Source organism: Anser anser (genome assembly GCF_964211835.1).
Source record: "Anser anser genome assembly, chromosome: 2".
NCBI classification, from domain to species: domain Eukaryota; kingdom Metazoa; phylum Chordata; class Aves; order Anseriformes; family Anatidae; genus Anser; species Anser anser.
Genome location: NC_139721.1, coordinates 107,964,710 through 108,106,794, shown reverse-complemented (window position 1 = coordinate 108,106,794; position 142,085 = coordinate 107,964,710). Strand labels below are relative to the sequence as shown.

At 41.9% G+C, this 142,085-nt stretch overlaps 8 protein-coding genes across 29 annotated transcripts in view; all 8 read right to left on the bottom strand.

The window, feature by feature from the left end:
* Window positions 1-1,972, bottom strand: part of LOC310894376 (nuclear pore complex protein Nup153-like) — a 174,376-nt gene extending 172,404 nt beyond the window's left edge. For 15 of the 16 annotated variants that reach the window (XM_083824387.1, XM_083824378.1, XM_083824391.1 and 12 more), the window contains exon 1: window positions 113-1,972. In XM_083824387.1, the coding sequence (XP_083680513.1) occupies window positions 113-352 (240 nt within the window). In that variant the 5' untranslated portion in view covers window positions 353-1,972. The remainder of the gene's footprint in view (window positions 1-112) is intronic. The other variant, XM_083824385.1, reaches the window with a different exon arrangement.
* A 1,454-nt stretch (window positions 1,973-3,426) lies between these two features.
* Window positions 3,427-9,584, bottom strand: LOC310894407 (uncharacterized protein C6orf52). The gene is made up of 4 exons (XM_083824469.1): window positions 8,162-9,584; window positions 6,887-7,082; window positions 6,321-6,366; window positions 3,427-5,502 (listed from the first exon to the last, which is right to left on the bottom strand). The coding sequence occupies exons 2-4, from the start codon at window positions 6,944-6,946 to the stop codon at window positions 5,366-5,368; spliced, it is 243 nt and encodes an 80-aa protein (XP_083680595.1). The 5' UTR covers window positions 6,947-7,082; window positions 8,162-9,584; the 3' UTR covers window positions 3,427-5,365.
* Window positions 9,585-37,655: 28,071 nt separating this feature from the next.
* On the bottom strand, window positions 37,656-45,918 carry LOC310894398 (tRNA selenocysteine 1-associated protein 1-like). 3 transcript variants are annotated; one of them, XM_083824454.1, is made up of 5 exons: window positions 44,995-45,341; window positions 44,334-44,487; window positions 40,100-40,295; window positions 39,528-39,573; window positions 37,656-38,711 (listed from the first exon to the last, which is right to left on the bottom strand). In XM_083824454.1, exons 1-5 carry the CDS (start codon window positions 45,215-45,217, stop codon window positions 38,575-38,577), a joined length of 756 nt encoding a protein of 251 aa, XP_083680580.1. In that variant the 5' UTR covers window positions 45,218-45,341; the 3' UTR covers window positions 37,656-38,574. The 3 variants fall into 3 exon arrangements, with proteins under 3 accessions (XP_083680580.1, XP_083680582.1, XP_083680581.1); XM_083824456.1 differs by lacking the exons at window positions 44,334-44,487; window positions 44,995-45,341 and adding an exon at window positions 45,795-45,918; XM_083824455.1 differs by lacking the exons at window positions 44,334-44,487; window positions 44,995-45,341 and adding an exon at window positions 42,474-44,324.
* LOC310894380 (nuclear pore complex protein Nup153-like) lies at window positions 45,336-68,666 on the bottom strand (the record flags this gene model as incomplete). Of its 4 annotated transcripts, XR_014579875.1 has the most annotated exons (16): window positions 45,336-45,863; window positions 46,590-47,201; window positions 49,196-49,286; window positions 49,521-49,613; window positions 50,865-51,338; window positions 52,964-53,090; window positions 55,772-55,824; window positions 56,422-56,580; window positions 59,385-59,438; window positions 59,539-59,577; window positions 59,715-59,825; window positions 61,860-61,982; window positions 62,065-62,156; window positions 63,408-63,656; window positions 65,776-65,989; window positions 68,427-68,666. XR_014579875.1 is itself a non-coding variant. In XM_083824404.1 (15 exons), 15 exons carry the CDS (start codon window positions 68,664-68,666, stop codon window positions 46,771-46,773), a joined length of 2,550 nt encoding a protein of 849 aa, XP_083680530.1. In that variant the 3' UTR covers window positions 45,336-46,770. The 4 variants fall into 4 exon arrangements, 3 of the variants coding, with proteins under 3 accessions (XP_083680530.1, XP_083680532.1, XP_083680531.1); XM_083824404.1 differs by having other exon boundaries at window positions 45,336-47,201; XM_083824406.1 differs by lacking the exons at window positions 45,336-45,863; window positions 49,196-49,286 and having other exon boundaries at window positions 47,049-47,201.
* Window positions 68,667-75,312: 6,646 nt separating this feature from the next.
* On the bottom strand, window positions 75,313-81,004 carry LOC310894399 (uncharacterized protein). Its single transcript, XM_083824457.1, has 3 exons — window positions 80,668-81,004; window positions 80,007-80,160; window positions 75,313-75,981 (listed from the first exon to the last, which is right to left on the bottom strand). The coding sequence occupies exons 1-3, from the start codon at window positions 80,888-80,890 to the stop codon at window positions 75,693-75,695; spliced, it is 666 nt and encodes a 221-aa protein (XP_083680583.1). The 5' UTR covers window positions 80,891-81,004; the 3' UTR covers window positions 75,313-75,692.
* Window positions 81,005-81,009: 5 nt separating this feature from the next.
* On the bottom strand, window positions 81,010-103,994 carry LOC310894383 (nuclear pore complex protein Nup153-like). Its single transcript, XM_083824409.1, has 16 exons — window positions 103,903-103,994; window positions 101,252-101,462; window positions 98,883-99,131; window positions 97,540-97,631; window positions 97,335-97,457; window positions 95,389-95,499; window positions 95,213-95,251; window positions 95,059-95,112; window positions 92,096-92,254; window positions 91,446-91,498; window positions 88,638-88,764; window positions 86,539-87,012; window positions 85,195-85,287; window positions 84,870-84,957; window positions 82,264-82,875; window positions 81,010-81,537 (listed from the first exon to the last, which is right to left on the bottom strand). Exons 2-15 carry the CDS (start codon window positions 101,445-101,447, stop codon window positions 82,445-82,447), a joined length of 2,289 nt encoding a protein of 762 aa, XP_083680535.1. The 5' UTR covers window positions 101,448-101,462; window positions 103,903-103,994; the 3' UTR covers window positions 81,010-81,537; window positions 82,264-82,444.
* Window positions 103,995-111,382: 7,388 nt separating this feature from the next.
* Window positions 111,383-130,596, bottom strand: LOC310894387 (nuclear pore complex protein Nup153-like). The gene is made up of 12 exons (XM_083824426.1): window positions 130,548-130,596; window positions 127,587-127,745; window positions 126,938-126,990; window positions 124,129-124,255; window positions 122,030-122,503; window positions 120,686-120,778; window positions 120,360-120,447; window positions 119,901-120,022; window positions 117,750-118,362; window positions 116,955-117,023; window positions 116,154-116,348; window positions 111,383-111,449 (listed from the first exon to the last, which is right to left on the bottom strand). Exons 2-9 carry the CDS (start codon window positions 127,671-127,673, stop codon window positions 117,931-117,933), a joined length of 1,476 nt encoding a protein of 491 aa, XP_083680552.1. The 5' UTR covers window positions 127,674-127,745; window positions 130,548-130,596; the 3' UTR covers window positions 111,383-111,449; window positions 116,154-116,348; window positions 116,955-117,023; window positions 117,750-117,930.
* Window positions 130,597-130,716: 120 nt separating this feature from the next.
* On the bottom strand, window positions 130,717-139,622 carry LOC310894389 (nuclear pore complex protein Nup153-like; the record flags this gene model as incomplete). Of its 2 annotated transcripts, none has more annotated exons than XM_083824428.1 (6): window positions 130,717-130,988; window positions 132,824-132,946; window positions 133,029-133,120; window positions 134,372-134,620; window positions 136,741-136,954; window positions 139,392-139,622. In XM_083824428.1, 6 exons carry the CDS (start codon window positions 139,620-139,622, stop codon window positions 130,803-130,805), a joined length of 1,095 nt encoding a protein of 364 aa, XP_083680554.1. In that variant the 3' UTR covers window positions 130,717-130,802. The 2 variants fall into 2 exon arrangements, with proteins under 2 accessions (XP_083680554.1, XP_083680555.1); XM_083824429.1 differs by having other exon boundaries at window positions 130,721-130,988; window positions 136,741-136,951.
* Window positions 139,623-142,085: the final 2,463 nt, after the last annotated feature.

The following is a 142,085-nucleotide window of genomic DNA, read 5'->3' as shown; positions in this document are numbered from 1 at the left end:
GTGGGTAGGGGGTAACTAAGGGGATAAAGGGGCGGGTAAGGTAAGGGGGTAAGTAAGGGGGTAACTGGTGGGCTGAGGGGGAAGGGCCCGCTGTGGGGGGGCCGCTCCTCACCCGCTTGCTCCTGGCACAGGGGGGCTTCGCGGCGCCCAAACGGTGGCGCCGCCTCTTCACCTTGCCGCCGGCCGCTCCTCCTCCTCCTCCTCCTCCTCCTCCTCCTCCTCCTCCTCCTGCTCCTCCTCCTCCTGATCGGGCTCCTGGGCTGCCGCCCGGCGCCCCGCCGCCACCGGCCCTGCCACCGCCGGCCATGCCGCTGCCGGTCGCGCCGCTACCGGTCGCGCCGCCCGAGGCCATACCGCCCCCCCCCCGCGTTCGGTGCCGTCACGGGGCCCCCCCGCCCCCCGCCGCCACGCGCCGCGGGGCCTGCCCTGCCCCTCGTGGGAATAAAAATGTTGTTTTTGCAGAGTTACGTTGTTTAAAGGTAAGGAATGGGGTATTGAGGTGTGCTTGCAGCGATAAGAACGCTTAGCAGGCGACCTTGTAAAATGCAGACAACCAGACTCCGTAGAACAATTCGGGGAAAATCACGGTGTTGAGTCAAGTCAGGTAAGTGAAGAAACATTACCGCTTCAACCAGTAAAAAAGTCAAAAGAAATTCGAAATTTAACAGGCCGGCAACTGAAGGCCATGCATTGTCTGGGAAGCATCAGACAGATTGTGAGCCTGGATCACCCCCTCAGTGGGGAAACAGGGGAGGGTCCCGTCATCAAAAAGTATATAAACTGGGTTTTGGAACCAGCAGGGGCGCTCCTGCTCGTGGGACGCCCGCCACTGCGATCGCGAATAAATTCCTGCTTCGCTGAGCTCCTCGCCTGAGCCCAAGTTCTTGGCTACGGAGTGTTTCTCACACCCTCCCCCTCCCTCCCTCGCGCGCCCCCTCCCCTCACGGGAACGCGCGCCCCCCCCTCCCGCTGCCGCTCCCGTTCCTCGCCCCGCCCCGGTCCCGTCCCGGTCCCGCCGCCCTCCCGCTCCCGCCCTCAGGACCCGGCCGCCATAATGAACCCCGGCCCGGCCACCGTAAGCACGGGGCTAGGAGTCACCTCCAGAGCCTCCCCGCGCCGTGGCGCCGACCGCTGGTGTGCCGCAGCACCGCGCCGGGCGTGGGACGGCGCCCCGAGCCCACAGTGCTCGTCAGAAAAGCCCCGCACCGACAACCGATACCCCCGCACCGACAACCGATACCCCCGCACCGACAACCGATACCCCCGCACCGACAACCAACAGCCCCCACGCCGACAACCAACGCACAAGCAGTGTTTTAGGCCGGATTCGTGGCCCCGTTGGTCCGGGAAGCAGTCGTCACGCTAAATTCTACCCCACGGCAGGGGAACGATGGGCATCGTGACAGATCGCCGCCCCAGAAAATAAACACATAAATAAATAATAAAAACGATAACGGGACGTGAATCGTGCCCTTAATAACAGACATTGGGCAGTGAAATCACCGACTTCTGCAACAATCCGTGCTCAGGGAACTGACTAAAACCCCTCCTGCATTGGCCATGTAATAGCTAGGCAAACATCACATAATGCTTCCCTCCCTCATGTACACCAAACCTATTAAGGCAACCATAGTAGTGTGATAACGTGATTTTTCTCCTCCAGATCAGCGTCAAAGGCAGCTACGCTAGGTTTGCTCATAAGTTCAAACACTGCTTTATTTATTTATTTGAATTCCATTTTTCTTATTTAGAAGGATTTCCATAGGGTGACAGGCCTTTAATGACACTCACGACTCAGAAACATTTGCCGATGCAGTCAAACGGTGTCTATTAACGCGAGGCACTGAAGTTAATTGGTATTAAAAATGAGCCAAAACGAAAGGCAAGTATCTGCGTGTCCAGCAGAATGACAGCGATCATCACCATTTGATCAACCTTCCCTGTGAGTTCTGTCTGCAAGTTACTTTGAGGTAGCGCTAGAAAGAAGCGGTTGGTCCGGAGCATCCCTGCAAAAAGAAACATCCACGGCTTAAGTACCATTTACTCTTTTGGTATCCTTTTAAGTACTTTTTACCCGTTTCGGACTCCTGCCTTTTCCCGGCTCACTGATGACAGCATTAGTAGCCCCTCAAGCTACTGTCCTACAGCCTTTCCCATCAGTGAAGAGAGAGGAAAAACCCCACTACTTCTTGGAAAAGAAAACCAGCAGGTTTTTGAATAAAAGCACTCTCTGTTGCAGCTAGGTACAACGAAAAGAGTTTATGAAATCATTACGGGACATTCTTGTAGAAAACTTCCTCAAGCTTGGAAGAAAAAAAAACATTTCAGCTAAGTAAAACAGAAAATAACTGGAAGAAGTGAAGTATGGCGGTATTGGAAAAGTTGCTTCAAAGACTTGTTTAATTAAAAAGAAGGAAGAAAGCAAGTTCCTACTGCAATCCCATCTTTGTCAAACTGATGGCGGGCACCAGTACGATGTGTTCAGCTAACACAGGCTGGAAGTTGTAACTGCAGCTGTGAAGTTTACCCAGTAAAAAGACTCCACAAAGCATTGTAGCAATTCCGATGCAATCACTGCTTCCTGAATTTGTGACTCATGGTTAACACGGCAGTACAGGAAGAAGTCTGGCATTCACTGTGCTCTTACGGTAAAGAATCTGCACTGCCGCACACCATCCCAAGCCAGGTATGCGCTCCTAACAGGAAAGGACGATAGGCTGATAAGTCTCAGCAGAGGGAAAAAGACATCAGAGAACTACTTTATAACAGCAGCACACGGGCTGCAACCAACGTTCTCTTCCTCTCATCATTTTCATTTCTGTGGACTCCAAGAGAATACACTCCCAACATTTTTCAGCTCTGGAGAACAAACAGCCCAACCAATCTCATTCACTGAACTACAAAACTGGTATTTTCACTATCTAGTCCGGAAAAGGAGGCGCACGTCTCTAACGTACAGTGTAGAGACCTTGTTAATAGGCAAAGTCTGCATAAAATAGGTGGCCACAGCCTGATTTTCTGACGTTCAGGGCCTTGGGTCACACACCACCACAGTATCAGACTTAATGAAGTCACCAATCTATGTGGGCCTCTCGTTACACAGGTCACATGTTATGGACCAACCTCTCAAAGGCCAAAAAACCGCACTGATACTGCCGGGCCAACACATATCTGTAGCATCCCATTTCTGGGTGACAACACAATGAATGTTTCCACAAAGTACTCGATGCAACCTAACTACTGTGTTTGGTGATGCAAAGCAAGCCGTGTCAAAGCAGTGTAGCACCCAGGCACATTCCTGGAAGATGTTTTGCTGCTCACATTGAAGAAAATAGATAAAAAAATCCTGTGCAGTTTGCACTTCTGAGCTCAAGTACCACAGCTATGCACTACAATTGAAGTGGCATCAAACCTTGTAAGGTTTTGAAGCTTCAGCATTGCCATCCAAATTCAAGGAGGCTGCATCTATTATCTTGAATTTGCCCCAGCTCAGTCCCCTGAAACAATTCCATAGACACGTACAAGCAACCCTTTTCCCACCCAGATTCTTTGCTTCATCTATTCCACCTCTACCTTGTGTCATATTCTTATTAATCTGCCCCTCAAAAGACTCCCTGGCTCACACAAAGAAGCAACCCAACAAATCCCTGTTCCCAGCCACGTTGCTTTCATGCTTTGGGAAGAGTTAACTGCAACAGCTCTAACTGTGATGCCACCTCACCCCCTCCACCTATGTGAGGTTCTTCGCCTTCTGTCTCCTCCTACGTGTACACCTGCACTAGAACCAGGAAGAATGTGCTTCCTACAATACTCCAAGAGCCTCTTCTGTTTCAGGATGTCATCATTTCAATTCAGGACTGAAAGTATTCCTAGCAAAAACCCAACAGCTAATAGCTAACAGAAGCAGTTGCTGGTGATCAGCTACAAGTAACCTGGAAGTACTGAGGAGTCACAAAAGAGAATTTGCATTACATTTAAGAACAGCATGCAGCTTAGGACCACTGCTTTCACTAACTACACTAAGCCATAAAAAAGAATTGGATTCTTACCTGCCATCACAGCAATTATGGTTTATGTTGCCCCCAAAACACACACGGCAGTACCAGAACTGTGTCAACTAGCTTTAACAGCTTCCCCAGCTATTAAGTACAGTAATTTCTGCTTCCTTTTTTTTCTTGGAGGAATATTCTTTTGTTTCCAGCCTCACTTACTTATTATACACACTGTTAATTAGCAACTATTTCTCCATATTCATAGGGTTATGGAGTCCCTATGACTGGAAAAGACTCTGTACCCTTCAAGATAAGAACAGCATAAAGGCAGCAACTCGCAAGACTGCTCTAGCTTAAAGCAAAGCTTTCCTCATTGCTCTCATCTCCTTTGACTTGAGTACTGTCATCCTTCTACCAGAGCTTTAAAACTTCATTACCGTGAATGAAGGAAGACCAGAGCAATCAGAGAGGGTAGCAGAGGGTATAACTTAAGGAGCTGTTACTAGGATTTTTTTGTTGTTCCTGGTGGACTATTTTTCTCCTTGCCAGCAAGGAGGGAAAACCAGCAAGTTGTTTTCTCCAAGATTTTTTTTTTTTAGGTTTAAGAACACGGATTATGTTGTAGCAATTTCTTCGCTGTAAAGCGTCAGCTGAGAAGTCTAACAGTAAGAAGGGCAAGGGAAAACTGAATGCTGATGCAGAGAGTGCCAGCAGACACCATCCTCATTCCACGGGATGTTTGTAGCTATGGCAGTTGAAGTCTACACTTCCATATGCTTAACATACCCTATTTATAAGCCGATTTTAGCTGACCTAGCATGTATCAGTAGTACAGTTAGAGCCAGCAGCCTGCAGGAAAAAGTGGGCACAGGTGTTTCCATAGCAAGGCCTGTGAGTGTCTCCCATACATACTTCCAGTCTAAGCAAGCACATGAAAGGCTTGGCTTGTCGCTTACCTAAGGAACCAGGAAAACAAGGGAAAGCTAGATTTTGCTTGTGTCCTAATGCCCATATAAAAATAAAGACAGATGAAATACCCTTACTACCTTGTTAAATTCCATAAGCCGGAAGAGAACGTGCTGCACACAGGTACAAGTAAAATCCCTTGCTGGCAGGTTTGCAGAAACAAATTTTTTATTTACACAGGCAAGTCTATCTTTAGACCCCATTTACCTCTTTACATTTCTCGAATATTTACATGACTTCATGATGCTCCAAGAAGAGAGTGATGAACAAAAAGATTACAGAAACTGTCAAAAGCATAGCAAAAAAAACCCAACCTATCATTGTGCTTTAAAACTTATGAGCTAGAATAATGTAGAAGAAATGTAGTTTTAATACTTTGGTCCTAACGGTCATGCTCTAGAAGACACTTAAATAGCAGAGGGGATTTCAGAAGTGACCGTATCCAGAGGTTGCCAGTGACAATTCATGAGTGAATCGTAGAGTTCTTCGCTTGTCTCCGTGAATTGTCTGTTCATTTCATCAACATCCAAGTAGAGCTGTGGATCTGAAAATAAAAGCCTGGTAAGTCCAAGTATCAAATCTGAGGCATGCGCACAAAAAAACTTCATGTGAAATGGCTAATAAAATGTATTTTAAGCTAAGTGTAATAAGCTATTAGATCTACTAATTTTAGTGAGGTATTTAGTCCTCTAAAATTTTGAGCCTCACAGCTCCAACTTTTGGGAATTTGTATATTAGAAGGCTGGGACTAGAATTGTCTTTCAAGATAAAGACAAAGACAATGTTTAAGATAGTAAAGATAACGTTTAAGGATAATCAGCCATGAAACCCTCCCAAGAGTCATTTAATTCACTTCTACGGCAATACACGTTACATAGGATAGTTTCTAAACACTAACACAAAATGCCTCCACGTGAGGAACTTTGCAAACCTTCCAGGACACAAATATGTTTTGTACCGTATTTGTAAGTGCAAGCTGAATCCTCCTTTTGGAATCTGCAACATAAGCTTTTACCTCAGGGTGGAGAACAAAGCTTTTGCATATTACTGAGTTTCTAATATAAAATCTGTTTAGCGGAACCAATACAAAGAACAAAATTCTGTCTTAGACCATTTTCAAATGGGAATGAAGGCACAGGTACAAGAAACCTGCTGCGAAGCATTGACAGTGTCCCGTTTTACTTGATGCGGTCAGTGTATGCTGTATCAGCTTTAAAACCCCAGCTGATTGCAGATCAACCCCACAGAGGTTTGACCTCAGCTGAATTTTCAAGATGTTCTTCATCCAGTAGAGGTTGGCTTGTATTGTTAAAAGGCACAAGGATGGCTAAACTCAAGTGACAATGATAGAACCCTTATTACCGTCAGTAATTAGGTCATCACCGATTGCAGTCATAACTGAAGATTCCTGAAAGACAGAAAAGGCTAAGTTTAATCATAACTCATTTCAGAAAGCATCACAGATTCAAAGTGCTGCAGTCTCAATCCATTCCTTCTTCCTACAACTACAAGGATAGATGGCATTTTATCTATTTATTTTTAGAAGAAAGCCAATATTACAGTACAGGTTGGAAGGGACCTCCGGAGGTCACAACTAATACATTGACCACGATAAGACCACTTACAACAACTGTTTAATTTGCTTTAAGCAAAGCAAATCAGAAGAACAGGAACAGAAGAAGCAATTATGCTGTCAAAACCATTCTTTGGTATGCGTGAACAAATAATGGTGTATAAATCACTAATTCTATGGATTTACTATTTAAGCACTTAAATACAAACACCTCTGAATGGAATCTGCTCTTTTAACTTCACACTAAGCAGAAAGCATGTTTTCAACTTCGGATTCTTTTTGCTGATTCACACAAATCTGTACAACATATTATCTGTGAAATATTTTCTTTACAGCAAGCGTGCAGTATCTTTACCTCAAAAACAGCTGGAGCCATTAAAGAATCTCCTAAAGAGCAGTCTCCAACAGCTTGCATGCTGTCACAGGGAGCATAGGAGCTGTAGTTGTAGTCAGCGTAAGCATCGTAACTCCTCTGCGAGTAGTAGTTCTGGTAATCTTGGCAATAATCATTATGGTTGTATGACTGGTACCGCTGCAATTCTGCTTTCAGTCTGAAACATGAGAAGTTGCATACAGTCAGAGAACAAGAGACTGTAAACCCAGTTCTGAACTTAAACAATTTGTCAGCTTACAGACTTCAAAGCTTAAAAGGAAGCTTTCCTAAACAGTCACCTAAGTGACAGCTTAAGTCACAGCTCAAAACCTCATTTCTATAGAAGCAAGCATCCTCACCTTTGCCAATACCAGAAGGAATTGTTCTCATGGATTAACTCCAGAGCCTTGACATGGTTACCTGTACACATCAAGTATTTTTACGTTGGCATAAGCAAGCTGCTGCTAAGTCTCTGTGCTTTGCTAAAGATTGATTTAAGACCAGAGACATTTATCAAGCACAGCTGCTTTAAAGATGCAGTCTTAACCCTTCTATCTTTTGTTTGGTTAATTACTAGATCTTATTTCCAGAAAGAAGGGAATGGAGTCAGATTATCCATTTCAAAGAAGCATCTGACGCTGCCTGTCAGTTTGCCATGTCTACCTCCACCTGCTCAGTTTTTTTGTTTGTTTAAAGTCCATTAAACATTCAACAGCTGCCAACTATACCGCTCAGGTGAAGTCAGTCTTGCTTAACAACACAATCGCGATTCTTCAGCATGACGCCTTATTATTAGTGGGAGAATTACAAAATACACTAGTTCTTAAGAAGAAAGGGCCAGCTGATTAGCTTTCACTACTTTCCCTTTCAAGATTTTCTCAGGGGCAGCTTCAGACTAATGACAAGAACCAAGACAAGTGCTATCTGTACTAAAACTGATGTACACTGCATAAAGAACATTCAGATAACCCAGCTGCATATTCAAAAAAATCCGCTGTTTAGACTTGTCTTCACTGATTCTGTACAGGCAGACCTCCTGTGTTTGCAATGCCCAGTTTCTCTGACTTGAATTGGGGATGCAGAGAAGTGAGTTCTATGCTTTTGGGGAAGAATACAAGCTGAAGGCATTCTGAAATAGCTTCCAAACTAAGCAAACATGAGGGACAAACTAATCCAATGGCTGGGTATTTCAATGCTAAGAGAGCACGGTACTCAGCCATTCAGAAACGTATTACTGATGTGTATTTTAATACCTACATTTGTTTCAATACTGCAAAGCTACACAAGTTCTAATAAAGAGGTAATCCATTGTCTTGTTACTGTAGTAAACAAACAGAAGATACATCATCTTAGGTCTTCTGCTTCCAACTGCACTCTTCCTACATACAGTTGTGTAGGGAAGGAAAATCTGAAAATACTGTTGACATTCTTCTGGATAGCCGAAGCAAGAAAACATGTTTGTGGCTTATTCTTGTTTTCAAAATAAAACGATATTAATTTAATCAAAAAATTTTGGCAAAGAAGTTTGGACAGTGCTCTCTTGGAGAAGAGCATTTCCATTCTAAAGCAGAAGGAGGCAACATTTGCAGAATTATGCTAGGTAAACAGAAACAGAAGTGTCATTTTTTACTATTTAACAGAACACACAAGCTAACCTCATGAACATACTGAAATTGTTTATATGAAGTCCTGTTTTGTCAGTATCCTGGATCAAAGTTCATCAAATTTGGTGTCAATTCTTTAACCGTTCAGAGACCTGAATTGCCTTAAATAAGTGATAGAACTGAGCCGGTAGAGTAAGAAACCCTCTCAGGAAGTGCTAAGCTTTAAACTCCCCATTGCCCTAAGCTCATGAAAAGCAAAGAATAGCATTCTAAACCTGTTCTAGTAATACCGCCTTTGGCTTTCTCCCTGCGTTCCCATTTTTCCCCCCACTTCTTTCCTGTCAACCCACTGTAAAACTAGTTATGTGCTTCTCTCAAACTAGAGGGAAAGCTCTAAGAACAAGAACTCCCTAGCATATAAAACCACTTGTTGTCCCTTCTACCTTATGCAGGCCCAAACCTGAAAATATTTACCAATGCATTCAGCTTTGCTACTGTTGAGAAACAAGGCTGGTTACAATGGCAGCTAAGCCCAAGTTGCGCTGTCTGGCTAGACTTAACAGTTGGATTCCCCCAGCCATCCTGAAGCAGGTTGATGAATCCAGGGAGTCAAAACATAGGACTTCTGCATTTCTGGTTTTGTAGACTGCATCCTGTGTACAGCCACTACAGCAAGGGCCACAGACTTTCCAAAGGCAGAGCTACAAGAATCTGATTATTTAGAATAACTGTATCAATGCACAACTCCTTGGTTACCTTTTAGAAATTCCTATGCTCAGCCGGATTCCTTTTCCCCCCAGACCTGGTGCGTTCTGGCAGTCTTGCAGTGCCCTCATCTGATCACCTTGCTCACCAAATCTGACATAGGCATACCCTCTACTATTTTCAAAAGGGAGAAAACCAATTCTAGTATGCATAACAGTTACAAAGCTAACGAATTCAGTTTCTGTCTTCTACAAAAAACAGAAGATAGCAGCTACTATAGCTTCTATTACTTAAGCAACCTCTCTGGCATGTGCACGTGCACAGAAAAGGCTTTCACCAAATTAAAAAACTTGGGCCAGAAGCAAAAAGCTTTGCAGCAACTTTGTAGCAGCAACTGCTTAGTTTTTTGTGGGGGTAGAGTTTTTTTTTTTTCTTGTTTGTTGATAAATGATAGAAAACAGAAAAATATGTCCCTTTTACAGGGTTGGTAAACACAAGTTTTGATGAAAACTCTCCCCCCCACACACACAATTTTTGTCATTTTGTTTAAAATAATTACTTTCTTTGTTAGAGGATTTGACAAATTTGATTTAGTGTTCTATCAGTTTGTCCTCAATGCTGAGTGAAGCAGTGATGCTTACTTTAGCCTCAAAATTTAACTGAACTGTACCCACAATGCTGTATTAGGGAACAACGTTAAGTAGGTGAGGTGTATTCAGTGCTATGAAATTAAATATAAATAAATAAAAACCACAAAAAACCACATTAAGTGGTTGTTGGTACTTTGTGTATTCTGTACATATTCAGCTAACCCTTGAACTAAACTTAACTTGCAGGGGATGAGAGAGAAGACTTTGCCTGCAGAACAGCGAGCAGAACCATCTGAAAGGTATGACATCTATTAATTTAAAACTTACTTGAAGGAAGAAAGAAATCTCCTTTTTCAGTACGGTCTGCACCTGAAAGGTGGTGACAGTTCTCAGTAAAAGGAATGGGAAATCCAATGAAAATTTTGTATTTTGAGGCAGCTGCAAAGTCTGGATTGTGTTTGAAGATCAATATAACTTTGAGAAAATTGTTGTTTTTATGAAAGGAAGGAAGATGAGCAAGAATAAAACTACTGATACACCACTTTTTATCCCAAGTTTATCTTCTGAGTAGGATATGAAGATGGGAAACGAGGCACATTATAATGCTGTATCCACAGAAAGGATCTTTGCTATTGAAGGCCTTATTTTTTCCTTCTACAGGAAATATGGCTCATTTTGTAGTTTAACTAAATCTGTAGCGTTACAAATTTTGCTTTGACAGATATTTCATGGTTTATAACTCAGTTTACTTATAACAAAATAATTTGTCCCTCCTAATGTTCCCTAGGGGAAAAGCTATTAGTTTTAGCTATTTAATTGCTTGCAGTTTGAAAGCTCTGTCCTAATGGGATGATTCTTTCTGAAGCATTCTTTAGAAGGTGAAGTAGGGGAAGTGAGTTACAGTTCAGGAGGATGTTTATTGATGTGTTTTTTTCTTTATTTTTTAAGCAAAAACATGGAGGAAGGTTTATGATTTATTATTCTTTTTTTTAATACTCCTTTCATGATGAAGTTAATTGTCTGCTTTGAGTTCACATGAAGACCATGTGTTCTTTAGAATCATTTGAGGCCAAATGCTAACTCATCTCTAAAATAAAAAAAATCCAGCAGAATTAATTGAATTTCTTCTTGAGGAGACTGCTTTGTGTTACACTGCTTTCTTGGTTTAGGTCAAATGAGTTATCCTCCAGATAATATTGATGGCTTTTCCTTCTGGGCAAATGGTGTTTTGGGTAATAATGCTTGAGTTAAGGGACTTTGCACTCGGTTTTTAGGGGATTGCTCTTTTCAAAGAACAGTAGCAGGGAATTTTGTTGACTCTATGCTCATCTGCCAAGCAATTCTTATGTGACCATGGGCATTCTTTGGCTTGCAGAAAGAACTCAACACTTTGTTTTGGCATCTAAAAGTTGGACTTCACAACAACCACCTTTTTAGGGGTGGAAGCGACTGGCTTTAAGGTTCTGGTACAGGTGCAATCAGGTGCTGGGTTTTAATTATGTTTTTTTCAAACTGTTCTAAATTGTCTCTGTTAGAACTCCTTTCTACTTCTCCATTTAGGAAGGAGATACAGCAAACTCATACTGCTTTTGATTTCGTTCACAAAGTTTATTGCAGTGCCCTACCTTTTGTTTGTAGAGTAGGTAGTGGTGGTAGTGTTTTTTGTGATGCTGGTCTCTGTTGGGTGCCATGTTCTGGAGCAGGAGCACCACACTGATCTGCTGGCAAGAGTCCCTTTGGACAGTTGAGTTGGAATACTCAGTAAATCTCTGGCCCACCAATGCTATATATCTATGTGTGTGTGTGTGTGTGTATATATTTTAAACCTGAGTCCAATTGTAGATTAGACTTGCTTGAAGGCTGACAACTGTCTTTGCCCCCTTGAAGCTCACAGGTGTTAACAGAAAGAGGAATATGGGCTGTTATCGGCAAGCGATAGTTGTCTGAATGAAGATCTATTTTGATGTAAGACTTTTTTCAGAATTCTAATGGATTGACAGTTCGGATTAGAGAAAAGTCTGAGCATATGCCTTAGGGATCTGTCTTCCTCTATGCAGTTACAGTGCTAAGCAGGCTGTTGTCAAGTATTTGACAAGTTTAGACCAGTTCTCCTCCTCAGTATTGTGGGAGTTTGACCTGGTGTCTTCCAGTGCGATCTAATGCACTTTTGTACTGACTGACTGATTGGCTGCAAGATAAGCTTTGATGTCACAGTTTTTCCAGGCATACTTCATTTTCTTGCCATAGTACTTTTGTTAGAGTTATTCCCTATTCCACTTCTGGTTTGGGTTATTTTTTCCCCATTTGCTCTTGGATTAGGATATCTTTCTGGTTTTGAGCTAGGCTTTTTTAAGTACCAGAAAAATGCCTTTGTATGCCTTACAAAAGGGATCTGTATTCATGTCTGAAAAGACTTCTGGAATGTTGGCATACCCAAACACCTCTGCTGTTCCTGCTGATGGCCACATGAAAGCCAGAGCTGCTTCTGAAGCTTAGGCCATATTACCTTGCCACACAAGTCTAAGGCGTCCCTATTCTATCAGAGCTGTTGGCAGTGTTTCCCATGTGTATGTGTGCATATGTGCACTCTTTCTGTATTTTTGTGAGCTGTTCTTTTACATCCCTGCAAAAGATACATGTGCATCGCAGAATCAGAGAACCAGTCCTATTTAAAGGAAGCACTGGAAAATAACAATCTAAATCAGCTCTTCTATTTCAGGTCTTCTGGCTTAGTCATTGTTCCCATGTGACCGGTGCACTTATGTATGTCCTTTTCATTGCTGCTGTTAATAAAGTTTTTCCTATTTAGAACATCAAGTATTTACCAGCGTTTAGCAACTTGTGAGACAGCTTTAGTTTTTTTCTGATCAGCAGGTTTCAATTCTAGGACTAATAACAGCTCTAATATCTTGAAAAAAAAATTTGGCTGGTAATTTTTTTTTCCCTTGTTTCCCCCAACTTCTGTACTGTCGTGTGCTAGCAATGTGACCAGCTACAAATTCAGTACTGCTGCGTCCAATGGTCTGTCTTCAGGAGTGAGTAGCGGAGGCGGCAAAATGAGAAGGGAAAGAGGAATACACTATTTATCAAGAGCTGTACAAGAACAGGTAAGTGACTCTTAAATTAATTGCTGTCACTGAGCTTACTGAAGTAACTAGCTAAGTGTGTCAGTTTTATTGCATCATAGTAAATTATAACAATACCGCTTTATTTTTGCATTGTTTTTGTTTTCTTGTGGGTTTCAGAGCAGGCTCCAATTGATTTCCTGTGTTTGAATACCTGAACTTTGCTTATGTAATTTTGAAATTTTTAATTCTCTTACCTTGGAGATTCTTCAAACTATAACATTTCTCGTTAGCAGTTGAATGAATGAGTCCTAAGAAGAGAAGTAATGTTTTGGTGAAGGTTTGTATAGTTTTTCTACAGGAATGATACTTGAAACGAGTGCCAAGTATAAAAAGAAAAAAAAAGCTTAATTTTTGGTTTCATATTTAAGTCATACAGAAAGATACAGGCCAAGAGTGTGAAAAAGAGTAATAGAAGAGAGCATTCTGCATGTCTGCTAACGATGACTCAGTTTTTGATACTCACCAAACTCATTGTGAGAGAGTTTTTTTCTCATTTTAATAGGAAAAATCTATTCCATAAAACTATGACCATGAATATTCAGATTATTTTTTCTTTTATTGGATGTTATATAAGCTGCCTGTAAGTTAATTTAAGTATTTACGTTAACATTAAGTATTTAATTAATATTAAGTTAATATTAAGTATTTAAGTTAATTTAAGTTTCAAATCATTAAATGGGACTTCTGGATGATGCAATATAAAGAAATCGTAAACACTGTTGTTTATTCCTGTAACGCAAATAAAATAATGGTCCAAATATCAACAGTTCCATAAACTTTTCAAATCAAAACTGTGAAACAGATGTAAGCTACAGGATGCACTGAATATCAGTAGTACCAACTTACATCCCTGCCTGAGTTAACTTTCAGTGTTCTTGCTGTACAGTTGTTGAATAGAGTATAATGTGGAAGCAGGCCTGCCATAAATTAAAATGACGTGGTAGACAGAGGTGGGGAGATCGGGATTTCTTCTGGAAACTTGCTTTCTCTTAATTTGTATGGATTTTTGTTCTATTTAATTTTGTTAATAAATTGGGTGCGATGGGGTGAGAAAGTAGTATGTCTTGTATAAGAAAAATTAAAATTTGCAACTTTAGGAAGTGGAGGAACCAGTGCTACCGAACATACCCCTACCCATCAGTGCTGCATCGCTGCCTCAGTTCAATTCTAGTTTCGTTGGTAGTAGCGCTGTCTCAGCGTCACCGAGCGCTGTTTCAACAGCAGCAATGAGCACGGCAACTCCAGCAGCTGCGACGGGCATGGCAAATCCATCAGAGGTGGAGGGCATGACAGATCCATCAGAGGTGGAGGGCATGACAGATCCATCGGAGGTGGAGGACTTGACAGATCTATCAGAGGAGGAGGTGGAAGACATGATATATACAACGGCGACGTCGGGCATAACGTGTTCAACAGTGCCCTCAGGCTTGACATGTCCAATAATGGCGGCGGGCATGTCATATCTGCTGATGACAAAGGACATATCAAGGTCAACAGCGGCAACGACAAGCGTGGCAAATGCAACGGAGGCGGCAGGCATGGCAGATGCAGCAGCGACGGCGGCGGGCAAGGTAAATCTTTATGCTATAAATAATGTTTACAATGAGTATACTGCTTTATTGCGAGTTGACTTTTTCTGTGGTGCTCATGAAACTAACAAATATTAGTTTCTACGCAGCTGAATGAATTGGGGTTGTATGCCAGTTTGGGGAAAAGGCATAAATGTTTTGATTCTGCTTCTCTCAGTCTTAGAGCCTGCCAACTCCCATTTAACATGATTGTATAACTGCTTCAAATGCTGTGGAAGTCTGGGGGGGAAGGGGGGTGTGGACTTTATGCCACGTTATTTATAGTGGTTTTGGCAGGGGTAGAGTTAATTTTCTTCATAGTAGATGATGCTAGATGATGCTGTGTTGCAGATTTGTGAGCAAAACAGTGTTGGTAAGGCACTGGTGTTTTAGCTGTTGCTGAGCAGTGCTTACACAGTGACAAGTCCTTTTCTGTTTCTCACGCTGCCCTGCCAGCGAGGAGGTCGGGGATGCACAAGAGGCTGGGAGGGCACTCAGCCAGGACAGCGGAGCCCAGAGGACCGAAGGGATATTCCACACCATTTAGCATCGTGCTCAGCAATAAATGCTGGGGGAAAGAAGGGGAAGGAGTGGGGAGTATGTACAGGGTTATGGCATTTGTCTTTCCAGGTAGCCATTACATGCGATGAGTCATTAATGCTACCTCAAATTTAACAACTTTACTTCTTTACTTCCGGTTCTTTTCCCTGTTCCATTTGGAGGGAGTGAGCGAGTGGCTGTGTGGTGCTTAGTTGCCTGCAATGGTTAAACCACAACTTTATTTAAGTTATTAAATTAGAGGTAACGTGGTCATATAAGCCTCACATAGGATGAGCCTAGGGTGCAATAATTGGCATATTATTGCAATAAAATAAACATTAATCTGTTCCAGAGTACTTGAAATATTTTTTGTACGGTTTGAAGTAGACAGCTGCTTTAACATGTTGAGGTGTTTGCTGAAGTTCTTGGAGTATCATTGGGCTGAGTTTGCCGTTCTTCAGCTTCCTGGCTTGCTTTTCCGTGCATTTAGACCTAAGTAGCATCTCCAGCTTTTCCTCTCAGTTTCTGGAATTTGGTTTTGAAGATATTGTCCTATACCCACTTGGAAACTTCCCTGTGTTTTATTATTACTTTTATCTGCAAAATAACTCAAACATCAGGTTTTTCAACGTCACTGCGGGACTTCTGTTGGGTAGTGAATTCAGGTAGTTGTTGCTCTTAAATATAAACCTTTAATTCTTTTGAAAATACAGATACAACCAACAAGTACTGTTAGCAGTCCTGAGTTCGCATTTTCATCTCCAGTTGTGAAATCTACTGAGGCAGAAGTGCTACCTACGTCTTCTGTAAGTAAAATAATAAAGGAGCTTGACTTTTTTTCTTAGGCATTTAGTAGGCTGTTGCAGAACACTAAAGCAGAATCTGCCTTGATGGAGAAAAGTATGTAGGCTTCTGGCTTATAATTTGTCATTCAGCATGCGTGCTACAAATGTGAAGAGCAGCTTTCAGATTTGGTTTTGTGTGTGCATTCGATTGAAGTTCCTGTGGCTTGAGAATCTGAAAAACCTCTCTTGTTCATAGCAGATTGGGTTTACATTTAGTGTTCCCGTTGTAAAATCGGCAGAACTTTCTGGACCCAGTGGTACTCCAGTGACGCCCTTTCTTACCCTAGGTAACTGAAACTTTAGCACTTCAGATCTGAAGTGCTGATTTTTCTTTTTTTCTTTATTAAATCTTCAATCTGTCCTGTCTGCGCATGCTAGCAATTCCAGGCAGTGTTGGACTTCTGCAGTATTTTTCCAGTGACAGATCTGCTTTTATATTTTTTTTTTGTTTTGTTGCTTTTTGTTTTGCTTGTAATCATAAAGCATTGCAAAGTAAGTAGAATTTGTGAAGATTCTTATGTGAGAAGCATGAAAGCTGGAAATTCTTGTTTCTAACAAGAGTATAATCTGCTCTAACTAGGTCACATTGTGAAAGCTGGTTTTGTTTTCTTTTGTTTCAAAAGACACCACCACCTCAACCAACATCAACACACAGAAAGAGGAGGTCAAAGATTTTGCTGGTGGTCCCTTCACCACTGCCCACGTATTAAAGGAAGGAAGCGTCTTAGACGTTCTAAAAAATCCTGGAGAGATAATGAACTCCTTTTAAAAAGATGCTGCAAAAAATACGCTAGCATTTTTTATTAAAAAAAAAACCAACACACGACTTATGGTTAATAGAGTATCTGCTATAAATATGAATGTAGGAGAGCATTACATTAAGCGCTGCGTTTGTTAGGGTGCATCTGCCCCCTTCTATTCTAAGTGGTGTTTGTTGCTGGAAGTAAAACTGCAAGATGAAAAGCAGATGGGTTGCATCTCCTTTACGTGTTAGGATGTAATTGTAAATGAGGTACTAAGAGAATTAGCCAGATAATCGGTGTTTCATTTTAAGTAAATACAATTTGTGGAATTGAAAAGGAAATGTTTGTAAAACTCAACACTCCTGTCCCACCTTCAGCCCAGGTGAAGAAAGAATAGGAAAGAGCTTCAGTTCCAAATACATGGCGAAAGCTGCGAATCTTTGGGCCTTAGCTTACAATGGCTCCTGTGGATTAAAATTTAAACTGCAAACAGAAGTGGAGTGTTTTACGTTAAAAACCCTTTTCTGAATTTTGTTTTTAAGCAATTGCAATTGTTTTCAACAGTTTCATAAAGTGTGTCTGTGGAAAAGATATCTTTTAAGAAAAAGGGCTTTATTGAATTTGATCTTTTCCCAAAAGTCTTCTTCTAACTTACATACTTGTGAAGAAGGCAGCACATTTCTCTACTGGAAAGAGCTAAGTGAGAGAAAATACATTGTGCATTTTGTTTAAGGGAAGACCTCTGAGTGAAGTGACATTCACTTTCTTTATCGGTTTAAAAGAAGCAGAATCTAAATCCACATTGTTCAAAGACTTCATTTTTGACTAAAAAAAAACCAACAACCAAACCACAAAACAACTATGTTCAAGGTAGATTTACAAGCAACTTGAGCTGCTGTTTAAGATGCATTTCCTTTAGTCTTTCTGTATTAGTAGCTTGTCTTTTCTGTTAAAATTGCCACCTTTTAAATAAGGAGTTGTCCTGTGTCCGATGCATTTTGAAAAAGATTATAGAAAATTAGACAGTTGTTCAATTGTCTTGAGTTTTTATTATTTAATTAATATTCAGCATCTGTGGGAAAATACCGTATGGATTGCTGCTCCGAGGACAAACTTCTGTACAGTTACTGGAGTAGATTTGAGTCATCTGCTACGGAAGGAGGAGCTTTAGAAATTTGATTCGATTGGGCATCGCGTCTTAATCAAATTGTATTATTTCCATTCCACGTTGGACTGTCAGATTTCAGTCAGCTACTGTCTGTTTGTACTTGTATCGACCAGTGAAAATGTTGATTTAAAGCTTGCTTGGAAACAAAGAGTTAAATGAAGCTTTAACGAAATGTTCTGTTGTGACCCAGTGCAGCAGATGAAATTTCATCCGTTTAGATAAGATTTCTGGGGACTTCCTGTTGCGCTCGGTCTGAATGTCTAGTTGTAACCATTGGCACCTGAGTTGAAATTTTTGCCCTCTAGTAAAGTCACTTAGTTACATGTAGTGAGGTGCTGCGCTAACAGGAAGACTTTTTTTTCTTGCTTCCTAGACTTTGGATTGTTGAAAACACGCTCTTCTACGTCTGCACAACCTACGACAAGCACAGTGGTTTATACTAGGCCTGCAATAACAACTTTTTCTGCAGGTAAAGAGACTTCTAAACAAGCATCGTACTGGCAATCTGATACATGTGACCCTTTTCTGCAAAACAAAGACATAAAGGACAAATGTGTAACTTGTCAAGCTACTAAAGCGTCAACAGTTGAGAGTATGAAACAGACAGTAAGTTCAAGTCAATGCGACACCTCAAAGCCAGCAGCGCCCCCAGCAGGGATGCTGGGCTTTGGAGACAAATTCAAAACAGTACCTGGAACGTGGGATTGCGATACATGTCTTGTCCAAAACAAACCGGAAGCTACAAAATGTATAGCATGTGAGACACCAAAACCTGGAACGGGAGTAATGCCTGCTCTGACATGACCAGTGGTCACAGACAGCTCGGTGACAGTGACATCCTCCTCGAGCAGCACTGACACAACAGCCACTCTGGGCTTTGGAGACAAATTTAAGAAGGCGAAAGGCTCTTGGGACTGTGGAATATGCCTTGTACCAAATAAGACGGAAGATAACAAATGTGTAGCCTGTCAGTCTGAGAAACCAGGTATGGTCCTTTTTTTCCTGTTGTTTCCATCCTAGCCTCTGTGAATCTTGTACAGAATAAAAGTACGTTGCATATATGGAATATTTTAAGCAACACGATTCCCAGGTACGGTTGATGGGTTAGCGGCTGTCTGCAGGATTGGTTTACAGGCACTTCAGAGGTCTCAGCCCAGGTTCCAGCCTGTCGCATAAATTGAACTGATTGTGAAATGTATTAGTACGGAGCTGGATCAATGCAGATACCCCCGGCTTTGCAGCTGGTGAGGGAAGATGGCTGAAGTGAGTGACTTAATTTAAAAACAACATAGTGATTTTTCACTGGCGAAAATGAGAACTCCATAGAAAGAGTTAAAAATGACTGCGTTTTTCTCTTTCAAAAAATAAGTAAAAAAAATTACAGAATGTGTCCAAAATGCCTCTACTCACCGTTTGTATGTAATTGAGGGGAGATGTGAAGCCAGATTTCAAGACAGTGTAGTCTTAACTAGTCTTAAGCTAAAGCAGAGAGATGCCTATGAAGGTCAGTGGTAGGCTTCAAGAAAGCGAGTGACCCGCTGGGTAACTTCTTCAGGGCAGTACTGGGTTGTTTCCCATTGTGTGTGACCGTAATTGATTTTGAGCGTGGTTGTATTGTTTTTAAAATACGATTCTAATTCTAACTTTGACTCTAAATGTCATTTAACATGCCATTACATCGAAAAACACCTGTGCAAATATATCGTGGAAGAAACAAATTAAGATGGGCTAGACCGGGCTTTTGTAATCATCCTGTGCGGTAAGACTGAAATTTCATGAGGTAAGATAATGGATTTCAGACAGAGTTGATTGTCTTGGACTTCCAACCTCTGAGCGGTCAGTCGGCATCTTTGTCTGAGGCTCTTGCCATTGCAAGGAGGAATTTTGGAAATGAGGGGTTTACTGTGACCATGGTGCAGTGAATTGCACGGTTACGTTGCACTTGTCAAGAGGAAGAGCGATGCAAGTAATACTAGGATAAAAGTTTTCTGCGTGTGCTGTGGAAGGGAAGAGCCATTCTTGTCTTTCCGGTTTTGAATTTGAAGCGTTATCTTCTGCTTCTCTCTTAAAAGGCACCTTTTTTTTAAAAGGCACCTGTCAGGCCTCTTTATGGAGGTTACACTGTCGTCAACAGCAGCAGAAGCTTGTGTGCTGAACAGAGTTGTGTGTTGTTTGGAAGCTTTGAGTTCCACTCTGGTTTTTTTGTTTGTTTGTTTGTTTCTTTGTGGGTTTTTGGTGGCTTTTATTTTTTTCAGGGGCGGGGGGGGGAGTTGCGGAGTAGTTTTGAACATTTCTGTGGGATTTGACAAATCAAATTTAAAAGTTAATGCTCATTTTATAGTTCATGTTCAAACAGGATGGTTAACTGTCTTGTTTGTCTCACAGAGGGTCCAACACCTGTGACCAGTAGCAGTGCATCTGCATTTTCTGCTCCTTCTGGAGAATTTCTGGATTTAGACAAACTCAAGAAGCCTGAAGGAAGCTGGGATTGGGAGACCTGCTTGGTTCAAAACAAAGCAGAGGCCACGAAGTGTGTAGCCTGTGAAAGTGCAAAGCCAAGCACCAAAGCAGAGCTCAAAGGTAATACTTCATGATTAAAACGAGGATGCATATTCTGTGATTTATTTTTTGGTTTGCTCTGATTTTTTTTATTTTCTTCCCTGTTAAGCACAATTATTTTTTCCTTTGAGGTGTGGCAAAATTATTCGTTTTTCCTGTAGGAATATTGCCTAGATAACATCTGTTTCCACACTTTTCCCCAAGAATAAGTTTATCCTTTTTAGAGAAAAGCTTTCATTAATGACGTGCTTGTTCTTTACATGCCCTACACTTTGTTCATTTGGAGTTCAGACTAAAAACATCAAAGAAGTTCATATACTTTTTAAAGCCAGGTGGTGGGCAGAAAACACAATTGTGAAAAGTTTTATGTAGAGAGGAAGCATGGGGTTTTCTTGTTTGTTTTACTGTTTGGTGGGTTGTTTGTTAAACAGTTTTGACTGGAAAGATCAGGACTAGAATGTAGTTCAAACCTTCACGTACTGCAGATACACCGTGGGTTACGGACTTGACATTCACTTATTTCTGCAGGTTTTGGTGCTGCGGCTGCGTCCACAAAATGCTGCCTTGCCATCATTTACATTCGGTGTTCACTCAGAGTGTTCAGGTGCAGAGTCTGCAGCTGCCTCACAGTTTATTTTGGGAAGGACAGAAGAGAAGCAGTACTTGCAAACCAGTACTTCAGGTAAACAGTGTATCTTTTGTCTTCACTTGTGCGCTTATGTCCATCAAGTAAGACCTCTGAAACCATAGTAGAAAAAATCTGCGGGATTTGATATGTTCATGTACTAGAGCTTTAGAAAAAGTTTAATTCCTATATGCAGCATGTCTTCTGTCCTGGTTATTGATACGTACGCAATTAGTAGCAATCCCTTTTTTGATCTCAACACTAGGTTTAGACAAAAAATTGCGACACCTTAAGGAACCTGTCCTGCATCTCATACAAGCACAGAAGTTGTAGTGTCTCAATGCTAGCAGTACAGTTGGTGGTAAAATCTTTAGTAGGGTGAAATAGAGGCCTCACACTTTTCAGAGAAAAAAAGAGATGAGAGAGAGTATCTTATTCCCACGTACTTGCAACTATGCTGCAGAGTGTACTGCTGTTACTCTAGTGCTACAAAGGTCCAAAAATCACTGAACAGTTATTAGCCAGTTTTGTATTCCTTTAATTTGTTGAAAGACTGCAGTAGAGGATTGAAGTTTTTATTGAGGATCACTGTGTGGAAAAATTCTGATTGTTAAATGTCATTTGTATGACTTAAGAACCACGTTTTAGAGTACAGAATTCAGTATTAATTCCAGAAGGGGTAAGGGGAAGGACATTAGCTAGTAATCCCGAACAAAAGCAGTGTATAGAGCTATACTGATTTTAATCGCAGTATTCTTACAGTTGACCTGTTACTGAACAGATATGTTTTGGGGAGATATGGTGGCCAGGGAGGCGTGTGTGTTTGTGTGCTTCCTCTTCTAGTTAAGGTTCTGGGGTTTGGTTTAGTCAGGAAAATTCGATGAGGCACCTTGTGTAAAAGGAAATGTTAACCAGCATTTTTCAACACGGTGTAGTCCCTTAAAAGTGTCATAGATGAAAAGAGGCCATAAACGCTGGGGGAAAAAGTTAGTGGGAAACTGAGAGCAGGATCACATTCAGTAGTGAGAGAGCAGCAGCCTAGGGAAAGCTGATGAATGACTGTAACAGATAGTTCTATTTTAAGTGTAAAACAACACTCAGTACTTTATAATGGTGGTCTTACCAGAGGGTTCTTCTCCATGGCTCCTAAAAGCACGTCTTGAAGGCATTCGAGTGCAGTGAACTTAAGCTGTAAGAGTTGGGCTGGTAAGCTTGGCCTGATTTGAAGCTGTAGGCACGGGGCTATAATTTCTGAACAGGCTACAAAAGAAACTGTACCACTGTGCTTTTCAGTGCTCCGTTTAGCAAAGCCATCAAATTGTTGCAGGCAATTGATGTTGTTCTTCTAAGAGCACCTGAAAGATATTTTTGTTTGAAGAGTTCAGAGGTACCGGTTAATACTGGTTCAGATAATTACAGCCAGCTCTTGGTGTTTGTGACCAATAAAGTTTGTGGCTCCAAAAGGAGTGGGTTAGTGCTAACTGATTAACTGCTGTATATGCAGAAATATGGAATCTGATTACTTACGCAGAGAGCACTTAAAATGTATTGTTTTGCTGGCTCTCAGTGAGTTGCATCTTAATGCTACCAAGGAATAAGCTTTTTGCTTCTGGCCCAAGTTTTTTAATTTGGTGAAAGCCTTTTCTGTGCACGTGCACATGCCAGAGAGGTTGCTTAAGTAATAGAAGCTATAGTAGCTGCTATCTTCTGTTTTTTGTAGAAGACAGAAACTGAATTCGTTAGCTTTGTAACTGTTATGCATACTAGAATTGGTTTTCTCCCTTTTGAAAATAGTAGAGGGTATGCCTATGTCAGATTTGGTGAGCAAGGTGATCAGATGAGGGCACTGCAAGACTGCCAGAACGCACCAGGTCTGGGGGGAAAAGGAATCCGGCTGAGCATAGGAATTTCTAAAAGGTAACCAAGGAGTTGTGCATTGATACAGTTATTCTAAATAATCAGATTCTTGTAGCTCTGCCTTTGGAAAGTCTGTGGCCCTTGCTGTAGTGGCTGTACACAGGATGCAGTCTACAAAACCAGAAATGCAGAAGTCCTATGTTTTGACTCCCTGGATTCATCAACCTGCTTCAGGATGGCTGGGGGAATCCAACTGTTAAGTCTAGCCAGACAGCGCAACTTGGGCTTAGCTGCCATTGTAACCAGCCTTGTTTCTCAACAGTAGCAAAGCTGAATGCATTGGTAAATATTTTCAGGTTTGGGCCTGCATAAGGTAGAAGGGACAACAAGTGGTTTTATATGCTAGGGAGTTCTTGTTCTTAGAGCTTTCCCTCTAGTTTGAGAGAAGCACATAACTAGTTTTACAGTGGGTTGACAGGAAAGAAGTGGGGGGAAAAAATGGGAACGCAGGGAGAAAGCCAAAGGCGTTATTACTAGAACAGGTTTAGAATGCTATTCTTTGCTTTTCATGAGCTTAGGGCAATGGGGAGTTTAAAGCTTAGCACTTCCTGAGAGGGTTTCTTACTCTACCGGCTCAGTTCTATCACTTATTTAAGGCAATTCAGGTCTCTGAACGGTTAAAGAATTGACACCAAATTTGATGAACTTTGATCCAGGATACTGACAAAACAGGACTTCATATAAACAATTTCAGTATGTTCATGAGGTTAGCTTGTGTGTTCTGTTAAATAGTAAAAAATGACACTTCTGTTTCTGTTTACCTAGCATAATTCTGCAAATGTTGCCTCCTTCTGCTTTAGAATGGAAATGCTCTTCTCCAAGAGAGCACTGTCCAAACTTCTTTGCCAAAATTTTTTGATTAAATTAATATCGTTTTATTTTGAAAACAAGAATAAGCCACAAACATGTTTTCTTGCTTCGGCTATCCAGAAGAACGTCAACAGTATTTTCAGATTTTCCTTCCCTACACAACTGTATGTAGGAAGAGTGCAGTTGGAAGCAGAAGACCTAAGATGATGTATCTTCTGTTTGTTTACTACAGTAACAAGACAATGGATTACCTCTTTATTAGAACTTGTGTAGCTTTGCAGTATTGAAACAAATGTAGGTATTAAAATACACATCAGTAATACGTTTCTGAATGGCTGAGTACCGTGCTCTCTTAGCATTGAAATACCCAGCCATTGGATTAGTTTGTCCCCCATGTTTGCTTAGTTTGGAAGCTATTTCAGAATGCCTTCAGCTTGTATTCTTCCCCAAAAGCATAGAACTCACTTCTCTGCATCCCCAATTCAAGTCAGAGAAACTGGGCATTGCAAACACAGGAGGTCTGCCTGTACAGAATCAGTGAAGACAAGTCTAAACAGCGGATTTTTTTGAATATGCAGCTGGGTTATCTGAATGTTCTTTATGCAGTGTACATCAGTTTTAGTACAGATAGCACTTGTCTTGGTTCTTGTCATTAGTCTGAAGCTGCCCCTGAGAAAATCTTGAAAGGGAAAGTAGTGAAAGCTAATCAGCTGGCCCTTTCTTCTTAAGAACTAGTGTATTTTGTAATTCTCCCACTAATAATAAGGCGTCATGCTGAAGAATCGCGATTGTGTTGTTAAGCAAGACTGACTTCACCTGAGCGGTATAGTTGGCAGCTGTTGAATGTTTAATGGACTTTAAACAAACAAAAAAACTGAGCAGGTGGAGGTAGATATGGCAAACTGACAGGCAGCGTCAGATGCTTCTTTGAAATGGATAATCTGACTCCATTCCCTTCTTTCTGGAAATAAGATCTAGTAATTAACCAAACAAAAGATAGAAGGGTTAAGACTGCATCTTTAAAGCAGCTGTGCTTGATAAATGTCTCTGGTCTTAAATCAATCTTTAGCAAAGCACAGAGACTTAGCAGCAGCTTGCTTATGCCAACGTAAAAATACTTGATGTGTACAGGTAACCATGTCAAGGCTCTGGAGTTAATCCATGAGAACAATTCCTTCTGGTATTGGCAAAGGTGAGGATGCTTGCTTCTATAGAAATGAGGTTTTGAGCTGTGACTTAAGCTGTCACTTAGGTGACTGTTTAGGAAAGCTTCCTTTTAAGTTTTGAAGTATGTAAGCTGACAAATTGTTTAAGTTCAGAACTGGGTTTACAGTCTCTTGTTCTCTGACTGTATGCAACTTCTCATGTTTCAGACTGAAAGCAGAATTGCAGCGGTACCAGTCATACAACTATAATGATTATTGCCAAGATTACCAGAACTACTACTCGCAGAGGAGTTACGATGCTTACGCTGACTACAACTACAGCTCCTATGCTCCCTGTGACAGCATGCAAGCTGTTGGAGACTGCTCTTTAGGAGATTCTTTAATGGCTCCAGCTGTTTTTGAGGTAAAGATACTGCACGCTTGCTGTAAAGAAAATATTTCACAGATAATACGTTGTACAGATTTGTGTGAATCAGCAAAAAGAATCCGAAGTTGAAAACATGCTTTCTGCTTAGTGTGAAGTTAAAAGAGCAGATTCCATTCAGAGGTGTTTGTATTTAAGTGCTTAAATAGTAAATCCATAGAATTAGTGATTTATACACCATTATTTGTTCACGCATACCAAAGAATGGTTTTGACAGCATAATTGCGTACGCTTCTTCTGTTCCTGTTCTTCTGATTTGCTTTGCTTAAAGCAAATTAAACAGTTGTTGTAAGTGGTCTTATCGTGGTCAATGTATTAGTTGTGACCTCCGGAGGTCCCTTCCAACCTGTACTGTAATATTGGCTTTCTTCTAAAAATAAATAGATAAAATGCCATCTATCCTTGTAGTTGTAGGAAGAAGGAATGGATTGAGACTGCAGCACTTTGAATCTGTGATGCTTTCTGAAATGAGTTATGATTAAACTTAGCCTTTTCTGTCTTTCAGGAATCTTCGGTTATGACTGCAATCGGTGATGACCTAATTACTGACGGTAATAAGGGTTCTATCATTGTCACTTGAGTTTAGCCATCCTTGTGCCTTTTAACAATACAAGCCAACCTCTACTGGATGAAGAACATCTTGAAAATTCAGCTGAGGTCAAACCTCTGTGGGGTTGATCTGCAATCAGCTGGGGTTTTAAAGCTGATACAGCATACACTGACCGCATCAAGTAAAACGGGACACTGTCAATGCTTCGCAGCAGGTTTCTTGTACCTGTGCCTTCATTCCCATTTGAAAATGGTCTGACAGAATTTTGTTCTTTGTATTGGTTCCGCTAAACAGATTTTATATTAGAAACTCAGTAATATGCAAAAGCTTTGTTCTCCACCCTGAGGTAAAAGCTTATGTTGCAGATTCCAAAAGGAGGATTCAGCTTGCACTTACAAATACGGTACAAAACATATTTGTGTCCTGGAAGGTTTGCAAAGTTCCTCACGTGGAGGCATTTTGTGTTAGTGTTTAGAAACTATCCTATGTAACGTGTATTGCCGTAGAAGTGAATTAAATGACTCTTGGGAGGGTTTCATGGCTGATTATCCTTAAACGTTATCTTTACTATCTTAAACATTGTCTTTGTCTTTATCTTGAAAGACAATTCTAGTCCCAGCCTTCTAATATACAAATTCCCAAAAGTTGGAGCTGTGAGGCTCAAAATTTTAGAGGACTAAATACCTCACTAAAATTAGTAGATCTAATAGCTTATTACACTTAGCTTAAAATACATTTTATTAGCCATTTCACATGAAGTTTTTTTGTGCGCATGCCTCAGATTTGATACTTGGACTTACCAGGCTTTTATTTTCAGATCCACAGCTCTACTTGGATGTTGATGAAATGAACAGACAATTCACGGAGACAAGCGAAGAACTCTACGATTCACTCATGAATTGTCACTGGCAACCTCTGGATACGGTCACTTCTGAAATCCCCTCTGCTATTTAAGTGTCTTCTAGAGCATGACCGTTAGGACCAAAGTGCTAAAACTACATTTCTTCTACATTATTCTGGCTCATAAGTTTTAAAGCACAATGATAGGTTGGGTTTTTTTTGCTATGCTTTTGACAGTTTCTGTAATCTTTTTGTTCATCACTCTCTTCTTGGAGCATCATGAAGTCATGTAAATATTCGAGAAATGTAAAGAGGTAAATGGGGTCTAAAGATAGACTTGCCTGTGTAAATAAAAAATTTGTTTCTGCAAACCTGCCAGCAAGGGATTTTACTTGTACCTGTGTGCAGCACGTTCTCTTCCGGCTTATGGAATTTAACAAGGTAGTAAGGGTATTTCATCTGTCTTTATTTTTATATGGGCATTAGGACACAAGCAAAATCTAGCTTTCCCTTGTTTTCCTGGTTCCTTAGGTAAGCGACAAGCCAAGCCTTTCATGTGCTTGCTTAGACTGGAAGTATGTATGGGAGACACTCACAGGCCTTGCTATGGAAACACCTGTGCCCACTTTTTCCTGCAGGCTGCTGGCTCTAACTGTACTACTGATACATGCTAGGTCAGCTAAAATCGGCTTATAAATAGGGTATGTTAAGCATACGGAAGTGTAGACTTCAACTGCCATAGCTACAAACATCCCGTGGAATGAGGATGGTGTCTGCTGGCACTCTCTGCATCAGCATTCAGTTTTCCCTTGCCCTTCTTACTGTTAGACTTCTCAGCTGACGCTTTACAGCGAAGAAATTGCTACAACATAATCCGTGTTCTTAAACCTAAAAAAAAAAATCTTGGAGAAAACAACTTACTGGTTTTCCCTCCTTGCTGGCAAGGAGAAAAATAGTCCACCAGGAACAACAAAAAAATCCTAGTAACAGCTCCTTAAGTTATACCCTCTGCTACCCTCTCTGATTGCTCTGGTCTTCCTTCATTCACGGTAATGAAGTTTTAAAGCTCTGGTAGAAGGATGACAGTACTCAAGTCAAAGGAGATGAGAGCAATGAGGAAAGCTTTGCTTTAAGCTAGAGCAGTCTTGCGAGTTGCTGCCTTTATGCTGTTCTTATCTTGAAGGGTACAGAGTCTTTTCCAGTCATAGGGACTCCATAACCCTATGAATATGGAGAAATAGTTGCTAATTAACAGTGTGTATAATAAGTAAGTGAGGCTGGAAACAAAAGAATATTCCTCCAAGAAAAAAAAGGAAGCAGAAATTACTGTACTTAATAGCTGGGGAAGCTGTTAAAGCTAGTTGACACAGTTGTGGTACTGCCGTGTGTGTTTTGGGGGCAACATAAACCATAATTGCTGTGATGGCAGGTAAGAATCCAATTCTTTTTTATGGCTTAGTGTAGTCAGTGAAAGCAGTGGTCCTAAGCTGCATGCTGTTCTTAAATGTAATGCAAATTCTCTTTTGTGACTCCTCAGTACTTCCAGGTTACTTGTAGCTGATCACCAGCAACTGCTTCTGTTAGCTATTAGCTGTTGGGTTTTTGCTAGGAATACTTTCAGTCCTGAATTGAAATGATGACATCCTGAAACAGAAGAGGCTCTTGGAGTATTGTAGGAAGCACATTCTTCCTGGTTCTAGTGCAGGTGTACACGTAGGAGGAGACAGATGGCGAAGAACCTCACATAGGTGGAGGGGGTGAGGTGGCATCACAGTTAGAGCTGTTGCAGTTAACTCTTCCCAAAGCATGAAAGCAACGTGGCTGGGAACAGGGATTTGTTGGGTTGCTTCTTTGTGTGAGCCAGGGAGTCTTTTGAGGGGCAGATTAATAAGAATATGACACAAGGTAGAGGTGGAATAGATGAAGCAAAGAATCTGGGTGGGAAAAGGGTTGCTTGTACGTGTCTATGGAATTGTTTCAGGGGACTGAGCTGGGGCAAATTCAAGATAATAGATGCAGCCTCCTTGAATTTGGATGGCAGTGCTGAAGCTTCAAAACCTTACAAGGTTTGATGCCACTTCAATTGTAGTGCATAGCTGTGGTACTTGAGCTCAGAAGTGCAAACTGCACAGGATTTTTTTATCTATTTTCTTCAACGTGAGCAGCAAAACATCTTCCAGGAATGTGCCTGGGTGCTACGCTGCTTTGACACGGCTTGCTTTGCATCACCAAACACAGTAGTTAGGTTGCATCGAGTACTTTGTGGAAACATTCATTGTGTTGTCACCCAGAAATGGGATGCTACAGATGTGTGTTGGCCCGGCAGTATCAGTGCTGTTTTTTGGCCTTTGAGAGGTTGGTCCATAACATGTGACCTGTGTAACGAGGGGCCCACATAGATTGGTGACTTCATTAAGTCTGATACTGTGGTGGTGTGTGACCCAAGGCCCTGAACGTCAGAAAATCAGGCTGTGGCCACCTATTTTATGCAGACTTTGCCTATTAACAAGGTCTCTACACTGTACGTTAGAGACGTGCGCCTCCTTTTCCGGACTAGATAGTGAAAATACCAGTTTTGTAGTTCAGTGAATGAGATTGGTTGGGCTGTTTGTTCTCCAGAGCTGAAAAATGTTGGGAGTGTATTCTCTTGGAGTCCACAGAAATGAAAATGATGAGAGGAAGAGAACGTTGGTTGCAGCCCGCGTGCTGCTGTTATAAAGTAGTTCTCTGATGTCTTTTTCCCTCTGCTGAGACTTATCAGCCTATCGTCCTTTCCTGTTAGGAGCGCATACCTGGCTTGGGATGGTGTGCGGCAGTGCAGATTCTTTACCGTAAGAGCACAGTGAATGCCAGACTTCTTCCTGTACTGCCGTGTTAACCATGAGTCACAAATTCAGGAAGCAGTGATTGCATCGGAACTGCTAGAATGCTTTGCGGAGTCTTTTTACTGGGTAAACTTCACAGCTGCAGTTACAACTTCCAGCCTGTGTTAGCTGAACACATCGTACTGGTGCCCGCCATCAGTTTGACAAAGATGGGATTGCAGTAGGAACTTGCTTTTTTCCTTCTTTTTAATTAAACAAGTCTTTGAAGCAACTTTTCCAATACCGCCATACTTCACTTCTTCCAGTTATTTTCTGTTTTACTTAGCTGAAATGTTTTTTTTTCTTCCAAGCTTGAGGAAGTTCTCTACAAGAACGTCCCGTAATGATTTCATAAACTCTTTTCGTTGTACCTAGCTGCAACAGAGAGTGCTTTTATTCAAAAACCTGCTGGTTTTCTTTTCCAAGAAGTAGTGGGGTTTTTCCTATCTCTTCACTGATGGGAAAGGCTGTAGGACAGTAGCTTGAGGGGCTACTAATGCTGTCATCAGTGAGGCGGGAAAAGGCAGGAGTCCGAAACGGGTAAAAAGTACTTAAAAGGATACCAAAAGAGTAAACGGTACTTAAGCCGTGGATGTTTCTTTTTGCAGGGATGCTCTGGACCAACCGCTTCTTTCTAGCGCTACCTCAAAGTAACTTGCAGACAGAACTCACAGGGAAGGTTGATCAAATGGTGATGATCGCTGTCATTCTGCTGGACACGCAGATACTTGCCTTTCGTTTTGGCTCATTTTTAATACCAATTAACTTCAGTGCCTCGCGTTAATAGACACCGTTTGACTGCATCGGCAAATGTTTCTGAGTCGTGAGTGTCGTTAAAGGCCTGTCACCTGTTGTGGTTTAACCCGGCTGGCAGCTAAACACCACACAGCCGTTCGCTCACCCTCCCCCCTCCCTCTCTGGGATGGGGGAGAGAAACGGGAAAGTGAAGCCGGTGAGTTGAGATAAAGACAGTTTATTAAGACAGGAATATAATAATAACAATAATAGTAATAATAGTGATAATGATAATAGTATTAATAATAATAATGTGTAAGAAAACAAGTGATGCACAACGCAATTGCTCACCACCCGCTGACCGATGCCCAGCCTATTCCCGAGCAGCCGGCCCCCCACCCCGGCCAGCCACCCCTATGTATTGTTTAGCATGACGCCAGATGGTATGGAATACCCCTTTGGCCAGTTTGGGTCAGCTGTCCTGGGTCTGTCCCCTCCCAGCTCCTGCTGCACCCCCAGCCTGCCCGCTGGCGGGACAGAGCGAGAAGCCGAAAAGTCCTTGGCCTGGTGTAAACACTGCTCTGCAACAATTAAAACATCAGCATGTTATCAGCGCTCTTCTCATCCTAATCCAAAACATAGCACCCTACCAGCTACTATGAGGGAAAATTAACTCTGTCCTAACTGGAACCAGGACAAACTGCTTCAGCACTTTTGATCTTTTACAAACTCAGCTAAATTATTTAAGTTCTACTTTGGGCACCGTGTTCCTTCATCAGCCAGGATTTTGTGGATAGAGTTGAGTCTTCTTATCACGCGAGGCCAATAAAACAACTGAGTAATTTAAACCTTTGTGGCTGCTCCCACCCCCAACACTTTCCCATTCCCATGACGACTTCTCATCCCCCAAATGACTTCTCACCCCCAGGTCTCACTCGGGGACCCACCACCCGCAGCCGCTCCCCATCAGGAGCAGACATCCCCAAACCAATTGGCGACGCGGGCAGCGGCAGAGGGCTGCGTTCAGCCCCCACCCCCCCCACCCCCCCCCGCTGACCGATGCAGGAAATAAGTGCAGGCAGAGGCTTTGCAGGGTGGAACAGTTTGTAATTTATTCCCGGGGTAATTAATTGTGGCTGCCACCCCCAGCCCGTCCCCAGGTGAGGCCCGGCCGCCTGCTCAGGCGGGGGGCCCGGCCTGCCGGCCCGTGCGGTCTCCGGCCCCCGGCTCCTCCTGCCTGACCCTATGCAGCCAGGACGTGTCCCCGACGTCGTCGTCCTGCTGGGACCTTGGCAGTCTGCGCCCCACCTGCCCCGCGTGCCAGGAGAAGCTCCTGACGAGCTCTCCTGCCATGGAGGGGCTGCGCTCCCTGCGCCGGGGCGAGACGCTGCGGGAGCGGTAGCTGGAGGGGCTCGTCTGGCGCTGCTGCTGCTGCTGCCGCTGCCCCAGCCGTGCGTTGCGCTGGAACCTCCTGCGTGGTCGTCGGGCCAGGCGCACGATGCCAATGATGTGCCCGCGGCACAGCGGGCAGGTGTCTCTTTCGGCAGCCCAGACGTGGACACACTCCAGGCAGAAGATGTGCCTGCAGGGGTCGATGCGAGCCGCGCTGGACATGCGCTCCAAACAGATGGGGCACGTCTCCTCCTCGGGGGCCTCCTCTGGCTGCCGCCGTGGCCGCCAGCTCATGATGCCTGTGGCCGCCGCAACGTGGAGCTGGTTTTCGTCTGGGGGAGGCTGCCCTGCTGCCAGGCACTTAGCAGCAGCCTGGGGTCTTCAGCACCCCCCGGGTCGCCGGCAGGACCTCGATGCCTTGCGTGTCGCTGTCTGGATCTCGACGCTTGGCGTGACACCAGCAGGACTACTGCAGATAGGAGCAGGAAGAAAACATTGCAGCAGCAAAGAGACATCAGCTTTCTAGGTTCAACCAATTGTCTAGAGTACTGTAGCGGTAACTGTTCTGTGTATGGATTGCAGACATTGCCGTTAGAATGGCAAATCTGCTTGTGGTAGGTTATACATGGCAAGACCGCGCTTAGGACAGATGAGGCACATAGATGTCTATAGATTTGAGAACATTACCGAAGGACCTCGATGGCTCGGGTGCAACAGCAATGGCTTCGCGTGTGCCTCTCGGCACACCTCCACCTCTCTCTTTCCTTCCAGCCTTAGGACCTCGAGCTTTCGATACCACCAGCTGGACTGGCCGCAGGCGCGCCGCTCAGGGCATTTATAGCCAGCCACCTTTTGTGAGGCAATAGGGTGACATCACCAGGGTCTCGGGGTGCCCCTGTTGGCAGCACTGACAGAGTTCACCTGATTGTTGCGAGAAAATGCTGATGTGAGATGGCTGCTCCATGCTGACAGAAGCCAAGCAAGGAGAGCGGTATCAGGCTAATTAAGAAAAGCCATCTCGGAAGAGACCGAACCCAAGAGTGGGCCAAGGAGTGGGCCCTAAGGTATCAAGAATAAAGTGTCACTTCAAATACGTTCAAATACGTGAGACTCCCATCAAGTCAGTGCTTGATGGGCACCCCGAGACCCTGGTGATGTCACCCTATTGCCTCACAAAAGGTGGCTGGCTATAAACGCCCTGAGCGGCGCGCCTGCGGCCAGTCCAGCTGGCGGTATCGAAAGCTCGAGGTCCTAAGGCTGGAAGGAAAGAGAGAGGCGGAGGTGTGCCGAGAGGCACACGCGAAGCCATTGCTGTTGCACCCGAGCCATCGAGGTCCTTCGGTAATGTTCTCAAATCTATAGACATCTATGTGCCTCATCTGTCCTAAGCGCGGTCTTGCCATGTATAACCTACCACAAGCAGATTTGCCATTCTAACGGCAATGTCTGCAATCCATACACAGAACAGTTACCGCTACAGTACTCTAGACAATTGGTTGAACCTAGAAAGCTGATGTCTCTTTGCTGCTGCAATGTTTTCTTCCTGCTCCTATCTGCAGTAGTCCTGCTGGTGTCACGCCAAGCGTCGAGATCCAGACAGCGACACGCAAGGCATCGAGGTCCTGCCGGCGACCCGGGGGGTGCTGAAGACCCCAGGCTGCTGCTAAGTGCCTGGCAGCAGGGCAGCCTCCCCCAGACGAAAACCAGCTCCACGTTGCGGCGGCCACAGGCATCATGAGCTGGCGGCCACGGCGGCAGCCAGAGGAGGCCCCCAAGGAGGAGACGTGCCCCATCTGTTTGGAGCGCATGTCCAGCGCGGCTCGCATCGACCCCTGCAGGCACATCTTCTGCCTGGAGTGTGTCCACGTCTGGGCTGCCGAAAGAGACACCTGCCCGCTGTGCCGCGGGCACATCATTGGCATCGTGCGCCTGGCCCGACGACCACGCAGGAGGTTCCAGCGCAACGCACGGCTGGGGCAGCGGCAGCAGCAGCAGCAGCGCCAGACGAGCCCCTCCAGCTACCGCTCCCGCAGCGTCTCGCCCCGGCGCAGGGAGCGCAGCCCCTCCATGGCAGGAGAGCTCGTCAGGAGCTTCTCCTGGCACGCGGGGCAGGTGGGGCGCAGACTGCCAAGGTCCCAGCAGGACGACGACGTCGGGGACACGTCCTGGCTGCATAGGGTCAGGCAGGAGGAGCCGGGGGCCGGAGACCGCACGGGCCGGCAGGCCGGGCCCCCCGCCTGAGCAGGCGGCCGGGCCTCACCTGGGGACGGGCTGGGGGTGGCAGCCACAATTAATTACCCCGGGAATAAATTACAAACTGTTCCACCCTGCAAAGCCTCTGCCTGCACTTATTTCCTGCATCGGTCAGCGGGGGGGGGTGGGGGGGGTGGGGGCTGAACGCAGCCCTCTGCCGCTGCCCGCGTCGCCAATTGGTTTGGGGATGTCTGCTCCTGATGGGGAGCGGCTGCGGGTGGTGGGTCCCCGAGTGAGACCTGGGGGTGAGAAGTCATTTGGGGGATGAGAAGTCGTCATGGGAATGGGAAAGTGTTGGGGGTGGGAGCAGCCACAAAGGTTTAAATTACTCAGTTGTTTTATTGGCCTCGCGTGATAAGAAGACTCAACTCTATCCACAAAATCCTGGCTGATGAAGGAACACGGTGCCCAAAGTAGAACTTAAATAATTTAGCTGAGTTTGTAAAAGATCAAAAGTGCTGAAGCAGTTTGTCCTGGTTCCAGTTAGGACAGAGTTAATTTTCCCTCATAGTAGCTGGTAGGGTGCTATGTTTTGGATTAGGATGAGAAGAGCGCTGATAACATGCTGATGTTTTAATTGTTGCAGAGCAGTGTTTACACCAGGCCAAGGACTTTTCGGCTTCTCGCTCTGTCCCGCCAGCGGGCAGGCTGGGGGTGCAGCAGGAGCTGGGAGGGGACAGACCCAGGACAGCTGACCCAAACTGGCCAAAGGGGTATTCCATACCATCTGGCGTCATGCTAAACAATATATAGGGGTGGCTGGCCGGGGTGGGGGGCTGGCTGCTCGGGGATAGGCTGGGCATCGGTCAGCGGGTGGTGAGCAATTGCATTGTGCATCACTTGTTTTCTTACACATTATTATTATTAATACTATTATCATTATCACTATTATTACTATTATTGTTATTATTATATTCCTGTCTTAATAAACTGTCTTTATCTCAACTCACCGGCTTCACTTTCCCGTTTCTCTCCCCCATCCCAGAGAGGGAGGGGGGAGGGTGAGCGAACGGCTGTGTGGTGTTTAGCTGCCAGCCGGGTTAAACCACAACAGGTGACAGGCCTTTAACGACACTCACGACTCAGAAACATTTGCCGATGCAGTCAAACGGTGTCTATTAACGCGAGGCACTGAAGTTAATTGGTATTAAAAATGAGCCAAAACGAAAGGCAAGTATCTGCGTGTCCAGCAGAATGACGGCGATCATCACCATTTGATCAACCTTCCCTGTGAGTTCTATCTGCAAGTTACTTTGAGGTAGCGCTAGAAAGAAGCGGTTGGTCCAGAGCATCCCTGCAAAAAGAAACATCCACGGCTTAAGTACCGTTTACTCTTTTGGTATCCTTTTAAGTACTTTTTACCCGTTTCGGACTCCTGCCTTTTCCCGCCTCACTGATGACAGCATTAGTAGCCCCTCAAGCTACTGTCCTACAGCCTTTCCCATCAGTGAAGAGATAGGAAAAACCCCACTACTTCTTGGAAGAGAAAACCAGCAGGTTTTTGAATAAAAGCACTCTCTGTTGCAGCTAGGTACAACGAAAAGAGTTTATTACGGGACATTCTTGTAGAAAACTTCCTCAAGCTTGGAAGAAAAAAAACCATTTCAGCTAAGTAAAACAGAAAATAACTGGAAGAAGTGAAGTATGGCGGTGTTGGAAAAGTTGCTTCAAAGACTTGTTTAATTAAAAAGAAGGAAGAAAGCAAGTTCCTACTGCAATCCCATCTTTGTCAAACTGATGGCGGGCACCAGTACGATGTGTTCAGCTAACACAGGCTGGAAGTTGTAACTGCAGCTGTGAAGTTTACCCAGTAAAAAGACTCCGCAAAGCATTCTAGCAGTTCCGATGCAATCACTGCTTCCTGAATTTGTGACTCATGGTTAACACGGCAGTACAGGAAGAAGTCTGGCATTCACTGTGCTCTTACGGTAAAGAATCTGCACTGCCGCACACCATCCCAAGCCAGGTATGCGCTCCTAACAGGAAAGGACGATAGGCTGATAAGTCTCAGCAGAGGGAAAAAGACATCAGAGAACTACTTTATAACAGCAGCACACGGGCTGCAACCAACGTTCTCTTCCTCTCATCATTTTCATTTCTGTGGACTCCAAGAGAATACACTCCCAACATTTTTCAGCTCTGGAGAACAAACAGCCCAACCAATCTCATTCACTGAACTACAAAACTGGTATTTTCACTATCTAGTCCGGAAAAGGAGGCGCACGTCTCTAACGTACAGTGTAGAGACCTTGTTAATAGGCAAAGTCTGCATAAAATAGGTGGCCACAGCCTGATTTTCTGACGTTCAGGGCCTTGGGTCACACACCACCACAGTATCAGACTTAATGAAGTCACCAATCTATGTGGGCCCCTCGTTACACAGGTCACATGTTATGGACCAACCTCTCAAAGGCCAAAAAACAGCACTGATACTGCCGGGCCAACACATATCTGTAGCATCCCATTTCTGGGTGACAACACAATGAATGTTTCCACAAAGTACTCGATGCAACCTAACTACTGTGTTTGGTGATGCAAAGCAAGCCGTGTCAAAGCAGCGTAGCACCCAGGCACATTCCTGGAAGATGTTTTGCTGCTCACGTTGAAGAAAATAGATAAAAAAATCCTGTGCAGTTTGCACTTCTGAGCTCAAGTACCACAGCTATGCACTACAATTGAAGTGGCATCAAACCTTGTAAGGTTTTGAAGCTTCAGCACTGCCATCCAAATTCAAGGAGGCTGCATCTATTATCTTGAATTTGCCCCAGCTCAGTCCCCTGAAACAATTCCATAGACACGTACAAGCAACCCTTTTCCCACCCAGATTCTTTGCTTCATCTATTCCACCTCTACCTTGTGTCATATTCTTATTAATCTGCCCCTCAAAAGACTCCCTGGCTCACACAAAGAAGCAACCCAACAAATCCCTGTTCCCAGCCACGTTGCTTTCATGCTTTGGGAAGAGTTAACTGCAACAGCTCTAACTGTGATGCCACCTCACCCCCTCCACCTATGTGAGGTACTTTGCCTTCTGTCTCCTCCTACATGTACACCTGCACTAGAACCAGGAAGAATGTGCTTCCTACAATACTCCAAGAGCCTCTTCTGTTTCAGGATGTCATCATTTCAATTCAGGACTGAAAGTATTCCTAGCAAAAACCCAACAGCTAATAGCTAACAGAAGCAGTTGCTGGTGATCAGCTACAAGTAACCTGGAAGTACTGAGGAGTCACAAAAGAGAATTTGCATTACATTTAAGAACAGCATGCAGCTTAGGACCACTGCTTTCACTGACTACACTAAGCCATAAAAAAGAATTGGATTCTTACCTGCCATCACAGCAATTATGGTTTATGTTGCCCCCAAAACACACACGGCAGTACCACAACTGTGTCAACTAGCTTTAACAGCTTCCCCAGCTATTAAGTACAGTAATTTCTGCTTCCTTTTTTTTCTTGGAGGAATATTCTTTTGTTTCCAGCCTCACTTACTTATTATACACACTGTTAATTAGCAACTATTTCTCCATATTCATAGGGTTATGGAGTCCCTATGACTGGAAAAGACTCTGTACCCTTCAAGATAAGAACAGCATAAAGGCAGCAACTCGCAAGACTGCTCTAGCTTAAAGCAAAGCTTTCCTCATTGCTCTCATCTCCTTTGACTTGAGTACTGTCATCCTTCTACCAGAGCTTTAAAACTTCATTACCGTGAATGAAGGAAGACCAGAGCAATCAGAGAGGGTAGCAGAGGGTATAACTTAAGGAGCTGTTACTAGGATTTTTTTGTTGTTCCTGGTGGACTATTTTTCTCCTTGCCAGCAAGGAGGGAAAACCAGTAAGTTGTTTTCTCCAAGATTTTTTTTTTTAGGTTTAAGAACACGGATTATGTTGTAGCAATTTCTTCGCTGTAAAGCGTCAGCTGAGAAGTCTAACAGTAAGAAGGGCAAGGGAAAACTGAATGCTGATGCAGAGAGTGCCAGCAGACACCATCCTCATTCCACGGGATGTTTGTAGCTATGGCAGTTGAAGTCTACACTTCCGTATGCTTAACATACCCTATTTATAAGCCGATTTTAGCTGACCTAGCATGTATCAGTAGTACAGTTAGAGCCAGCAGCCTGCAGGAAAAAGTGGGCACAGGTGTTTCCATAGCAAGGCCTGTGAGTGTCTCCCATACATACTTCCAGTCTAAGCAAGCACATGAAAGGCTTGGCTTGTCGCTTACCTAAGGAACCAGGAAAACAAGGGAAAGCTAGATTTTGCTTGTGTCCTAATGCCCATATAAAAATAAAGACAGATGAAATACCCTTACTACCTTGTTAAATTCCATAAGCCGGAAGAGAACGTGCTGCACACAGGTACAAGTAAAATCCCTTGCTGGCAGGTTTGCAGAAACAAATTTTTTATTTACACAGGCAAGTCTATCTTTAGACCCCATTTACCTCTTTACATTTCTCGAATATTTACATGACTTCATGATGCTCCAAGAAGAGAGTGATGAACAAAAAGATTACAGAAACTGTCAAAAGCATAGCAAAAAAACCCCAACCTATCATTGTGCTTTAAAACTTATGAGCTAGAATAATGTAGAAGAAATGTAGTTTTAGCACTTTGGTCCTAACGGTCATGCTCTAGAAGACACTTAAATAGCAGAGGGGATTTCAGAAGTGACCGTATCCAGAGGTTGCCAGTGACAATTCATGAGTGAATCGTAGAGTTCTTCGCTTGTCTCCGTGAATTGTCTGTTCATTTCATCAACATCCAAGTAGAGCTGTGGATCTGAAAATAAAAGCCTGGTAAGTCCAAGTATCAAATCTGAGGCATGCGCACAAAAAAACTTCATGTGAAATGGCTAATAAAATGTATTTTAAGCTAAGTGTAATAAGCTATTAGATCTACTAATTTTAGTGAGGTATTTAGTCCTCTAAAATTTTGAGCCTCACAGCTCCAACTTTTGGGAATTTGTATATTAGAAGGCTGGGACTAGAATTGTCTTTCAAGATAAAGACAAAGACAATGTTTAAGATAGTAAAGATAACGTTTAAGGATAATCAGCCATGAAACCCTCCCAAGAGTCATTTAATTCACTTCTACGGCAATACACGTTACATAGGATAGTTTCTAAACACTAACACAAAATGCCTCCACGTGAGGAACTTTGCAAACCTTCCAGGACACAAATATGTTTTGTACCGTATTTGTAAGTGCAAGCTGAATCCTCCTTTTGGAATCTGCAACATAAGCTTTTACCTCAGGGTGGAGAACAAAGCTTTTGCATATTACTGAGTTTCTAATATAAAATCTGTTTAGCGGAACCAATACAAAGAACAAAATTCTGTCAGACCATTTTCAAATGGGAATGAAGGCACAGGTACAAGAAACCTGCTGCGAAGCATTGACAGTGTCCCGTTTTACTTGATGCGGTCAGTGTATGCTGTATCAGCTTTAAAACCCCAGCTGATTGCAGATCAACCCCACAGAGGTTTGACCTCAGCTGAATTTTCAAGATGTTCTTCATCCAGTAGAGGTTGGCTTGTATTGTTAAAAGGCACAAGGATGGCTAAACTCAAGTGACAATGATAGAACCCTTATTACCGTCAGTAATTAGGTCATCACCGATTGCATTCATAACTGAAGATTCCTGAAAGACAGAAAAGGCTAAGTTTAATCATAACTCATTTCAGAAAGCATCACAGATTCAAAGTGCTGCAGTCTCAATCCATTCCTTCTTCCTACAACTACAAGGATAGATGGCATTTTATCTACTTATTTTTAGAAGAAAGCCAATATTACAGTACAGGTTGGAAGGGACCTCCGGAGGTCACAACTAATAAATTGACCACGATAAGACCACTTACAACAACTGTTTAATTTGCTTTAAGCAAAGCAAATCAGAAGAACAGGAACAGAAGAAGCGTACGCAATTATGCTGTCAAAACCATTCTTTGGTATGCGTGAACAAATAATGGTGTATAAATCACTAATTCTATGGATTTACTATTTAAGCACTTAAATACAAACACCTCTGAATGGAATCTGCTCTTTTAACTTCACACTAAGCAGAAAGCATGTTTTCAACTTCGGATTCTTTTTGCTGATTCACACAAATCTGTACAACGTATTATCTGTGAAATATTTTCTTTACAGCAAGCGTGCAGTATCTTTACCTCAAAAACAGCTGGAGCCATTAAAGAATCTCCTAAAGAGCAGTCTCCAACAGCTTGCATGCTGTCACAGGGAGCATAGGAGCTGTAGTTGTAGTCAGCGTAAGCATCGTAACTCCTCTGCGAGTGGTAGTTCTGGTACTCTTGGCAATAATCATTATAGTTGTATGACTGGTACCGCTGCAATTCTGCTTTCAGTCTGAAACATGAGAAGTTGCATACAGTCAGAGAACAAGAGACTGTAAACCCAGTTCTGAACTTAAACAATTTGTCAGCTTACATACTTCAAAACTTAAAAGGAAGCTTTCCTAAACAGTCACCTAAGTGACAGCTTAAGTCACAGCTCAAAACCTCATTTCTATAGAAGCAAGCATCCTCACCTTTGCCAATACCAGAAGGAATTGTTCTCATGGATTAACTCCAGAGCCTTGACATGGTTACCTGTACACATCAAGTATTTTTAGCGTTGGCATAAGCAAGCTGCTGCTAAGTCTCTGTGCTTTGCTAAAGATTGATTTAAGACCAGAGACATTTATCAAGCACAGCTGCTTTAAAGATGCAGTCTTAACCCTTCTATCTTTTGTTTGGTTAATTACTAGATCTTATTTCCAGAAAGAAGGGAATGGAGTCAGATTATCCATTTCAAAGAAGCATCTGACGCTGCCTGTCAGTTTGCCATGTCTACCTCCACCTGCTCAGTTTTTTTGTTTGTTTAAAGTCCATTAAACATTCAACAGCTGCCAACTATACCGCTCAGGTGAAGTCAGTCTTGCTTAACAACACAATCGCGATTCTCCAGCATGACGCCTTATTATTAGTGGGAGAATTACAAAATACACTAGTTCTTAAGAAGAAAGGGCCAGCTGATTAGCTTTCACTACTTTCCCTTTCAAGATTTTCTCAGGGGCAGCTTCAGACTAATGACAAGAACCAAGACAAGTGCTATCTGTACTAAAACTGATGTACACTGCATAAAGAACATTCAGATAACCCAGCTGCATATTCAAAAAAATCCGCTGTTTAGACTTGTCTTCACTGATTCTGTACAGGCAGACCTCCTGTGTTTGCAATGCCCAGTTTCTCTGACTTGAATTGGGGATGCAGAGAAGTGAGTTCTATGCTTTTGGGGAAGAATACAAGCTGAAGGCATTCTGAAATAGCTTCCAAACTAAGCAAACATGAGGGACAAACTAATCCAATGGCTGGGTATTTCAATGCTAAGAGAGCACGGTACTCAGCCATTCAGAAACGTATTACTGATGTGTATTTTAATACCTACATTTGTTTCAATACTGCAAAGCTACACAAGTTCTAATAAAGAGGTAATCCATTGTCTTGTTACTGTAGTAAACAAACAGAAGATACATCATCTTAGGTCTTCTGCTTCCAACTGCACTCTTCCTACATACAGTTGTGTAGGGAAGGAAAATCTGAAAATACTGTTGACGTTCTTCTGGATAGCCGAAGCAAGAAAACATGTTTGTGGCTTATTCTTGTTTTCAAAATAAAACGATATTAATTTAATCAAAAAATTTTGGCAAAGAAGTTTGGACAGTGCTCTCTTGGAGAAGAGCATTTCCATTCTAAAGCAGAAGGAGGCAACATTTGCAGAATTATGCTAGGTAAACAGAAGTGTCATTTTTTACTATTTAACAGAACACACAAGCTAACCTCATGAACATACTGAAATTGTTTATATGAAGTCCTGTTTTGTCAGTATCCTGGATCAAAGTTCATCAAATTTGGTATCAATTCTTTAACCGTTCAGAGACCTGAATTGCCTTAAATAAGTGATAGAACTGAGCCGGTAGAGTAAGAAACCCTCTCAGGAAGTGCTAAGCTTTAAACTCCCCATTGCCCTAAGCTCATGAAAAGCAAAGAATAGCATTCTAAACCTGTTCTAGTAATAACGCCTTTGGCTTTCTCCCTGCGTTCCCATTTTTCCCCCCCACTTCTTTCCTGTCAACCCACTGTAAAACTAGTTATGTGCTTCTCTCAAACTAGAGGGAAAGCTCTAAGAACAAGAACTCCCTAGCATATAAAACCACTTGTTGTCCCTTCTACCTTATGCAGGCCCAAACCTGAAAATATTTACCAATGCATTCAGCTTTGCTACTGTTGAGAAACAAGGCTGGTTACAATGGCAGCTAAGCCCAAGTTGCGCTGTCTGGCTAGACTTAACAGTTGGATTCCCCCAGCCATCCTGAAGCAGGTTGATGAATCCAGGGAGTCAAAACATAGGACTTCTGCATTTCTGGTTTTGTAGACTGCATCCTGTGTACAGCCACTACAGCAAGGGCCACAGACTTTCCAAAGGCAGAGCTACAAGAATCTGATTATTTAGAATAACTGTATCAATGCACAACTCCTTGGTTACCTTTTAGAAATTCCTATGCTCAGCCGGATTCCTTTTCCCCCCAGACCTGGTGCGTTCTGGCAGTCTTGCAGTGCCCTCATCTGATCACCTTGCTCACCAAATCTGACATAGGCATACCCTCTACTATTTTCAAAAGGGAGAAAACCAATTCTAGTATGCATAACAGTTACAAAGCTAACGAATTCAGTTTCTGTCTTCTACAAAAAACAGAAGATAGCAGCTACTATAGCTTCTATTACTTAAGCAACCTCTCTGGCATGTGCACGTGCACAGAAAAGGCTTTCACCAAATTAAAAAACTTGGGCCAGAAGCAAAAAGCTTATTCCTTGGTAGCATTAAGATGCAACTCACTGAGAGCCAGCAAAACAATACATTTTAAGTGCTCTCTGCGTAAGTAATCAGATTCCATATTTCTGCATATACAGCAGTTAATCAGTTAGCACTAACCCACTCCTTTTGGAGCCACAAACTTTATTGGTCACAAACACCAAGAGCTGGCTGTAATTATCTGAACCAGTATTAACCGGTACCTCTGAACTCTTCAAACAAAAATATCTTTCAGGTGCTCTTAGAAGAACAACATCAATTGCCTGCAACAATTTGATGGCTTTGCTAAACGGAGCACTGAAAAGCACAGTGGTACAGTTTCTTTTGTAGCCTGTTCAGAAATTATAGCCCCGTGCCTACAGCTTCAAATCAGGCCAAGCTTACCAGCCCAACTCTTACAGCTTAAGTTCACTGCACTCGAATGCCTTCAAGACGTGCTTTTAGGAGCCATGGAGAAGAACCCTCTGGTAAGACCACCATTATAAAGTACTGAGTGTTGTTTTACACTTAAAATAGAACTATCTGTTACAGTCATTCATCAGCTTTCCCTAGGCTGCTGCTCTCTCACTACTGAATGTGATCCTGCTCTCAGTTTGCCACTAACTTTTTCCCCCAGCGTTTATGGCCTCTTTTCATCTATGACACTTTTAAGGGACTACACCGTGTTGAAAAATGCTGGTTAACATTTCCTTTTACACAAGGTGCCTCATCGAATTTTCCTGACTAAACCAAACCCCAGAACCTTAACTAAAAGAGGAAGCACACAAACACACACGCCTCCCTGGCCACCATATCTCCCCAAAACATATCTGTTCAGTAACAGACCAACTGTAAGAATACTGCGATTAAAATCAGTATAGCTCTATACACTGCTTTTGTTCGGGATTACTAGCTAATGTCCTTCCCCTTACCCCTTCTGGAATTAATACTGAATTCTGTACTCTAAAACGTGGTTCTTAAGTCATACAAATGACATTTAACAATCAGAATTTTTCCACACAGTGATCCTCAATAAAAACTTCAATCCTCTACTGCAGTCTTTCAACAAATTAAAGGAATACAAAACTGGCTAATAACTGTTCAGTGATTTTTGGACCTTTGTAGCACTAGAGTAACAGCAGTACACTCTGCAGCATAGTTGCAAGTACGTGGGAATAAGATACTCTCTCTCATCTCTTTTTTTCTCTGAAAAGTGTGAGGCCTCTATTTCACCCTACTAAAGATTTTACCACCAACTGTACTGCTAGCATTGAGACACTACAACTTCTGTGCTTGTATGAGATGCAGGACAGGTTCCTTAAGGTGTCGCAATTTTTTGTCTAAACCTAGTGTTGAGATCAAAAAAGGGATTGCTACTAATTGCGTACGTATCAATAACCAGGACAGAAGACATGCTGCATATAGGAATTAAACTTTTTCTAAAGCTCTAGTACATGAACATATCAAATCCCGCAGATTTTTTCTACTATGGTTTCAGAGGTCTTACTTGATGGACATAAGCGCACAAGTGAAGACAAAAGATACACTGTTTACCTGAAGTACTGGTTTGCAAGTACTGCTTCTCTTCTGTCCTTCCCAAAATAAACTGTGAGGCAGCTGCAGACTCTGCACCTGAACACTCTGAGTGAACACCGAATGTAAATGATGGCAAGGCAGCATTTTGTGGACGCAGCCGCAGCACCAAAACCTGCAGAAATAAGTGAATGTCAAGTCCGTAACCCACGGTGTATCTGCAGTACGTGAAGGTTTGAACTACATTCTAGTCCTGATCTTTCCAGTCAAAACTGTTTAAAAAACAACCCACCAAACAGTAAAACAAACAAGAAAACCCCATGCTTCCTCTCTACATAAAACTTTTCACAATTGTGTTTTCTGCCCACCACCTGGCTTTAAAAAGTATACGAACTTCTTTGATGTTTTTAGTCTGAACTCCAAATGAACAAAGTGTAGGGCATGTAAAGAACAAGCACGTCATTAATGAAAGCTTTTCTCTAAAAAGGATAAACTTATTCTTGGGGAAAAGTGTGGAAACAGATGTTATCTAGGCAATATTCCTACAGGAAAAACGAATAATTTTGCCACACCTCAAAGGAAAAAATAATTGTGCTTAACAGGGAAGAAAATAAAAAAAATCAGAGCAAACCAAAAAATAAATCACAGAATATGCATCCTCGTTTTAATCATTAAGTATTACCTTTGAGCTCTGCTTTGGTGCTTGGCTTTGCACTTTCACAGGCTACACACTTCGTGGCCTCTGCTTTGTTTTGAACCAAGCAGGTCTCCCAATCCCAGCTTCCTTCAGGCTTCTTGAGTTTGTCTAAATCCAGAAATTCTCCAGAAGGAGCAGAAAATGCAGATGCACTGCTACTGGTCACAGGTGTTGGACCCTCTGTGAGACAAACAAGACAGTTAACCATCCTGTTTGAACATGAACTATAAAATGAGCATTAACTTTTAAATTTGATTTGTCAAATCCCACAGAAATGTTCAAAACTACTCCGCAACTCCCCCCCCCGCCCCTGAAAAAAATAAAAGCCACCAAAAACCCACAAAGAAACAAACAAACAAACAAAAAAACCAGAGTGGAACTCAAAGCTTCCAAACAACACACAACTCTGTTCAGCACACAAGCTTCTGCTGCTGTTGACGACAGTGTAACCTCCATAAAGAGGCCTGACAGGTGCCTTTTAAAAAAAAGGTGCCTTTTAAGAGAGAAGCAGAAGATAACGCTTCTAATTCAAAACCGGAAAGACAAGAATGGCTCTTCCCTTCCACAGCACACGCAGAAAACTTTTATCCTAGTATTACTTGCATCGCTCTTCCTCTTGACAAGTGCAACGTAACCGTGCAATTCACTGCACCATGGTCACAGTAAACCCCTCATTTCCAAAATTCCTCCTTGCAATGGCAAGAGCCTCAGACAAAGATGCCGACTGACCGCTCAGAGGTTGGAAGTCCAAGACAATCAACTCTGTCTGAAATCCATTATCTTACCTCATGAAATTTCAGTCTTACCGCACAGGATGATTACAAAAGCCCGGTCTAGTCCATCTTAATTTGTTTCTTCCACGATATATTTGCACAGGTGTTTTTCGATGTAATGGCATGTTAAATGACATTTAGAGTCAAAGTTAGAATTAGAATCGTATTTTAAAAACAATACAACCACGCTCAAAATCAATTACGGTCACACACAATGGGAAACAACCCAGTACTGCCCTGAAGAAGTTACCCAGCGGGTCACTCGCTTTCTTGAAGCCTACCACTGACCTTCATAGGCATCTCTCTGCTTTAGCTTAAGACTAGTTAAGACTACACTGTCTTGAAATCTGGCTTCACATCTCCCCTCAATTACATACAAACGGTGAGTAGAGGCATTTTGGACACATTCTGTAATTTTTTTTACTTATTTTTTGAAAGAGAAAAACGCAGTCATTTTTAACTCTTTCTATGGAGTTCTCATTTTCGCCAGTGAAAAATCACTATGTTGTTTTTAAATTAAGTCACTCACTTCAGCCATCTTCCCTCACCAGCTGCAAAGCCGGGGGTATCTGCATTGATCCAGCTCCGTACTAATACATTTCACAATCAGTTCAATTTATGCGACAGGCTGGAACCTGGGCTGAGACCTCTGAAGTGCCTGTAAACCAATCCTGCAGACAGCCGCTAACCCATCAACCGTACCTGGGAATCGTGTTGCTTAAAATATTCCATATATGCAACGTACTTTTATTCTGTACAAGATTCACAGAGGCTAGGATGGAAACAACAGGAAAAAAAGGACCATACCTGGTTTCTCAGACTGACAGGCTACACATTTGTTATCTTCCGTCTTATTTGGTACAAGGCATATTCCACAGTCCCAAGAGCCTTTCGCCTTCTTAAATTTGTCTCCAAAGCCCAGAGTGGCTGTTGTGTCAGTGCTGCTCGAGGAGGATGTCACTGTCACCGAGCTGTCTGTGACCACTGGTCATGTCAGAGCAGGCATTACTCCCGTTCCAGGTTTTGGTGTCTCACATGCTATACATTTTGTAGCTTCCGGTTTGTTTTGGACAAGACATGTATCGCAATCCCACGTTCCAGGTACTGTTTTGAATTTGTCTCCAAAGCCCAGCATCCCTGCTGGGGGCGCTGCTGGCTTTGAGGTGTCGCATTGACTTGAACTTACTGTCTGTTTCATACTCTCAACTGTTGACGCTTTAGTAGCTTGACAAGTTACACATTTGTCCTTTATGTCTTTGTTTTGCAGAAAAGGGTCACATGTATCAGATTGCCAGTACGATGCTTGTTTAGAAGTCTCTTTACCTGCAGAAAAAGTTGTTATTGCAGGCCTAGTGTAAACCACTGTGCTTGTTGTAGGTTGTGCAGACGTAGAAGAGCGTGTTTTCAACAATCCAAAGTCTAGGAAGCAAGAAAAAAAAGTCTTCCTCTTAGCGCAGCACCTCACTACATGTAACTAAGTGACTTTACTAGAGGGCAAAAATTTCAACTCAGGTGCCAATGGTTACAACTAGACATTCAGACCGAGCGCAACAGGAAGTCCCCAGAAATCTTATCTAAACGGATGAAATTTCATCTGCTGCACTGGGTCACAACAGAACATTTCGTTAAAGCTTCATTTAACTCTTTGTTTCCAAGCAAGCTTTAAATCAACATTTTCACTGGTCGATACAAGTACAAACAGACAGTAGCTGACTGAAATCTGACAGTCCAACGTGGAATGGAAATAATACAATTTGATTAAGACGCGATGCCCAATCGAATCAAATTTCTAAAGCTCCTCCTTCCGTAGCAGATGACTCAAATCTACTCCAGTAACTGTACAGAAGTTTGTCCTCGGAGCAGCAATCCATACGGTATTTTCCCACAGATGCTGAATATTAATTAAATAATAAAAACTCAAGACAATTGAACAACTGTCTAATTTTCTATAATCTTTTTCAAAATGCATCGGACACAGGACAACTCCTTATTTAAAAGGTGGCAATTTTAACAGAAAAGACAAGCTACTAATACAGAAAGACTAAAGGAAATGCATCTTAAACAGCAGCTCAAGTTGCTTGTAAATCTACCTTGAACATAGTTGTTTTGTGGTTTGTTTGTTGGGTTTTTTTTAGTCAAAAATGAAGTCTTTGAACAATGTGGATTTAGATTCTGCTTCTTTTAAACCGATAAAGAAAGTGAATGTCACTTCACTCAGAGGTCTTCCCTTAAACAAAATGCACAATGTATTTTCTCTCACTTAGCTCTTTCCAGTAGAGAAATGTGCTGCCTTCTTAACAAGTATGTAAGTTAGAAGAAGACTTTTGGGAAAAGATCAAATTCAATAAAGCCCTTTTTCTTAAAAGATATCTTTTCCACAGACACACTTTATGAAACTGTTGAAAACAATTGCAATTGCTTAAAAACAAAATTCAGAAAAGGGTTTTTAACGTAAAACACTCCACTTCTGTTTGCAGTTTAAATTTTAATCCACAGGAGCCATTGTAAGCTAAGGCCCAAAGATTCGCAGCTTTCGCCATGTATTTGGAACTGAAGCTCTTTCCTATTCTTTCTTCACCTGGGCTGAAGGTGGGACAGGAGTGTTGAGTTTTACAAACATTTCCTTTTCAATTCCACAAATTGTATTTACTTAAAATGAAACACCGATTATCTGGCTAATTCTCTTAGTACCTCATTTACAATTACATCCTAACACGTAAAGGAGATGCAACCCATCTGCTTTTCATCTTGCAGTTTTACTTCCAGCAACAAACACCACTTAGAATAGAAGGGGGCAGATGCACCCTAACAAACGCAGCGCTTAATGTAATGCTCTCCTACATTCATATTTATAGCAGATACTCTATTAACCATAAGTCGTGTGTTGGTTTTTTTTTAATAAAAAATGCTAGCGTATTTTTTGCAGCATCTTTTTAAAAGGAGTTCATTATCTCTCCAGGATTTTTTAGAACGTCTAAGACGCTTCCTTCCTTTAATACGTGGGCAGTGGTGAAGGGACCACCAGCAAAATCTTTGACCTCCTCTTTCTGTGTTGATGTTGGTTGAGGTGGTGGTGTCTTTTGAAACAAAAGAAAAAAACAGCTTTCACAATGTGACCTAGTTAGAGCAGATTATACTCACTTTTGTTAGAAACAAGAATTTCCAGCTTTCATGCTTCTCACATAAGAATCTTCACACATTCTACTTACTTTGCAATGCTTTATGATTACAAGCAAAACAAAAAGCAACAAAACAAAAAAAAATATAAAAGCAGATCTGTCACTGGAAAAATACTGCAGAAGTCCAACACTGCCTGGAATTGCTAGCATGCGCAGACAGGACAGATTGAAGATTTAATAAAGGAAAAAAGGAAAATCAGCACTTCAGATCTGAAGTGCTAAAGTTTCAGTTACCTAGGGTAAGAAAGGGCGTCACTGGAGTACCACTGGGTCCAGAAAGTTCTGCCGATTTTACAATGGGAACACTAAATGTAAACCCAATCTGCTATGAACAAGAGAGGTTTTTCAGATTCTCAAGCCACAGGAACTTCAATCGAATGCACACACAAAACCAAATCTGAAAGCTGCTCTTCACATTTGTAGCACGCATGCTGAATGACAAATTATAAGCCAGAAGCCTACATACTTTTCTCCATCAAGGCAGATTCTGCTTTAGTGTTCTGCAACAGCCTACTAAATGCCTAAGAAAAAAGTCAAGCTCCTTTATTATTTTACTTACAGAAGACGTAGGTAGCACTTCTGCCTCAGTAGATTTCACAACTGGAGATGAAAACGCGAACTCAGGACTGCTAACAGTACTTGTTGGTTGTATCTGTATTTTCAAAAGAATTAAAGGTTTATATTTAAGAGCAACAACTACCTGAATTCACTACCCAACAGAAGTCCCGCAGTGACGTCGAAAAACCTGATGTTTGAGTTATTTTGCAGATAAAAGTAATAATAAAACACAGGGAAGTTTCCAAGTGGGTATAGGACAATATCTTCAAAACCAAATTCCAGAAACTGAGAGGAAAAGCTGGAGATGCTACTTAGGTCTAAATGCACGGAAAAGCAAGCCAGGAAGCTGAAGAACGGCAAACTCAGCCCAATGATACTCCAAGAACTTCAGCAAACACCTCAACATGTTAAAGCAGCTGTCTACTTCAAACCGTACAAAAAATATTTCAAGTACTCTGGAACAGATTAATGTTTATTTTATTGCAATAATATGCCAATTATTGCACCCTAGGCTCATTCTATGTGAGGCTTATATGACCACGTTACCTCTAATTTAATAACTTAAATAAAGTTGTGGTTTAACCATTGCAGGCAACTAAGCACCACACAGCCACTCGCTCACTCCCTCCAAATGGAACAGGGAAAAGAACTGGAAGTAAAGAAGTAAAGTTGTTAAATTTGAGGTAGCATTAATGACTCATCGCATGTAATGGCTACCTGGAATGACAAATGCCATAACCCTGTACATACTCCCCACTCCTTCCCCTTCTTTCCCCCAGCATTTATTGCTGAGCACGATGCTAAATGGTGTGGAATATCCCTTCGGTCCTCTGGGCTCCGCTGTCCTGGCTGAGTGCCCTCCCAGCCTCTTGTGCATCCCCGACCTCCTCGCTGGCAGGGCAGCGTGAGACACAGAAAAGGACTTGTCACTGTGTAAGCACTGCTCAGCAACAGCTAAAACACCAGTGCCTTACCAACACTGTTTTGCTCACAAATCTGCAACACAGCATCATCTAGCATCATCTACTACGAAGAAAATTAACTCTACCCCTGCCAAAACCACTATAAATAACTTGGCATGAAGTTCACACCCCCCTTCCCCCCCAGACTTCCACAGCATTTGAAGCAGTTATACAATCACGTTAAATGGGAGTTGGCAGGCTCTAAGACTGAGAGAAGCAGAATCAAAACATTTATGCCTTTTTCCCCAAACTGGCATACAACCCCAATTCATTCAGCTGCGTAGAAACTAATATTTGTTAGTTTCATGAGCACCACAGAAAAAGTCAACTCGCAATAAAGCAGTATACTCATTGTAAACATTATTTATAGCATAAAGATTTACCTTGCCCGCCGCCGTCGCTGCTGCATCTGCCATGCCCGCCGCCTCCGTTGAATTTGCCACGCTTGTCGTTGCCACTGTTGACTTTGCCTTGTCCTTTGTCATCAGCAGATATGGCATGCCCGCCGCCATTATTGGACATGTCAAGCCTGAGGGCACTGTTGAACACGTTATGCCCGACGTCGCCGTTATATATATCATGTCCTCCACCTCCTCCTCTGATAGATCTGTCAAGTCCTCCACCTCTGATGGATCTGTCATGCCCTCCACCTCTGATGGATCTGTCATGCCCTTCACCTCTGATGGATTTGCCATGCCCGTCGCAGCTGCTGGAGTTGCCGTGCTCATTGCTGCTGTTGAAACAGCGCTCGGTGACGCTGAGACAGCGCTACTACCAACGAAACTAGAATTGAACTGAGGCAGCGATGCAGCACTGATGGGTAGGGGTATTTTCGGTAGCACTGGTTCCTCCACTTCCTAAAGTTGCAAATTTTAATTTTTCTTATACAAGACATACTACTTTCTCACCCCATCGCACCCAATTTATTAACAAAATTAAATAGAACAAAAATCCATACAAATTAAGAGAAAGCAAGTTTCCAGAAGAAATCCCGATCTCCCCACCTCTGTCTACCACGTCATTTTAATTTATGGCAGGCCTGCTTCCACATTATACTCTATTCAACAACTGTACAGCAAGAACACTGAAAGTTAACTCAAAACCTGTGCAGAACAGAGACGCACAGATCACATTTTTTTTCTTTCTTTTCTATACTTCAGTCATCAAAGCTCTAGAGAAGCATTATCCTTTCTAACTACCCTCGCATGGCTTCAATTAAGAGTACACTCTCAAGACAAGTGAGAAAGTGTTCCTCTTGCAAAGTTAGGCAGGATAGCTGCCAAAGTTTCTAAAGTCATTACAGCAGTGAACGTGGAAAAAGGTAATGTTTAAAGAAGCAGGTAGGTTCAACAACCAAACTAAACACAAAAAGCACCAAAGAAAGTCAGACTAACAGCACTGAAGATTGTGTTCTGGTAAATACAGTCTATACCATGTATCAGGATGCAAATATAAAAATCAGAAGAGAGCCTCTTAACAACTTCAATTTTCATCCCTGCCACTTACTTTATTCAATTACTAAGATTGGATGAGTTATGTTTTAAATGGCATAGGAAATCTGACCAAAATTTGTACAGTACTATCATGATCTACTTAGAAATGACTAGGCAGGGATGTAAGTTGGTACTACTGATATTCAGTGCATCCTGTAGCTTACATCTGTTTCACAGTTTTGATTTGAAAAGTTTATGGAACTTTTGATATTTGGACCATTATTTTATTTGCGTTACAGGAATAAACAACAGTGTTTACGATTTCTTTATATTGCATCATCCGGAAGTCCCATTTAATGATTTGAAACTTAAATTAACTTAAATACTTAATATTAACTTAATATTAATTAAATACTTAATGTTAACGTAAATACTTAAATTAACTTACAGGCAGCTTATATAACATCCAATAAAAGAAAAAATAATCTGAATATTCATGGTCATAGTTTTATGGAATAGATTTTTCCTATTAAAATGAGAAAAAAACTCTCTCACAATGAGTTTGGTGAGTATCAAAAACTGAGTCATCGTTAGCAGACATGCAGAATGCTCTCTTCTATTACTCTTTTTCACACTCTTGGCCTGTATCTTTCTGTATGACTTAAATATGAAACCAAAAATTAAGCTTTTTTTTTCTTTTTATACTTGGCATTCGTTTCAAGTATCATTCCTGTAGAAAAACTATACAAACCTTCACCAAAACATTACTTCTCTTCTTAGGACTCATTCATTCAACTGCTAACGAGAAATGTTATAGTTTGAAGAATCTCCAAGGTAAGAGAATTAAAAATTTCAAAATTACATAAGCAAAGTTCAGGTATTCAAACACAGGAAATCAATTGGAGCCTGCTCTGAAACCCACAAGAAAACAAAAACAATGCAAAAATAAAGCGGTATTGTTATAATTTACTATGATGCAATAAAACTGACACACTTAGCTAGTTACTTCAGTAAGCTCAGTGACAGCAATTAATTTAAGAGTCACTTACCTGTTCTTGTACAGCTCTTGATAAATAGTGTATTCCTCTTTCCCTTCTCATTTTGCCGCCTCCGCTACTCACTCCTGAAGACAGACCATTGGACGCAGCAGTACTGAATTTGTAGCTGGTCACATTGCTAGCACACGACAGTACAGAAGTTGGGGGAAACAAGGGAAAAAAAAATTACCAGCCAAATTTTTTTTTCAAGATATTAGAGCTGTTATTAGTCCTAGAATTGAAACCTGCTGATCAGAAAAAAACTAAAGCTGTCTCACAAGTTGCTAAACGCTGGTAAATACTTGATGTTCTAAATAGGAAAAACTTTATTAACAGCAGCAATGAAAAGGACATACATAAGTGCACCGGTCACATGGGAACAATGACTAAGCCAGAAGACCTGAAATAGAAGAGCTGATTTAGATTGTTATTTTCCAGTGCTTCCTTTAAATAGGACTGGTTCTCTGATTCTGCGATGCACATGTATCTTTTGCAGGGATGTAAAAGAACAGCTCACAAAAATACAGAAAGAGTGCACATATGCACACATACACATGGGAAACACTGCCAACAGCTCTGATAGAATAGGGACGCCTCAGACTTGTGTGGCAAGGTAATATGGCCTAAGCTTCAGAAGCAGCTCTGGCTTTCATGTGGCCATCAGCAGGAACAGCAGAGGTGTTTGGGTATGCCAACATTCCAGAAGTCTTTTCAGACATGAATACAGATCCCTTTTGTAAGGCATACAAAGGCATTTTTCTGGTACTTAAAAAAGCCTAGCTCAAAACCAGAAAGATATCCTAATCCAAGAGCAAATGGGGAAAAAATAACCCAAACCAGAAGTGAAATAGGGAATAACTCTAACAAAAGTACTATGGCAAGAAAATGAAGTATGCCTGGAAAAACTGTGACATCAAAGCTTATCTTGCAGCCAATCAGTCAGTCAGTACAAAAGTGCATTAGATCGCACTGGAAGACACCAGGTCAAACTCCCACAATACTGAGGAGGAGAACTGGTCTAAACTTGTCAAATACTTGACAACAGCCTGCTTAGCACTGTAACTGCATAGAGGAAGACAGATCCCTAAGGCATATGCTCAGACTTTTCTCTAATCCGAACTGTCAATCCATTAGAATTCTGAAAAAAGTCTTACATCAAAATAGATCTTCATTCAGACAACTATCGCTTGCCCATAACAGCCCATATTCCTCTTTCTGTTAACACCTGTGAGCTTCAAGGGGGCAAAGACAGTTGTCAGCCTTCAAGCAAGTCTAATCTACAATTGGACTCAGGTTTAAAATATATACACACACACACACACACATAGATATATAGCATTGGTGGGCCAGAGATTTACTGAGTATTCCAACTCAACTGTCCAAAGGGACTCTTGCCAGCAGATCAGTGTGGTGCTCCTGCTCCAGAACATGGCACCCAACAGAGACCAGCATCACAAAAAACACTACCACCACTACCTACTCTACAAACAAAAGGTAGGGCACTGCAATAAACTTTGTGAACGAAATCAAAAGCAGTATGAGTTTGCTGTATCTCCTTCCTAAATGGAGAAGTAGAAAGGAGTTCTAACAGAGACAATTTAGAACAGTTTGAAAAAAACATAATTAAAACCCAGCACCTGATTGCACCTGTACCAGAACCTTAAAGCCAGTCGCTTCCACCCCTAAAAAGGTGGTTGTTGTGAAGTCCAACTTTTAGATGCCAAAACAAAGTGTTGAGTTCTTTCTGCAAGCCAAAGAATGCCCATGGTCACATAAGAATTGCTTGGCAGATGAGCATAGAGTCAACAAAATTCCCTGCTACTGTTCTTTGAAAAGAGCAATCCCCTAAAAACCGAGTGCAAAGTCCCTTAACTCAAGCATTATTACCCAAAACACCATTTGCCCAGAAGGAAAAGCCATCAATATTATCTGGAGGATAACTCATTTGACCTAAACCAAGAAAGCAGTGTAACACAAAGCAGTCTCCTCAAGAAGAAATTCAATTAATTCTGCTGGATTTTTTTTATTTTAGAGATGAGTTAGCATTTGGCCTCAAATGATTCTAAAGAACACATGGTCTTCATGTGAACTCAAAGCAGACAATTAACTTCATCATGAAAGGAGTATTAAAAAAAAGAATAATAAATCATAAACCTTCCTCCATGTTTTTGCTTAAAAAATAAAGAAAAAAACACATCAATAAACATCCTCCTGAACTGTAACTCACTTCCCCTACTTCACCTTCTAAAGAATGCTTCAGAAAGAATCATCCCATTAGGACAGAGCTTTCAAACTGCAAGCAATTAAATAGCTAAAACTAATAGCTTTTCCCCTAGGGAACATTAGGAGGGACAAATTATTTTGTTATAAGTAAACTGAGTTATAAACCATGAAATATCTGTCAAAGCAAAATTTGTAACGCTACAGATTTAGTTAAACTACAAAATGAGCCATATTTCCTGTAGAAGGAAAAAATTAGGCCTCCAATAGCAAAGATCCTTTCTGTGGATACAGCATTATAACGTGCCTGGTTTCCCATCTTCATATCCTACTCAGAAGATAAACTTGGGATAAAAAGTGGTGTATCAGTAGTTTTATTCTTGCTCATCTTCCTTCCTTTCATAAAAACAACAATTTTCTCAAAGTTATATTGATCTTCAAACACAATCCAGACTTTGCAGCTGCCTCAAAATACAAAATTTTCATTGGATTTCCCATTCCTTTTACTGAGAACTGTCACCACCTTTCAGGTGCAGACCGTACTGAAAAAGGAGATTTCTTTCTTCCTTCAAGTAAGTTTTAAATTAATAGATGTCATACCTTTCAGATGGTTCTGCTCGCTGTTCTGCAGGCAAAGTCTTCTCTCTCATCCCCTGCAAGTTAAGTTTAGTTCAAGACTTAGCTGAATATGTACAGAACACACAAAGTACCAACAACCACTTAATGTGGTTTTTTGTGGTTTTTATTTTATTTATTTATTTTTAATTTTATAGCACTGAATACACCTCACCTACTTAACGTTGTTCCCTAATTCAGCATTGTGGGTACAGTTCAGTTAAATTTTGGGGCTAAAGTAAGCATCACTGCTTCACTCAGCATTGAGGACAAACTGATAGAACACTAAATCAAATTTGTCAAATCCTCCAACAAAGAAAGTAATTACTTTAAACAAAATGACAAAAATTGTGTGTGTGGGGGGGAGAGTTTTCATCAAAACTTGTGTTTACCAACCCCGTAAAAGGGACATACTTTTCTGTTTTCTATCATTTATCAACAAGAAAAAAAAAAAAAACTCTACCCCCCTAAAAACTAAGCAGTTGCTGCTATTTCACAATGGTTCCCACTGCCTTAAAGCTCGCCTCAAACATACTATCAGTACTTTTTGCAAAGATAGGATAACAATTGGTTTGAGAAACATTCCAAGACTGGAAAAAAAAAACAGGTACATAAGGACTCAAAAATGTACTCACTTGGAACTTTGTGTCTACTCTCTGGCAAATTTTGCTGGACTGAGTAGTTGAAGTCGGTGATGGTTCAGAATACCGCGTATAACGCATCGGTTGACGGTTTACCGTTGGTGTCACAAGTCTCTTAACAGGTGGAGGCTGGAATGCATTCTGGGATTCCAGCTTTGAAAGGGAAACAGCAATCAATTTATCCTTACGTCCACCCAAATTAATTCCAATATTTATTGATGAAAACAAATTACAGAACTATAAACCTCCCCCCATCGGTCTTGGCACTCAGTGAACGCAATTTGAAAATTCTAAAGACCGTTCAACTTGTAGAGGGAAATCACCAGAAAACCAGTAACGAAATCCATAAAGCTATATATAAGTAGCCAAAGTCTGACTGAATTCCATTTCAAAATTTGGCAGTTAGCTTCATAGACAAAATAATTCATGCTACCATAATTAAAATAACCCATGTTCCTAGAATATGCTCCTATCTTTTCCTCTGCCCACACTGTGATTTTTTTTTTTAGTAGCTTAATTCATTAATTTAACATTCGAAGTGTTAAGCAACTAATTATACAGGCTTCTGGGCTTCACATTCCCTACATTTTCCCCCTTCAAAGTTACACAAATAATAGAACACACTCAAAAAAAAAACAACTTGTCAGTCTTACAATAATCTCATTCATTAAAATATGATCCAATGCTTTACATGTGCATTAGATGCACTTCAAGTAGTGGGTTTGACTTCCCTTTTCAAAGCGTTTTCACAGACCAGAGTTAATTTTTAACACAGACCACTGCGTGTTCTGCAAAACTGACTTAACTGAACTGTCAGACAGAAAACAAACCCTAAAGGCTACAAGATTTACCGATGGCTCCGCCTGCGGTCTTAAGGATCAGAAAATACAGTCTTAGGAAGCATGCTATTGTTCAAATCAATACCAACAGGAAATTTTTGTTTACGCTGCAGCTTTAATTTCACAGTATCTCCCAGCTCTTAGTAATAGGATTCACACTCTCTCTAAAGTATACAAAAATGCGTCTTTCTAAAAAATATTACATTCAGTTTGAAACCTTGAATAAGACATGTTTTATGTAAGTTCACAAATCTACTTCGAGTGAACGACGGTTCATTGCTGGTTTTAAAGGTAAAAAAGAAAAATATTAATTCCCCCAGTTAGGCATTTAATACACCAAGAGCTATTCTGCCTGGTACAGTTCCTTGAAATAAGAAAAATACCACATCACTGCTACCCACTGCAGAAGTTTAGCCCGAGTGCACAAGTGTTCCGTCAACCGCATGTTCACTTTAGCAGGAAAACACACGATCGTCTCCTCAGCAAATAATTGCTTCTCATCGCGGGCTACCCTTCTCCCGCCACCATTATGAATTCTAGTATTATGAATAGACAATCTATCTCCTTTCACCCACTGACAGCTGCGTGCAACATTCATTTAGTGGCTGACAATTTCAGGCTCTCTGTTGCAAATCTGGCAGATCTTTCTTAATGCCTTATCACAGGTGTATTGCTATAATATAACTGAGAATTCACACCAGATTTGGTTTTAGTTATTTGGATAATATTTATGATATACTTCACTTCTCCATGCCCTTGTAATTTGGCAGATGGTGAAAAGATGGTCCAGGAAATCTGAGATGTTTGTAAACTCTGAAGTGATTGTAAACTTAATTATACATCCATCCAATCAAGGAATTAGCACAGAAACTTCTTGAGACACTGCCCCTTTGCTCATTAGAACAGAAGATGAAAAGTTTGCACATCTTGTTATTTCCTTCAGTCACCTGATCTTCAAGTGGTCATTTAAGGGTTTTGCAATTTAATAAGCCCAAGGATACCCCTAACTAAAGTCGTCAAAAAAAGATGACTAGTTTTCATTTTTTAAAGAAAATGAAAGGAAATCATGCTTTACCACAGCATTATCACCAGTTCTGTGCTACCTCCAAATAGGAATTTAGGAGCGTTAAGATTTATAGCGTCGGAAAAGAAAAAGAAAAAAAAAAACCTCTACCCCCCTAAAAACTAAGCAGTTGCTGCTACATTCATTTTAGAACTTTACCAAATGGAGATTGTGCTGGCTAAACAATACAGAGATTGAAAGAGTTAAAAGCAATAAGCAACCAGTATTACTGTCCACTTTGATTTCCAGCCTAAGAAGCCCATACACTTAACAAGTGGTCATTTGTACACTCAGACTGATACTGGAAACACAGATGTTTTCGCAGAAAGAGATGCCCATTTAATTTTATGGAAAATTTATCAGACTCCAACGATGGTTCATCGCTGGTTTTAAAGGTAAAAATGAAAAATATTAATTCCCCCAGTTAGGCATTTAATACACCAAGAGCTATTGTGCCTGGTACAGTTTTGCAATTTAATGATACCCCTAACTAAAGTCATCAAAAAAAGATGACTAGTTTTCATTTTTTAAACAAAATGAAAGGAAATCATGCTTTACCACAGCATTCTCACCAGTTCTGTGCTACCTCCAAATAGGAATTTAGGAGCGTAAGATTTATAGCGTCGGAAATTAACAATTTTCCTCCTCTTTACTTTGAATGGTGATAAAAAGCACAAAAACTAGTTTTCTGTGCCCGAATGAACACGGAAGTCTGTACAAAGTCTATATGACCACTCAATCAGTATTTTTCTATTTGTGATCATTTCTTCAAGAGAAAACTTGCCTCAACAGGAATTTTAATATGCAGCTTCACCCCAAGTTGGGGGACAAGATAAAACGACTTGGTGTGTTCTAGAGTTGTTGCTCTCAACTTACAAAGATAACATAATTCTTAACCTGAGTAATCTTCACAACCCATCATCTACTGTGGATACATGCCAATATTAACTTGATTTGATGTCTATGTTGTCACTGAGGTTTGAGAAAATTTTTCTGATAGTGATAAAGCATTGAAAAAGTTATCTACCTCAGCTTAAGACATTATTGGTTCTTACCTTTCTTCGTTTGGACTGGAAGTCAGTAATATCCGGTTTATCTATGTCCGGAGGCTAAGGGAAAAAACAAAGCATAAATATTAGAGGGCATTTTTTTTTTCCTGAGAAAGAGGGTTCCCTGCAACAAAAATGTGGGGGTTCATGGTCAACTTACAGAACACAGCGGCAAAACAGATGCCATTCTTTTAGCATCCTGTTGAAAAAACAGCGCAATAAATTAAACCGGCCACAACGTAAGGAAGAATAGTTTTATCTTTATCCTTTGATGGCACATTTACTAAGTTTTATAAACACATGAAGCAAAAACAGATTAAAAGAAGTGCTATTTACCAACAAAGGGCTTGACAGCTTCTCCATTGCCTCCAAGATGCGCCGTGCTGAGGTACTTAACGTAGCACGGGACCGCACAGTTTCTTGTCTAGCTTTCGCTCTCCTTTGTGCCTGAAAAATTAGCATTTTAAGTGTTACAATGGTCAATTCTCAGCTAAGGAGGCATGTATTTTATGTCCCAAGGCTACACTGATGATACAATCAATATATTCTGATGACAGAGAAACATGCAGTCACTGGGAGTTCAAGCCATAAAGAAGAGAATACATTCGGAGTTTAATGAAGTTTACCTTGGGCCTCAGTGCATCTTGCACGTGCTTGTTGCACGAGCAATAAAAGAACTCCGTACTTGTAAAAGGTCAAGACGGATGATGCTAGGACTGCTAAGGCCTCCGAAGCAGTAATCAGGGAAACAGAACTCAAGAAAAGGCTTGTGGTACAGAAAGCATTTTCAGTAACAACACAGACCTCAGAGTTTCACGATGGTCTAAGTGTACCATCTTAAAATCAGTGTATACAATCATAACCAGGAACTAGTTTTACTTCTCTCTTGCTTCCTCCCTTCCCCCAAGATTAAAGTTGGCTGCAAATCTTTGTCTTAAAAGATAAAGATCTGATTTAAACTGTAACAGATCTAAACATTACACTGAAAAAGTAAACTGTTTATTTGCACCACCCAACTTCAAATATCAGTCAAAAACTTCCTTTGGTGTGACTTTTTTTCTTCCCAGGTTAAACCCCTCAAATAACCACACTGTGCTTATCACACGGTGTGAAGACAGGAAGCAGACCACGCAGCGTGTAAAAACACAAGTGAGACTCACAGAACCACAGAATGGTTAAGGTTGGAAGTGACCTCTAGAGATCGCCTGGTCTACCCCCCCGCTCAAGCAGGGCCACCCCGAGCAGGTTGCCCAGGACCATGTCAAGTCAGCTCTTGAAGACCTCCAAAGAGGGAGACTCCACAGCCTCTCCGGGCAACCCGTGCCAGGGCTCCATCACCCGCACAGTGCAAAAGCATTTCCTGATGCTCAGACAGAGCCTCACGTTTCAGTTTGTGCCTGTTGCCTCTTGACCTGGCACTGGGCACTGCTGAAAACACAATGGCTCTCTATGCTCTTTGCACCATCCATTCAGGTATTTATATACACCAATAAGATCCCCCCAAACCTCCTCTCCTCCATGCTAAACGGGCCCAGCAGTCTCTGCCTCTCCTCAGAGGAGAGGTGCTCCCAGTCCCTTGATCATCTTGGTGGCCCTTCGCTGGACTCTCTAGTACCTTGCTGTCATTCACAGCAAGCAGCAAGAAGCAAGCTACTCTCTCCTTTAAAAGCCTAGTATTTTGGTTCCTCTTTTTACCATAATGCAGTAATATTGTAAAAAACAAAAATAGCCGACCAAAGAGGGTTCCCAGCTTTGCACCACAAGGTTTCAAGGTTTCCCGTAAGTGAGGTACTTGTACTGCCCTTTTTCCGTTGCAGAAATGGACTGTCAGAACAGAGCCAGCAAACCCGCGTTTTCATTTTCTTAAAATTCCTTTTGATTTATCGATAAAAGTCACTTTCATTTAAATACATTCCTACCAAACCTGATTTGACTTTCCTTTTCGATTCAGCTCTAGCTAATCAGAGTTGTCAGCAGTTTTTATTTGCTATTTCCAAGAACTCTTGGGGGCAAATGAAATGGACTGTCAGAACAGAGCCAGCAAACCCGCGTTTTCATTTTCTTAAAATTCCTTTTGATTTATCGATAAAAGTCACTTTCATTTAAATACATTCCTACCAAACCTGATTTGACTTTCCTTTTCGATTCAGCTCTAGCTAATCAGAGTTGTCAGCAGTTTTTATTTGCTATTTCCAAGAACACTTGGGGGCAAATAACTCTCTCCAAGAACTATATGAATCGTTCAAAACAGAAAGCATGTTACTGCTTATCTTGAGACTGCATTTAGTCCTGCATGCCTCTGTGTACCAGAAGAACAAAGGATCAGCAAAGTTGATTTTAGATATTTTCAAAGACTGCAGGTTTATACAACATATCCATAGCATGAATGTAGGCATGCTTGGAAAAGAAGATCCACAGATAAATATTAGCCAGGTTTGACTACTACATTTGACTACTAATACTACACTACTTTTGTCATACCCGATAAGGTTCCGTTCTTTGCTGCCTTGATCTTACAGCTGCACCACCATAGGCCGTCTTTCCGGGGTAAAATGGAGAAAACCCAAGCTGGTTTTGCTTAAAAACAGATGTGCTTCCACGTGCCTACGGAAACACAGTACGATAGGTGGATAGAAAAACAGGTACACATTCAAACTGATTAAAAGAAATACTGTGCAGTACTTACAGGACACAGTCCTCCAAAAGCAGATAAACCGAATGCGGGTTTCTTAGAGCTAGCTGCAGAATGCTGCGAGAGGGAATGAGTTCTTTCAGCTCCTGCGGGCAAGAGCAGTGATGATGAAGTATTTTTTAAAACTGCAACATCTGCCAAAATGACGTATGCTAGATGTAAATGCCTCTCGTACGTACAGAACTTTAACAATAAAGATCACACTAATTCAAGTTCTTCAATACAGAAAAATAAGCATGACTTCAGCTTCCTTAAATAGATCAACTTCACGTACAGACTGAAAACCAAGTATCACCTACAAACTTGAAAACTGTTCACAGAGCTGCAAGTAGTTTTCAGCAATCTTACCAAGTTAATACTGTGCTTCCAATGCAGATATTTTTTTCCTTCAGGCTAAGATAAAAGAGGACCACATAAACATCAGTGCATTTGTACGGACAAAGCTTTTTTCTGTGTTGGTAAAAGGCTGGAGGCCAGCACAGATCATAATCGCACAGGTTTTAAACCTGGAAGATTCCCCAAAGGCTGCTCTAAGAGTTAACGATCTTCTGCCCATGTATGTTTTACGAAGACACACCAGAAAGTTCTAGTGCACTCAGGTTATATTGCTAAAGCCCAGCAACTCTACTCTCAGCTGTACAAAAGTTCTCTGGAAAACCTGCTGAGCACACGTCAGTCCCTGTCTATATGGGGGACTAGAAAAAGCTGCAAACCTGCTGTTCGCCCTTTCAGCGAGAAGACCTACGTACCAACCTACATCGACACGATGCTTATTTTTTATTTTAAAATGGTGTGCTTTCCTCAATGAATTTGGCAAAAGACATGAAAGTATTGACAGCTGAAGCCTTCTACCAAGAAAGGTCAAAAAACAGCCTATAGCTTATGTCAGAGTAGTTTCTTTATCTTCTCTTGCTGAAACACAGGAAAACATCTCGTGTTCCTATTTGTCACCTGCACTTATTCACATTTAACCAGCTGTCTGTTAGATATTCTGAGTCACTCTTCCTTCTAGACAATCAGCCTAGTTGTCAAGCTACGGCAAGTCAGCCTGATTTCCTACCGTCCCAGTTCAAAATTTACATATAACCTAGCTGAATGTGTATATTTCAGCATTGACTCTTTCTAACATCAGGGTATCATAAACGTATTCCAAAGCACGCTTCTATTAAAAAGGTGATAGGATTATATACTTCTAAAACACTAAAAATTCAATTTAATTCTCGCATCCAAAGTTGACATTCACCTATTTTATTTACTAAGGTGATGTGGAATATTAAAGAACGCAAGGTACTTCACATTAAAAAAAAAGTCAATTAAACAGAGAACACAAAAATCACCTTCATCAGATGCTCTAGAGGAGGAATCACTGGTTGTTGAGATGTTATCATCGTCTTGTTGAGAGGTAGAATCTTCTATTTCTTTTATCAAGGACAGCCTAGGACTGCCAATGCCAAATACAGAAGATGTCGAGGGCTGACAAGGTGGGACAGGAGAATCCAGCATGGTATAATTCAGACGGCTCCGATGAAGAGAGGGCCTTGTTAACACAACTGGGAAGTTCAGTGCTGATCTACTTGTGGATGGTTCTAGACAAGAACAGGGAGATAATTAGCTTTGCTATAGACAAGCTCACAGAAGCCAAAACCTGTTTCCTATCGACAGCCATGCTATTGCCAAGTTCTAAGCGCAAAAAGAGAGAAGCCAAATTTAACTTCTTCCTCACCCAGATACGGTTGCATCTAACTGTCTGGCTACAACAACAACACTGCTTGCGATACACAGTATTAATGTTGCATCCAGAAGTAGTTAACTATGAGGTTTTACAACACCACATTCTGACCCCGTGCTCAAATGCTCTAACGCTGACTTGGCCGTTCACTAAATCAAACATATATACTCCTTCTCCCATGTACAGCTTGCAATAAGCTTTACAAAATTTGAGATTACACGGTAAATTACAGATAACACTGCAGCTTCCATAATATTGGAACAAAGGTTATATTAATCTGAATACACAACATGAAAATGAACGTTTGCAGTACTTTTTTCCCAAGTTCTTCCATATCAGCTCACGTTAGAGGCAAAACATCATCTCCTACCCATTAACTATTGGGATTTTGACCCAAGGGACAAGGATGTTGACCCAAGTAACCAGATGAGCATTTTTCCCTCTTGAAGCAAAGGGTCTGCAAACAATGCCAGTGGCCTGGAATAGGTGGCCTTGAAGTCTATCTTGCTAAATGAATGGAACTATTCATGGGTATTTTGCCTGATGAAAGCCTACTGTCTCTCCCAGGAATCTGGGCAATTCAAATGACTTTGAGCCACTATCCTCTTGATACTTGAACTGAAGCTTAAACTAGTTAGTTCAATCTTCATAACCACTGCAGTACCACTAATTAGCTCTCCAAACCATGAGCAGATTTTTAGGACAGCACCGTTTGAGATACAGAAAGGTATTCAGGCGGAAGGCCACCCAATATAGGCTCCAGCACACTGATACCTCAGAACTGAAGAAACACATTGGTTTCAAAATGTAGTAATAATTAAAAAAAATAATCTTATTCTTAAGCATAGTAAGCGACACCCACGGACAGCAACATAAGCTGCAAAAGGTTCCAGGGTGTCCACCTGCTCCTGATCTCCTGGAGTTAGCAAGCTTGCAGTGCAGCTGTTCTTACTGAAAGCTCCTTTCACGCAGTTACATAGGAAAGCCAACATGTGTTCCTCAGTCACGAAGACCTTCTCTATTCTTTTCTCCAAACTCATTCCCAAGCTACAGCTACACAGAAAGCCATCAATCTCCTTGTTTACAATTAGATGAGATTGGAGGCAAAGATATTTCCTCCTTATTTTTTGATTCTGCCAACAACAGAAGCAACTGACTTTCCACATTATCTATGGTTACCTACGCACGCTCAGACAAAACTTCTTTACTTATTAAAAGCTGACTTCCCCAAAACAGCTAATTTAAGAGAAACTCAAATAAGAATAGATGCAAATTTATACAACAGGACTACAGGAACAGTGAGAGGCACTGGATATAAGACAAATTAGTCTTTCATGAGGTAAAGGACTTGCAAACCTCGTTGCCAACGGTCAAATACCTTTTCAAAGACACCCCCTCCCCCCGCGTAGACCTTAAAGTTATTGAATATTTTAAGGATAATAATCTCATAAACCACGTCCGTGCACAAGTTCCCCAGTTCACCATCAAGTTAACGAGGAACTTTACTAAATTGATCAAAGCCCAAAACAAAAACAAACAAAACAAAACAAACAAAGTCGGGACACGAGACGGAATTTTCCTCTGCCATTCTAGCATCTAGTCTTTTGTTTCGAAGACTGCAAAACAAATTAATTTTTTTAATTGCCTTAGGCAATTAGACAGATTTTCATTCCATATCTTTTAAAAGATGGAAAATGCAACCCAGCACACTTGCAAATGACTTATTTTCAGCATTTAGCACCTGGCTAATAGGGTACCTAAAGTTAACTGATGCCTTCCAAGAGCATAAGATGTATGCTTCGTAACTGTGTATACAGTTTAAAGCTAAGACGGTTTCACAAACAGTTTTGACTTTTTTTGTTTTTTTTTCATTCTGTCAAAACCCTCATTCCAATTTCCTTTTGAAATTCAGATTCAAAACTAGAAATCTGTGAATAAATACAGATGGCCAGAATTCCAAATGATTTTTCACATACCTCGTCTACTAATTCCTGCTGGTTCAGGCATGAATCTCTCATCGATTATGGTATCTTCATCTGAATAATCGTGGTGATAGTTTACCGGAGTCTCCTCCTGGTTTGCAGATTCATTTCTGTCTACACACTCCTCCTCACGCTTATTGAAATACTTCTGCAGCCAGGCCGGTACAATATTTTTCACCGTTTCTGTCATTCTGCTAATTATTCCCTGCTTGAAAGAAAAAACACTTGTTTAATTACAGAAACACAGTCAACAGCATATGCTGGGATACCACCTTCCACGGACCTTGAAGACAGATATTATACAGCAAATATTCAGAAGACGACGACGAGGTTGATCCCTGGCATAGGATCGCTACACTTCTGGTAAACCTAAAATTCACCTAAGATTGATTTACAACTACCTATCACTTTCTGTACTTCCAAGTGACCTTGGCAAGGTTCAAAGTTCTGAAACCTCTGCCAAAATTCACCAGCAGGTCGTCAATCTGCAAGGCTATCAGGAAACTCTACGCCTGAACAGCTCCTGACCTACAGACTTGTTCCAGGACTCTTCCTCTTCGCACCCTCACGTGAAAACCAACTAAACCAGAAGTTCAGCAATTATCTACTGCGACAGTCAGGACCATACTACCCATTAAAATCAGTGAATCTAAATATTTTCAATTTTAGTAATGCTGAATTGCAGTGACTATACGCACAAAAAACAGTTCTGCTCTCAACAGTCAGGCTAACCCAGAAGATGTCCTGGAAGAAACACAGCTATAGCTATAGCACCAGCACCTCCTCTTGCAAGAGCCTTCTAAAGCTGTTGCTGTATTTTGTAGAAGACTGACTCTGCGGCATACATCGGGTACGATCGGAGAATTCCCACCTGACCGAAAGCCCCAGGAACTACGGTTAAATAAAAGATACATTAATATAAATGAATATAATTAATAATAAAAATTAATAATAAAAAATAATATCCAGAAAGCTGACAATCATGAGCTAGGCATCCTGCTAATCATCCCTCCTGCAGGCAGGGGGAAAAAAAAAAAGTAAATTAGATCCAGAACTAGTTCCCAGGAACTTTGAAGCTGCTAACTATACTGTCTACAGTGCCCAGGCACCTTCAGAGCTTAATGGTAAGAGACAGAGGGTTTGGTGGGCTGTAATTACGATCACAAGCACACAAAACACATCTATTTAAGTATTTCTAAGAATCGACTTATCGACTAAAGTTGTAGGGGGAAGGATGAGAAAAACAGCGGGGTAGGGATCAGAACCAGAGGTATAACCTCACAAAATCGCATCGGTCGCTTTCGTGCCTCCCCAACTGCATCACTGAGAGACAATTAACATTAAGCCACAGAACCTTCTGCAGAGTGGACATGATATTGAAAATAAACTGAAATTAATTGACAAATGCTCTAAGCAAGCTATCTGCTCAAAGCTCGTCCTTTTACGTTATGAACATTTGCACGATTCGTCTGGTTACAAAGCTAACTGCTATAATAAATGCACACATGTAACACCTATCAGTTTGTCTATTTATCAAATCATTAAAATTCTTCCCCGATAAGTTACTGTTAATTTGATCTGCGCTGGATGTGCAGCAGCCATTCTCTGTGCAGAATCCCCCAGATATCCCCACGCACGTGTTTGCTCTGGCACACTCTTTAAATAAACCTACTGGAAAACACGCAGAGATAACAGACAATGGAAAAGTTAGAAAACCATCTCCACTGATTATTTTTAATCCACGTGTAAGGTTTATCAGTTAGCTACACGGTGTCGGCACACGCAAGCTATGGCACTTTCAACATTAATGCACTGTTCAAGCCAGAGGTTTCAACGGTTGCTCTGTAAGCGTGGGGAATGTTTGCATTGCCCTTCCAGGCCAGCTTTAGATGGACAAGATTGATTGTCAATATATGGTATAAGGGACTTGGCATTTCTGCAAGTGATAAAAACCTAATTGAGCAGCTATCCATGCGTAGCGCTCCCTTGGTTTTGCATATGATAATCAATCCCCTCAGCTACGTTGCTCATTTCATAGCGGAGAGGTTTTGGCTGAACAAACATGTGCAGAGGGCATCTCCAGAGCATCTCTCTGGGCGTCCTGACATTTCTTAGCAAAGAGCTGCTGGGAGGGATCTCGGCGCGTCCCCCCTCCAGCACGGGGATTTTCACACCCCGAATTGACGGACCGCTTTCACTGTCAACCTGCTGTACCCTACAGCACAAACGAGAAGCAAAGCCTGGCAGGTAACGTTCAGAGAATTGATGATGGGCTGAGGAGGGGTGCAGGGAGCGGGGAAAGCCCTGGGGGTGGCACTGGGGGTCCTGAGGGCAGCGGGCTGGGGGTGAAGGGGAGGGGGAGGAGGGGGGTAATGGGCTGGGTAGAGGGGTAAGGGGGTAAGTAAGGGGCTGAGGGGGTAACTAAGGGGGTAACTAAACGGTTGAGGGGGTAACTAAGGGGGTAACTAAGCCGTTGAGGGGGTAACTAAGGGGGTAACTAAGCGGTCGAGGGGGTAACTAAGGGGGTAAGGAGGTGGGTAGGGGGTAACTAAGGGGATAAAGGGGCGGGTAAGGTAAGGGGGTAAGTAAGGGGGTAACTGGTGGGCTGAGGGGGAAGGGCCCGCTGTGGGGGGGCCGCTCCTCACCCGCTTGCTCCTGGCACAGGGGGGCTTCGCGGCGCCCAAACGGTGGCGCCGCCTCTTCACCTTGCCGCCGGCCGCTCCTCCTCCTCCTCCTCCTCCTCCTCCTCCTCCTCCTCCTCCTGCTCCTCCTCCTCCTGATCGGGCTCCTGGGCTGCCGCCCGGCGCCCCGCCGCCACCGGCCCTGCCACCGCCGGCCATGCCGCTGCCGGTCGCGCCGCTACCGGTCGCGCCGCCCGAGGCCATACCGCCCCCCCCCCGCGTTCGGTGCCGTCACGGGGCCCCCCCGCCCCCCGCCGCCACGCGCCGCGGGGCCTGCCCTGCCCCTCGTGGGAATAAAAATGTTGTTTTTGCAGAGTTACGTTGTTTAAAGGTAAGGAATGGGGTATTGAGGTGTGCTTGCAGCGATAAGAACGCTTAGCAGGCGACCTTGTAAAATGCAGACAACCAGACTCCGTAGAACAATTCGGGGAAAATCACGGTGTTGAGTCAAGTCAGGTAAGTGAAGAAACATTACCGCTTCAACCAGTAAAAAAGTCAAAAGAAATTCGAAATTTAACAGGCCGGCAACTGAAGGCCATGCATTGTCTGGGAAGCATCAGACAGATTGTGAGCCTGGATCACCCCCTCAGTGGGGAAACAGGGGAGGGTCCCGTCATCAAAAAGTATATAAACTGGGTTTTGGAACCAGCAGGGGCGCTCCTGCTCGTGGGACGCCCGCCACTGCGATCGCGAATAAATTCCTGCTTCGCTGAGCTCCTCGCCTGAGCCCAAGTTCTTGGCTACGGAGTGTTTCTCACAATTTGGGGGCTCGTCCGGGAGCCAGTCGCCTACTGGGGAGCCCCACCGCCGCAGCAGCAGGAAGGCATGCCCCGCTGATTTCAGCGGTCCTGTGCATCGACGGCGGCGGTTCTGCGGAGAGCTGACAGAGGGCCCGAGACTGATGAAAGAGGCAGGATCCGTGAAGGAGTGGGGAAGGGAAGAAGGCAGGCACTCCGGCTTTGAGAATTGATCCGGTAACTCTGTGCACAGACCAAGGTAAGAAATAGGAAGTATTGCCTTGGGGGTCGGGTGAGACTCTGTGTGCCGTGGGATTGAGACGTACTTTTGTACGGAGCGAGTGTGGAGTCCTGATCCGCGGTTCCGCAGCTCCGCGAGGGGCGCGGCCGGAGACGGCCGAAGCGTGAGCTAAGGGAGAGAAAGGAAGAGTCTCGGGAAATGCGGTGTATGGTAAGCCCTTGCACGGGGAAGTGCTTGGCAATACACCAGGGAAATTTGGTGTGCGGTAGTCCTCGCACGGACGGGACGCCCGCCACTGCGATCGCGAATAAATTCCTGCTTCGCTGAGCTCCTCGCCTGAGCCCAAGTTCTTGGCTACGGAGTGTTTCTCACACCCTCCCCCTCCCTCCCTCGCGCGCCCCCTCCCCTCACGGGAACGCGCGCCCCCCCCTCCCGCTGCCGCTCCCGTTCCTCGCCCCGCCCCGGTCCCGTCCCGGTCCCGCCGCCCTCCCGCTCCCGCCCTCAGGACCCGGCCGCCATAATGAACCCCGGCCCGGCCACCGTAAGCACGGGGCTAGGAGTCACCTCCAGAGCCTCCCCGCGCCGTGGCGCCGACCGCTGGTGTGCCGCAGCACCGCGCCGGGCGTGGGACGGCGCCCCGAGCCCACAGTGCTCGTCAGAAAAGCCCCGCACCGACAACCGATACCCCCGCACCGACAACCGATACCCCCGCACCGACAACCAACAGCCCCCACGCCGACAACCAACGCACAAGCGGTGTTTTAGGCCGGATTCGTGGCCCCGTTGGTCCGGGAAGCAGTCGTCACGCTAAATTCTACCCCACGGCAGGGGAACGATGGGCATCGTGACAGATCGCCGCCCCAGAAAATAAACACATAAATAAATAATAAAAACGATAACGGGACGTGAATCGTGCCCTTAATAACAGACATTGGGCAGTGAAATCACCGACTTCTGCAACAATACGTGCTCAGGGAACTGACTAAAACCCCTCCTGCATTGGCCATGTAATAGCTAGGCAAACATCACATAATGCTTCCCTCCCTCATGTACACCAAACCTATTAAGGCAACCATAGTAGTGTGATAACGTGATTTTTCTCCTCCAGATCAGCGTCAAAGGCAGCTACGCTAGGTTTGCTCATAAGTTCAAACGCTGCTTTATTTATTTATTTGAATTCCATTTTTCTTATTTAGAAGGATTTCCATAGGGTGACAGGCCTTTAATGACACTCACGACTCAGAAACATTTGCCGATGCAGTCAAACGGTGTCTATTAACGCGAGGCACTGAAGTTAATTGCTATTAAAAATGAGCCAAAACGAAAGGCAAGTATCTGCGTGTCCAGCAGAATGACAGCGATCATCACCATTTGATCAACCTTCCCTGTGAGTTCTGTCTGCAAGTTACTTTGAGGTAGCGCTAGAAAGAAGCGGTTGGTCCGGAGCATCCCTGCAAAAAGAAACATCCACGGCTTAAGTACCATTTACTCTTTTGGTATCCTTTTAAGTACTTTTTACCCGTTTCGGACTCCTGCCTTTTCCCGGCTCACTGATGACAGCATTAGTAGCCCCTCAAGCTACTGTCCTACAGCCTTTCCCATCAGTGAAGAGATAGGAAAAACCCCACTACTTCTTGGAAAAGAAAACCAGCAGGTTTTTGAATAAAAGCACTCTCTGTTGCAGCTAGGTACAACGAAAAGAGTTTATGAAATCATTACGGGACATTCTTGTAGAAAACTTCCTCAAGCTTGGAAGAAAAAAAAACATTTCAGCTAAGTAAAACAGAAAATAACTGGAAGAAGTGAAGTATGGCGGTGTTGGAAAAGTTGCTTCAAAGACTTGTTTAATTAAAAAGAAGGAAGAAAGCAAGTTCCTACTGCAATCCCATCTTTGTCAAACTGATGGCGGGCACCAGTACAATGTGTTCAGCTAACACAGGCTGGAAGTTGTAACTGCAGCTGTGAAGTTTACCCAGTAAAAAGACTCCGCAAAGCATTGTAGCAATTCCGATGCAATCACTGCTTCCTGAATTTGTGACTCATGGTTAACACGGCAGTACAGGAAGAAGTCTGGCATTCACTGTGCTCTTACGGTAAAGAATCTGCACTGCCGCACACCATCCCAAGCCAGGTATGCGCTCCTAACAGGAAAGGACGATAGGCTGATAAGTCTCAGCAGAGGGAAAAAGACATCAGAGAACTACTTTATAACAGCAGCACGCGGGCTGCAACCGACGTTCTCTTCCTCTCATCATTTTCATTTCTGTGGACTCCAAGAGAATACACTCCCAACATTTTTCAGCTCTGGAGAACAAACAGCCCAACCAATCTCATTCACTGAACTACAAAACTGGTATTTTCACTATCTAGTCCGGAAAAGGAGGCGCACGTCTCTAACGTACAGTGTAGAGACCTTGTTAATAGGCAAAGTCTGCATAAAATAGGTGGCCACAGCCTGATTTTCTGACGTTCAGGGCCTTGGGTCACACACCACCACAGTATCAGACTTAATGAAGTCACCAATCTATGTGGGCCCCTCATTACACAGGTCACATGTTATGGACCAACCTCTCAAAGGCCAAAAAACAGCACTGATACTGCCGGGCCAACACATATCTGTAGCATCCCATTTCTGGGTGACAACACAATGAATGTTTCCACAAGGTACCCGATGCAACCTAACTACTGTGTTTGGTGATGCAAAGCAAGCCGTGTCAAAGCAGCGTAGCACCCAGGCACATTCCTGGAAGATGTTTTGCTGCTCACGTTGAAGAAAATAGATAAAAAAATCCTGTGCAGTTTGCACTTCTGAGCTCAAGTACCACAGCTATGCACTACAATTGAAGTGGCATCAAAGCTTGTAAGGTTTTGAAGCTTCAGCACTGCCATCCAAATTCAAGGAGGCTGCATCTATTATCTTGAATTTGCCCCAGCTCAGTCCCCTGAAACAATTCCATAGACACGTACAAGCAACCCTTTTCCCACCCAGATTCTTTGCTTCATCTATTCCACCTCTACCTTGTGTCATATTCTTATTAATCTGCCCCTCAAAAGACTCCCTGGCTCACACAAAGAAGCAACCCAACAAATCCCTGTTCCCAGCCACGTTGCTTTCATGCTTTGGGAAGAGTTAACTGCAACAGCTCTAACTGTGATGCCACCTCACCCCCTCCACCTATGTGAGGTTCTTCGCCTTCTGTCTCCTCCTACGTGTACACCTGCACTAGAACCAGGAAGAATGTGCTTCCTACAATACTCCAAGAGCCTCTTCTGTTTCAGGATGTCATCATTTCAATTCAGGACTGAAAGTATTCCTAGCAAAAACCCAACAGCTAATAGCTAACAGAAGCAGTTGCTGGTGATCAGCTACAAGTAACCTGGAAGTACTGAGGAGTCACAAAAGAGAATTTGCATTACATTTAAGAACAGCATGCAGCTTAGGACCACTGCTTTCACTAACTACACTAAGCCATAAAAAAGAATTGGATTCTTACCTGCCATCACAGCAATTATGGTTTATGTTGCCCCCAAAACACACACGGCAGTACCAGAACTGTGTCAACTAGCTTTAACAGCTTCCCCAGCTATTAAGTACAGTAATTTCTGCTTCCTTTTTTTCCTTGGAGGAATATTCTTTTGTTTCCAGCCTCACTTACTTACTATACACACTGTTAATTAGCAACTATTTCTCCATACTCATAGGGTTATGGAGTCCCTATGACTGGAAAAGACTCTGTACCCTTCAAGATAAGAACAGCATAAAGGCAGCAACTCGCAAGACTGCTCTAGCTTAAAGCAAAGCTTTCCTCATGGCTCTCATCTCCTTTGACTTGAGTACTGTCATCCTTCTACCAGAGCTTTAAAAACTTCATTACCACGAATGAAGGAAGACCAGGGCAATCAGAGAGGGTAGCAGAGGGTATAACTTAAGGAGCTGTTACTAGGATTTTTTTGTTGTTCCTGGTGGACTATTTTTCTCCTTGCCAGCAAGGAGGGAAAACCAGCAAGTTGTTTTCTCCAAGATTTTTTTTTTTTAGGTTTAAGAACACGGATTATGTTGTAGCAATTTCTTCGCTGTAAAGCGTCAGCTGAGAAGTCTAACAGTAAGAAGGGCAAGGGAAAACTGAATGCTGATGCAGAGAGTGCCAGCAGACACCATCCTCATTCCACGGGATGTTTGTAGCTATGGCAGTTGAAGTCTACACTTCCATATGCTTAACATACCCTATTTATAAGCCGATTTTAGCTGACCTAGCATATATCAGTAGTACAGTTAGAGCCAGCAGCCTGCAGGAAAAAGTGGGCACAGGTGTTTCCATAGCAAGGCCTGTGAGTGTCTCCCATACATACTTCCAGTCTAAGCAAGCACATGAAAGGCTTGGCTTGTCGCTTACCTAAGGAACCAGGAAAACAAGGGAAAGCTAGATTTTGCTTGTGTCCTAATGCCCATATAAAAATAAAGACAGATGAAATACCCTTACTACCTTGTTAAATTCCATAAGCCGGAAGAGAACGTGCTGCACACAGGTACAAGTAAAATCCCTTGCTGGCAGGTTTGCAGAAACAAATTTTTTATTTACACAGGCAAGTCTTATCTTTAAGATAAGACCCCATTTACCTCTTTACATTTCTCGAATATTTACATGACTTCATGATGCTCCAAGAAGAGAGTGATGAACAAAAAGATTACAGAAACTGTCAAAAGCATAGCAAAAAAACCCCAACCTATCATTGTGCTTTAAAACTTATGAGCTAGAATAATGTAGAAGAAATGTAGTTTTAGCACTTTGGTCCTAACGGTCATGCTCTAGAAGACACTTAAATAGCAGAGGGGATTTCAGAAGTGACCATATCCAGAGGTTGCCAGTGACAATTCATGAGTGAATCGTAGAGTTCTTCGCTTGTCTCCGTGAATTGTCTGTTCATTTCATCAACATCCAAGTAGAGCTGTGGATCTGAAAATAAAAGCCTGGTAAGTCCAAGTATCAAATCTGAGGCATGCGCACAAAAAAACTTCATGTGAAATGGCTAATAAAATGTATTTTAAGCTAAGTGTAATAAGCTATTAGATCTACTAATTTTAGTGAGGTATTTAGTCCTCTAAAATTTTGAGCCTCACAGCTCCAACTTTTGGGAATTTGTATATTAGAAGGCTGGGACTAGAATTGTCTTTCAAGATAAAGACAAAGACAATGTTTAAGATAGTAAAGATAACGTTTAAGGATAATCAGCCATGAAACCCTCCCAAGAGTCATTTAATTCACTTCTCCGGCAATACACGTTACATAGGATAGTTTCTAAACACTAACACAAAATGCCTCCACGTGAGGAACTTTGCAAACCTTCCAGGACACAAATATGTTTTGTACCGTATTTGTAAGTGCAAGCTGAATCCTCCTTTTGGAATCTGCAACATAAGCTTTTACCTCAGGGTGGAGAACAAAGCTTTTGCATATTACTGAGTTTCTAATATAAAATCTGTTTAGCGGAACCAATACAAAGAACAAAATTCTGTCTTAGACCATTTTCAAATGGGAATGAAGGCACAGGTACAAGAAACCTGCTGCGAAGCATTGACAGTGTCCCGTTTTACTTGATGCGGTCAGTGTATGCTGTATCAGCTTTAAAACCCCAGCTGATTGCAGATCAACCCCACAGAGGTTTGACCTCAGCTGAATTTTCAAGATGTTCTTCATCCAGTAGAGGTTGGCTTGTATTGTTAAAAGGCACAAGGATGGCTAAACTCAAGTGACAATGATAGAACCCTTATTACCGTCAGTAATTAGGTCATCACCGATTGCAGTCATAACCAAAGATTCCTGAAAGACAGAAAAGGCTAAGTTTAATCATAACTCATTTCAGAAAGCATCACAGATTCAAAGTGCTGCAGTCTCAATCCATTCCTTCTTCCTACAACTACAAGGATAGATGGCATTTTATCTATTTATTTTTAGAAGAAAGCCAATATTACAGTACAGGTTGGAAGGGACCTCCGGAGGTCACAACTAATACATTGACCACGATAAGACCACTTACAACAACTGTTTAATTTGCTTTAAGCAAAGCAAATCAGAAGAACAGGAACAGAAGAAGCGTACGCAATTATGCTGTCAAAACCATTCTTTGGTATGCGTGAACAAATAATGGTGTATAAATCACTAATTCTATGGATTTACTATTTAAGCACTTAAATACAAACACCTCTGAATGGAATCTGCTCTTTTAACTTCACACTAAGCAGAAAGCATGTTTTCAACTTCGGATTCTTTTTGCTGATTCACACAAATCTGTACAACGTATTATCTGTGAAATATTTTCTTTACAGCAAGCGTGCAGTATCTTTACCTCAAAAACAGCTGGAGCCATTAAAGAATCTCCTAAAGAGCAGTCTCCAACAGCTTGCATGCTGTCACAGGGAGCATAGGAGCTGTAGTTGTAGTCAGCGTAAGCATCGTAACTCCTCTGCGAGTGGTAGTTCTGGTACTCTTGGCAATAATCATTATAGTTGTATGACTGGTACCGCTGCAATTCTGCTTTCAGTCTGAAACATGAGAAGTTGCATACAGTCAGAGAACAAGAGACTGTAAACCCAGTTCTGAACTTAAACAATTTGTCAGCTTACATACTTCAAAACTTAAAAGGAAGCTTTCCTAAACAGTCACCTAAGTGACAGCTTAAGTCACAGCTCAAAACCTCATTTCTATAGAAGCAAGCATCCTCACCTTTGCCAATACCAGAAGGAATTGTTCTCATGGATTAACTCCAGAGCCTTGACATGGTTACCTGTACACATCAAGTATTTTTAGCGTTGGCATAAGCAAGCTGCTGCTAAGTCTCTGTGCTTTGCTAAAGATTGATTTAAGACCAGAGACATTTATCAAGCACAGCTGCTTTAAAGATGCAGTCTTAACCCTTCTATCTTTTGTTTGGTTAATTACTAGATCTTATTTCCAGAAAGAAGGGAATGGAGTCAGATTATCCATTTCAAAGAAGCATCTGACGCTGCCTGTCAGTTTGCCATGTCTACCTCCACCTGCTCAGTTTTTTTGTTTGTTTAAAGTCCATTAAACATTCAACAGCTGCCAACTATACCGCTCAGGTGAAGTCAGTCTTGCTTAACAACACAATCGCGATTCTCCAGCATGACGCCTTATTATTAGTGGGAGAATTACAAAATACACTAGTTCTTAAGAAGAAAGGGCCAGCTGATTAGCTTTCACTACTTTCCCTTTCAAGATTTTCTCAGGGGCAGCTTCAGACCAAGACAAGTGCTATCTGTACTAAAACTGAGGTACACTGCATAAAGAACATTCAGATAACCCAGCTGCATATTCAAAAAAATCCGCTGTTTAGACTTGTCTTCACTGATTCTGTACAGGCAGACCTCCTGTGTTTGCAATGCCCAGTTTCTCTGACTTGAATTGGGGATGCAGAGAAGTGAGTTCTATGCTTTTGGGGAAGAATACAAGCTGAAGGCATTCTGAAATAGCTTCCAAACTAAGCAAACATGAGGGACAAACTAATCCAATGGCTGGGTATTTCAATGCTAAGAGAGCACGGTACTCAGCCATTCAGAAACGTATTACTGATGTGTATTTTAATACCTACATTTGTTTCAATACTGCAAAGCTACACAAGTTCTAATAAAGAGGTAATCCATTGTCTTGTTACTGTAGTAAACAAACAGAAGATACATCATCTTAGGTCTTCTGCTTCCAACTGCACTCTTCCTACATACAGTTGTGTAGGGAAGGAAAATCTGAAAATACTGTTGACGTTCTTCTGGATAGCCGAAGCAAGAAAACATGTTTGTGGCTTATTCTTGTTTTCAAAATAAAACGATATTAATTTAATCAAAAAATTTTGGCAAAGAAGTTTGGACAGTGCTCTCTTGGAGAAGAGCATTTCCATTCTAAAGCAGAAGGAGGCAACATTTGCAGAATTATGCTAGGTAAACAGAAGTGTCATTTTTTACTATTTAACAGAACACACAAGCTAACCTCATGAACATACTGAAATTGTTTATATGAAGTCGTGTTTTGTCAGTATCCTGGATCAAAGTTCATCAAATTTGGTATCAATTCTTTAACCGTTCAGAGACCTGAATTGCCTTAAATAAGTGATAGAACTGAGCCGGTAGAGTAAGAAACCCTCTCAGGAAGTGCTAAGCTTTAAACTCCCCATTGCCCTAAGCTCATGAAAAGCAAAGAATAGCATTCTAAACCTGTTCTAGTAATAACGCCTTTGGCTTTCTCCCTGCGTTCCCATTTTTCCCCCCCACTTCTTTCCTGTCAACCCACTGTAAAACTAGTTATGTGCTTCTCTCAAACTAGAGGGAAAGCTCTAAGAACAAGAACTCCCTAGCATATAAAACCACTTGTTGTCCCTTCTACCTTATGCAGGCCCAAACCTGAAAATATTTACCAATGCATTCAGCTTTGCTACTGTTGAGAAACAAGGCTGGTTACAATGGCAGCTAAGCCCAAGTTGCGCTGTCTGGCTAGACTTAACAGTTGGATTCCCCCAGCCATCCTGAAGCAGGTTGATGAATCCAGGGAGTCAAAACATAGGACTTCTGCATTTCTGGTTTTGTAGACTGCATCCTGTGTACAGCCACTACAGCAAGGGCCACAGACTTTCCAAAGGCAGAGCTACAAGAATCTGATTATTTAGAATAACTGTATCAATGCACAACTCCTTGGTTACCTTTTAGAAATTCCTATGCTCAGCCGGATTCCTTTTCCCCCCAGACCTGGTGCGTTCTGGCAGTCTTGCAGTGCCCTCATCTGATCACCTTGCTCACCAAATCTGACATAGGCATACCCTCTACTATTTTCAAAAGGGAGAAAACCAATTCTAGTATGCATAACAGTTACAAAGCTAACGAATTCAGTTTCTGTCTTCTACAAAAAACAGAAGATAGCAGCTACTATAGCTTCTATTACTTAAGCAACCTCTCTGGCATGTGCACGTGCACAGAAAAGGCTTTCACCAAATTAAAAAACTTGGGCCAGAAGCAAAAAGCTTATTCCTTGGTAGCATTAAGATGCAACTCACTGAGAGCCAGCAAAACAATACATTTTAAGTGCTCTCTGCGTAAGTAATCAGATTCCATATTTCTGCATATACAGCAGTTAATCAGTTAGCACTAACCCACTCCTTTTGGAGCCACAAACTTTATTGGTCACAAACACCAAGAGCTGGCTGTAATTATCTGAACCAGTATTAACCGGTACCTCTGAACTCTTCAAACAAAAATATCTTTCAGGTGCTCTTAGAAGAACAACATCAATTGCCTGCAACAATTTGATGGCTTTGCTAAACGGAGCACTGAAAAGCACAGTGGTACAGTTTCTTTTGTAGCCTGTTCAGAAATTATAGCCCCGTGCCTACAGCTTCAAATCAGGCCAAGCTTACCAGCCCAACTCTTACAGCTTAAGTTCACTGCACTCGAATGCCTTCAAGACGTGCTTTTAGGAGCCATGGAGAAGAACCCTCTGGTAAGACCACCATTATAAAGTACTGAGTGTTGTTTTACACTTAAAATAGAACTATCTGTTACAGTCATTCATCAGCTTTCCCTAGGCTGCTGCTCTCTCACTACTGAATGTGATCCTGCTCTCAGTTTGCCACTAACTTTTTCCCCCAGCGTTTATGGCCTCTTTTCATCTATGACACTTTTAAGGGACTACACCGTGTTGAAAAATGCTGGTTAACATTTCCTTTTACACAAGGTGCCTCATCGAATTTTCCTGACTAAACCAAACCCCAGAACCTTAACTAGAAGAGGAAGCACACAAACACACACGCCTCCCTGGCCACCATATCTCCCCAAAACATATCTGTTCAGTAACAGACCAACTGTAAGAATACTGCGATTAAAATCAGTATAGCTCTATACACTGCTTTTGTTCGGGATTACTAGCTAATGTCCTTCCCCTTACCCCTTCTGGAATTAATACTGAATTCTGTACTCTAAAACGTGGTTCTTAAGTCATACAAATGACATTTAACAATCAGAATTTTTCCACACAGTGATCCTCAATAAAAACTTCAATCCTCTACTGCAGTCTTTCAACAAATTAAAGGAATACAAAACTGGCTAATAACTGTTCAGTGATTTTTGGACCTTTGTAGCACTAGAGTAACAGCAGTACACTCTGCAGCATAGTTGCAAGTACGTGGGAATAAGATACTCTCTCTCATCTCTTTTTTTCTCTGAAAAGTGTGAGGCCTCTATTTCACCCTACTAAAGATTTTACCACCAACTGTACTGCTAGCATTGAGACACTACAACTTCTGTGCTTGTATGAGATGCAGGACAGGTTCCTTAAGGTGTCGCAATTTTTTGTCTAAACCTAGTGTTGAGATCAAAAAAGGGATTGCTACTAATTGCGTACGTATCAATAACCAGGACAGAAGACATGCTGCATATAGGAATTAAACTTTTTCTAAAGCTCTAGTACATGAACATATCAAATCCCGCAGATTTTTTCTACTATGGTTTCAGAGGTCTTACTTGATGGACATAAGCGCACAAGTGAAGACAAAAGATACACTGTTTACCTGAAGTACTGGTTTGCAAGTACTGCTTCTCTTCTGTCCTTCCCAAAATAAACTGTGAGGCAGCTGCAGACTCTGCACCTGAACACTCTGAGTGAACACCGAATGTAAATGATGGCAAGGCAGCATTTTGTGGACGCAGCCGCAGCACCAAAACCTGCAGAAATAAGTGAATGTCAAGTCCGTAACCCACGGTGTATCTGCAGTACGTGAAGGTTTGAACTACATTCTAGTCCTGATCTTTCCAGTCAAAACTGTTTAAAAAACAACCCACCAAACAGTAAAACAAACAAGAAAACCCCATGCTTCCTCTCTACATAAAACTTTTCACAATTGTGTTTTCTGCCCACCACCTGGCTTTAAAAAGTATACGAACTTCTTTGATGTTTTTAGTCTGAACTCCAAATGAACAAAGTGTAGGGCATGTAAAGAACAAGCACGTCATTAATGAAAGCTTTTCTCTAAAAAGGATAAACTTATTCTTGGGGAAAAGTGTGGAAACAGATGTTATCTAGGCAATATTCCTACAGGAAAAACGAATAATTTTGCCACACCTCAAAGGAAAAAATAATTGTGCTTAACAGGTAAGAAAATAAAAAATATCAGAGCAAACCAAAAAATAAATCACAGAATATGCATCCTCGTTTTAATCATTAAGTATTACCTTTGAGCTCTGCTTTGGTGCTTGGCTTTGCACTTTCACAGGCTACACACTTCGTGGCCTCTGCTTTGTTTTGAACCAAGCAGGTCTCCCAATCCCAGCTTCCTTCAGGCTTCTTGAGTTTGTCTAAATCCAGAAATTCTCCAGAAGGAGCAGAAAATGCAGATGCACTGCTACTGGTCACAGGTGTTGGACCCTCTGTGAGACAAACAAGACAGTTAACCATCCTGTTTGAACATGAACTATAAAATGAGCATTAACTTTTAAATTTGATTTGTCAAATCCCACAGAAATGTTCAAAACTACTCCGCAACTCCCCCCCCCCGCCCCTGAAAAAAATAAAAGCCACCAAAAACCCACAAAGAAACAAACAAACAAACAAAAAAACCAGAGTGGAACTCAAAGCTTCCAAACAACACACAACTCTGTTCAGCACACAAGCTTCTGCTGCTGTTGACGACAGTGTAACCTCCATAAAGAGGCCTGACAGGTGCCTTTTAAAAAAAAGGTGCCTTTTAAGAGAGAAGCAGAAGATAACGCTTCAAATTCAAAACCGGAAAGACAAGAATGGCTCTTCCCTTCCACAGCACACGCAGAAAACTTTTATCCTAGTATTACTTGCATCGCTCTTCCTCTTGACAAGTGCAACGTAACCGTGCAATTCACTGCACCATGGTCACAGTAAACCCCTCATTTCCAAAATTCCTCCTTGCAATGGCAAGAGCCTCAGACAAAGATGCCGACTGACCGCTCAGAGGTTGGAAGTCCAAGACAATCAACTCTGTCTGAAATCCATTATCTTACCTCATGAAATTTCAGTCTTACCGCACAGGATGATTACAAAAGCCCGGTCTAGCCCATCTTAATTTGTTTCTTCCACGATATATTTGCACAGGTGTTTTTCGATGTAATGGCATGTTAAATGACATTTAGAGTCAAAGTTAGAATTAGAATCGTATTTTAAAAACAATACAACCACGCTCAAAATCAATTACGGTCACACACAATGGGAAACAACCCAGTACTGCCCTGAAGAAGTTACCCAGCGGGTCACTCGCTTTCTTGAAGCCTACCACTGACCTTCATAGGCATCTCTCTGCTTTAGCTTAAGACTAGTTAAGACTACACTGTCTTGAAATCTGGCTTCACATCTCCCCTCAATTACATACAAACGGTGAGTAGAGGCATTTTGGACACATTCTGTAATTTTTTTTACTTATTTTTTGAAAGAGAAAAACGCAGTCATTTTTAACTCTTTCTATGGAGTTCTCATTTTCGCCAGTGAAAAATCACTATGTTGTTTTTAAATTAAGTCACTCACTTCAGCCATCTTCCCTCACCAGCTGCAAAGCCGGGGGTATCTGCATTGATCCAGCTCCGTACTAATACATTTCACAATCAGTTCAATTTATGCGACAGGCTGGAACCTGGGCTGAGACCTCTGAAGTGCCTGTAAACCAATCCTGCAGACAGCCGCTAACCCATCAACCGTACCTGGGAATCGTGTTGCTTAAAATATTCCATATATGCAACGTACTTTTATTCTGTACAAGATTCACAGAGGCTAGGATGGAAACAACAGGAAAAAAAGGACCATACCTGGTTTCTCAGACTGACAGGCTACACATTTGTTATCTTCCGTCTTATTTGGTACAAGGCATATTCCACAGTCCCAAGAGCCTTTCGCCTTCTTAAATTTGTCTCCAAAGCCCAGAGTGGCTGTTGTGTCAGTGCTGCTCGAGGAGGATGTCACTGTCACCGAGCTGTCTGTGACCACTGGTCATGTCAGAGCAGGCATTACTCCCGTTCCAGGTTTTGGTGTCTCACATGCTATACATTTTGTAGCTTCCGGTTTGTTTTGGACAAGACATGTATCGCAATCCCACGTTCCAGGTACTGTTTTGAATTTGTCTCCAAAGCCCAGCATCCCTGCTGGGGGCGCTGCTGGCTTTGAGGTGTCGCATTGACTTGAACTTACTGTCTGTTTCATACTCTCAACTGTTGACGCTTTAGTAGCTTGACAAGTTACACATTTGTCCTTTATGTCTTTGTTTTGCAGAAAAGGGTCACATGTATCAGATTGCCAGTACGATGCTTGTTTAGAAGTCTCTTTACCTGCAGAAAAAGTTGTTATTGCAGGCCTAGTGTAAACCACTGTGCTTGTTGTAGGTTGTGCAGACGTAGAAGAGCGTGTTTTCAACAATCCAAAGTCTAGGAAGCAAGAAAAAAAAGTCTTCCTGTTAGCGCAGCACCTCACTACATGTAACTAAGTGACTTTACTAGAGGGCAAAAATTTCAACTCAGGTGCCAATGGTTACAACTAGACATTCAGACCGAGCGCAACAGGAAGTCCCCAGAAATCTTATCTAAACGGATGAAATTTCATCTGCTGCACTGGGTCACAACAGAACATTTCGTTAAAGCTTCATTTAACTCTTTGTTTCCAAGCAAGCTTTAAATCAACATTTTCACTGGTCGATACAAGTACAAACAGACAGTAGCTGACTGAAATCTGACAGTCCAACGTGGAATGGAAATAATACAATTTGATTAAGACGCGATGCCCAATCGAATCAAATTTCTAAAGCTCCTCCTTCCGTAGCAGATGACTCAAATCTACTCCAGTAACTGTACAGAAGTTTGTCCTCGGAGCAGCAATCCATACGGTATTTTCCCACAGATGCTGAATATTAATTAAATAATAAAAACTCAAGACAATTGAACAACTGTCTAATTTTCTATAATCTTTTTCAAAATGCATCGGACACAGGACAACTCCTTATTTAAAAGGTGGCAATTTTAACAGAAAAGACAAGCTACTAATACAGAAAGACTAAAGGAAATGCATCTTAAACAGCAGCTCAAGTTGCTTGTAAATCTACCTTGAACATAGTTGTTTTGTGGTTTGTTTGTTGGGTTTTTTTTAGTCAAAAATGAAGTCTTTGAACAATGTGGATTTAGATTCTGCTTCTTTTAAACCGATAAAGAAAGTGAATGTCACTTCACTCAGAGGTCTTCCCTTAAACAAAATGCACAATGTATTTTCTCTCACTTAGCTCTTTCCAGTAGAGAAATGTGCTGCCTTCTTAACAAGTATGTAAGTTAGAAGAAGACTTTTGGGAAAAGATCAAATTCAATAAAGCCCTTTTTCTTAAAAGATATCTTTTCCACAGACACACTTTATGAAACTGTTGAAAACAATTGCAATTGCTTAAAAACAAAATTCAGAAAAGGGTTTTTAACGTAAAACACTCCACTTCTGTTTGCAGTTTAAATTTTAATCCACAGGAGCCATTGTAAGCTAAGGCCCAAAGATTCGCAGCTTTCGCCATGTATTTGGAACTGAAGCTCTTTCCTATTCTTTCTTCACCTGGGCTGAAGGTGGGACAGGAGTGTTGAGTTTTACAAACATTTCCTTTTCAATTCCACAAATTGTATTTACTTAAAATGAAACACCGATTATCTGGCTAATTCTCTTAGTACCTCATTTACAATTACATCCTAACACGTAAAGGAGATGCAACCCATCTGCTTTTCATCTTGCAGTTTTACTTCCAGCAACAAACACCACTTAGAATAGAAGGGGGCAGATGCACCCTAACAAACGCAGCGCTTAATGTAATGCTCTCCTACATTCATATTTATAGCAGATACTCTATTAACCATAAGTCGTGTGTTGGTTTTTTTTTAATAAAAAATGCTAGCGTATTTTTTGCAGCATCTTTTTAAAAGGAGTTCATTATCTCTCCAGGATTTTTTAGAACGTCTAAGACGCTTCCTTCCTTTAATACGTGGGCAGTGGTGAAGGGACCACCAGCAAAATCTTTGACCTCCTCTTTCTGTGTTGATGTTGGTTGAGGTGGTGGTGTCTTTTGAAACAAAAGAAAAAAACAGCTTTCACAATGTGACCTAGTTAGAGCAGATTATACTCACTTTTGTTAGAAACAAGAATTTCCAGCTTTCATGCTTCTCACATAAGAATCTTCACACATTCTACTTACTTTGCAATGCTTTATGATTACAAGCAAAACAAAAAGCAACAAAACAAAAAAAAATATAAAAGCAGATCTGTCACTGGAAAAATACTGCAGAAGTCCAACACTGCCTGGAATTGCTAGCATGCGCAGACAGGACAGATTGAAGATTTAATAAAGGAAAAAAGGAAAATCAGCACTTCAGATCTGAAGTGCTAAAGTTTCAGTTACCTAGGGTAAGAAAGGGCGTCACTGGAGTACCACTGGGTCCAGAAAGTTCTGCCGATTTTACAACGGGAACACTAAATGTAAACCCAATCTGCTATGAACAAGAGAGGTTTTTCAGATTCTCAAGCCACAGGAACTTCAATCGAATGCACACACAAAACCAAATCTGAAAGCTGCTCTTCACATTTGTAGCACGCATGCTGAATGACAAATTATAAGCCAGAAGCCTACATACTTTTCTCCATCAAGGCAGATTCTGCTTTAGTGTTCTGCAACAGCCTACTAAATGCCTAAGAAAAAAGTCAAGCTCCTTTATTATTTTACTTACAGAAGACGTAGGTAGCACTTCTGCCTCAGTAGATTTCACAACTGGAGATGAAAACGCGAACTCAGGACTGCTAACAGTACTTGTTGGTTGTATCTGTATTTTCAAAAGAATTAAAGGTTTATATTTAAGAGCAACAACTACCTGAATTCACTACCCAACAGAAGTCCCGCAGTGACGTCGAAAAACCTGATGTTTGAGTTATTTTGCAGATAAAAGTAATAATAAAACACAGGGAAGTTTCCAAGTGGGTATAGGACAATATCTTCAAAACCAAATTCCAGAAACTGAGAGGAAAAGCTGGAGATGCTACTTAGGTCTAAATGCACGGAAAAGCAAGCCAGGAAGCTGAAGAACGGCAAACTCAGCCCAATGATACTCCAAGAACTTCAGCAAACACCTCAACATGTTAAAGCAGCTGTCTACTTCAAACCGTACAAAAAATATTTCAAGTACTCTGGAACAGATTAATGTTTATTTTATTGCAATAATATGCCAATTATTGCACCCTAGGCTCATTCTATGTGAGGCTTATATGACCACGTTACCTCTAATTTAATAACTTAAATAAAGTTGTGGTTTAACCATTGCAGGCAACTAAGCACCACACAGCCACTCGCTCACTCCCTCCAAATGGAACAGGGAAAAGAACTGGAAGTAAAGAAGTAAAGTTGTTAAATTTGAGGTAGCATTAATGACTCATCGCATGTAATGGCTACCTGGAATGACAAATGCCATAACCCTGTACATACTCCCCACTCCTTCCCCTTCTTTCCCCCAGCATTTATTGCTGAGCACGATGCTAAATGGTGTGGAATATCCCTTCGGTCCTCTGGGCTCCGCTGTCCTGGCTGAGTGCCCTCCCAGCCTCTTGTGCATCCCCGACCTCCTCGCTGGCAGGGCAGCGTGAGACACAGAAAAGGACTTGTCACTGTGTAAGCACTGCTCAGCAACAGCTAAAACACCAGTGCCTTACCAACACTGTTTTGCTCACAAATCTGCAACACAGCATCATCTAGCATCATCTACTACGAAGAAAATTAACTCTACCCCTGCCAAAACCACTATAAATAACTTGGCATGAAGTTCACACCCCCCTTCCCCCCCAGACTTCCACAGCATTTGAAGCAGTTATACAATCACGTTAAATGGGAGTTGGCAGGCTCTAAGACTGAGAGAAGCAGAATCAAAACATTTATGCCTTTTTCCCCAAACTGGCATACAACCCCAATTCATTCAGCTGCGTAGAAACTAATATTTGTTAGTTTCATGAGCACCACAGAAAAAGTCAACTCGCAATAAAGCAGTATACTCATTGTAAACATTATTTATAGCATAAAGATCTACCTTGCCCGCCGCCGTCGCTGCTGCATCTGCCATGCCCGCCGCCTCCGTTGAATTTGCCACGCTTGTCGTTGCCACTGTTGACTTTGCCTTGTCCTTTGTCATCAGCAGATATGGCATGCCCGCCGCCATTATTGGACATGTCAAGCCTGAGGGCACTGTTGAACACGTTATGCCCGACGTCGCCGTTGTATATATCATGTCCTCCACCTCCTCCTCTGATAGATCTGTCAAGTCCTCCACCTCTGATGGATCTGTCATGCCCTCCACCTCTGATGGATCTGTCATGCCCTTCACCTCTGATGGATTTGCCATGCCCGTCGCAGCTGCTGGAGTTGCCGTGCTCATTGCTGCTGTTGAAACAGCGCTCGGTGACGCTGAGACAGCGCTACTACCAACGAAACTAGAATTGAACTGAGGCAGCGATGCAGCACTGATGGGTAGGGGTATTTTCGGTAGCACTGGTTCCTCCACTTCCTAAAGTTGCAAATTTTAATTTTTCTTATACAAGACATACTACTTTCTCACCCCATCGCACCCAATTTATTAACAAAATTAAATAGAACAAAAATCCATACAAATTAAGAGAAAGCAAGTTTCCAGAAGAAATCCCGATCTCCCCACCTCTGTCTACCACGTCATTTTAATTTATGGCAGGCCTGCTTCCACATTATACTCTATTCAACAACTGTACAGCAAGAACACTGAAAGTTAACTCAAAACCTGTGCAGAACAGAGACGCACAGATCACATTTTTTTTCTTTCTTTTCTATACTTCAGTCATCAAAGCTCTAGAGAAGCATTATCCTTTCTAACTACCCTCGCATGGCTTCAATTAAGAGTACACTCTCAAGACAAGTGAGAAAGTGTTCCTCTTGCAAAGTTAGGCAGGATAGCTGCCAAAGTTTCTAAAGTCATTACAGCAGTGAACGTGGAAAAAGGTAATGTTTAAAGAAGCAGGTAGGTTCAACAACCAAACTAAACACAAAAAGCACCAAAGAAAGTCAGACTAACAGCACTGAAGATTGTGTTCTGGTAAATACAGTCTATACCATGTATCAGGATGCAAATATAAAAATCAGAAGAGAGCCTCTTAACAACTTCAATTTTCATCCCTGCCACTTACTTTATTCAATTACTAAGATTGGATGAGTTATGTTTTAAATGGCATAGGAAATCTGACCAAAATTTGTACAGTACTATCATGATCTACTTAGAAATGACTAGGCAGGGATGTAAGTTGGTACTACTGATATTCAGTGCATCCTGTAGCTTACATCTGTTTCACAGTTTTGATTTGAAAAGTTTATGGAACTTTTGATATTTGGACCATTATTTTATTTGCGTTACAGGAATAAACAACAGTGTTTACGATTTCTTTATATTGCATCATCCGGAAGTCCCATTTAATGATTTGAAACTTAAATTAACTTAAATACTTAATATTAACTTAATATTAATTAAATACTTAATGTTAACGTAAATACTTAAATTAACTTACAGGCAGCTTATATAACATCCAATAAAAGAAAAAATAATCTGAATATTCATGGTCATAGTTTTATGGAATAGATTTTTCCTATTAAAATGAGAAAAAAACTCTCTCACAATGAGTTTGGTGAGTATCAAAAACTGAGTCATCGTTAGCAGACATGCAGAATGCTCTCTTCTATTACTCTTTTTCACACTCTTGGCCTGTATCTTTCTGTATGACTTAAATATGAAACCAAAAATTAAGCTTTTTTTTTCTTTTTATACTTGGCATTCGTTTCAAGTATCATTCCTGTAGAAAAACTATACAAACCTTCACCAAAACATTACTTCTCTTCTTAGGACTCATTCATTCAACTGCTAACGAGAAATGTTATAGTTTGAAGAATCTCCAAGGTAAGAGAATTAAAAATTTCAAAATTACATAAGCAAAGTTCAGGTATTCAAACACAGGAAATCAATTGGAGCCTGCTCTGAAACCCACAAGAAAACAAAAACAATGCAAAAATAAAGCGGTATTGTTATAATTTACTATGATGCAATAAAACTGACACACTTAGCTAGTTACTTCAGTAAGCTCAGTGACAGCAATTAATTTAAGAGTCACTTACCTGTTCTTGTACAGCTCTTGATAAATAGTGTATTCCTCTTTCCCTTCTCATTTTGCCGCCTCCGCTACTCACTCCTGAAGACAGACCATTGGACGCAGCAGTACTGAATTTGTAGCTGGTCACATTGCTAGCACACGACAGTACAGAAGTTGGGGGAAACAAGGGAAAAAAAAATTACCAGCCAAATTTTTTTTTCAAGATATTAGAGCTGTTATTAGTCCTAGAATTGAAACCTGCTGATCAGAAAAAAACTAAAGCTGTCTCACAAGTTGCTAAACGCTGGTAAATACTTGATGTTCTAAATAGGAAAAACTTTATTAACAGCAGCAATGAAAAGGACATACATAAGTGCACCGGTCACATGGGAACAATGACTAAGCCAGAAGACCTGAAATAGAAGAGCTGATTTAGATTGTTATTTTCCAGTGCTTCCTTTAAATAGGACTGGTTCTCTGATTCTGCGATGCACATGTATCTTTTGCAGGGATGTAAAAGAACAGCTCACAAAAATACAGAAAGAGTGCACATATGCACACATACACATGGGAAACACTGCCAACAGCTCTGATAGAATAGGGACGCCTCAGACTTGTGTGGCAAGGTAATATGGCCTAAGCTTCAGAAGCAGCTCTGGCTTTCATGTGGCCATCAGCAGGAACAGCAGAGGTGTTTGGGTATGCCAACATTCCAGAAGTCTTTTCAGACATGAATACAGATCCCTTTTGTAAGGCATACAAAGGCATTTTTCTGGTACTTAAAAAAGCCTAGCTCAAAACCAGAAAGATATCCTAATCCAAGAGCAAATGGGGAAAAAATAACCCAAACCAGAAGTGAAATAGGGAATAACTCTAACAAAAGTACTATGGCAAGAAAATGAAGTATGCCTGGAAAAACTGTGACATCAAAGCTTATCTTGCAGCCAATCAGTCAGTCAGTACAAAAGTGCATTAGATCGCACTGGAAGACACCAGGTCAAACTCCCACAATACTGAGGAGGAGAACTGGTCTAAACTTGTCAAATACTTGACAACAGCCTGCTTAGCACTGTAACTGCATAGAGGAAGACAGATCCCTAAGGCATATGCTCAGACTTTTCTCTAATCCGAACTGTCAATCCATTAGAATTCTGAAAAAAGTCTTACATCAAAATAGATCTTCATTCAGACAACTATCGCTTGCCCATAACAGCCCATATTCCTCTTTCTGTTAACACCTGTGAGCTTCAAGGGGGCAAAGACAGTTGTCAGCCTTCAAGCAAGTCTAATCTACAATTGGACTCAGGTTTAAAATATATACACACACACACACACACATAGATATATAGCATTGGTGGGCCAGAGATTTACTGAGTATTCCAACTCAACTGTCCAAAGGGACTCTTGCCAGCAGATCAGTGTGGTGCTCCTGCTCCAGAACATGGCACCCAACAGAGACCAGCATCACAAAAAACACTACCACCACTACCTACTCTACAAACAAAAGGTAGGGCACTGCAATAAACTTTGTGAACGAAATCAAAAGCAGTATGAGTTTGCTGTATCTCCTTCCTAAATGGAGAAGTAGAAAGGAGTTCTAACAGAGACAATTTAGAACAGTTTGAAAAAAACATAATTAAAACCCAGCACCTGATTGCACCTGTACCAGAACCTTAAAGCCAGTCGCTTCCACCCCTAAAAAGGTGGTTGTTGTGAAGTCCAACTTTTAGATGCCAAAACAAAGTGTTGAGTTCTTTCTGCAAGCCAAAGAATGCCCATGGTCACATAAGAATTGCTTGGCAGATGAGCATAGAGTCAACAAAATTCCCTGCTACTGTTCTTTGAAAAGAGCAATCCCCTAAAAACCGAGTGCAAAGTCCCTTAACTCAAGCATTATTACCCAAAACACCATTTGCCCAGAAGGAAAAGCCATCAATATTATCTGGAGGATAACTCATTTGACCTAAACCAAGAAAGCAGTGTAACACAAAGCAGTCTCCTCAAGAAGAAATTCAATTAATTCTGCTGGATTTTTTTTATTTTAGAGATGAGTTAGCATTTGGCCTCAAATGATTCTAAAGAACACATGGTCTTCATGTGAACTCAAAGCAGACAATTAACTTCATCATGAAAGGAGTATTAAAAAAAAGAATAATAAATCATAAACCTTCCTCCATGTTTTTGCTTAAAAAATAAAGAAAAAAACACATCAATAAACATCCTCCTGAACTGTAACTCACTTCCCCTACTTCACCTTCTAAAGAATGCTTCAGAAAGAATCATCCCATTAGGACAGAGCTTTCAAACTGCAAGCAATTAAATAGCTAAAACTAATAGCTTTTCCCCTAGGGAACATTAGGAGGGACAAATTATTTTGTTATAAGTAAACTGAGTTATAAACCATGAAATATCTGTCAAAGCAAAATTTGTAACGCTACAGATTTAGTTAAACTACAAAATGAGCCATATTTCCTGTAGAAGGAAAAAATTAGGCCTCCAATAGCAAAGATCCTTTCTGTGGATACAGCATTATAACGTGCCTGGTTTCCCATCTTCATATCCTACTCAGAAGATAAACTTGGGATAAAAAGTGGTGTATCAGTAGTTTTATTCTTGCTCATCTTCCTTCCTTTCATAAAAACAACAATTTTCTCAAAGTTATATTGATCTTCAAACACAATCCAGACTTTGCAGCTGCCTCAAAATACAAAATTTTCATTGGATTTCCCATTCCTTTTACTGAGAACTGTCACCACCTTTCAGGTGCAGACCGTACTGAAAAAGGAGATTTCTTTCTTCCTTCAAGTAAGTTTTAAATTAATAGATGTCATACCTTTCAGATGGTTCTGCTCGCTGTTCTGCAGGCAAAGTCTTCTCTCTCATCCCCTGCAAGTTAAGTTTAGTTCAAGACTTAGCTGAATATGTACAGAATACACAAAGTACCAACAACCACTTCATGTGTTTTTTTGTGGTTTTTATTTTATTTATTTATTTTTAATTTTATAGCACTGAATACACCTCACCTACTTAACGTTGTTCCCTAATTCAGCATTGTGGGTACAGTTCAGTTAAATTTTGGGGCTAAAGTAAGCATCACTGCTTCACTCAGCATTGAGGACAAACTGATAGAACACTAAATCAAATTTGTCAAATCCTCCAACAAAGAAAGTAATTACTTTAAACAAAATGACAAAAATTGTGTGTGGGGGGGGGAGAGTTTTCATCAAAACTTGTGTTTACCAACCCCGTAAAAGGGACATACTTTTCTGTTTTCTATCATTTATCAACAAGAAAAAAAAAAAAAACTCTACCCCCCTAAAAACTAAGCAGTTGCTGCTATTTCACAATGGTTCCCACTGCCTTAAAGCTCGCCTCAAACATACTATCAGTACTTTTTGCAAAGATAGGATAACAATTGGTTTGAGAAACATTCCAAGACTGGAAAAAAAAAACAGGTACATAAGGACTCAAAAATGTACTCACTTGGAACTTTGTGTCTACTCTCTGGCAAATTTTGCTGGACTGAGTAGTTGAAGTCGGTGATGGTTCAGAATACCGCGTATAACGCATCGGTTGACGGTTTACCGTTGGTGTCACAAGTCTCTTAACAGGTGGAGGCTGGAATGCATTCTGGGATTCCAGCTTTGAAAGGGAAACAGCAATCAATTTATCCTTACGTCCACCCAAATTAATTCCAATATTTATTGATGAAAACAAATTACAGAACTATAAACCTCCCCCCATCGGTCTTGGCACTCAGTGAACGCAATTTGAAAATTCTAAAGACCGTTCAACTTGTAGAGGGAAATCACCAGAAAACCAGTAACGAAATCCATAAAGCTATATATAAGTAGCCAAAGTCTGACTGAATTCCATTTCAAAATTTGGCAGTTAGCTTCATAGACAAAATAATTCATGCTACCATAATTAAAATAACCCATGTTCCTAGAATATGCTCCTATCTTTTCCTCTGCCCACACTGTGATTTTTTTTTTTAGTAGCTTAATTCATTAATTTAACATTCGAAGTGTTAAGCAACTAATTATACAGGCTTCTGGGCTTCACATTCCCTACATTTTCCCCCTTCAAAGTTACACAAATAATAGAACACACTCAAAAAAAAAACAACTTGTCAGTCTTACAATAATCTCATTCATTAAAATATGATCCAATGCTTTACATGTGCATTAGATGCACTTCAAGTAGTGGGTTTGACTTCCCTTTTCAAAGCGTTTTCACAGACCAGAGTTAATTTTTAACACAGACCACTGCGTGTTCTGCAAAACTGACTTAACTGAACTGTCAGACAGAAAACAAACCCTAAAGGCTACAAGATTTACCGATGGCTCCGCCTGCGGTCTTAAGGATCAGAAAATACAGTCTTAGGAAGCATGCTATTGTTCAAATCAATACCAACAGGAAATTTTTGTTTACGCTGCAGCTTTAATTTCACAGTATCTCCCAGCTCTTAGTAATAGGATTCACACTCTCTCTAAAGTATACAAAAATGCGTCTTTCTAAAAAATATTACATTCAGTTTGAAACCTTGAATAAGACATGTTTTATGTAAGTTCACAAATCTACTTCGAGTGAACGACGGTTCATTGCTGGTTTTAAAGGTAAAAAAGAAAAATATTAATTCCCCCAGTTAGGCATTTAATACACCAAGAGCTATTCTGCCTGGTACAGTTCCTTGAAATAAGAAAAATACCACGTCACTGCTACCCACTGCAGAAGTTTAGCCCGAGTGCACAAGTGTTCCGTCAACCGCATGTTCACTTTAGCAGGAAAACACACGATCGTCTCCTCAGCAAATAATTGCTTCTCATCGCGGGCTACCCTTCTCCCGCCACCATTATGAATTCTAGTATTATGAATAGACAATCTATCTCCTTTCACCCACTGACAGCTGCGTGCAACATTCATTTAGTGGCTGACAATTTCAGGCTCTCTGTTGCAAATCTGGCAGATCTTTCTTAATGCCTTATCACAGGTGTATTGCTATAATATAACTGAGAATTCACACCAGATTTGGTTTTAGTTATTTGGATAATATTTATGATATACTTCACTTCTCCATGCCCTTGTAATTTGGCAGATGGTGAAAAGATGGTCCAGGAAATCTGAGATGTTTGTAAACTCTGAAGTGATTGTAAACTTAATTATACATCCATCCAATCAAGGAATTAGCACAGAAACTTCTTGAGACACTGCCCCTTTGCTCATTAGAACAGAAGATGAAAAGTTTGCACATCTTGTTATTTCCTTCAGTCACCTGATCTTCAAGTGGTCATTTAAGGGTTTTGCAATTTAATAAGCCCAAGGATACCCCTAACTAAAGTCGTCAAAAAAAGATGACTAGTTTTCATTTTTTAAAGAAAATGAAAGGAAATCATGCTTTACCACAGCATTATCACCAGTTCTGTGCTACCTCCAAATAGGAATTTAGGAGCGTTAAGATTTATAGCGTCGGAAAAGAAAAAGAAAAAAAAAAACCTCTACCCCCCTAAAAACTAAGCAGTTGCTGCTACATTCATTTTAGAACTTTACCAAATGGAGATTGTGCTGGCTAAACAATACAGAGATTGAAAGAGTTAAAAGCAATAAGCAACCAGTATTACTGTCCACTTTGATTTCCAGCCTAAGAAGCCCATACACTTAACAAGTGGTCATTTGTACACTCAGACTGATACTGGAAACACAGATGTTTTCGCAGAAAGAGATGCCCATTTAATTTTATGGAAAATTTATCAGACTCCAACGATGGTTCATCGCTGGTTTTAAAGGTAAAAATGAAAAATATTAATTCCCCCAGTTAGGCATTTAATACACCAAGAGCTATTGTGCCTGGTACAGTTTTGCAATTTAATGATACCCCTAACTAAAGTCATCAAAAAAAGATGACTAGTTTTCATTTTTTAAACAAAATGAAAGGAAATCATGCTTTACCACAGCATTCTCACCAGTTCTGTGCTACCTCCAAATAGGAATTTAGGAGCGTAAGATTTATAGCGTCGGAAATTAACAATTTTCCTCCTCTTTACTTTGAATGGTGATAAAAAGCACAAAAACTAGTTTTCTGTGCCCGAATGAACACGGAAGTCTGTACAAAGTCTATATGACCACTCAATCAGTATTTTTCTATTTGTGATCATTTCTTCAAGAGAAAACTTGCCTCAACAGGAATTTTAATATGCAGCTTCACCCCAAGTTGGGGGACAAGATAAAACGACTTGGTGTGTTCTAGAGTTGTTGCTCTCAACTTACAAAGATAACATAATTCTTAACCTGAGTAATCTTCACAACCCATCATCTACTGTGGATACATGCCAATATTAACTTGATTTGATGTCTATGTTGTCACTGAGGTTTGAGAAAATTTTTCTGATAGTGATAAAGCATTGAAAAAGTTATCTACCTCAGCTTAAGACATTATTGGTTCTTACCTTTCTTCGTTTGGACTGGAAGTCAGTAATATCCGGTTTATCTATGTCCGGAGGCTAAGGGAAAAAACAAAGCATAAATATTAGAGGGCATTTTTTTTTTCCTGAGAAAGAGGGTTCCCTGCAACAAAAATGTGGGGGTTCATGGTCAACTTACAGAACACAGCGGCAAAACAGATGCCATTCTTTTAGCATCCTGTTGAAAAAACAGCGCAATAAATTAAACCGGCCACAACGTAAGGAAGAATAGTTTTATCTTTATCCTTTGATGGCACATTTACTAAGTTTTATAAACACATGAAGCAAAAACAGATTAAAAGAAGTGCTATTTACCAACAAAGGGCTTGACAGCTTCTCCATTGCCTCCAAGATGCGCCGTGCTGAGGTACTTAACGTAGCGCGGGACCGCACAGTTTCTTGTCTAGCTTTCGCTCTCCTTTGTGCCTGAAAAATTAGCATTTTAAGTGTTACAATGGTCAATTCTCAGCTAAGGAGGCATGTATTTTATGTCCCAAGGCTACACTGATGATACAATCAATATATTCTGATGACAGAGAAACATGCAGTCACTGGGAGTTCAAGCCATAAAGAAGAGAATACACTCGGAGTTTAATGAAGTTTACCTTGGGCCTCAGTGCATCTTGCACGTGCTTGTTGCACGAGCAATAAAAGAACTCCGTACTTGTAAAAGGTCAAGACGGATGATGCTAGGACTGCTAAGGCCTCCGAAGCAGTAATCAGGGAAACAGAACTCAAGAAAAGGCTTGTGGTACAGAAAGCATTTTCAGTAACAACACAGACCTCAGAGTTTCACGATGGTCTAAGTGTACCATCTTAAAATCAGTGTATACAATCATAACCAGGAACTAGTTTTACTTCTCTCTTGCTTCCTCCCTTCCCCCAAGATTAAAGTTGGCTGCAAATCTTTGTCTTAAAAGATAAAGATCTGATTTAAACTGTAACAGATCTAAACATTACACTGAAAAAGTAAACTGTTTATTTGCACCACCCAACTTCAAATATCAGTTGAAAACTTCCTTTGGTGTGATTTTTTTTCTTCCCAGGTTAAACCCCTCAAATAACCACACTGTGCTTATCACACGATGTGAAGACAGGAAGCAGACCACGCAGCGTGTAAAAACACAAGTGAGACTCACAGAACCACAGAATGGTTAAGGTTGGAAGTGACCTCTAGAGATCGCCTGGTCTACCCCCCCGCTCAAGCAGGGCCACCCCGAGCAGGTTGCCCAGGACCATGTCAAGTCAGCTCTTGAAGACCTCCAAAGAGGGAGACTCCACAGCCTCTCCGGGCAACCTGTGCCAGGGCTCCATCACCCGCACAGTGCAAAAGCATTTCCTGATGCTCAGACAGAGCCTCACGTTTCAGTTTGTGCCTGTTGCCTCTTGACCTGGCACTGGGCACTGCTGAAAACACAATGGCTCTCTATGCTCTTTGCACCATCCATTCAGGTATTTATATACACCAATAAGATCCCCCCAAACCTCCTCTCCTCCATGCTAAACGGGCCCAGCAGTCTCTGCCTCTCCTCAGAGGAGAGGTGCTCCCAGTCCCTTGATCATCTTGGTGGCCCTTCGCTGGACTCTCTAGTACCTTGCTGTCATTCACAGCAAGCAGCAAGAAGCAAGCTACTCTCTCCTTTAAAAGCCTAGTATTTTGGTTCCTCTTTTTACCATAATGCAGTAATATTGTAAAAAACAAAAATAGCCGACCAAAGAGGGTTCCCAGCTTTGCACCACAAGGTTTCAAGGTTTCCCGTAAGTGAGGTACTTGTACTGCCCTTTTTCCGTTGCACAAATGGACTGTCAGAACAGAGCCAGCAAACCCGCGTTTTCATTTTCTTAAAATTCCTTTTGATTTATCGATAAAAGTCACTTTCATTTAAATACATTCCTACCAAACCTGATTTGACTTTCCTTTTCGATTCAGCTCTAGCTAATCAGAGTTGTCAGCAGTTTTTATTTGCTATTTCCAAGAACACTTGGGGGCAAATAACTCTCTCCAAGAACTATATGAATCGTTCAAAACAGAAAGCATGTTACTGCTTATCTTGAGACTGCATTTAGTCCTGCATGCCTCTGTGTACCAGAAGAACAAAGGATCAGCAAAGTTGATTTTAGATATTTTCAAAGACTGCAGGTTTATACAACATATCCATAGCATGAATGTAGGCATGCTTGGAAAAGAAGATCCACAGATAAATATTAGCCAGGTTTGACTACTACATTTGACTACTAATACTACACTACTTTTGTCATACCCGATAAGGTTCCGTTCTTTGCTGCCTTGATCTTACAGCTGCACCACCATAGGCCGTCTTTCCGGGGTAAAATGGAGAAAACCCAAGCTGGTTTTGCTTAAAAACAGATGTGCTTCCACGTGCCTACGGAAACACAGTATGAGAAGTGGATAGAAAAACAGGTACACATTCAAACTGATTAAAAGAAATACTGTGCAGTACTTACAGGACACAGTCCTCCAAAAGCAGATAAACCGAATGCGGGTTTCTTAGAGCTAGCTGCAGAATGCTGCGAGAGGGAATGAGTTCTTTCAGCTCCTGCGGGCAAGAGCAGTGATGATGAAGTATTTTTTAAAACTGCAACATCTGCCAAAATGACGTATGCTAGATGTAAATGCCTCTCGTACGTACAGAACTTTAACAATAAAGATCACACTAATTCAAGTTCTTCAATACAGAAAAATAAGCATGACTTCAGCTTCCTTAAATAGATCAACTTCACGTACAGACTGAAAACCAAGTATCACCTACAAACTTGAAAACTGTTCACAGAGCTGCAAGTAGTTTTCAGCAATCTTACCAAGTTAATACTGTGCTTCCAATGCAGATTTTTTTTTCCTTCAGGCTAAGATAAAAGAGGACCGCATAAACATCAGTGCATTTGTACGGACAAAGCTTTTTTCTGTGTTGGTAAAAGGCTGGAGGCCAGCACAGATCATAATCGCACAGGTTTTAAACCTGGAAGATTCCCCAAAGGCTGCTCTAAGAGTTAACGATCTTCTGCCCATGTATGTTTTACGAAGACACACCAGAAAGTTCTAGTGCACTCAGGTTATATTGCTAAAGCCCAGCAACTCTACTCTCAGCTGTACAAAAGTTCTCTGGAAAACCTGCTGAGCACACGTCAGTCCCTGTCTATATGGGGGACTAGAAAAAGCTGCAAACCTGCTGTTCGCCCTTTCAGCGAGAAGACCTACGTACCAACCTACATCGACACGATGCTTATTTTTTATTTTAAAATGGTGTGCTTTCCTCAATGAATTTGGCAAAAGACATGAAAGTATTGACAGCTGAAGCCTTCTACCAAGAAAGGTCAAAAAACAGCCTATAGCTTATGTCAGAGTAGTTTCTTTATCTTCTCTTGCTGAAACACAGGAAAACATCTCGTGTTCCTATTTGTCACCTGCACTTATTCACATTTAACCAGCTGTCTGTTAGATATTCTGAGTCACTCTTCCTTCTAGACAATCAGCCTAGTTGTCAAGCTACGGCAAGTCAGCCTGATTTCCTACCGTCCCAGTTCAAAATTTACATATAACCTAGCTGAATGTGTATATTTCAGCATTGACTCTTTCTAACATCAGGGTATCATAAACGTATTCCAAAGCACGCTTCTATTAAAAAGGTGATAGGATTATATACTTCTAAAACACTAAAAATTCAATTTAATTCTCGCATCCAAAGTTGACATTCACCTATTTTATTTACTAAGGTGATGTGGAATATTAAAGAACGCAAGGTACTTCACATTAAAAAAAAAGTCAATTAAACAGAGAACACAAAAATCACCTTCATCAGATGCTCTAGAGGAGGAATCACTGGTTGTTGAGATGTTATCATCGTCTTGTTGAGAGGTAGAATCTTCTATTTCTTTTATCAAGGACAGCCTAGGACTGCCAATGCCAAATACAGAAGATGTCGAGGGCTGACAAGGTGGGACAGGAGAATCCAGCATGGTATAATTCAGACGGCTCCGATGAAGAGAGGGCCTTGTTAACACAACTGGGAAGTTCAGTGCTGATCTACTTGTGGATGGTTCTAGACAAGAACAGGGAGATAATTAGCTTTGCTATAGACAAGCTCACAGAAGCCAAAACCTGTTTCCTATCGACAGCCATGCTATTGCCAAGTTCTAAGCGCAAAAAGAGAGAAGCCAAATTTAACTTCTTCCTCACCCAGATACGGTTGCATCTAACTGTCTGGCTACAACAACAACACTGCTTGCGATACACAGTATTAATGTTGCATCCAGAAGTAGTTAACTATGAGGTTTTACAACACCACATTCTGACCCCGTGCTCAAATGCTCTAACGCTGACTTGGCCGTTCACTAAATCAAACATATATACTCCTTCTCCCATGTACAGCTTGCAATAAGCTTTACAAAATTTGAGATTACACGGTAAATTACAGATAACACTGCAGCTTCCATAATATTGGAACAAAGGTTATATTAATCTGAATACACAACATGAAAATGAACGTTTGCAGTACTTTTTTCCCAAGTTCTTCCATATCAGCTCACGTTAGAGGCAAAACATCATCTCCTACCCATTAACTATTGGGATTTTGACCCAAGGGACAAGGATGTTGACCCAAGTAACCAGATGAGCATTTTTCCCTCTTGAAGCAAAGGGTCTGCAAACAATGCCAGTGGCCTGGAATAGGTGGCCTTGAAGTCTATCTTGCTAAATGAATGGAACTATTCATGGGTATTTTGCCTGATGAAAGCCTACTGTCTCTCCCAGGAATCTGGGCAATTCAAATGACTTTGAGCCACTATCCTCTTGATACTTGAACTGAAGCTTAAACTAGTTAGTTCAATCTTCATAACCACTGCAGTACCACTAATTAGCTCTCCAAACCATGAGCAGATTTTTAGGACAGCACCGTTTGAGATACAGAAAGGTATTCAGGCGGAAGGCCACCCAATATAGGCTCCAGCACACTGATACCTCAGAACTGAAGAAACACATTGGTTTCAAAATGTAGTAATAATTAAAAAAAATAATCTTATTCTTAAGCATAGTAAGCGACACCCACGGACAGCAACATAAGCTGCAAAAGGTTCCAGGGTGTCCACCTGCTCCTGATCTCCTGGAGTTAGCAAGCTTGCAGTGCAGCTGTTCTTACTGAAAGCTCCTTTCACGCAGTTACATAGGAAAGCCAACATGTGTTCCTCAGTCACGAAGACCTTCTCTATTCTTTTCTCCAAACTCATTCCCAAGCTACAGCTACACAGAAAGCCATCAATCTCCTTGTTTACAATTAGATGAGATTGGAGGCAAAGATATTTCCTCCTTATTTTTTGATTCTGCCAACAACAGAAGCAACTGACTTTCCACATTATCTATGGTTACCTACGCACGCTCAGACAAAACTTCTTTACTTATTAAAAGCTGACTTCCCCAAAACAGCTAATTTAAGAGAAACTCAAATAAGAATAGATGCAAATTTATACAACAGGACTACAGGAACAGTGAGAGGCACTGGATATAAGACAAATTAATCTTTCATGAGGTAAAGGACTTGCAAACCTCGTTGCCAACGGTCAAATACCTTTTCAAAGACACCCCCTCCCCCCGCGTAGACCTTAAAGTTATTGAATATTTTAAGGATAATAATCTCATAAACCACGTCCGTGCACAAGTTCCCCAGTTCACCATCAAGTTAACGAGGAACTTTACTAAATTGATCAAAGCCCAAAACAAAAAAAAAACAAAACAAAACAAACAAAGTCGGGACACGAGACGGAATTTTCCTCTGCCATTCTAGCATCTAGTCTTTTGTTTCGAAGACTGCAAAACAAATTAATTTTTTTAATTGCCTTAGGCAATTAGACAGATTTTCATTCCATATCTTTTAAAAGATGGAAAATGCAACCCAGCACACTTGCAAATGACTGATTTTCAGCATTTAGCACCTGGCTAATAGAGTACCTAAAGTTAACTGATGCCTTCCAAGAGCATAAGATGTATGCTTCGTAACTGTGTATACAGTTTAAAGCTAAGACGGTTTCACAAACAGTTTTGACTTTTTTTGGTTTTTTTTCATTCTGTCAAAACCCTCATTCCAATTTCCTTTTGAAATTCAGATTCAAAACTAGAAATCTGTGAATAAATACAGATGGCCAGAATTCCAAATGATTTTTCACATACCTCGTCTACTAATTCTTGCTGGTTCAGGCGTGAATCTCTCATCGATTATGGTATCTTCATCTGCATAATCGAGGTGATAGTTTACCGGAGTCTCCTCCTGGTTTGCAGATTCATTTCTGTCTACACACTCCTCCTCACGCTTATTGAAATACTTCTGCAGCCAGGCCGGTACAATATTTTTCACCGTTTCTGTCATTCTGCTAATTATTCCCTGCTTGAAAGAAAAAACACTTGTTTAATTACAGAAACACAGTCAACAGCATATGCTGGGATACCACCTTCCACGGACCTTGAAGACAGATATTATACAGCAAATATTCAGAAGACGACGACGAGGTTGATCCCTGGCATAGGATCGCTACACTTCTGGTAAACCTAAAATTCACCTAAGATTGATTTACAACTACCTATCACTTTCTGTACTTCCAAGTGACCTTGGCAAGGTTCAAAGTTCTGAAACCTCTGCCAAAATTCACCAGCAGGTCGTCAATCTGCAAGGCTATCAGGAAACTCTACGCCTGAACAGCTCCTGACCTACAGACTTGTTCCAGGACTCTTCCTCTTCGCACCCTCACGTGAAAACCAACTAAACCAGAAGTTCAGCAATTATCTACTGCGACAGTCAGGACCATACTACCCATTAAAATCAGTGAATCTAAATATTTTCAATTTTAGTAATGCTGAATTGCAGTGACTATACGCACAAAAAACAGTTCTGCTCTCAACAGTCAGGCTAACCCAGAAGATGTCCTGGAAGAAACACAGCTATAGCTATAGCACCAGCACCTCCTCTTGCAAGAGCCTTCTAAAGCTGTTGCTGTATTTTGTAGAAGACTGACTCTGCGGCATACATCGGGTACGATCGGAGAATTCCCACCTGACCGAAAGCCCCAGGAACTACGGTTAAATAAAAGATACATTAATATAAATGAATATAATTAATAATAAAAATTAATAATAAAAAATAATATCCAGAAAGCTGACAATCATGAGCTAGGCATCCTGCTAATCATCCCTCCTGCAGGCAGGGGGAAAAAAAAAAAGTAAATTAGATCCAGAACTAGTTCCCAGGAACTTTGAAGCTGCTAACTATACTGTCTACAGTGCCCAGGCACCTTCAGAGCTTAATGGTAAGAGACAGAGGGTTTGGTGGGCTGTAATTACGATCACAAGCACACAAAACACATCTATTTAAGTATTTCTAAGAATCGACTTATCGACTAAAGTTGTAGGGGGAAGGATGAGAAAAACAGCGGGGTAGGGATCAGAACCAGAGGTATAACCTCACAAAATCGCATCGGTCGCTTTCGTGCCTCCCCAACTGCATCACTGAGAGACAATTAACATTAAGCCACAGAACCTTCTGCAGAGTGGACATGATATTGAAAATAAACTGAAATTAATTGACAAATGCTCTAAGCAAGCTATCTGCTCAAAGCTCGTCCTTTTACGTTATGAACATTTGCACGATTCGTCTGGTTACAAAGCTAACTGCTATAATAAATGCACACATGTAACACCTATCAGTTTGTCTATTTATCAAATCATTAAAATTCTTCCCCGATAAGTTACTGTTAATTTGATCTGCGCTGGATGTGCAGCAGCCATTCTCTGTGCAGAATCCCCCAGATATCCCCACGCACGTGTTTGCTCTGGCACACTCTTTAAATAAACCTACTGGAAAACACGCAGAGATAACAGACAATGGAAAAGTTAGAAAACCATCTCCACTGATTATTTTTAATCCACGTGTAAGGTTTATCAGTTAGCTACACGGTGTCGGCACACGCAAGCTATGGCACTTTCAACATTAATGCACTGTTCAAGCCAGAGGTTTCAACGGTTGCTCTGTAAGCGTGGGGAATGTTTGCATTGCCCTTCCAGGCCAGCTTTAGATGGACAAGATTGATTGTCAATATATGGTATAAGGGACTTGGCATTTCTGCAAGTGATAAAAACCTAATTGAGCAGCTATCCATGCGTAGCGCTCCCTTGGTTTTGCATATGATAATCAATCCCCTCAGCTACGTTGCTCATTTCATAGCGGAGAGGTTTTGGCTGAACAAACATGTGCAGAGGGCATCTCCAGAGCATCTCTCTGGGCGTCCTGACATTTCTTAGCAAAGAGCTGCTGGGAGGGATCTCGGCGCGTCCCCCCTCCAGCACGGGGATTTTCACACCCCGAATTGACGGACCGCTTTCACCGTCAACCTGCTGTACCCTACAGCACAAACGAGAAGCAAAGCCTGGCAGGTAACGTTCAGAGAATTGATGATGGGCTGAGGAGGGGTGCAGGGAGCGGGGAAAGCCCTGGGGGTGGCACTGGGGGTCCTGAGGGCAGCGGGCTGGGGGTGAAGGGGAGGGGGAGGAGGGGGGTAATGGGCTGGGTAGAGGGGTAAGGGGGTAAGTAAGGGGCTGAGGGGATAACTGAGGGGGTTAGGAAGGGGCTGAGGGGGTAACTAAGGGGGTAACTAAGCCGTTGAGGGGGTAACTAAGGGGGTAACTAAGCGGTCGAGGGGGTAACTAAGGGGGTAAGGAGGTGGGTAGGGGGTAACTAAGGGGATAAAGGGGCGGGTAAGGTAAGGGGGTAAGTAAGGGGGTAACTGGTGGGCTGAGGGGGAAGGGCCCGCTGTGGGGGGGCCGCTCCTCACCCGCTTGCTCCTGGCACAGGGGGGCTTCGCGGCGCCCAAACGGTGGCGCCGCCTCTTCACCTTGCCGCCGGCCGCTCCTCCTCCTCCTCCTCCTCCTCCTCCTCCTCCTCCTCCTCCTCCTCCTCCTCCTCCTCCTCCTGCTCCTCCTCCTCCTGATCGGGCTCCTGGGCTGCCGCCCGGCGCCCCGCCGCCACCGGCCCTGCCACCGCCGGCCATGCCGCTGCCGGTCGCGCCGCTACCGGTCGCGCCGCCCGAGGCCATACCGCCCCCCCCCCGCGTTCGGTGCCGTCACGGGGCCCCCCCGCCCCCCGCCGCCACGCGCCGCGGGGCCTGCCCTGCCCCTCGTGGGAATAAAAATGTTGTTTTTGCAGAGTTACGTTGTTTAAAGGTAAGGAATGGGGTATTGAGGTGTGCTTGCAGCGATAAGAACGCTTAGCAGGCGACCTTGTAAAATGCAGACAACCAGACTCCGTAGAACAATTCGGGGAAAATCACGGTGTTGAGTCAAGTCAGGTAAGTGAAGAAACATTACCGCTTCAACCAGTAAAAAAGTCAAAAGAAATTCGAAATTTAACAGGCCGGCAACTGAAGGCCATGCATTGTCTGGGAAGCATCAGACAGATTGTGAGCCTGGATCACCCCCTCAGTGGGGAAACAGGGGAGGGTCCCGTCATCAAAAAGTATATAAACTGGGTTTTGGAACCAGCAGGGGCGCTCCTGCTCGTGGGACGCCCGCCACTGCGATCGCGAATAAATTCCTGCTTCGCTGAGCTCCTCGCCTGAGCCCAAGTTCTTGGCTACGGAGTGTTTCTCACAATTTGGGGGCTCGTCCGGGAGCCAGTCGCCTACTGGGGAGCCCCACCGCCGCAGCAGCAGGAAGGCATGCCCCGCTGATTTCAGCGGTCCTGTGCATCGACGGCGGCGGTTCTGCGGAGAGCTGACAGAGGGCCCGAGACTGATGAAAGAGGCAGGATCCGTGAAGGAGTGGGGAAGGGAAGAAGGCAGGCACTCCGGCTTTGAGAATTGATCCGGTAACTCTGTGCACAGACCAAGGTAAGAAATAGGAAGTATTGCCTTGGGGGTCGGGTGAGACTCTGTGTGCCGTGGGATTGAGACGTACTTTTGTACGGAGCGAGTGTGGAGTCCTGATCCGCGGTTCCGCAGCTCCGCGAGGGGCGCGGCCGGAGACGGACGAAGCGTGAGCTAAGGGAGAGAAAGGAAGAGTCTCGGGAAATGCGGTGTATGGTAAGCCCTTGCACGGGGAAGTGCTTGGCAATACACCAGGGAAATTTGGTGTGCGGTAGTCCTCGCACGGACGGGACGCCCGCCACTGCGATCGCGAATAAATTCCTGCTTCGCTGAGCTCCTCGCCTGAGCCCAAGTTCTTGGCTACGGAGTGTTTCTCACACCCTCCCCCTCCCTCCCTCGCGCGCCCCCTCCCCTCACGGGAACGCGCGCCCCCCCCTCCCGCTGCCGCTCCCGTTCCTCGCCCCGCCCCGGTCCCGTCCCGGTCCCGCCGCCCTCCCGCTCCCGCCCTCAGGACCCGGCCGCCATAATGAACCCCGGCCCGGCCACCGTAAGCACGGGGCTAGGAGTCACCTCCAGAGCCTCCCCGCGCCGTGGCGCCGACCGCTGGTGTGCCGCAGCACCGCGCCGGGCGTGGGACGGCGCCCCGAGCCCACAGTGCTCGTCAGAAAAGCCCCGCCCCGCAACCGATACCCCCGCACCGACAACCAACAGCCCCCACGCCGACAACCAACGCACAAGCAGTGTTTTAGGCCGGATTCGTGGCCCTGTTGGTCCGGGAAGCAGTCGTCACGCTAAATTCTACCCCACGGCAGGGGAACGATGGGCATCGTGACAGATCGCCGCCCCAGAAAATAAACACATAAATAAATAATAAAAACGATAACGGGACGTGAATCGTGCCCTTAATAACAGACATTGGGCAGTGAAATCACCGACTTCTGCAACAATACGTGCTCAGGGAACTGACTAAAACCCCTCCTGCATTGGCCATGTAATAGCTAGGCAAACATCACATAATGCTTCCCTCCCTCATGTACACCAAACCTATTAAGGCAACCATAGTAGTGTGATAACGTGATTTTTCTCCTCCAGATCAGCGTCAAAGGCAGCTACGCTAGGTTTGCTCATAAGTTCAAACGCTGCTTTATTTATTTATTTGAATTCCATTTTTCTTATTTAGAAGGATTTCCATAGGGTGACAGGCCTTTAATGACACTCACGACTCAGAAACATTTGCCGATGCAGTCAAACGGTGTCTATTAACGCGAGGCACTGAAGTTAATTGGTATTAAAAATGAGCCAAAACGAAAGGCAAGTATCTGCGTGTCCAGCAGAATGACAGCGATCATCACCATTTGATCAACCTTCCCTGTGAGTTCTATCTGCAAGTTACTTTGAGGTAGCGCTAGAAAGAAGCGGTTGGTCCGGAGCATCCCTGCAAAAAGAAACATCCACGGCTTAAGTACCATTTACTCTTTTGGTATCCTTTTAAGTACTTTTTACCCGTTTCGGACTCCTGCCTTTTCCCGGCTCACTGATGACAGCATTAGTAGCCCCTCAAGCTACTGTCCTACAGCCTTTCCCATCAGTGAAGAGATAGGAAAAACCCCACTACTTCTTGGAAAAGAAAACCAGCAGGTTTTTGAATAAAAGCACTCTCTGTTGCAGCTAGGTACAACGAAAAGAGTTTATGAAATCATTACGGGACATTCTTGTAGAAAACTTCCTCAAGCTTGGAAGAAAAAAAAACATTTCAGCTAAGTAAAACAGAAAATAACTGGAAGAAGTGAAGTCTGGCGGTATTGGAAAAGTTGCTTCAAAGACTTGTTTAATTAAAAAGAAGGAAGAAAGCAAGTTCCTACTGCAATCCCATCTTTGTCAAACTGATGGCGGGCACCAGTACGATGTGTTCAGCTAACACAGGCTGGAAGTTGTAACTGCAGCTGTGAAGTTTACCCAGTAAAAAGACTCCGCAAAGCATTGTAGCAATTCCGATGCAATCACTGCTTCCTGAATTTGTGACTCATGGTTAACACGGCAGTACAGGAAGAAGTCTGGCATTCAGTGTGCTCTTACGGTAAAGAATCTGCACTGCCGCACACCATCCCAAGCCAGGTATGCGCTCCTAACAGGAAAGGACGATAGGCTGATAAGTCTCAGCAGAGGGAAAAAGACATCAGAGAACTACTTTATAACAGCAGCACGCGGGCTGCAACCGACGTTCTCTTCCTCTCATCATTTTCATTTCTGTGGACTCCAAGAGAATACACTCCCAACATTTTTCAGCCCTGGAGAACAAACAGCCCAACCAATCTCATTCACTGAACTACAAAACTGGTATTTTCACTATCTAGTCCGGAAAAGGAGGCGCACGTCTCTAACGTACAGTGTAGAGACCTTGTTAATAGGCAAAGTCTGCATAAAATAGGTGGCCACAGCCTGATTTTCTGACGTTCAGGGCCTTGGGTCACACACCACCACAGTATCAGACTTAATGAAGTCACCAATCTATGTGGGCCCCTCATTACACAGGTCACATGTTATGGACCAACCTCTCAAAGGCCAAAAAACAGCACTGATACTGCCGGGCCAACACATATCTGTAGCATCCCATTTCTGGGTGACAACACAATGAATGTTTCCACAAAGTACTCGATGCAACCTAACTACTGTGTTTGGTGATGCAAAGCAAGCCGTGTCAAAGCAGCGTAGCACCCGGGCACATTCCTGGAAGATGTTTTGCTGCTCACGTTGAAGAAAATAGATAAAAAAATCCTGTGCAGTTTGCACTTCTGAGCTCAAGTACCACAGCTATGCACTACAATTGAAGTGGCATCAAACCTTGTAAGGTTTTGAAGCTTCAGCACTGCCATCCAAATTCAAGGAGGCTGCATCTATTATCTTGAATTTGCCCCAGCTCAGTCCCCTGAAACAATTCCATAGACACGTACAAGCAACCCTTTTCCCACCCAGATTCTTTGCTTCATCTATTCCACCTCTACCTTGTGTCATATTCTTATTAATCTGCCCCTCAAAAGACTCCCTGGCTCACACAAAGAAGCAACCCAACAAATCCCTGTTCCCAGCCACGTTGCTTTCATGCTTTGGGAAGAGTTAACTGCAACAGCTCTAACTGTGATGCCACCTCACCCCCTCCACCTATGTGAGGTTCTTCGCCTTCTGTCTCCTCCTACGTGTACACCTGCACTAGAACCAGGAAGAATGTGCTTCCTACAATACTCCAAGAGCCTCTTCTGTTTCAGGATGTCATCATTTCAATTCAGGACTGAAAGTATTCCTAGCAAAAACCCAACAGCTAATAGCTAACAGAAGCAGTTGCTGGTGATCAGCTACAAGTAACCTGGAAGTACTGAGGAGTCACAAAAGAGAATTTGCATTACATTTAAGAACAGCATGCAGCTTAGGACCACTGCTTTCACTAACTACACTAAGCCATAAAAAAGAATTGGATTCTTACCTGCCATCACAGCAATTATGGTTTATGTTGCCCCCAAAACACACACGGCAGTACCAGAACTGTGTCAACTAGCTTTAACAGCTTCCCCAGCTATTAAGTACAGTAATTTCTGCTTCCTTTTTTTTCTTGGAGGAATATTCTTTTGTTTCCAGCCTCACTTACTTACTATACACACTGTTAATTAGCAACTATTTCTCCATACTCATAGGGTTATGGAGTCCCTATGACTGGAAAAGACTCTGTACCCTTCAAGATAAGAACAGCATAAAGGCAGCAACTCGCAAGACTGCTCTAGCTTAAAGCAAAGCTTTCCTCATGGCTCTCATCTCCTTTGACTTGAGTACTGTCATCCTTCTACCAGAGCTTTAAAAACTTCATTACCACGAATGAAGGAAGACCAGAGCAATCAGAGAGGGTAGCAGAGGGTATAACTTAAGGAGCTGTTACTAGGATTTTTTTGTTGTTCCTGGTGGACTATTTTTCTCCTTGCCAGCAAGGAGGGAAAACCAGCAAGTTGTTTTCTCCAAGATTTTTTTTTTTTAGGTTTAAGAACACGGATTATGTTGTAGCAATTTCTTCGCTGTAAAGCGTCAGCTGAGAAGTCTAACAGTAAGAAGGGCAAGGGAAAACTGAATGCTGATGCAGAGAGTGCCAGCAGACATCATCCTCATTCCACGGGATGTTTGTAGCTATGGCAGTTGAAGTCTACACTTCCATATGCTTAACATACCCTATTTATAAGCCGATTTTAGCTGACCTAGCATGTATCAGTAGTACAGTTAGAGCCAGCAGCCTGCAGGAAAAAGTGGGCACAGGTGTTTCCATAGCAAGGCCTGTGAGTGTCTCCCATACATACTTCCAGTCTAAGCAAGCACATGAAAGGCTTGGCTTGTCGCTTACCTAAGGAACCAGGAAAACAAGGGAAAGCTAGATTTTGCTTGTGTCCTAATGCCCATATAAAAATAAAGACAGATGAAATACCCTTACTACCTTGTTAAATTCCATAAGCCGGAAGAGAACGTGCTGCACACAGGTACAAGTAAAATCCCTTGCTGGCAGGTTTGCAGAAACAAATTTTTTATTTACACAGGCAAGTCTATCTTTAGACCCCATTTACCTCCTTACATTTCTCGAATATTTACATGACTTCATGATGCTCCAAGAAGAGAGTGATGAACAAAAAGATTACAGAAACTGTCAAAAGCATAGCAAAAAAACCCCAACCTATCATTGTGCTTTAAAACTTATGAGCTAGAATAATGTAGAAGAAATGTAGTTTTAGCACTTTGGTCCTAACGGTCATGCTCTAGAAGACACTTAAATAGCAGAGGGGATTTCAGAAGTGACCGTATCCAGAGGTTGCCAGTGACAATTCATGAGTGAATCGTAGAGTTCTTCGCTTGTCTCCGTGAATTGTCTGTTCATTTCATCAACATCCAAGTAGAGCTGTGGATCTGAAAATAAAAGCCTGGTAAGTCCAAGTATCAAATCTGAGGCATGCGCACAAAAAAACTTCACGTGAAATGGCTAATAAAATGTATTTTAAGCTAAGTGTAATAAGCTATTAGATCTACTAATTTTAGTGAGGTATTTAGTCCTCTAAAATTTTGAGCCTCACAGCTCCAACTTTTGGGAATTTGTATATTAGAAGGCTGGGACTAGAACTGTCTTTCAAGATAAAGACAAAGACAATGTTTAAGATAGTAAAGATAACATTTACGGATAATCAGCCATGAAACCCTCCCAAGAGTCATTTAATTCACTTCTACGGCAATACACGTTACATAGGATAGTTTCTAAACACTAACACAAAATGCCTCCACGTGAGGAACTTTGCAAACCTTCCAGGACACAAATATGTTTTGTACCGTATTTGTAAGTGCAAGCTGAATCCTCCTTTTGGAATCTGCAACATAAGCTTTTACCTCAGGGTGGAGAACAAAGCTTTTGCATATTACTGAGTTTCTAATATAAAATCTGTTTAGCGGAACCAATACAAAGAACAAAATTCTGTCTTAGACCATTTTCAAATGGGAATGAAGGCACAGGTACAAGAAACCTGCTGCGAAGCATTGACAGTGTCCCGTTTTACTTGATGCGGTCAGTGTATGCTGTATCAGCTTTAAAACCCCAGCTGATTGCAGATCAACCCCACAGAGGTTTGACCTCAGCTGAATTTTCAAGATGTTCTTCATCCAGTAGAGGTTGGCTTGTATTGTTAAAAGGCACAAGGATGGCTAAACTCAAGTGACAATGATAGAACCCTTATTACCGTCAGTAATTAGGTCATCACCGATTGCAGTCATAACCGAAGATTCCTGAAAGACAGAAAAGGCTAAGTTTAATCATAACTCATTTCAGAAAGCATCACAGATTCAAAGTGCTGCAGTCTCAACCCATTCCTTCTTCCTACAACTACAAGGATAGATGGCATTTTATCTATTTATTTTTAGAAGAAAGCCAATATTACAGTACAGGTTGGAAGGGACTTCCGGAGGTCACAACTAATACATTGACCACGATAAGACCACTTAAAACAACTGTTTAATTTGCTTTAAGCAAAGCAAATCAGAAGAACAGGAACAGAAGAAGCGTACGCAATTATGCTGTCAAAACCATTCTTTGGTATGCGTGAACAAATAATGGTGTATAAATCACTAATTCTATGGATTTACTATTTAAGCACTTAAATACAAACACCTCTGAATGGAATCTGCTCTTTTAACTTCACACTAAGCAGAAAGCATGTTTTCAACTTCGGATTCTTTTTGCTGATTCACACAAATCTGTACAACGTATTATCTGTGAAATATTTTCTTTACAGCAAGCGTGCACTATCTTTACCTCAAAAACAGCTGGAGCCATTAAAGAATCTCCTAAAGAGCAGTCTCCAACAGCTTGCATGCTGTCATAGGGAGCATAGGAGCTGTAGTTGTAGTCAGCGTAAGCATCGTAACTCCTTTGCGAGTGATAGTTCTGGTACTCTTGGCAATAATCATTATAGTTGTATGACTGGTACCGCTGCAATTCTGCTTTCAGTCTGAAACATGAGAAGTTGCATACAGTCAGAGAACAAGAGACTGTAAACCCAGTTCTGAACTTAAACAATTTGTCAGCTTACATACTTCAAAACTTAAAAGGAAGCTTTCCTAAACAGTCACCTAAGTGACAGCTTAAGTCACAGCTCAAAACCTCATTTCTATAGAAGCAAGCATCCTCACCTTTGCCAATACCAGAAGGAATTGTTCTCATGGATTAACTCCAGAGCCTTGACATGGTTACCTGTACACATCAAGTATTTTTAGCGTTGGCATAAGCAAGCTGCTGCTAAGTCTCTGTGCTTTGCTAAAGATTGATTTAAGACCAGAGACATTTATCAAGCACAGCTGCTTTAAAGATGCAGTCTTAACCCTTCTATCTTTTGTTTGGTTAATTACTAGATCTTATTTCCAGAAAGAAGGGAATGGAGTCAGATTATCCATTTCAAAGAAGCATCTGACGCTGCCTGTCAGTTTGCCATGTCTACCTCCACCTGCTCAGTTTTTTTGTTTGTTTAAAGTCCATTAAACATTCAACAGCTGCCAACTATACCGCTCAGGTGAAGTCAGTCTTGCTTAACAACACAATCGCGATTCTCCAGCATGACGCCTTATTATTAGTGGGAGAATTACAAAATACACTAGTTCTTAAGAAGAAAGGGCCAGCTGATTAGCTTTCACTACTTTCCCTTTCAAGATTTTCTCAGGGGCAGCTTCAGACTAATGACAAGAACCAAGACAAGTGCTATCTGTACTAAAACTGAGGTACACTGCATAAAGAACATTCAGATAACCCAGCTGCATATTCAAAAAAATCCGCTGTTTAGACTTGTCTTCACTGATTCTGTACAGGCAGACCTCCTGTGTTTGCAATGCCCAGTTTCTCTCACTTGAATTGGGGATGCAGAGAAGTGAGTTCTATGCTTTTGGGGAAGAATACAAGCTGAAGGCATTCTGAAATAGCTTCCAAACTAAGCAAACATGAGGGACAAACTAATCCAATGGCTGGGTATTTCAATGCTAAGAGAGCACGGTACTCAGCCATTCAGAAACGTATTACTGATGTGTATTTTAATACCTACATTTGTTTCAATACTGCAAAGCTACACAAGTTCTAATAAAGAGGTAATCCATTGTCTTGTTACTGTAGTAAACAAACAGAAGATACATCATCTTAGGTCTTCTGCTTCCAACTGCACTCTTCCTACATACAGTTGTGTAGGGAAGGAAAATCTGAAAATACTGTTGACGTTCTTCTGGATAGCCGAAGCAAGAAAACATGTTTGTGGCTTATTCTTGTTTTCAAAATAAAACGATATTAATTTAATCAAAAAATTTTGGCAAAGAAGTTTGGACAGTGCTCTCTTGGAGAAGAGCATTTCCATTCTAAAGCAGAAGGAGGCAACATTTGCAGAATTATGCTAGGTAAACAGAAACAGAAGTGTCATTTTTTACTATTTAACAGAACACACAAGCTAACCTCATGAACATACTGAAATTGTTTATATGAAGTCCTGTTTTGTCAGTATCCTGGATCAAAGTTCATCAAATTTGGTATCAATTCTTTAACCGTTCAGAGACCTGAATTGCCTTAAATAAGTGATAGAACTGAGCCGGTAGAGTAAGAAACCCTCTCAGGAAGTGCTAAGCTTTAAACTCCCCATTGCCCTAAGCTCATGAAAAGCAAAGAATAGCATTCTAAACCTGTTCTAGTAATAACGCCTTTGGCTTTCTCCCTGCGTTCCCATTTTTCCCCCCCACTTCTTTCCTGTCAACCCACTGTAAAACTAGTTATGTGCTTCTCTCAAACTAGAGGGAAAGCTCTAAGAACAAGAACTCCCTAGCATATAAAACCACTTGTTGTCCCTTCTACCTTATGCAGGCCCAAACCTGAAAATATTTACCAATGCATTCAGCTTTGCTACTGTTGAGAAACAAGGCTGGTTACAATGGCAGCTAAGCCCAAGTTGCGCTGTCTGGCTAGACTTAACAGTTGGATTCCCCCAGCCATCCTGAACAGGTTGATGAATCCAGGGAGTCAAAACATAGGACTTCTGCATTTCTGGTTTTGTAGACTGCATCCTGTGTACAGCCACTACAGCAAGGGCCACAGACTTTCCAAAGGCAGAGCTACAAGAATCTGATTATTTAGAATAACTGTATCAATGCACAACTCCTTGGTTACCTTTTAGAAATTCCTATGCTCAGCCGGGTTCCTTTTCCCCCCAGACGTGGTGCGTTCTGGCAGTCTTGCAGTGCCCTCATCTGATCACCTTGCTCACCAAATCTGACATAGGCATACCCTCTACTATTTTCAAAAGGGAGAAAACCAATTCTAGTATGCATAACAGTTACAAAGCTAACGAATTCAGTTTCTGTCTTCTACAAAAAACAGAAGATAGCAGCTACTATAGCTTCTATTACTTAAGCAACCTCTCTGGCATGTGCACGTGCACAGAAAAGGCTTTCACCAAATTAAAACACTTGGGCCAGAAGCAAAAAGCTTATTCCTTGGTAGCATTAAGATGCAACTCACTGAGAGCCAGCAAAACAATACATTTTAAGTGCTCTCTGCGTAAGTAATCAGATTCCATATTTCTGCATATACAGCAGTTAATCAGTTAGCACTAACCCACTCCTTTTGGAGCCACAAACTTTATTGGTCACAAACACCAAGAGCTGGCTGTAATTATCTGAACCAGTATTAACCGGTACCTCTGAACTCTTCAAACAAAAATATCTTTCAGGTGCTCTTAGAAGAACAACATCAATTGCCTGCAACAATTTGATGGCTTTGCTAAACGGAGCACTGAAAAGCACAGTGGTACAGTTTCTTTTGTAGCCTGTTCAGAAATTATAGCCCCGTGCCTACAGCTTCAAATCAGGCCAAGCTTACCAGCCCAACTCTTACAGCTTAAGTTCACTGCACTCGAATGCCTTCAAGACGTGCTTTTAGGAGCCATGGAGAAGAACCCTCTGGTAAGACCACCATTATAAAGTACTGAGTGTTGTTTTACACTTAAAATAGAACTATCTGTTACAGTCATTCATCAGCTTTCCCTAGGCTGCTGCTCTCTCACTACTGAATGTGATCCTGCTCTCAGTTTGCCACTAACTTTTTCCCCCAGCGTTTATGGCCTCTTTTCATCTATGACACTTTTAAGGGACTACACCGTGTTGAAAAATGCTGGTTAACATTTCCTTTTACACAAGGTGCCTCATCGAATTTTCCTGACTAAACCAAACCCCAGAACCTTAACTAAAAGAGGAAGCACACAAACACACACGCCTCCCTGACCACCATATCTCCCCAAAACATATCTGTTCAGTAACAGGTCAACTGTAAGAATACTGCGATTAAAATCAGTATAGCTCTATACACTGCTTTTGTTCGGGATTACTAGCTAATGTCCTTCCCCTTACCCCTTCTGGAATTAATACTGAATTCTGTACTCTAAAACGTGGTTCTTAAGTCATACAAATGACATTTAACAATCAGAATTTTTCCACACAGTGATCCTCAATAAAAACTTCAATCCTCTACTGCAGTCTTTCAACAAATTAAAGGAATACAAAACTGGCTAATAACTGTTCAGTGATTTTTGGACCTTTGTAGCACTAGAGTAACAGCAGTACACTCTGCAGCATAGTTGCAAGTACGTGGGAATAAGATACTCTCTCTCATCTCTTTTTTTCTCTGAAAAGTGTGAGGCCTCTATTTCACCCTACTAAAGATTTTACCACCAACTGTACTGCTAGCATTGAGACACTACAACTTCTGTGCTTGTATGAGATGCAGGACAGGTTCCTTAAGGTGTCGCAATTTTTTGTCTAAACCTAGTGTTGAGATCAAAAAAGGGATTGCTACTAATTGCGTACGTATCAATAACCAGGACAGAAGACATGCTGCATATAGGAATTAAACTTTTTCTAAAGCTCTAGTACATGAACATATCAAATCCCGCAGATTTTTTCTACTATGGTTTCAGAGGTCTTACTTGATGGACATAAGCGCACAAGTGAAGACAAAAGATACACTGTTTACCTGAAGTACTGGTTTGCAAGTACTGCTTCTCTTCTGTCCTTCCCAAAATAAACTGTGAGGCAGCTGCAGACTCTGCACCTGAACACTCTGAGTGAACACCCAATGTAAATGATGGCAAGGCAGCATTTTGTGGACGCAGCCGCAGCACCAAAACCTGCAGAAATAAGTGAATGTCAAGTCCGTAACCCACGGTGTATCTGCAGTACGTGAAGGTTTGAACTACATTCTAGTCCTGATCTTTCCAGTCAAAACTGTTTAAAAAACAACCCACCAAACAGTAAAACAAACAAGAAAACCCCATGCTTCCTCTCTACATAAAACTTTTCACAATTGTGTTTTCTGCCCACCACCTGGCTTTAAAAAGTATACGAACTTCTTTGATGTTTTTAGTCTGAACTCCAAATGAACAAAGTGTAGGGCATGTAAAGAACAAGCACGTCATTAATGAAAGCTTTTCTCTAAAAAGGATAAACTTATTCTTGGGGAAAAGTGTGGAAACAGATGTTATCTAGGCAATATTCCTACAGGAAAAACGAATAATTTTGCCACACCTCAAAGGAAAAAATAATTGTGCTTAACAGGTAAGAAAATAAAAAAAATCAGAGCAAACCAAAAAATAAATCACAGAATATGCATCCTCGTTTTAATCATTAAGTATTACCTTTGAGCTCTGCTTTGGTGCTTGGCTTTGCACTTTCACAGGCTACACACTTCGTGGCCTCTGCTTTGTTTTGAACCAAGCAGGTCTCCCAATCCCAGCTTCCTTCAGGCTTCTTGAGTTTGTCTAAATCCAGAAATTCTCCAGAAGGAGCAGAAAATGCAGATGCACTGCTACTGGTCACAGGTGTTGGACCCTCTGTGAGACAAACAAGACAGTTAACCATCCTGTTTGAACATGAACTATAAAATGAGCATTAACTTTTAAATTTGATTTGTCAAATCCCACAGAAATGTTCAAAACTACTCCGCAACTCCCCCCCCCCGCCCCTGAAAAAAATAAAAGCCACCAAAAACCCACAAAGAAACAAAGAAACAAACAAAAAAACCAGAGTGGAACTCAAAGCTTCCAAACAACACACAACTCTGTTCAGCACACAAGCTTCTGCTGCTGTTGACGACAGTGTAACCTCCATAAAGAGGCCTGACAGGTGCCTTTTAAAAAAAAGGTGCCTTTTAAGAGAGAAGCAGAAGATAACGCTTCTAATTCAAAACCGGAAAGACAAGAATGGGTCTTCCCTTCCACAGCACACGCAGAAAACTTTTATCCTAGTATTACTTGCATCGCTCTTCCTCTTGACAAGTGCAACGTAACCGTGCAATTCACTGCACTATGGTCACAGTAAACCCCTCATTTCCAAAATTCCTCCTTGCAATGGCAAGAGCCTCAGACAAAGATGCCGACTGACCGCTCAGAGGTTGGAAGTCCAAGACAATCAACTCTGTCTGAAATCCATTATCTTACCTCATGAAATTTCAGTCTTACCGCACAGGATGATTACAAAAGCCCGGTCTAGTCCATCTTAATTTGTTTCTTCCAGGATATATTTGCACAGGTGTTTTTCGATGTAATGGCATGTTAAATGACATTTAGAGTCAAAGTTAGAATTAGAATCGTATTTTAAAAACAATACAACCACGCTCAAAATCAATTACGGTCACACACAATGGGAAACAACCCAGTACTGCCCTGAAGAAGTTACCCAGCGGGTCACTCGCTTTCTTGAAGCCTACCACTGACCTTCATAGGCATCTCTCTGCTTTAGCTTAAGACTAGTTAAGACTACACTGTCTTGAAATCTGGCTTCACATCTCCCCTCAATTACATACAAACGGTGAGTAGAGGCATTTTGGACACATTCTGTAATTTTTTTTACTTATTTTTTGAAAGAGAAAAACGCAGTCATTTTTAACTCTTTCTATGGAGTTCTCATTTTCGCCAGTGAAAAATCACTATGTTGTTTTTAAATTAAGTCACTCACTTCAGCCATCTTCCCTCACCAGCTGCAAAGCCGGGGGTATCTGCATTGATCCAGCTCCGTACTAATACATTTCACAATCAGTTCAATTTATGCGACAGGCTGGAACCTGGGCTGAGACCTCTGAAGTGCCTGTAAACCAATCCTGCAGACAGCCGCTAACCCATCAACCGTACCTGGGAATCGTGTTGCTTAAAATATTCCATATATGCAACGTACTTTTATTCTGTACAAGATTCACAGAGGCTAGGATGGAAACAACAGGAAAAAAAGGACCATACCTGGTTTCTCAGACTGACAGGCTACACATTTGTTATCTTCCGTCTTATTTGGTACAAGGCATATTCCACAGTCCCAAGAGCCTTTCGCCTTCTTAAATTTGTCTCCAAAGCCCAGAGTGGCTGTTGTGTCAGTGCTGCTCGAGGAGGATGTCACTGTCACCGAGCTGTCTGTGACCACTGGTCATGTCAGAGCAGGCATTACTCCCGTTCCAGGTTTTGGTGTCTCACATGCTATACATTTTGTAGCTTCCGGTTTGTTTTGGACAAGACATGTATCGCAATCCCACGTTCCAGGTACTGTTTTGAATTTGTCTCCAAAGCCCAGCATCCCTGCTGGGGGCGCTGCTGGCTTTGAGGTGTCGCATTGACTTGAACTTACTGTCTGTTTCATACTCTCAACTGTTGACGCTTTAGTAGCTTGACAAGTTACACATTTGTCCTTTATGTCTTTGTTTTGCAGAAAAGGGTCACATGTATCAGATTGCCAGTACGATGCTTGTTTAGAAGTCTCTTTACCTGCAGAAAAAGTTGTTATTGCAGGCCTAGTGTAAACCACTGTGCTTGTCGTAGGTTGTGCAGACGTAGAAGAGCGTGTTTTCAACAATCCAAAGTCTAGGAAGCAAGAAAAAAAAGTCTTCCTGTTAGCGCAGCACCTCACTACATGTAACTAAGTGCCTTTACTAGAGGGCAAAAATTTCAACTCAGGTGCCAATGGTTACAACTAGACATTCAGACCGAGCGCAACAGGAAGTCCCCAGAAATCTTATCTAAACGGATGAAATTTCATCTGCTGCACTGGGTCACAACAGAACATTTCGTTAAAGCTTCATTTAACTCTTTGTTTCCAAGCAAGCTTTAAATCAACATTTTCACTGGTCGATACAAGTACAAACAGACAGTAGCTGACTGAAATCTGACAGTCCAACGTGGAATGGAAATAATACAATTTGATTAAGACGCGATGCCCAATCGAATCAAATTTCTAAAGCTCCTCCTTCCGTAGCAGATGACTCAAATCTACTCCAGTAACTGTACAGAAGTTTGTCCTCGGAGCAGCAATCCATACGGTATTTTCCCACAGATGCTGAATATTAATTAAATAATAAAAACTCAAGACAATTGAACAACTGTCTAATTTTCTATAATCTTTTTCAAAATGCATCGGACACAGGACAACTCCTTATTTAAAAGGTGGCAATTTTAACAGAAAAGACAAGCTACTAATACAGAAAGACTAAAGGAAATGCATCTTAAACAGCAGCTCAAGTTGCTTGTAAATCTACCTTGAACATAGTTGTTTTGTGGTTTGTTTGTTGGGTTTTTTTTAGTCAAAAATGAAGTCTTTGAACAATGTGGATTTAGATTCTGCTTCTTTTAAACCGATAAAGAAAGTGAATGTCACTTCACTCAGAGGTCTTCCCTTAAACAAAATGCACAATGTATTTTCTCTCACTTAGCTCTTTCCAGTAGAGAAATGTGCTGCCTTCTTAACAAGTATGTAAGTTAGAAGAAGACTTTTGGGAAAAGATCAAACTCAATAAAGCCCTTTTTCTTAAAAGATATCTTTTCCACAGACACACTTTATGAAACTGTTGAAAACAATTGCAATTGCTTAAAAACAAAATTCAGAAAAGGGTTTTTAACGTAAAACACTCCACTTCTGTTTGCAGTTTAAATTTTAATCCACAGGAGCCATTGTAAGCTAAGGCCCAAAGATTCGCAGCTTTCGCCATGTATTTGGAACTGAAGCTCTTTCCTATTCTTTCTTCACCTGGGCTGAAGGTGGGACAGGAGTGTTGAGTTTTACAAACATTTCCTTTTCAATTCCACAAATTGTATTTACTTAAAATGAAACACCGATTATCTGGCTAATTCTCTTAGTACCTCATTTACAATTACATCCTAACACGTAAAGGAGATGCAACCCATCTGCTTTTCATCTTGCAGTTTTACTTCCAGCAACAAACACCACTTAGAATAGAAGGGGGCAGATGCACCCTAACAAACGCAGCGCTTAATGTAATGCTCTCCTACATTCATATTTATAGCAGATACTCTATTAACCATAAGTCGTGTGTTGTTTTTTTTTTTAATAAAAAATGCTAGCGTATTTTTTGCAGCATCTTTTTAAAAGGAGTTCATTATCTCTCCAGGATTTTTTAGAACGTCTAAGACGCTTCCTTCCTTTAATACGTGGGCAGTGGTGAAGGGACCACCAGCAAAATCTTTGACCTCCTCTTTCTGTGTGTTGATGTTGGTTGAGGTGGTGGTGTCTTTTGAAACAAAAGAAAAAAACAGCTTTCACAATGTGACCTAGTTAGAGCAGATTATACTCACTTTTGTTAGAAACAAGATTTTCCAGCTTTCATGCTTCTCACATAAGAATCTTCACAAATTCTACTTACTTTGCAATGCTTTATGATTACAAGCAAAACAAAAAGCAACAAAACAAAAAAAAAATATAAAAGCAGATCTGTCACTGGAAAAATACTGCAGAAGTCCAACACTGCCTGGAATTGCTAGCATGCGCAGACAGGACAGATTGAAGATTTAATAAAGAAAAAAAGGAAAATCAGCACTTCAGATCTGAAGTGCTAAAGTTTCAGTTACCTAGGGTAAGAAAGGGCGTCACTGGAGTACCACTGGGTCCAGAAAGTTCTGCCGATTTTACAACGGGAACACTAAATGTAAACCCAATCTGCTATGAACAAGAGAGGTTTTTCAGATTCTCAAGCCACAGGAACTTCAATCGAATGCACACACAAAACCAAATCTGAAAGCTGCTCTTCACATTTGTAGCACGCATGCTGAATGACAAATTATAAGCCAGAAGCCTACATACTTTTCTCCATCAAGGCAGATTCTGCTTTAGTGTTCTGCAACAGCCTACTAAATGCCTAAGAAAAAAAGTCAAGCTCCTTTATTATTTTACTTACAGAAGACGTAGGTAGCACTTCTGCCTCAGTAGATTTCACAACTGGAGATGAAAATGCGAACTCAGGACTGCTAACAGTACTTGTTGGTTGTATCTGTATTTTCAAAAGAATTAAAGGTTTATATTTTAGAGCAACAACTACCTGAATTCACTACCCAACAGAAGTCCCGCAGTGACGTCGAAAAACCTGATGTTTGAGTTATTTTGCAGATAAAAGTAATAATAAAACACAGGGAAGTTTCCAAGTGGGTATAGGACAATATCTTCAAAACCAAATTCCAGAAACTGAGAGGAAAAGCTGGAGATGCTACTTAGGTCTAAATGCACGGAAAAGCAAGCCAGGAAGCTGAAGAACGGCAAACTCAGCCCAATGATACTCCAAGAACTTCAGCAAACACCTCAACATGTTAAAGCAGCTGTCTACTTCAAACCGTACAAAAAATATTTCAAGTACTCTGGAACAGATTAATGTTTATTTTATTGCAATAATATGCCAATTATTGCACCCTAGGCTCATTCTATGTGAGGCTTATATGACCACGTTACCTCTAATTTAATAACTTAAATAAAGTTGTGGTTTAACCATTGCAGGCAACTAAGCACCACACAGCCACTCGCTCACTCCCTCCAAATGGAACAGGGAAAAGAACCGGAAGTAAAGAAGTAAAGTTGTTAAATTTGAGGTAGCATTAATGACTCATCGCATGTAATGGCTACCTGGAAAGACAAATGCCATAACCCTGTACATACTCCCCACTCCTTCCCCTTCTTTCCCCCAGCATTTATTGCTGAGCACGATGCTAAATGGTGTGGAATATCCCTTCGGTCCTCTGGGCTCCGCTGTCCTGGCTGAGTGCCCTCCCAGCCTCTTGTGCATCCCCGACCTCCTCGCTGGCAGGGCAGCGTGAGACACAGAAAAGGACTTGTCACTGTGTAAGCACTGCTCAGCAACAGCTAAAACACCAGTGCCTTACCAACACTGTTTTGCTCACAAATCTGCAACACAGCATCATCTAGCATCATCTACTACGAAGAAAATTAACTCTACCCCTGCCAAAACCACTATAAATAACTTGGCATGAAGTTCACACCCCCCTTCCCCCCCAGACTTCCACAGCATTTGAAGCAGTTATACAATCACGTTAAATGGGAGTTGGCAGGCTCTAAGACTGAGAGAAGCAGAATCAAAACATTTATGCCTTTTTCCCCAAACTGGCATACAACCCCAATTCATTCAGCTGCGTAGAAACTAATATTTGTTAGTTTCATGAGCACCACAGAAAAAGTCAACTCGCAATAAAGCAGTATACTCATTGTAAACATTATTTATAGCATAAAGATTTACCTTGCCCGCCGCCGTTGCTGCTGCATCTGCCATGCCCGCCGCCTCCGTTGAATTTGCCACGCTTGTCGTTGCCACTGTTGACTTTGCCTTGTCCTTTGTCATCAGCAGATATGGCATGCCCGCCGCCATTATTGGACATGTCAAGCCTGAGGGCACTGTTGAACACGTTATGCCCGACGTCGCCGTTGTATATATCATGTCCTCCACCTCCTCCTCTGATAGATCTGTCAAGTCCTCCACCTCTGATGGATCTGTCATGCCCTCCACCTCTGATGGATCTGTCATGCCCTCCACCTCTGATGGATTTGCCATGCCCGTCGCAGCTGCTGGAGTTGCCGTGCTCATTGCTGCTGTTGAAACAGCGCTCGGTGACGCTGAGACAGCGCTACTACCAACGAAACTAGAATTGAACTGAGGCAGCGATGCAGCACTGATGGGTAGGGGTATGTTCGGTAGCACTGGTTCCTCCACTTCCTAAAGTTGCAAATTTTAATTTTTCTTATACAAGACATACTACTTTCTCACCCCATCGCACCCAATTTATTAACAAAATTAAATAGAACAAAAATCCATACAAATTAAGAGAAAGCAAGTTTCCAGAAGAAATCCCGATCTCCCCACCTCTGTCTACCACGTCATTTTAATTTATGGCAGGCCTGCTTCCACATTATACTCTATTCAACAACTGTACAGCAAGAACACTGAAAGTTAACTCAAAACCTGTGCAGAACAGAGACGCACAGATCACATTTTTTTTCTTTCTTTTCTATACTTTAGTCATCAAAGCTCTGGAGAAGCATCATCCTTTCTAACTACCCTCGCATGGCTTCAATTAAGAGTACACTCTCAAGACAAGTGAGAAAGTGTTCCTCTTGCAAAATTAGGCAGGATAGCTGCCAAAGTTTCTAAAGTCATTACAGCAGTGAACGTGGAAAAAGGTAATGTTTAAAGAAGCAGGTAGGTTCAACAACCAAACTAAACACAAAAAGCACCAAAGAAAGTCAGACTAACAGCACTGAAGATTGTGTTCTGGTAAATACAGTCTATACCATGTATCAGGATGCAAATATAAAAATCAGAAGAGAGCCTCTTAACAACTTCAATTTTCATCCCTGCCACTTACTTTATTTGATTACTAAGATTGGATGAGTTATGTTTTAAATGGCATAGAAAATCTGACCAAAATTTGTACAGTACTATCATGATCTACTTAGAAATGACTAGGCAGGGATGTAAGTTGGTACTACTGATATTCAGTGCATCCTGTAGCTTACATCTGTTTCACAGTTTTGATTTGAAAAGTTTATGGAACTGTTGATATTTGGACCATTATTTTATTTGCGTTACAGGAATAAACAACAGTGTTTACGATTTCTTTATATTGCATCATCCGGAAGTCCCATTTAATGATTTGAAACTTAAATTAACTTAAATACTTAATATTAACTTCATATTAATTAAATACTTAATGTTAACGTAAATACTTAAATTAACTTACAGGCAGCTTATATAACATCCAATAAAAGAAAAAATAATCTGAATATTCATGGTCATAGTTTTATGGAATAGATTTTTCCTATTAAAATGAGAAAAAAACTCTCTCACAATGAGTTTGGTGAGTATCAAAAACTGAGTCATCGTTAGCAGACATGCAGAATGCTCTCTTCTATTACTCTTTTTCACACTCTTGGCCTGTATCTTTCTGTATGACTTAAATATGAAACCAAAAATTAAGCTTTTTTTTTCTTTTTATACTTGGCACTCGTTTCAAGTATCATTCCTGTAGAAAAACTATACAAACCTTCACCAAAACATTACTTCTCTTCTTAGGACTCATTTATTCAACTGCTAACGAGAAATGTTATAGTTTGAAGAATCTCCAAGGTAAGAGAATTAAAAATTTCAAAATTACATAAGCAAAGTTCAGGTATTCAAACACAGGAAATCAATTGGAGCCTGCTCTGAAACCCACAAGAAAACAAAAACAATGCAAAAATAAAGCGGTATTGTTATAATTTACTATGATGCAATAAAACTGACACACTTAGCTAGTTACTTCAGTAAGCTCAGTGACAGCAATTAATTTAAGAGTCACTTACCTGTTCTTGTACAGCTCTTGATAAATAGTGTATTCCTCTTTCCCTTCTCATTTTGCCGCCTCCGCTACTCACTCCTGAAGACAGACCATTGGACGCAGCAGTACTGAATTTGTAGCTGGTCACATTGCTAGCACACGACAGTACAGAAGTTGGGGGAAACAAGAGAAAAAAAAATTACCAGCCAAATTTTTTTTTTCAAGATATTAGAGCTGTTATTAGTCCTAGAATTGAAACCTGCTGATCAGAAAAAAACTAAAGCTGTCTCACAAGTTGCTAAACACTGGTAAATACTTGATGTTCTAAATAGGAAAAACTTTATTAACAGCAGCAATGAAAAGGACATACATAAGTGCACCGTTCACATGGGAACAATGACTAAGCCAGAAGACCTGAAATAGAAGAGCTGATTTAGATTGTTATTTTCCAGTGCTTCCTTTAAATAGGACTGGTTCTCTGATTCTGCGATGCACGTGTATCTTTTGCAGGGATGTAAAAGAACAGCTCACAAAAATACAGAAAGAGTGCACATATGCACACATACACATGGGAAACACTGCCAACAGCTCTGATAGAATAGGGACGCCTCAGACTTGTGTGGCAAGGTAATATGGCCTAAGCTTCAGAAGCAGCTCTGGCTTTCATGTGGCCATCAGCAGGAACAGCAGAGGTGTTTGGGTATGCCAACATTCCAGAAGTCTTTTCAGACATGAATACAGATCCCTTTTGTAAGGCATACAAAGGCATTTTTCTGGTACTTAAAAAAGCCTAGCTCAAAACCAGAAAGATATCCTAATCCAAGAGCAAATGGGGAAAAAATAACCCAAACCAGAAGTGAAATAGGGAATAACTCTAACAAAAGTACTATGGCAAGAAAATGAAGTATGCCTGGAAAAACTGTGACATCAAAGCTTATCTTGCAGCCAATCAGTCAGTCAGTACAAAAGTGCATTAGATCGCACTGGAAGACACCAGGTCAAACTCCCACAATACTGAGGAGGAGAACTGGTCTAAACTTGTCAAATACTTGACAACAGCCTGCTTAGCACTGTAACTGCATAGAGGAAGACAGATCCCTAAGGCATATGCTCAGACTTTTCTCTAATCCGAACTGTCAATCCATTAGAATTCTGAAAAAAGTCTTACATCAAAATAGATCTTCATTCAGACAACTATCGCTTGCCCATAACAGCCCATATTCCTCTTTCTGTTAACACCTGTGAGCTTCAAGGGGGCAAAGACAGTTGTCAGCCTTCAAGCAAGTCTAATCTACAATTGGACTCAGGTTTAAAATATATACACACACACACACACACATAGATATATAGCATTGGTGGGCCAGAGATTTACTGAGTATTCCAACTCAACTGTCCAAAGGGACTCTTGCCAGCAGATCAGTGTGGTGCTCCTGCTCCAGAACATGGCACCCAACAGAGACCAGCATCACAAAAAACACTACCACCACTACCTACTCTACAAACAAAAGGTAGGGCACTGCAATAAACTTTGTGAACGAAATCAAAAGCAGTATGAGTTTGCTGTATCTCCTTCCTAAATGGAGAAGTAGAAAGGAGTTCTAACAGAGACAATTTAGAACAGTTTGAAAAAAACATAATTAAAACCCAGCACCTGATTGCACCTGTACCAGAACCTTAAAGCCAGTCGCTTCCACCCCTAAAAAGGTGGTTGTTGTGAAGTCCAACTTTTAGATGCCAAAACAAAGTGTTGAGTTCTTTCTGCAAGCCAAAGAATGCCCATGGTCACATAAGAATTGCTTGGCAGATGAGCATAGAGTCAACAAAATTCCCTGCTACTGTTCTTTGAAAAGAGCAATCCCCTAAAAACCGAGTGCAAAGTCCCTTAACTCAAGCATTATTACCCAAAACACCATTTTCCCAGAAGGAAAAGCCATCAATATTATCTGGAGGATAACTCATTTGACCTAAACCAAGAAAGCAGTGTAACACAAAGCAGTCTCCTCAAGAAGAAATTCAATTAATTCTGCTGGTTTTTTTTTATTTTAGAGATGAGTTAGCATTTGGCCTCAAATGATTCTAAAGAACACATGGTCTTCATGTGAACTCAAAGCAGACAATTAACTTCATCATGAAAGGAGTATTAAAAAAAAGAATAATAAATCATAAACCTTCCTCCATGTTTTTGCTTAAAAAATAAAGAAAAAAACACATCAATAAACATCCTCCTGAACTGTAACTCACTTCCCCTACTTCACCTTCTAAAGAATGCTTCAGAAAGAATCATCCCATTAGGACAGAGCTTTCAAACTGCAAGCAATTAAATAGCTAAAACTAATAGCTTTTCCCCTAGGGAACATTAGGAGGGACAAATTATTTTGTTATAAGTAAACTGAGTTATAAACCATGAAATATCTGTCAAAGCAAAATTTGTAACGCTACAGATTTAGTTAAACTACAAAATGAGCCATATTTCCTGTAGAAGGAAAAAATAAGGCCTTCAATAGCAAAGATCCTTTCTGTGGATACAGCATTATAACGTGCCTCGTTTCCCATCTTCATATCCTACTCAGAAGATAAACTTGGGATAAAAAGTGGTGTATCAGTAGTTTTATTCTTGCTCATCTTCCTTCCTTTCATAAAAACAACAATTTTCTCAAAGTTATATTGATCTTCAAACACAATCCAGACTTTGCAGCTGCCTCAAAATACAAAATTTTCATTGGATTTCCCATTCCTTTTACTGAGAACTGTCACCACCTTTCAGGTGCAGACCGTACTGAAAAAGGAGATTTCTTTCTTCCTTCAAGTAAGTTTTAAATTAATAGATGTCATACCTTTCAGATGGTTCTGCTCGCTGTTCTGCAGGCAAAGTCTTCTCTCTCATCCCCTGCAAGTTAAGTTTAGTTCAAGACTTAGCTGAATATGTACAGAATACACAAAGTACCAACAACCACTTAATGTGGTTTTTTGTGGTTTTTATTTTATTTATTTATTTTTAATTTTATAGCACTGAATACACCTCACCTACTTAACGTTGTTCCCTAATTCAGCATTGTGGGTACAGTTCAGTTAAATTTTGGGGCTAAAGTAAGCATCACTGCTTCACTCAGCATTGAGGACAAACTGATAGAACACTAAATCAAATTTGTCAAATCCTCCAACAAAGAAAGTAATTACTTTAAACAAAATGACAAAAATTGTGTGTGTGGGGGGGAGAGTTTTCATCAAAACTTGTGTTTACCAACCCCGTAAAAGGGACATACTTTTCTGTTTTCTATCATTTATCAACAAGAAAAAAAAAAAAACTCTACCCCCCTAAAAACTAAGCAGTTGCTGCTATTTCACAATGGTTCCCACTGCCTTAAAGCTCGCCTCAAACATACTATCAGTACTTTTTGCAAAGATAGGATAACAATTGGTTTGAGAAACATTCCAAGACTGGAAAAAAAAAACAGGTACATAAGGACTCAAAAATGTACTCACTTGGAACTTTGTGTCTACTCTCTGGCAAATTTTGCTGGACTGAGTAGTTGAAGTCGGTGATGGTTCAGAATACCGCGTATAACGCATCGGTTGACGGTTTACCGTTGGTGTCACAAGTCTCTTAACAGGTGGAGGCTGGAATGCATTCTGGGATTCCAGCTTTGAAAGGGAAACAGCAATCAATTTATCCTTACGTCCACCCAAATTAATTCCAATATTTATTGATGAAAACAAATTACAGAACTATAAACCTCCCCCCATCGGTCTTGGCACTCAGTGAACGCAATTTGAAAATTCTAAAGACCGTTCAACTTGTAGAGGGAAATCACCAGAAAACCAGTAACGAAATCCATAAAGCTATATATAAGTAGCCAAAGTCTGACTGAATTCCATTTCAAAATTTGGCAGTTAGCTTCATAGACAAAATAATTCATGCTACCATAATTAAAATAACCCATGTTCCTAGAATATGCTCCTATCTTTTCCTCTGCCCACACTGTGATTTTTTTTTTTAGTAGCTTAATTCATTAATTTAACATTCGAAGTGTTAAGCAACTAATTATACAGGCTTCTGGGCTTCACATTCCCTACATTTTCCCCCTTCAAAGTTACACAAATAATAGAACACACTCAAAAAAAAAACAACTTGTCAGTCTTACAATAATCTCATTCATTAAAATATGATCCAATGCTTTACATGTGCATTAGATGCACTTCAAGTAGTGGGTTTGACTTCCCTTTTCAAAGCGTTTTCACAGACCAGAGTTAATTTTTAACACAGACCACTGCGTGTTCTGCAAAACTGACTTAACTGAACTGTCAGACAGAAAACAAACCCTAAAGGCTACAAGATTTACCGATGGCTCCGCCTGCGGTCTTAAGGATCAGAAAATACAGTCTTAGGAAGCATGCTATTGTTCAAATCAATACCAACAGGAAATTTTTGTTTACGCTGCAGCTTTAATTTCACAGTATCTCCCAGCTCTTAGTAATAGGATTCACACTCTCTCTAAAGTATACAAAAATGCATCTTTCTAAAAAATATTACATTCAGTTTGAAACCTTGAATAAGACGTTTTATGTAAGTTCACAAATCTACTTCGAGTGAACGACGGTTCATTGCTGGTTTTAAAGGTAAAAAAGAAAAATATTAATTCCCCCAGTTAGGCATTTAATACACCAAGAGCTATTCTGCCTGGTACAGTTCCTTGAAATAAGAAAAATACCACATCACTGCTACCCACTGCAGAAGTTTAGCCTGAGTGCACAAGTGTTCCGTCAACCGCATGTTCACTTTAGCAGGAAAACACACGATCGTCTCCTCAGCAAATAATTGCTTCTTATCGCGGGCTACCCTTCTCCCGCCACCATTATGAATTCTAGTATTATGAATAGACAATCTATCTCCTTTCACCCACTGACAGCTGCGTGCAACATTCATTTAGTGGCTGACAATTTCAGGCTCTCTGTTGCAAATCTGGCAGATCTTTCTTAATGCCTTATCACAGGTGTATTGCTATAATATAACTGAGAATTCACACCAGATTTGGTTTTAGTTATTTGGATAATATTTATGATATACTTCACTTCTCCATGCCCTTGTAATTTGGCAGATGGTGAAAAGATGGTCCAGGAAATCTGAGATGTTTGTAAACTCTGAAGTGATTGTAAACTTAATTATACATCCATCCAATCAAGGAATTAGCACAGAAACTTCTTGAGACACTGTCCCTTTGCTCATTAGAACAGAAGATGAAAAGTTTGCACATCTTGTTATTTCCTTCAGTCACCTGATCTTCAAGTGGTCATTTAAGGGTTTTGCAATTTAATAAGCCCAAGGATACCCCTAACTAAAGTCGTCAAAAAAAGATGACTAGTTTTCATTTTTTAAAGAAAATGAAAGGAAATCATGCTTTACCACAGCATTATCACCAGTTCTGTGCTACCTCCAAATAGGAATTTAGGAGCGTTAAGATTTATAGCGTCGGAAAAGAAAAAGAAAAAAAAAAACCTCTACCCCCCTAAAAACTAAGCAGTTGCTGCTACATTCATTTTAGAACTTTACCAAATGGAGATTGTGCTGGCTAAACAATACAGAGATTGAAAGAGTTAAAAGCAATAAGCAACCAGTATTACTGTCCACTTTGATTTCCAGCCTAAGAAGCCCATACACTTAACAAGTGGTCATTTGTACACTCAGACTGATACTGGAAACACAGATGTTTTCGCAGAAAGAGATGCCCATTTAATTTTATGGAAAATTTATCAGACTCCAACGATGGTTCATCGCTGGTTTTAAAGGTAAAAATGAAAAATATTAATTCCCCCAGTTAGGCATTTAATACACCAAGAGCTATTGTGCCTGGTACAGTTTTGCAATTTAATGATACCCCTAACTAAAGTCATCAAAAAAAGTTGACTAGTTTTCATTTTTTAAACAAAATGAAAGGAAATCATGCTTTACCACAGCATTCTCACCAGTTCTGTGCTACCTCCAAATAGGAATTTAGGAGCGTAAGATTTATAGCGTCGGAAATTAACAATTTTCCTCCTCTTTACTTTGAATGGTGATAAAAAGCACAAAAACTAGTTTTCTGTGCCCGAATGAACACGGAAGTCTGTACAAAGTCTATATGACCACTCAATCAGTATTTTTCTATTTGTGATCATTTCTTCAAGAGAAAACTTGCCTCAACAGGAATTTTAATATGCAGCTTCACCCCAAGTTGGGGGACAAGATAAAACGACTTGGTGTGTTCTAGAGTTGTTGCTCTCAACTTACAAAGATAACATAATTCTTAACCTGAGTAATCTTCACAACCCATCATCTACTGTGGATACATGCCAATATTAACTTGATTTGATGTCTATGTTGTCACTGAGGTTTGAGAAAATTTTTCTGATAGTGATAAAGCATTGAAAAAGTTATCTACCTCAGCTTAAGACATTATTGGTTCTTACCTTTCTTCGTTTGGACTGGAAGTCAGTAATATCCGGTTTATCTATGTCCAGAGGCTAAGGGAAAAAACAAAGCATAAATATTAGAGGGCATTTTTTTTTTCCTGAGAAAGAGGGTTCCCTGCAACAAAAATGTGGGGGTTCATGGTCAACTTACAGAACACAGCGGCAAAACAGATGCCATTCTTTTAGCATCCTGTTGAAAAAACAGCGCAATAAATTAAACCGGCCACAACGTAAGGAAGAATAGTTTTATCTTTATCCTTTGATGGCACATTTACTAAGTTTTATAAACACATGAAGCAAAAACAGATTAAAAGAAGTGCTATTTACCAACAAAGGGCTTGACAGCTTCTCCATTGCCTCCAAGATGCGCCGTGCTGAGGTACTTAACGTAGCGCGGGACCGCACAGTTTCTTGTCTAGCTTTCGCTCTCCTTTGTGCCTGAAAAATTAGCATTTTAAGTGTTACAATGGTCAATTCTCAGCTAAGGAGGCATGTATTTTATGTCCCAAGGCTACACTGATGATACAATCAATATATTCTGATGACAGAGAAACATGCAGTCACTGGGAGTTCAAGCCATAAAGAAGAGAATACATTCGGAGTTTAATGAAGTTTACCTTGGGCCTCAGTGCATCTTGCACGTGCTTGTTGCACGAGCAATAAAAGAACTCCGTACTTGTAAAAGGTCAAGACGGATGATGCTAGGACTGCTAAGGCCTCCGAAGCAGTAATCAGGGAAACAGAACTCAAGAAAAGGCTTGTGGTACAGAAAGCATTTTCAGTAACAACACAGACCTCAGAGTTTCACGATGGTCTAAGTGTACCATCTTAAAATCAGTGTATACAATCATAACCAGGAACTAGTTTTACTTCTCTCTTGCTTCCTCCCTTCCCCCAAGATTAAAGTTGGCTGCAAATCTTTGTCTTAAAAGATAAAGATCTGATTTAAACTGTAACAGATCTAAACATTACACTGAAAAAGTAAACTGTTTATTTGCACCACCCAACTTCAAATATCAGTCGAAAACTTCCTTTGGTGTGATTTTTTTTCTTCCCAGGTTAAACCCCTCAAATAACCACACTGTGCTTATCACACGATGTGAAGACAGGAAGCAGACCACGCAGCGTGTAAAAACACAAGTGAGACTCACAGAACCACAGAATGGTTAAGGTTGGAAGTGACCTCTAGAGATCGCCTGGTCTACCCCCCCGCTCGAGCAGGGCCACCCCGAGCAGGTTGCCCAGGACCATGTCAAGTCAGCTCTTGAAGACCTCCAAAGAGGGAGACTCCACAGCCTCTCCGGGCAACCCGTGCCAGGGCTCCATCACCCGCACAGTGCAAAAGCATTTCCTGATGCTCAGACAGAGCCTCACGTTTCAGTTTGTGCCTGTTGCCTCTTGACCTGGCACTGGGCACTGCTGAAAACACAATGGCTCTCTATGCTCTTTGCACCATCCATTCAGGTATTTATATACACCAATAAGATCCCCCCAAACCTCCTCTCCTCCATGCTAAACGGGCCCAGCAGTCTCTGCCTCTCCTCAGAGGAGAGGTGCTCCCAGTCCCTTGATCATCTTGGTGGCCCTTCGCTGGACTCTCTAGTACCTTGCTGTCATTCACAGCAAGCAGCAAGAAGCAAGCTACTCTCTCCTTTAAAAGCCTAGTATTTTGGTTCCTCTTTTTACCATAATGCAGTAATATTGTAAAAAACAAAAATAGCCGACCAAAGAGGGTTCCCAGCTTTGCACCACAAGGTTTCAAGGTTTCCCGTAAGTGAGGTACTTGTACTGCCCTTTTTCCGTTGCACAAATGGACTGTCAGAACAGAGCCAGCAAACCCGCGTTTTCATTTTCTTAAAATTCCTTTTGATTTATCGATAAAAGTCACTTTCATTTAAATACATTCCTACCAAACCTGATTTGACTTTCCTTTTCGATTCAGCTCTAGCTAATCAGAGTTGTCAGCACTTTTTATTTGCTATTTCCAAGAACACTTGGGGGCAAATAACTCTCTCCAAGAACTATATGAATCGTTCAAAACAGAAAGCATGTTACTGCTTATCTTGAGACTGCATTTAGTCCTGCATGCCTCTGTGTACCAGAAGAACAAAGGATCAGCAAAGTTGATTTTAGATATTTTCAAAGACTGCAGGTTTATACAACATATCCATAGCATGAATGTAGGCATGCTTGGAAAAGAAGATCCACAGATAAATATTAGCCAGGTTTGACTACTACATTTGACTACTAATACTACACTACTTTTGTCATACCCGATAAGGTTCCGTTCTTTGCTGCCTTGATCTTACAGCTGCACCACCATAGGCCGTCTTTCCGGGGTAAAATGGAGAAAACCCAAGCTGGTTTTGCTTAAAAACAGATGTGCTTCCACGTGCCTACGGAAACACAGTATGAGAAGTGGATAGAAAAACAGGTACACATTCAAACTGATTAAAAGAAATACTGTGCAGTACTTACAGGACACAGTCCTCCAAAAGCAGATAAACCGAATGCGGGTTTCTTAGAGCTAGCTGCAGAATGCTGCGAGAGGGAATGAGTTCTTTCAGCTCCTGCGGGCAAGAGCAGTGATGATGAAGTATTTTTTAAAACTGCAACATCTGCCAAAATGACGTATGCTAGATGTAAATGCCTCTCGTACGTACAGAACTTTAACAATAAAGATCACACTAATTCAAGTTCTTCAATACAGAAAAATAAGCATGACTTCAGCTTCCTTAAATAGATCAACTTCACGTACAGACTGAAAACCAAGTATCACCTACAAACTTGAAAACTGTTCACAGAGCTGCAAGTAGTTTTCAGCAATCTTACCAAGTTAATACTGTGCTTCCAATGCAGATATTTTTTTCCTTCAGGCTAAGATAAAAGAGGACCGCATAAACATCAGTGCATTTGTACGGACAAAGCTTTTTTCTGTGTTGGTAAAAGGCTGGAGGCCAGCACAGATCATAATCGCACAGGTTTTAAACCTGGAAGATTCCCCAAAGGCTGCTCTAAGAGTTAACGATCTTCTGCCCATGTATGTTTTACGAAGACACACCAGAAAGTTCTAGTGCACTCAGGTTATATTGCTAAAGCCCAGCAACTCTACTCTCAGCTGTACAAAAGTTCTCTGGAAAACCTGCTGAGCACACGTCAGTCCCTGTCTATATGGGGGACTAGAAAAAGCTGCAAACCTGCTGTTCGCCCTTTCAGCGAGAAGACCTACGTACCAACCTACATCGACACGATGCTTATTTTTTATTTTAAAATGGTGTGCTTTCCTCAATGAATTTGGCAAAAGACATGAAAGTATTGACAGCTGAAGCCTTCTACCAAGAAAGGTCAAAAAACAGCCTATAGCTTATGTCAGAGTAGTTTCTTTATCTTCTCTTGCTGAAACACAGGAAAACATCTCGTGTTCCTATTTGTCACCTGCACTTATTCACATTTAACCAGCTGTCTGTTAGATATTCTGAGTCACTCTTCCTTCTAGACAATCAGCCTAGTTGTCAAGCTACGGCAAGTCAGACTGATTTCCTACCGTCCCAGTTCAAAATTTACATATAACCTAGCTGAATGTGTATATTTCAGCATTGACTCTTTCTAACATCAGGGTATCATAAACGTATTCCAAAGCACGCTTCTATTAAAAAGGTGATAGGATTATATACTTCTAAAACACTAAAAATTCAATTTAATTCTCGCATCCAAAGTTGACATTCACCTATTTTATTTACTAAGGTGATGTGGAATATTAAAGAACGCAAGGTACTTCACATTAAAAAAAAAGTCAATTAAACAGAGAACACAAAAATCACCTTCATCAGATGCTCTAGAGGAGGAATCACTGGTTGTTGAGATGTTATCATCGTCTTGTTGAGAGGTAGAATCTTCTATTTCTTTTATCAAGGACAGCCTAGGACTGCCAATGCCAAATACAGAAGATGTCGAGGGCTGACAAGGTGGGACAGGAGAATCCAGCATGGTATAATTCAGACGGCTCCGATGAAGAGAGGGCCTTGTTAACACAACTGGGAAGTTCAGTGCTGATCTACTTGTGGATGGTTCTAGACAAGAACAGGGAGATAATTAGCTTTGCTATAGACAAGCTCACAGAAGCCAAAACCTGTTTCCTATCGACAGCCATGCTATTGCCAAGTTCTAAGCGCAAAAAGAGAGAAGCCAAATTTAACTTCTTCCTCACCCAGATACGGTTGCATCTAACTGTCTGGCTACAACAACAACACTGCTTGCGATACACAGTATTAATGTTGCATCCAGAAGTAGTTAACTATGAGGTTTTACAACACCACATTCTGACCCCGTGCTCAAATGCTCTAACGCTGACTTGGCCGTTCACTAAATCAAACATATATACTCCTTCTCCCATGTACAGCTTGCAATAAGCTTTACAAAATTTGAGATTACACGGTAAATTACAGATAACACTGCAGCTTCCATAATATTGGAACAAAGGTTATATTAATCTGAATACACAACATGAAAATGAACGTTTGCAGTACTTTTTTCCCAAGTTCTTCCATATCAGCTCACGTTAGAGGCAAAACATCATCTCCTACCCATTAACTATTGGGATTTTGACCCAAGGGACAAGGATGTTGACCCAAGTAACCAGATGAGCATTTTTCCCTCTTGAAGCAAAGGGTCTGCAAACAATGCCAGTGGCCTGGAATAGGTGGCCTTGAAGTCTATCTTGCTAAATGAATGGAACTATTCATGGGTATTTTGCCTGATGAAAGCCTACTGTCTCTCCCAGGAATCTGGGCAATTCAAATGACTTTGAGCCACTATCCTCTTGATACTTGAACTGAAGCTTAAACTAGTTAGTTCAATCTTCATAACCACTGCAGTACCACTAATTAGCTCTCCAAACCATGAGCAGATTTTTAGGACAGCACCGTTTGAGATACAGAAAGGTATTCAGGCGGAAGGCCACCCAATATAGGCTCCAGCACACTGATACCTCAGAACTGAAGAAACACATTGGTTTCAAAATGTAGTAATAATTAAAAAAAAAAATCTTATTCTTAAGCATAGTAAGCGACACCCACGGACAGCAACATAAGCTGCAAAAGGTTCCAGGGTGTCCACCTGCTTCTGATCTCCTGGAGTTAGCAAGCTTGCAGTGCAGCTGTTCTTACTGAAAGCTCCTTTCACGCAGTTACATAGGAAAGCCAACATGTGTTCCTCAGTCACGAAGACCTTCTCTATTCTTTTCTCCAAACTCATTCCCAAGCTACAGCTACACAGAAAGCCATCAATCTCCTTGTTTACAATTAGATGAGATTGGAGGCAAAGATATTTCCTCCTTATTTTTTGATTCTGCCAACAACAGAAGCAACTGACTTTCCACATTATCTATGGTTACCTACGCACGCTCAGACAAAACTTCTTTACTTATTAAAAGCTGACTTCCCCAAAACAGCTAATTTAAGAGAAACTCAAATAAGAATAGATGCAAATTTATACAACAGGACTACAGGAACAGTGAGAGGCACTGGATATAAGACAAATTAATCTTTCATGAGGTAAAGGACTTGCAAACCTCGTTGCCAACGGTCAAATACCTTTTCAAAGACACCCCCTCCCCCCGCGTAGACCTTAAAGTTATTGAATATTTTAAGGATAATAATCTCATAAACCACGTCCGTGCACAAGTTCCCCAGTTCACCATCAAGTTAACGAGGAACTTTACTAAATTGATCAAAGCCCAAAACAAAAAAAAAACAAAACAAAACAAACAAAGTCGGGACACGAGACGGAATTTTCCTCTGCCATTCTAGCATCTAGTCTTTTGTTTCGAAGACTGCAAAACAAATTAATTTTTTTAATTGCCTTAGGCAATTAGACAGATTTTCATTCCATATCTTTTAAAAGATGGAAAATGCAACCCAGCACACTTGCAAATGACTTATTTTCAGCATTTAGCACCTGGCTAATAGAGTACCTAAAGTTAACTGATGCCTTCCAAGAGCATAAGATGTATGCTTCGTAACTGTGTATACAGTTTAAAGCTAAGACGGTTTCACAAACAGTTTTGAGTTTTTTTGTTTTTTTTTCATTCTGTCAAAACCCTCATTCCAATTTCCTTTTGAAATTCAGATTCAAAACTAGAAATCTGTGAATAAATACAGATGGCCAGAATTCCAAATGATTTTTCACATACCTCGTCTACTAATTCCTGCTGGTTCAGGCGTGAATCTCTCATCGATTATGGTATCTTCATCTGCATAATCGAGGTGATAGTTTACCGGAGTCTCCTCCTGGTTTGCAGATTCATTTCTGTCTACACACTCCTCCTCACGCTTATTGAAATACTTCTGCAGCCAGGCCGGTACAATATTTTTCACCGTTTCTGTCATTCTGCTAATTATTCCCTGCTTGAAAGAAAAAACACTTGTTTAATTACAGAAACACAGTCAACAGCATATGCTGGGATACCACCTTCCACGGACCTTGAAGACAGATATTATACAGCAAATATTCAGAAGACGACGACGAGGTTGATCCCTGGCATAGGATCGCTACACTTCTGGTAAACCTAAAATTCACCTAAGATTGATTTACAACTACCTATCACTTTCTGTACTTCCAAGTGACCTTGGCAAGGTTCAAAGTTCTGAAACCTCTGCCAAAATTCACCAGCAGGTCGTCAATCTGCAAGGCTATCAGGAAACTCTACGCCTGAACAGCTCCTGACCTACAGACTTGTTCCAGGACTCTTCCTCTTCGCACCCTCACGTGAAAACCAACTAAACCAGAAGTTCAGCAATTATCTACTGCGACAGTCAGGACCATACTACCCATTAAAATCAGTGAATCTAAATATTTTCAATTTTAGTAATGCTGAATTGCAGTGACTATACGCACAAAAAACAGTTCTGCTCTCAACAGTCAGGCTAACCCAGAAGATGTCCTGGAAGAAACACAGCTATAGCTATAGCACCAGCACCTCCTCTTGCAAGAGCCTTCTAAAGCTGTTGCTGTATTTTGTAGAAGACTGACTCTGCGGCATACATCGGGTACGATCGGAGAATTCCCACCTGACCGAAAGCCCCAGGAACTACGGTTAAATAAAAGATACATTAATATAAATGAATATAATTAATAATAAAAATTAATAATAAAAAATAATATCCAGAAAGCTGACAATCATGAGCTAGGCATCCTGCTAATCATCCCTCCTGCAGGCAGGGGGAAAAAAAAAAAGTAAATTAGATCCAGAACTAGTTCCCAGGAACTTTGAAGCTGCTAACTATACTGTCTACAGTGCCCAGGCACCTTCAGAGCTTAATGGTAAGAGACAGAGGGTTTGGTGGGCTGTAATTACGATCACAAGCACACAAAACACATCTATTTAAGTATTTCTAAGAATCGACTTATCGACTAAAGTTGTAGGGGGAAGGATGAGAAAAACAGTGGGGTAGGGATCAGAACCAGAGGTATAACCTCACAAAATCGCATCGGTCGCTTTCGTGCCTCCCCAACTGCATCACTGAGAGACAATTAACATTAAGCCACAGAACCTTCTGCAGAGTGGACATGATATTGAAAATAAACTGAAATTAATTGACAAATGCTCTAAGCAAGCTATCTGCTCAAAGCTCGTCCTTTTACGTTATGAACATTTGCACGATTCGTCTGGTTACAAAGCTAACTGCTATAATAAATGCACACATGTAACATCTATCAGTTTGTCTATTTATCAAATCATTAAAATTCTTCCCCGATAAGTTACTGTTAATTTGATCTGCGCTGGATGTGCAGCAGCCATTCTCTGTGCAGAATCCCCCAGATATCCCCACGCACGTGTTTGCTCTGGCACACTCTTTAAATAAACCTACTGGAAAACACGCAGAGATAACAGACAATGGAAAAGTTAGAAAACCATCTCCACTGATTATTTTTAATCCACGTGTAAGGTTTATCAGTTAGCTACACGGTGTCGGCACACGCAAGCTATGGCACTTTCAACATTAATGCACTGTTCAAGCCAGAGGTTTCAACGGTTGCTCTGTAAGCGTGGGGAATGTTTGCATTGCCCTTCCAGGCCAGCTTTAGATGGACAAGATTGATTGTCAATATATGGTATAAGGGACTTGGCATTTCTGCAAGTGATAAAAACCTAATTGAGCAGCTATCCATGCGTAGCGCTCCCTTGGTTTTGCATATGATAATCAATCCCCTCAGCTACGTTGCTCATTTCATAGCGGAGAGGTTTTGGCTGAACAAACATGTGCAGAGGGCATCTCCAGAGCATCTCTCTGGGCGTCCTGACATTTCTTAGCAAAGAGCTGCTGGGAGGGATCTCGGCGCGTCCCCCCTCCAGCACGGGGATTTTCACACCCCGAATTGACGGACCGCTTTCACCGTCAACCTGCTGTACCCTACAGCACAAACGAGAAGCAAAGCCTGGCAGGTAACGTTCAGAGAATTGATGATGGGCTGAGGAGGGGTGCAGGGAGCGGGGAAAGCCCTGGGGGTGGCACTGGGGGTCCTGAGGGCAGCGGGCTGGGGGTGAAGGGGAGGGGGAGGAGGGGGGTAATGGGCTGGGTAGAGGGGTAAGGGGGTAAGTAAGGGGCTGAGGGGATAACTGAGGGGGTTAGGAAGGGGCTGAGGGGGTAACTAAGGGGGTAACTAAGCCGTTGAGGGGGTAACTAAGGGGGTAACTAAGCGGTCGAGGGGGTAACTAAGGGGGTAAGGAGGTGGGTAGGGGGTAACTAAGGGGATAAAGGGGCGGGTAAGGTAAGGGGGTAAGTAAGGGGGTAACTGGTGGGCTGAGGGGGAAGGGCCCGCTGTGGGGGGGCCGCTCCTCACCCGCTTGCTCCTGGCACAGGGGGGCTTCGCGGCGCCCAAACGGTGGCGCCGCCTCTTCACCTTGCCGCCGGCCGCTCCTCCTCCTCCTCCTCCTCCTCCTCCTCCTCCTGCTCCTCCTCCTCCTGATCGGGCTCCTGGGCTGCCGCCCGGCGCCCCGCCGCCACCGGCCCTGCCACCGCCGGCCATGCCGCTGCCGGTCGCGCCGCTACCGGTCGCGCCGCCCGAGGCCATACCGCCCCCCCCCCGCGTTCGGTGCCGTCACGGGGCCCCCCCGCCCCCCGCCGCCACGCGCCGCGGGGCCTGCCCTGCCCCTCGTGGGAATAAAAATGTTGTTTTTGCGGAGTTACGTTGTTTAAAGGTAAGGAATGGGGTATTGAGGTGTGCTTGCAGCGATAAGAACGCTTAGCAGGCGACCTTGTAAAATGCAGACAACCAGACTCCGTAGAACAATTCGGGGAAAATCACGGTGTTGAGTCAAGTCAGGTAAGTGAAGAAACATCACCGCTTCAACCAGTAAAAAAGTCAAAAGAAATTCGAAATTTAACAGGCCGGCAACTGAAGGCCATGCATTGTCTGGGAAGCATCAGACAGATTGTGAGCCTGGATCACCCCCTCAGTGGGGAAACAGGGGAGGGTCCCGTCATCAAAAAGTATATAAACTGGGTTTTGGAACCAGCAGGGGCGCTCCTGCTCGTGGGACGCCCGCCACTGCGATCGCGAATAAATTCCTGCTTCGCTGAGCTCCTCGCCTGAGCCCAAGTTCTTGGCTACGGAGTGTTTCTCACAATTTGGGGGCTCGTCCGGGAGCCAGTCGCCTACTGGGGAGCCCCACCGCCGCAGCAGCAGGAAGGCATGCCCCGCTGATTTCAGCGGTCCTGTGCATCGACGGCGGCGGTTCTGCGGAGAGCTGACAGAGGGCCCGAGACTGATGAAAGAGGCAGGATCCGTGAAGGAGTGGGGAAGGGAAGAAGGCAGGCACTCCGGCTTTGAGAATTGATCCGGTAACTCTGTGCACAGACCAAGGTAAGAAATAGGAAGTATTGCCTTGGGGGTCGGGTGAGACTCTGTGTGCCGTGGGATTGAGACGTACTTTTGTACGGAGCGAGTGTGGAGTCCTGATCCGCGGTTCCGCAGCTCCGCGAGGGGCGCGGCCGGAGACGGCCGAAGCGTGAGCTAAGGGAGAGAAAGGAAGAGTCTCGGGAAATGCGGTGTATGGTAAGCCCTTGCACGGGGAAGTGCTTGGCAATACACCAGGGAAATTTGGTGTGCGGTAGTCCTCGCACGGACGGGACGCCCGCCACTGCGATCGCGAATAAATTCCTGCTTCGCTGAGCTCCTCGCCTGAGCCCAAGTTCTTGGCTACGGAGTGTTTCTCACACCCTCCCCCTCCCTCCCTCGCGCGCCCCCTCCCCTCACGGGAACGCGCGCCCCCCCCTCCCGCTGCCGCTCCCGTTCCTCGCCCCGCCCCGGTCCCGTCCCGGTCCCGCCGCCCTCCCGCTCCCGCCCTCAGGACCCGGCCGCCATAATGAACCCCGGCCCGGCCACCGTAAGCACGGGGCTAGGAGTCACCTCCAGAGCCTCCCCGCGCCGTGGCGCCGACCGCTGGTGTGCCGCAGCACCGCGCCGGGCGTGGGACGGCGCCCCGAGCCCACAGTGCTCGTCAGAAAAGCCCCGCACCGACAACCGATACCCCCGCACCGACAACCAACAGCCCCCACGCCGACAACCAACGCACAAGCAGAGTTTTAGGCCGGATTCGTGGCCCCGTTGGTCCGGGAAGCAGTCGTCACGCTAAATTCTACCTTACGGCAGGGGAACGATGGGCATCGTGACAGATCGCCGCCCCAGAAAATAAACACATAAATAAATAATAAAAACGATAACGGGACGTGAATCGTGCCCTTAATAACAGACATTGGGCAGTGAAATCACCGATTTCTGCAACAATCCGTGCTCAGGGAACTGACTAAAACCCCTCCTGCATTGGCCATGTAATAGCTAGGCAAACATCACATAATGCTTCCCTCCCTCACGTACACCAAACCTATTAAGGCAACCATAGTAGTGTGATAACGTGATTTTTCTCCTCCAGATCAGCGTCAAAGGCAGCTACGCTAGGTTTGCTCATAAGTTCAAACGCTGCTTTATTTATTTATTTAAATGCCATTTTTCTTATTTAGAAGGATTTCCATAGGGTGACAGGCCTTTAATGACACTCACGACTCAGAAACATTTGCCGATGCAGTCAAACGGTGTCTATTAACGCGAGGCACTGAAGTTAATTGGTATTAAAAATGAGCCAAAACGAAAGGCAAGTATCTGCGTGTCCAGCAGAATGACAGCGATCATCACCATTTGATCAACCTTCCCTGTGAGTTCTATCTGCAAGTTACTTTGAGGTAGTGCTAGAAAGAAGCGGTTGGTCCGGAGCATCCCTGCAAAAAGAAACATCCACGGCTTAAGTACCGTTTACTCTTTTGGTATCCTTTTAAGTACTTTTAACCGTTTCGGACTCCTGCCTTTTCCCGGCTCACTGATGACAGCATTAGTAGCCCCTCAAGCTACTGTCCTACAGCCTTTCCCATCAGTGAAGAGATAGGAAAAACCCCACTACTTCTTGGAAGAGAAAACCAGCAGGTTTTTGAATAAAAGCACTCTCTGTTGCAGCTAGGTACAACGAAAAGAGTTTATGAA

Excerpts from the sequence above, each read along its gene's own strand:
- LOC310894407 (XM_083824469.1), bottom strand. The coding sequence starts at position 6,946 with ATGCAAGCTGTTGGAGACTGCTCTTTAGGAGATTCTTTAATGGCTCCA. Across the intron at positions 6,367-6,886 it reads TGGCTCCAGCTGTTTTTGAG|GAATCTTCAGTTATGACTGC; the intron begins GTAAAGATACTG and ends TCTGTCTTTCAG. Across the intron at positions 5,503-6,320 it reads TGATGACCTAATTACTGACG|ATCCACAGCTCTACTTGGAT; the intron begins GTAATAAGGGTT and ends TTTTATTTTCAG.
- LOC310894398 (XM_083824454.1), bottom strand. The coding sequence starts at position 45,217 with ATGGTTAACTGTCTTGTTTGTCTCACAGAGGGTCCAACACCTGTGACC. Across the intron at positions 44,488-44,994 it reads CACCAAAGCAGAGCTCAAAG|GTTTTGGTGCTGCGGCTGCG; the intron begins GTAATACTTAAT and ends TTATTTCTGCAG. Across the intron at positions 39,574-40,099 it reads TGGCTCCAGCTGTTTTTGAG|GAATCTTCAGTTATGAATGC; the intron begins GTAAAGATACTG and ends TCTGTCTTTCAG.
- LOC310894387 (XM_083824426.1), bottom strand. The coding sequence starts at position 127,673 with ATGCGTTATACGCGGTATTCTGAACCATCACCGACTTCAACTACTCAG. Across the intron at positions 126,991-127,586 it reads GAGTAGACACAAAGTTCCAA|GGGATGAGAGAGAAGACTTT; the intron begins GTGAGTACATTT and ends CTTAACTTGCAG. Across the intron at positions 120,448-120,685 it reads AAGTGCTACCTACGTCTTCT|ATTGGGTTTACATTTAGTGT; the intron begins GTAAGTAAAATA and ends TGTTCATAGCAG.
- LOC310894383 (XM_083824409.1), bottom strand. The coding sequence starts at position 101,447 with ATGACAGAAACGGTGAAAAATATTGTACCGGCCTGGCTGCAGAAGTAT. Across the intron at positions 91,499-92,095 it reads GAGTAGACACAAAGTTCCAA|GGGATGAGAGAGAAGACTTT; the intron begins GTGAGTACATTT and ends CTTAACTTGCAG. Across the intron at positions 85,288-86,538 it reads CAGCGACGGCGGCGGGCAAG|ATACAACCAACAAGTACTGT; the intron begins GTAGATCTTTAT and ends TTGAAAATACAG.
- LOC310894399 (XM_083824457.1), bottom strand. The coding sequence starts at position 80,890 with ATGGTTAACTGTCTTGTTTGTCTCACAGAGGGTCCAACACCTGTGACC. Across the intron at positions 80,161-80,667 it reads CACCAAAGCAGAGCTCAAAG|GTTTTGGTGCTGCGGCTGCG; the intron begins GTAATACTTAAT and ends TTATTTCTGCAG. Across the intron at positions 75,982-80,006 it reads CTTGCAAACCAGTACTTCAG|ACTGAAAGCAGAATTGCAGC; the intron begins GTAAACAGTGTA and ends CTCATGTTTCAG.